Genomic DNA, 121,549 nt, shown 5'->3' on the forward strand with positions numbered 1-121,549 from the left:
TCAGAGAAAACAATTAAAGTGTATAAATATGAAGAAAAAATTGATCTTTTACACAATGAACCATAAGTGTCCCTTTTTTGGGAGGTACGGGGTTGTACAAAGTCTCATATTCCACTAACTTGTGACAAAAAATAGAAACTTCCATGAACTCACTATGCCCATCACAAAATACCTTGGGGTGTCTTCTTTCCAAAATGGGGTCACTTGTGGGGTAGTTATACTGCCCTGGCATTCTAGGGGCCCTAATGTGTGGTAAGTAGTTTGAAATCAAAATGTGTAAAAAATGACCTGTGAAATTCTAAAGGTGCTCTTTGGAATGTGGGCCCCTTTGCCCACCTAGGCTGCAAAAAAGTGTCACACATGTGGTATTGCCGTACTCAGGAGAAGTTGGGCAATGTGTTTTGGGGTGTCATTTTACATATACCCATGCTGGGTGAGAGAAATATCTTGGCAAAAGACAACTTTTCCCATTTTTTTTATACAAAGTTGGCATTTGACCAAGATATTTATCTCACCCAGCATGGGTATATGTAAAATGACACCCCAAAACACATTCCCCAACTTCTCCTGAGTACGGCGATACCACATGTGTGACACTTTTTTGCAGCCTAGATGCGCAAAGGGGCCCACATTCCTTTTAGGAGGGCATTTTTAGACATTTGGATCCCAGACTTCTTCGCACACTTTAGGGCCCCTAAAATGCCAGGGCAGTATAAATACCCCACATGTGACCCCATTTTGGAAAGAAGACACCCCAAGGTATTCAATGAGGGGCATGGCGAGTTCATAGAATTATTTTTTTTTGCCACAAGTTAGCGGAAATTGATTTTTTTTGTTTTTTCTCACAAAGTCTCCCTTTCCGCTAACTTGGGACAAAAATTTCAATCTTTCATGGACTCAATATGCACCTCAGTGAATACCTTGGGGTGTCTTCTTTCCAAAATGGGGTCATTTGTGGGGTGTTTGTACTGCCCTGGCATTTGAGGGTCTCCGCAATCATTACATGTATGGCCAGCATTAGGAGTTTCTGCTATTCTCCTTATATTGAGCATACGGGTAATGAGATTTTTTTTTTCCGTTCAGCCTCTGGGCTGAAAGAAAAAATGAACGGCACAGATTTCTTCATTCGCATCGATCAATGTGGATGAAAAAATCTCTGCCAAAAAAAAAAAAAGGAGGGGAAAGCATCTGTCAGGACATAGGAGCTCCGCCCAACATCCATACCCACTTAGCCCGTATGCCCTGGCAAACCCGATTTCTCCATTCACATCAATCGATGTGAATGAATAAATCATTGCCGATATTTAAAAAAAAATTTTTATATACAAAGTGTTTGCCAAAGTATATGAACACCGCCGCCTCCTCAGCTCATATGCCTCGGCAAACGTATCTTTTACTGCAGAGGAGAAATCTCGTCTTGCAGCGCCGCATACACAGACTTGTGTGTAATCTGACAGCAGCGCAATGCTTCTGTCCGAATGCACATCAGTGCTGCAGCTAGTTCATCGGTTGGTCCACCTGGAAGGTAAAAAAAACAAAACAAAAAAGAAAAAGCCAGGCCGCAACGCAATAAATTTATTAACTTTATAATAACTTTTGAACAGAACATATAAACTTTATTGAACTCAACATTAACTTTTTTTGCTTACCGGTGTTTTTTTTTTTTTTTTTTTTTACCTTTATAGGACAAACCTCTCCTTCCCCATGGGACAGATGTGGCGAAGTACATTATGCACTTTATCCCAGGTGAAAGGAGACGTTTGCAGCAGCTGTGAGTGAATGGGCCCTAATAGCCCTGTGTGCCTGTCCTGTGAGATGCAATCCCTATGCTAAGTGTACCTGTGTGTGGTACTTCCGGAAACACTCCCCTAAGCATAGGGCAGGGTGGTCAGGGCAGTCAGGACAGAAATAGCGGGTGTCACGCCTTATTCCACTCCTGCTACAGACACGACATTTTTTTCGGGGTGACGGTTGGGTTGAGGTACCAGCAACGACATTGGGGAAATGTCGCTCGTGTAGACGGCTAACTACACTGGTGGTTGGGGCCACGGAACCTCCTGGATACAGGAGGTTCTCGATGATCTCTTCCTGGAATTTGAGGAAGGATCCTGTTCTCCCAGCCTTACTGTAGAGAACAAAACTATTATATGCAGCCAATTGAATCAAATATACAGACACCTTCTTATACCAGCGTCTGGTGCATCGGGAACCTAAATAGGGAGCCAACATCTGGTCATTGAAGTCCACCCCTCCCATGAGCGCATTATAGTCGTGGACACAGAGGGGCTTTTCAATGACACGGGTTGCCCGTTCAATTTGTATTGTCGTGTCTGCGTGAATGGAGGAGAGCATGTAAACGTCACGCTTGTCTCTCCATTTCACCGCAAGCAGTTCTTCGTTACACAAGGCAGCCCTCTCCCCCCTTGCAAGACGGGTGGTAACGAGCCGTTGGGGGAAGCCCCAGCCACTAGGTCGCACGGTGCCACAGCAGCCAATCTGTTCTAGAAACAAATGCCTGAAGAGGGGCACACTTGTGTAAAAATTGTCCACATAAAGATGGTACCCCTTGCCAAATAAGGGTGACACCAAGTCCCAGACTGTCTTCCCACTGCTCCCCAGGTAGTCAGGGCAACCGACCGGCTCCAGGGTCTGATCTTTTCCCTCATAGATCCGAAATTTGTGGGTATAGCCTGTGGCATATACAATTTGACCCCATACCGGGCGCGCTTGCTTGGGATGTATTGTTTGAAGCCAAGGCGCCCGGTAAAATGTATTAGGGACTCGTCTAAGCAGATGTTTTGCTCAGGGGTATACAAATCTGCAAATTTCTGGTTGAAGTGGTCTATGAGGGGCCGAATTTTGTGGAGCCGGTCAAAAGCTGGGTGGCCTCTGGGACGGGAGGTGGTGTTGTCGCTAACGTGCAGGAAACGCAGGATGGTCTCAAAACGTGTCCTGGACATAGCAGCAGAGAACATGGGCATGTGATGAATCAGGTTCGTGGACCAATATGACCGCAATTCATGCTTTTTGGTTAGACCCATGTTCAGGAGAAGGCCCAGAAAAATTTTAATTTCGGAAACTTGGACTGGTTTCCACCGGAAAGGCTGGGCATAAAAGCTTCCCGGGTTGGCGGATATAAATTGAGTGGCATACCGATTTGTTTCTGCCACGACTAAGTCCAAGAGCTCCGCAGTCAAGAACAGCTCAAAAAATCCCAGGGCCGAACCGATCTGAGCTGTCTCAACCCGAACTCCAGACTGGGCGGTGAAAGGGGGAACTACAGGTGCGGCTGAAGTTGGGGACTGCCAATCAGGGTTTGACAGCACCTCAGGGACTTTAGGGGCTCTACGGGCCTGTCTTTTCGGTGGCTGCGACAGGGTAACTACTGCACGTGCCACCGTACCAGCTTCAACTGCCCTTCTGGTGCTCGCCACTTCACCATGTTGTACGGCAGTGCTGGTACTAGGTCCAGGATGGGCTGGGCTGCTGGTGTATGCCTCACCACCTAATCCGACAGCGCCAGCCCCACTCTGCTGCCCTTGAAACGGATCCTGCACAACCTGTGGTCTAGCGACACGGGGCCAGGTACGCCTGGTGCTATCAGGGACCTCAACCTCCTCGTCCGAACTTTGGGTCAGACTGCCTCTGCTTTCTACAGGTTCATATTCTGACCCGCTAGATTCGTCAGATGAGGGTTCCCATTCCTCATCCGACTGGGTCAGAATCCTGTAGGCCTCTTCAGAAGAATACCCCCCGTTTGACATTTGGACTACTAAATTTAGGGGTATTCCCTGAGACTACCCAAGAAAAAAAGCAAGCCTGTCTTACAAATGGGAGGCTAGCGAAGTACCGGAGGCCGCTGCGGTTGATAAAAAATATCAAAACTGATTCTTTTATCGCCGCAGTGCTTGTAAAGTGATTGTGCAGTGATCAAAAAATAATAATTTTTTGTCACTGCGGTGGGGCGGGCGTGGGTGAACGCACGTGTGGGCGACCGATCAGGCCTGATCGGGCGAACACTGCGTTTTGGGTGGAGGGCGAGCTAAGGTGACACTAATACAATTATAGATCTGACTGTGATCAGTTTTGATCACTTACAGATACTATAAATGTACAAATGCTGATTAGCGATACGCTAATCAGCGAATAAGTGACTGCGGTGCAGTGGGCTGGGCGCTAACTACCTAACCAAGGGGCCTAAACTATCCTAAACCTAACCGTCAATACTAGTGAAAAAAAAAAAGTGACAGTTTACACTGATCACTTTTTTCCCTTTCACTAGGTGATTGACAGGGGGCGATCAAGGGGTTAATTGGGGTGATGGAGGGTGATCTGGGGGCTAAGTGTGGTGTTGGTGGGTACTCACAGTGATGTCTGCTCCTCTGTTGGAACCAACCGACCAAAAGGACCAGCAGAGGAGCAGAGAAGCCATTTAACACCTTATATTTATAAATATAAGGTGTTAGATGGCTTCTGATTAGATTTTTAAAAAATCAGCAACCTGCCAGCGACGATCATTGGCTGGCAGGTTGCTGACGAAATACTCCTCGAACTTTTGCCGGCCCGCGATGCGCATGCGCGGGCCGGCTCTGACCGAAATCTCGCGCCTAGCGAGAGGACGCGTATATGCGTCCAGGAGGAATAAATCGACCGCCTCCAGGACGCGTCGCTGCGTTCGGCGGTCCGGAGGCGGTTAAACCACCAGCCACGCAAACGGCCACCCGACTTCCCATTGAAAACCACAAAAGGTGGACTGGACACCACGCAGCTTCCGCTGGGATTTTGGTGCAGACAAAATCCGTTGTGTGAATATACCCTAGATGTGTTACCGGGATGCCATGTCATTAGATGCAGTCCCAGCATACGAATATGCATAGAGGTGGTGGGGCGGCACACGATGAGGGGGGTGAAGATTGTTAAAAGAGCAATGGGAAAAAAATTCAGATGCTGCGCTTGGTGCACTACAACCCCCTCTCTCCTGGGAGGCTACAATAAAGAACTCGCCAACTCAAGCTTGGCTCAATTTTCTGCATTATTTTGAGAGCACGCCACATTTCTTCCAACGTTGCACTGAATCGATGCAGAATACCTGTAACTCTGTCCAGTCTACAACGTACTGGTGTTTGTTGGTCCTCAAGTTCTGGTCAAACTCATACACCACACACAACAGATTCATAGTGCCAGTCAGAAGGTGACCCTATAGACAGTGCCCCCTTAAAGGGAATCTGTCACCTGGTTTGAGCATATTAAGCTGACACCATTGCCATGTACAGTAAACTACCTTCTTTCCTGCAGTGGTCTTCTTCTCTTCATGGTTTAATTTTGATAACATTTGTGATATGCAAATGAACCTCGAAGGTGCCCAGAGGGGCGTTATTCTTCTTCTCTTGAGCCCAGCCCGCCTTAATTTCGGGCCCAAGCACGCCTACTCATCATGAAATATCGTCTCACAGCCGAGGTGAACAGCGCCGCCCCCTCCGCTACGTCAACTAATACATTCAAGCTACACCCCTGGCTTCTTTCTTTCGGCCGCCGGAAATCTCACGCAGGCGCAGTACCGCCGACTGCCTGCGCGATCAAATAGCTCCTGAGGGCAACAGCTTCAAAAGTGTCACTGGGCTCGGCGCATGCTCAGTGACACTTTTGAAGCTGTTGCCCTCAGGAGCTATTTGATCACACAGGTGCAGGCAGTCGGGGGTACTGCGCCTGCGCGAGATTTCCGGTGGCCGAAAGAAAGAAGTCAGGGGTGTAGCTTGAATGTATTAGTTGACGTAGCGTCGGGGGCGGAGCTGTTCACCTTGGCTGTGGGATGATATTTCATCATGAGTAGGCGTGCTTGGGCCCGAAATTAAGGCGGGCTGGGCACTGCAGGGGGGCGTTACTGGGCTCCAGAGAAGAAGAATAACGCCCCTCTGGGCACCTTCGAGGTTCATTTGCATATCACAAAAAAAACATTTTTTTATCAAAATGAAACCATGAAGAGAAGAAGACCACTGCAGGAAAGAAGGTAGTTTACTGTACATGGCAATGGTAAATATGCTGAAACCAGGTGACAGATTCCCTTTAAAGGGATTGTCCGAGCTAATTAGAAAATTTACCAGTGCCCTAGAATGCTCTTTCTCCACCACCGGTCTCTGTGCCGCCGATCTGTTCTTTCTCCCTCAGTTTACAGACTGCAGCAGTGACATACAGGTATATGGCACGTGACTGCTGCAGCCAATCACTGCCCTTAGAGAATGGTACCGAAGAAAGAAGTGAGTATGTAATCATTTTTATTTAATTTTTTATTTTTACAACTTTTAACATTGTTAAAATTTCTGTTTATCTCGGCCAACCCCTACAAAATGCCAGATACCCCCTTATCAATACCAGGCAGAGCGGATCCTCAAAGAATGCCAGCCTATATATATCCTTCATTTTTGTGCAGCGTAATACGGTACCGGCGAAGTGAATGAGATTAGACAAATGTCATGTCCACTTTGCTTTTTTTGTTCTGTTTTGAAACCCGCATCATGTCAATTACATTTGTGATTTTTGGCGTGGATTTCACCCTTTTCAATGTTAGGCCTCATGCACACGACCCTGTGTCGGCCATGCCCGTGCTGCGGCAACGACTGTGTGCCCACTGCCTGTGGACCGCATCCAACAGTCCACACCACAAAACAGTAGCATCCACTACGGGCAGGGACAGAAAACCCATGGAAGTACTCCCTAGTACTTCCCATCCACGCCTCCGTTTTGCACCGCACCATAACGTCCAGATTGTGGACCCATTCAAGAGAATGGGTCCGCATCCGTGATATGGTGTGCGATACGGGCATAAACCTGCTACGTCGTGTGCATGAGGCCTAAGGGTGAGATCTGTGGTAAAACTGCATAAATTCTGCACCAAAAACCGCAATTTTGGCACAGAAATGGTAGCCTAAGCACCGAATAACCAAATCTCTGACCAGATGTGGCAGATTTCTTGTAGAAAGTGCCGCTACTGCCTCATTTGTCTGAATGGGGATTGTGGATATCTGTGTGCGTGCTGCAGAAATAACCACATTCACGTGCATAAAGACCTGATTGAGTTACCGTCAAGTTTTACATAACATGTGATACTTTGACTTCCCAGGAAAAAAAATGGCCGGTTGGAAGGGATCACTGTGAGAGCCCTAATGAAGAGATCATTGGAGTGGGAGCAGCAATCTAAAGTCAGGTTGTGAAAACTGGAGTATCACGGGGGGTCCAATATGGAACCTGTCTGCTCCTTCAGGGGCCTGCAGATATTTCCGCAAGCGAGCATCAGCTCCATTTCTTTAAATGGGGTAGCAAGCACATGGATTTCTGCAAACCCCAGTCAGGTCAATGGAACTGATTTTTTTGTCCTCTGGATATGGATACAGTTGAACAGAAAGGTGAGGCACGGAGCCATCAATCATTCCCCCTGCAACCGATGGTTTGGCACGTACATGCATGACACCGTAACGTCATCATGCCTGCTGTGCCGAGCCACCGTTTCATTTTTGGGGCACAATACTGCATGGAGGGCACAGAATAGGGCATTCTACTGTGTTGGGGGGCACATAATTAGGGCATTATAATGTGTGGGGGCACTAAACTGTATAGGGGAGCACACAAGGGGGCATTACACTGCATTGGGGACACATGTTCAGACAACCCTTTTAAGAGTCTGCTAATAGCTTGGTGACAGATATCACAGGACACGTTCAAAGATCTTGAGGAGTTCATGCCTAGACATTGTGTTGGCAGCACAAGGGAGGACATACAATATTAGTTTTAATGTGATGGCTGATGGGTGTGTGTATACATTATATGTATTGTACCAATATCAGATGTTAAAGAGGTTATCCAGCCCATAATATTGATGACCTATTCTCATATGGCTTTTGGCGGCCAGATTTTGCTGGTATGTTTTTTTTTTTTTTTTCTAAATCAGAATCATTTTTATTGGTTATTAATAAAATACAGATTTGTATACAATGACAAAGATCCGGTCAGTCTATCCATCAAATTGACCACAACATAATGGATCCATCACTATAGTAACCTCGAATCAGCGTAATATAAGTTACATAGACAGAAACTTGATGTTCTGATGATACAGAACAATACAAAAATAATGTTAAATAACTACTTAACATCTTACCAACCTCCCTCCCTTGCGTTACCCTGCAGAGAGATAATGACACCTTTTTTTATTTATTAATCATACCTCAAAAAGGTCATGTCAATGTAAACTAATACTAAAGTGAGCACACGATCTTCACCAGTACATACAGTGCTGCCCATAATTATTCATACCGCTGGCAAATTTTTACTTAAAGTTACTTTTATTCAACCAGCAAGTAATTTTTTGACGGGAAATGATATAGGTGTCTCCCAAAAGATAATAAGACGATGTACAAGAGGCATTATTGTGGAAAAAAAAAAAAACATTTCTCAGCTTTTATTTACATTTGAGCAAAGAGTGTCCAGTCCAAAATTATTCATACCCTTCTCAATAATCAATATAAAAGCCTTTATTGGCTATTACAGCAATCGAACGCTTCCTATAAATGCAGACCAGCTTTTTGCATGTCTCCACAGGTATTTTTGCCCATTCATCTTTAGCAATGAGCTCCAAACCTTTCAGGTTGGAGGGTCTTCTTGCCATCACCCTGATCTTTAGCTCCCTCCACAGATTCTCAATTGGATTCAAGTCTGGACTCTGGCTGGGCCACTCCAAAACGTTAATGTTGTTGTCTGCTAACCATTTCTTCACCACTTTTGCTGTGTGTTTTGGGTCATTGTCATGCTGAAATGTCCAGTGGTGCCCGAGGCCAAGTTTCTCTGCAAACTGCCTGATGTTGTCGTTGAGAATCCTCATGTATTGATCTTTTTTCATGGTGCCGTTTACTGTAATTAGGTTCCCTGGTCCATTGGCTGAAACACCCCCCAAAAGCATTAGGTTCCCACCACCATGTTTGACAGTGGGGATGGTTTTCTTTGGGTTGAAGGCTTCTCCTTTTTTATGCCAAATGAAAGAAACATCATTGTGACCAAACAATGAAATCTGACCATAACACAGAAGACCAGAAGTCTTTGTCTTTGTCCAGATGAGCTTTTGCAAAGGCCAAGCGAGATTTTGTGTGCCTTATCTGGAGAAGTGGTGTCCTCCTTGGTCTGCATTGGGTAATCTTATCTGAGTCGTTACAGCTATGATTTTTATGATCTCTTCCCAATATTTTCCCAATTTTTGGCAATCCCAATCCCAAACCAACGAGGGCATGTGGAGTCCGGTCGTACACCTATTTTAAATAGAAGTTTGGGGGTTCTATACACTCTGTGTAGCAAGTATAGCTGAGACAGTCTCTGAGATTCGTTCAGTGTAAGACTAATAGTTAAAGCCAGAATGTCATTCCATTGTTCTTGAGATATTGTCCCAACATCCTCTTCCCATTTTCCCTTTACCACCAAGGGGCTTGAGGGGAGATTAGCGTCAATTATAAATTTATATAGTCGGGATATCAGGCTGCTGGTATGGTTTTTGGATGCAATGTCACATTTGACGAGACCATGAGGTACCCCTAGAAAGGAAAACCCCAAAAATGACCCCATATTGGAAACTACACCCCTCAAGGCAGAGGGGTGTGGTGAGTGTGCTGACCCAACAAGTGTTTCATAGAATAAAGAAACACTTGGCTGTGAAAATGAAAAAAATATATTTTTTCCAATAAAATGTTGCTTTAGCCCCAAATTTTTCATTTTCAGAAGGGGTAACAGGAGAAAATCCACCCAAAACTTGTTATGCATTTTTTTCTTAGTATGGTGACATCCCATTTGTGATCGTAAACTGCTGTTTGGGGGCACGGCCGTGTTCAGAGGTGAAGGAGCAACATATGGATTTTCGAACATGGAATTTGCCTAAATTGTTTTAGGGGCCATAACTTTTTTATTGACTGAGCTGTGTGAGGGCTTGTTTTTTGCAGGACAAGCTATAGGTTTTTTTTGTACCATTTTGGGGTACATATGACTTTTTTGATCACTTTTTATACCATTTTTTGGGAGGTGAAGTGGGCACAAATTGCAATTCAGTGTTTTTAATTTTTATGGGCTTTAACCTTATTCTGTGGGTCGATACAGTTATGGCCATACCACATTGAAAATAATGAAAAAAACTATATAAAATTTTTTTTTAGAGTAAAATTATTTCTTATTAATAAAACAAGATTTTTGTGAACTCACCTGTAAAATATCTCTGTTCATTGGGGGACACAGGACCGTGGGTATAGCTACTGCTGCCACTAGGAGGCGACACTAGGCTGAAAAAAGTGTTAACTCCTCCCCTGCTGGCTATACCCCCTCGAGCCTGGAGAGAGCAACTCAGTTTTTTCCCAAGCAGTAGGAGTAGCAGAGAAAAAAATAATACATATAACCGAAATAACAACCAATAACCCCAGTAGGTCCGAACCGCAACAGAGGACACCACCGGAAACCAACCGCCCCATCTGCAGAAACAATGGTAACTAATGGTTGGGTGCTGTGTCCCCCCAATGAACTCAGCGAGAAAGAGATTTTACAGGCGAGTTTACAAAAATCTAATTTTCTCGCTCGTTCATTGGGGGACACAGGACTGTGGGATGTTCCAAAGCAGTCCACGGGGAGCGAAGAACCACATCCCATGGGACAAGCCTTCACGGCCGTTCAGACACTGCTGCCTGCAAGACTTTGCGGCCCAGAACCGCGTCTGCCGATGCCAAGGAATGCACCTGGTAGAATTTGGTAAAAGTGTGTAGGAAGGACCAAGTCGTAGCCTTACACAGTTCAGAAGCGTGGTGGAACCGAGCCTATGAAGAGTCTACCGCCCTGGTGGAGTGCGCCGTGATCCAGACGGGCGGTACCTTACCCGGTGAGTGGTACGCCTTGGCAATTGCCAAACTAATCCACCTTGCAATGGTAACATTAGAAGCCGCCAGACCCTTACGCGGCCTTTCGGGAATGACGAACAAAGAATCTGTCCGTCTAAGGCTGGGTTCACACGAGCGGATGCCGTGCGTGGCATCCGCTCCGTGAAAGAGTGCCAAGACCCGATGCAGACTGCAGAGGCACGGAGCATTAACATGACTGATAATGCTCCGTGCCTCTCTGTGACCTCTTTACTACGAAATCACAGTGACAACTGTGATTTCGTAGTAAAGAGGTCACAGAGAGGCACGGAGCATTATCAGTCATGTTAATGCTCCGTGCCTCTGCAGTCTGCATCGGGTCTTGGCACTCTTTCACGGAGCGGATGCCACACACGGCATCCGCTCGTGGGAACCCAGCCTAAAGGAGCTAGAGGTTGACAAATCTTCAGAGCCCGAACCACATCCAAGGTATGGAGAGCCCGTTACCTAGGATGAGAAGCGAAAGGGAAAAGGAAGGGAAGACTATGGGCCAGATTTATCATTACTCTGACAGCTCACTCCACTTTCACATATAGCTAAAGTCAGTTTTAGCTAAGTCAGATTTATGATCGGCCCTTTAAGACTGTAATAAATGTGGTTTGATGGTAGCAGTTTATCCGTCAGTAAGCAGCTTTACAAAAGTCCCATGTCATTACGAAAAAGTCGCATGTTCTATTAAAAAGTCGCAGAAGATAAGCATGGTCCTCGCTGGAGTGAAATTGCAAATTTTTTTGCGACTCTTTAAATAGTCACAATAGTAAATCTGTCTAGAGATTCATTTACATAAGAAAACACGCCCACTTTCAGAAAACTGGCGAGCATAGTGCAGTCATTAAAAGTTGCAAATTTTTGCGCAGTTTAAAGAGATTGCGCCAAAATTTGCGACTTTTTCACTCCTTTAGTCTGACTTGAGCTAATGATCAATCTGGTCTTCATTGACGTGAAAAGCCGAGACCACCTTCGGTTGAAAAGACGGCACCGGACGGAGCACTGCCTTGTCCTGGTGCAAAACTAGGAACGGTTCCTTGCACGATAGAGCCGCCAACTCCGAAACACGTCTGATGCATGTGATAGCCACCAGAAATGCCTCCTTCAAGGTAAGCATACAGAGAGAAACGCTGCTGAACGATTCAAAGGGAGCGGACTGAAGAGACCCTAGGACCAAGTTCAGGTCCCAGGAGGGTATTTGGGGGCGATAAGGAGGAACAGTATGCGCCACCCCTTGAAGAAAAAAAGTCTTCACCATGCTCCGCGTAGCCAGGGTGTGCTGGAAAAAGATCGACAGCGCCGACACCTGCCCTTTTCGGGCCAGACCGGAATCTAGGCCCGATTGGAGAAAGGAGAGGATATTTGGGAGCGAAAAACGCAATGGCGGAAAATCCCGGTCCTCACAGAACCGAATCATTGTCTGGATGACTTTATGAGGGAAACCTCGCCGTTTCAGAATGTTGGTTTCAACAGCCACACCATCAAACGTAGCGACTCGAAATGCTGGTGGAAGACCGGTCCCTGAGAGAGTAGATCTTCTCTGAGTGGAAGGGGCCACAGTGTCTCTCCTAGGAGGTGGATTATCTCGGAGTACCACGCTCGATGGGGCCAGTCCGGGGCGATGAGAATCGTCTGGATGCCCTCCATCCGTATCCTGCGGAGCACTCGAGGAAGGAGAGGGAGAGGTGGAAACACATACAGGAGGGAGAACCCATCCCATGGTGCAACCAGAGCGTCTACTGCGTATGCCTTTGGATCCCTTGTGCAAGAGAAGAAGGCGGGCAGCTTGAGGTTGAATCTGGACGCCATCAAGTCCACATCCGGCCGCCCCCAACGGTGACTGATTTCTGTGAAGACCTCCGGGTGCAGGGACTATTCCCCCGGGTCCACGGTCGTCCGACTGAGAAAGTCCGCCACCCAATTCTCCACCCCTGGGATATAGACTGCCGACAGGGCTGGTATGTGCTTCTCCACCCATTGAAGAATCAGCGAGGATTCGGCCATCGCTGCTTGACTGCGAGTTCCCCCTTGATGATTGATGTAGGCCACTGCTGTGCCGTTGTTCGACTGTATCCGGATTGGCTGGCCCGTCAGAAGGGGGGGGGGACCAATGAAGGAGGGAAAGACAAATGGCCCGAAGTTCCAAAATGTTGATTGGCAGCTTGGACTCCGATTGAGACCAAACCCCCTGTACTGTCCGGGGTGGGAAGACTCCTCCAGAGCCCTGAAGACTGGCATCGGTAGTGATGATCGTCCAGGAAATCGGGAGAAAGGATTTCCCCGAATCCAACGTTGGCGTGGAGAGCCACCATCTGAGTGCCGAGCGCACCATCGGAGTGAGGACTATGGGTTTGTCCAAGGAGTCCGCAGACTTGTCCCAGGACGAGAGGAGTGCCCATTGGAGTGCCCGGGTGAAACTGCACAACTTCCATGGTAGCCACTATCATGCCCAGAATCTGCATGCACCGGCGAATGGATGGGGAACGGTGCTTGAGAAGAAGGCTGACCGCTCGCCGGAGTGTCTGACACTTGTCCTGAGGGAGGTGAACTAAAGCCACGTCCGAATCGAGAATCATCCCCAAAAATCTGATGCATGTGGATAGGTGTAGTGGAGACTTCCGGAAGTTCACTAGCCAGCCAAACTGTGCTAGCGTCTCCAGAGTTATGTGGAGACTGTCCTTGTTATGAGCGAAGGACGCCGCTTTTACTAAAATGTCGTCCGAGTAGGGGATTAGAGAGATGCCCCTGGAACAAAGGCGGGCCAGAACCTTTGTGAAAACTCGCTGAGCTGTCGCCAAACCAAAGGGGAGGGCGATGAATTGGTAATGTTGGGAGCCCACTGCAAAGTGCAAGAAGCGATGATGCGACGGGGCAATGGGAACGTGCATATATGCGTCCTGGATATCTATGGAGGAAAGGAATTCGCCCTGTTCCAGAGAAGCTATTACGGAACGAAGAGACTCCATCCTGAACCACTGTATTCGGAGAAACTGATTCAACAGCTTGAGGTCCAGAACCGGACGAACTGACCCCTCCTTTTTGGGAACTACAAACAGATTTGAATAAAAACCTGTGAAGTGTTCCATGCGTGGAATCAGGGAAATGACCCCCTGAGCCAAGAGAGCCTGGATCGCCTGAAAGAAAGCGGAGGCCCGATCAGCCCCCTTGGGAGGTTGGGATAGAAAAAACCTTTCTGGAGGAGGGGGAAGCAAACTCGAGCTTGTAACCTGATGACACGATCTCGAGTGCCCATGCATCTGCGATGTGGGCCCGCCGATGTTCCTGAAATAGGAGAAGGCGACCCCCCACCCAAGAGTATGGCGGCGCAACATCATGCTCAGGCCTGTTTGTTGGCTGCAGGGCGGGCAGGCTGAGCCCGTGATCGCCAGGCTGGTTGCGGCTTAAAGAACGGCTTCTTTCGCTGATCCTGAGGGGCGGCTCTGAAAGAGTTCCGGACGCGTACCTGCAATGCTGCGAAAGAACTGAGTCCGGGAATAGGACGACCTAGCGTGAAAAGTGCGCTTATGCTTGCTCTGCGGAAGGTCGGTACTCTTACCTCCCGTAGCCTCAGAGATAATCTCATCCAGACGAGGCCCGAATAAACGAGTGCCAGAGAAAGGCAGAGCTGCCAGGGAGCGTTTTGAGGATGAATCCGCTGCCCACACCTTAAGCCAGGCATCCTCAAACTGCGGCCCTCCAGCTGTTGCAAAACTACAACTCCCAGCATGCCCGAACAGCCTACAGGTATCAGCCTACAGCAGGGCATTGTGGGAGTTGTAGTTTTTCAACAGCTGGAGGGCCGCAGTTTGAGGATGCCTGCCTTAAGCCATAGTTTGCGTCGTAGAGTGATTGTGAGAGCTAAAGAACGGGCAACAAGCGTGCCCGCATCCAATGACGCTTCACAGAGGTACTTCCCTGCCTGAGAGATTTGTGAAGCCAAGGCCTGGAGTTCTGTAAGAGGGACCCCTGCTTCCAAGTCCTGATGGAGGCGTAGAGCCCACTCTAAGATCGCCTTCGCCACCCATGTGGAAGCAAAAATGGGCTGGAGCGCGGAACCACTTGCCGCGAAAATGGACTTAGCCACAGACTCCATGCGGCGATCTACTGGATCCTGAAGTGAGGAGCCGTCCGCCACAGGAATAGCTGTATTCTTGGCCAGACGTGCTACAGTGGGATCCACTTTAGGAGGAGTGGCCCATTTAGAGACACAGTCTGCTAGAAAAGGGTACAGCAGATCCAGACGCTTTAATGTACTAAAGCGGCGATCTGGATGGTCCCAAGCCTTAGAGATGACGACGGAAAAGTCATCATGCAGTGGGAATGTCCCGTTGGATTGCCTTTTGGAGCGGAGAAAAGACACGCTCTGGCGGCTGGTAGAGGGAGGCTCATCCTGCACTTAGAAGGTGTCCCTTATAGCAGCAATTAGACTTTCTAACATAGCCGCAACCCTGGGAGTACTCCGGATCCGTATCGGAATCTGAGTCTCCAATTTCCCCTTCAGACAGCACTACTCCAGGAAGAGATGATGCGTCCGAGCATGACCCCGGAGGGGGTGGGGAAGAAGATGCGTCCAAGGATGAGGAATATCCCGCTCTGCGACGTTTTTGTGAAGATCTGCTCCGCAGTTGCTCGCCCGATGACGGTGCGGCCTGCGTTGGTGTGGACTTATCAACCAAGTGACCTATTAGAGACAGGGTGGATTGGGATAACTTGAAGAGGTCCTCCACTGCCCGGGCCCATTCCGGTTCCATATTGGAAGGATGGTCGGATATCTGCATAGGCTGAGAAGGGGTAACCTGTTTGGGCACAGAGCTGGCCGCGGTCCAGCTGGCCGTGTGGAAATTTAAAGCTGCATATGGTGCAAGCGTAATAGGTGGTGGCCATAAGTTTGTGGGGGTCGCTGGTGGGCTCAGACATGGCGGGCCCCCTAATGCTGGACACAAGCTGTAAAAAGACCCAAAAGTAATTGTCCTACCAGCGTGTAACCTCAGGTTCTGTGTCCTCCAACACCTCAGAGCCGAGCGGGATTTCAGGCACCTCTTCCTTGCCCCAGCAGTAGCGGGAATTTAAGTCACGCCCCCGCAAAAGACGGGGGGGGGGGGGGGGGGGGGCGGGTAACGAACTGCGGTCTGAACAGCCATGCCTGACTTAGTGAGCCGCGGCCTATCGCAGCGGGAAATAAAGCCACGCCTCCAGTCAGCGACCCCCGATGTCAGGTGCGGCATCCACCGCATCGGAATAGTAAGAGCGGAGGGACAGGACACACCTCCGGACGGTTGCTGAGCTTACATTATCGTAAATTTTCCCCCGATAAACCTGCTTTTAGCAGGTGAATGTACTCCTTATAGGGGTGCAGATTTCCTGCCGCAAGAGTGTGGAGGTGAGAGGGGTAGTGAGAGGGTTAATACTTACCCTATGTGCCTACTCACCTCACCTTCTTCCTCTTCTCTTCACCCTCCGGTGGTGGACCAGCAGGGGCACCCCCTCAGCAGCTGGCACATCAGTGGCAGGCGCCGGAATGGTGGAGTGTTACCTGATCTGGGTGACCCTTGGCTGGCGGGAAGCAGGAGAGCGAGGCTGGCCTGGTCCTCTTTTCTTTTTGGGGGAGGTCGGACGGTGAGGAAAACCTGACACCGGACTCGCTCTCTGGGTAGACAGAGTAGCCAGGCTACTCTGTTTCCCATACCTAAAAAAGGAATAAGGAAAAAATAATAAAAGCATGATGCCCTGCAAAGCAGGGAGGTCTGCCTCCTGCGACACAAAGCTAAAAACTGAGTTGCTCTCTCCAGGCTGGAGGGGGTATAGTCTGCAGGGGAGGAGCTAACACTTTTTTCAGCCTAGTGTCGCCTCCTACTTGCAGCAGCAGCTATACCCACAGCCCCTATGACGCCCTATACTGCCATTTACACTGATACATCGCCGACCGCGATGCTGCACAGCACGGCCGGCGGTGTATCAGCAGGGAGGGAGGAGGGGTGGGGGCTGGCGTCTGGTGTTGTAATGGCAGCGGGGCCGATGCAGTCACTGTATTCTATTACACCGGGCCCCGCTCACTGTAGTATTAATAGGTAACGTGTAGGCATGGGAGCTGTTTTAAACTATAGTAATCCTCTGCAGCATAAAGAAATCCATGTAGTACGGTACTCATTTGAAACTCCTGTAGGCAGGCCGGGCGGGTGGCAGCGTAACGTCATTCACTACTTCACGCGCCTGCTCCATTCATAAAGTGGGAGGAGCAGGCGTGCGACGTAGTGAATGACATTACGCTGCCGCCCGGCCTGCCTACAGGAGTTTTTAAGTGAGTACCGTACTACATGGATTTCTCTATGCTGCAGAGGATTACTATAGTTTAAAACAGCGCCCATGCCTACACATTACCTATTAATACTACAGTGAGCGGGCCATTACAACACCAGATGCTGGCCCCCACCCCCTGTATTGGGGTCATTTACACAGGGACACTGTTATGGGGGGCAGGGGGGGGGATCTGTGGATGACACCGTTATGGGGGGGGGGGGGGGGGGGGGATCTGTGGATGACACATATATAGCATAAGATGCTATATATATGTGCCATCCACAGATGCCCCCCATAACAGTGTCATCCACAGATGCCCCCCATAACAGTGTCATCCACAGATGCCCCCCATAACAGTGTCATCCACAGATGCCCCCCATAACAGTGTCATCCACAGATGCCCCCCATAACAGTGTCATCCACAGATGCCCCCCATAACAGTGTCATCCACAGATGCCCCCCATAACAGTGTCATCCACAGATGCCCCCCATAACAGTGTCATCCACAGATGCCCCCCATAACAGTGTCATCCACAGATGCCCCCCATAACAGTGTCATCCACAGATGCCCCCCATAACAGTGTCATCCACAGATGCCCCCCATAACAGTGTCATCCACAGATGCCCCCCATAACAGTGTCATCCACAGATCCCCCATAACAGTGTCACCCACAGACCACCATTGGTTTCAAACCCACCAAAAGCACACCTTTTGGTTCAAAATATTTTTTTTCTTAATTTTCCTCCTCAAAAACCTTGGTGCATCTTATGGGCCAGTGTGTCTTATAGGGCGAAAAATACAGTAAGTTATATTTAGCATCGCCACATACTGACATACATAACATCTTAATTTTCCCCCAACCTAGCTGTCTAAGGCTGAGTTCACACGGGCGAGTATTCCGCGCAGGTGCAATGCGGGAGGTGAACGCATTGCACCCGCACTGAATCTGGACCCATTCATTTCTATGGGGCTGTGCACATGAGCTGTGATTTTCACGCATCACTTATGCGTTGCGTGAAAATCGCAGCATGCTCTATATTGTGCGGTTTCCACGCAACGCAGGCCCCATAGAAGTGAATGGGGCTGAGTGAAAATCGCAAGCATCCGCAAGCAAATGCGGATGCGGTGCGATTTTCACGCACGGTTGCTAGGAGACAATCGGGATGGAGACCCGATCATTATTATTTTCCCTTATAACATGGAAAATAATACAATCTACAGAACATCGATCCCAAGCCCGAACTTCTGTGAAGAAGTTCAGGTTTGGGTACCAAACATGCGCGATTTTTCTCACGCGAGTGCAAAACGCATTACAATGTTTTGCACTCTCGCGTAAAAATCGGGCATGTTCCCGCAACGCACCCGCACCTTTTTACCGCGACGCCCGTGTGAACTCAGCCTAAGGGCTTGTTTTTTGCGGGATGGGCTGCAGTTTTTATTGGTACCATAACTTTTTTGATCACTTCTTATACCATTTTTTGGGCAGTGAGGTGGGCAAAATTGCAATTCAGTGCTAGTTTTTTTTTTTTTATGGCGTTCACCATGCGGGAAAAGTAACGTGATCTTTTTAGAGATCATGTCATTACGGACGCAGTGATACTAAAAATGTGTAGTGTATTAATTTTTTTTGTTTACTTGAAATTTTTTTTTTTTTACTTTTTTTTTTTTTTTTTAAACACCCAGATACACATGGTTCTTGAAAGATCCAGTGATTCTGTTGGCTGTAAAATACACTTTAATAGTGTATTGCAGTGTATTGTCACTTACACTAAGCCTGATCAGGCTCCTGCCTCTGGAAGGACCAGTCAGGCTTAGATACCATGGAAAGCCTGATGCCTGTATAAGTCGTCCAATTTCTATGGTAACCATTGGGACGCTGCCACGGCAGCTCAGCAGCCTGATGGGAGAGGGAGCTCCCTCTGTCAACTTCCATACAGAAGTCTATATGGACCACGGCATGAAAGAGGTTAAACGGCCGACATCGGTCACGGGAAGGTTAGCAGAGATCACTGGCTGTATGTAACAGCCGTGATCTTGTGCTGTCACCATACATAGAGATAGTTGAATGCCATGATGAACCTGTACATCATGGTGGCTTAATGCACTGCAGTCCATGATGTACAGGTACATCATGGTAGCTTCAGGGGTTACATTAAATTTTACATCCAGAGGGGATCATTTTTGACTGACCTTGTATACATAAAAAAAAAAAAATATATAAAAAAATATATAAATTGGCCGCAAGCTCAAAGCATACAAAATAATGACCTGTAACAAGCTGTAGAACTAGCAGAGTGACAACACAGCTTCCTAGATGCTAAAAGTCCATCTCAGAGCACTAGGACTGTTAAATATACTGAAGCAAGTGCGCCACGTTTATTATCTTTAGACAGTTCACATGAAGCAACATAAAAACGAGTCTTCCACTAAAAAAAACAGTATAATGCTCACTGCAATGCTCCTATAAATGACAAGAGCAAAATAAAACAAAACAGGATCAAGCACAATCCACAGGTTTCTGCCGATGTCTTCTCTGATGAGCTTTTGTCATAAGTCCCTCAGATTCAGTTTCATAAATATAATTAGTCATTTACAAGGTGCGGACATCACATACTGGATCTTCATGTTTCCAGAGTCTCTTCATTGGCCCCACAAGTGTCCACGACACATATCAGACAACTGGTCACGGGGAAGGCTCGGACTTTAGAGTTGGCAACCCATTTATCTGTCTCGGTATTGTACTCAAGAATATTTCCTAAACGTCCCACTCCCTGAAATCCCGCCAAGACATAAATGACAGAGCCCACTGCAGCGCACTTCACAGTGACCCCTTTCCAAGGCATCGGGGACACCATCTTCCATTCATTTAGCTTGATATCATGGTACTCAACACTGTCTAAGCCACCTAGAAAACCGCAGAAAATACATGTTAGAACAGTAAAATGAGTATTATCGACTTATGACAAAAATTATTTAAAAAGGATTGTTTTCATTTTTAAAAGGCAGTACAGGATTTAAAAAAATAAACTTCAAATTCAAAACGTATTTTATGGAAGAGAACAAGTTAGGTACTCCGGTTATAATCCTACAGCATCCTAGCATAATCTACAAAGACTGTGGAAACACCAATGTCTCTCACACACGGGCGTCCCGGATTTGCTCTGGATGCGTCCCGGGGGCATAGCAGGAATGCGTTTTGCACGCACGTGATAAAAAAAAACTGAATGTGATACCCAGACCCAAACCTTCTCACTAAAGTGCGGGTTTGGGTTAGGTGTTCTGTAGATTTTTATTATTTTCCCTTATAACATGGTTATAAGGGAAAATAATAGCATTCTTAATACAGAATGCAAAGTAAAATGTCGATTGAGGGGTTAAAAAATTAATAAATGAACTCCCCTCTTGTTCGCGCAGCCGGCATTGTCTTCTTTATTCTTACTTCAGGACCTGCAAAAGGAGCTTTGATGACGTAATCGCACTCACCACGTGGTGAGCGCGGTGACGTCAGCGCAGGTCCTGCTGAATGAAGATAGAATCTCACCCGTGTGAAAGGGGCCTAAGGGTACTAAGGCCCAAGGGTACTTTCACACTTATGTTGTGAGGATCCGGCAGGCAGTTCCGTTGCGGGAACTGCCTACCGGATCCAGAAATCCGTATGCAAACGGATATCATTTGTAGACGATCCGGATCAGTCTGACAAATGCATAGAAATTCCGGATCCGTCTCTCCGGTGTCATCCGGAAAAACGAATCCGGTATATATATTTTTTTTGCATTTTTAAAAGGTCTGCGTGGGAAAGCGGATCCGGCATTAATACTTTTCAATAGGAAGTGTTCCGGAATTTTCTCCGGCCAAATACCGTAAAGAGACTGAACTGAAGACACCCTGATGCGGACGGAACTCAATACCGGAAAAGCTGTTTGCTGTCACCTAGTGACACAGCATGCTAATGCAGACATACTTAAAGGGGTTCTGTACCTTTATATTACTGATGCAGCTGACCTCCAGCTGTTGCAAAACTACAACTCCCAGCAAGCCCTAATAGCTCCAGGCTGTCAGGAATGCTGGGAGTTGTAGTTTTTCAACAGCTGGAGGGCTGCAGGTTGAGCATCCCTGCTCCAGATAGATCATCAGCATCTGAGTGGCGGGTGTCCAACATCCGGGATCCCGTCCGATCAGCCGTTTGAGAAGTTTTGAGAAGGCAGTGGCACTCGCAGTAGCGCCGCGGCCTTCTCACTGTTTCTCCTAGGCCAGTGACATCGGGCCTTTTATCACTGGCATAGGCACAGCAAAGCCGCGTTCACTTCAATGGGGCTGATCTGCACCCAGACCATGTGACATAATTGTGATGTCTCAGGCCTATAGGAAACCGCGAGAAGGCCGCTACCGCGAGTGCCGCTGACTTTACAAACGGCTGATCCGACACCTGGGAGACCCGCCACTCCGATGCTGATGATCTATCCAAAGGATAGATCATCAGTAATAAAAAGGTACAGAACCCCTTTAAAGAGAACCCATTTCCACAAAATGCAATGCAATCTGTGAACAGCATGTTATAGAGCAGGAGGAGCTGAACAAATTGAGATAGTGTTTTGAGGGAAAAGATTTAGTAAAACTTGTAAATTATACAACCTCTTCTCGTTCTATACTTAAGACCACCCCCGTGCCAGCTATCTCTGTATACACACTTACACAAAGAAAGCTATCAATCACTGATAACACCTTCCCGTGTACAACTGAAGTCAGAAACAGCAGAGATTTTATTTAATTCTGTTTCCTGAACAGGATAATGGGGGCGGCCATCTTACCCGAGCTGTTGATTGCATTTAGAGATATGCTTTACAGCAGCCACCATGGGCCTTAGGCACAATCGTCTGGAGGGGACTCATTGACTTCTATGGGAGAGTTTTCTATGCACACTCTAATCTATGCAGGTAATTTTACACGCAATGAGTAGAAAAGCTTTGAGCATTGCTTATTATGAACATATACAGTGAGGAACAGAAGTATTTGAACACCCTACGATTTTGCAAGTTCTCCCACTTAGAAATCATGGAGGGGTCTGAAATTCACATTGTAGGTGCATTCCCACTCTGAAAGACAGAATAAATAAAAAAAAAATATAAAAAAATAAATAAATCAGGAAATCGCATTGTATGATTTTTAAAGAATTGATTTGTCTTGCACTGCTGAACAGAAAAGTATTTGAACACCTGAGAAAATTAGTGTTAATATTTGGTACAGAAGCCTTCGTTTGCAATTACAGAGGTCAAACGTTTCCTGTAGTTCTTGACCAGGTTTGCACTGCAACAGGGATTTTGGCCCACTCCTCCACACAGATCTCTTTTAGATCTGTCAGATTTCGGGGCTGTCGTTGACTAACACAGAGTTTCAGCTCCCTCCAAAGATGTTCTATTGGATTTAGGTCTGGAGACTGGCTAGGCCACTCCAGAACTCTGATATGCTTCTTACGGAGCCACTCTTCGGTTATCCTGGCTGTGTGCTTCGGGTCGTTGTCATATTGGAAGACCCAGCCACGACCCATCTTCAAAGCTCTGACTGAGGGAAGGAGGTTGTTGCTCAAAATCTCACAATAAATGGCCCCATTCATCCTCTCCTTAATACAGTGCAGTCATCCTGTCCCCTTCGCAGAAAAGCACCCCCAAAGCATGATGTTACCACCCCCATGCTTCACCGTAGGGATGGTGTTCTTGGGATGCAACTCGTCCTTCTTTTTCCTCCAAACACGACGAGTGAAGTTTAGACCAAAAAGTTATACTTTGGTCTCATCTGACCACATGACTTTCTCCCATGCCTCCTCTGGATCATCCAGATGGTCATTGGCAAACTTCAGACGGGCCTGGACATGTGATGACTTGAGCAGGGGAACCTTCCATGCAATGCATGATTTGAAACCATGACAGCGTAGTGTTCTACAGACAGTGACCTTTGAAACTGTGGTCCCAGCTCTTCATGTCATTGACCAGCTTCTCCCTTGTAGTTCTGGGCTGATTCCTCATCTTTCTTATCAGTGATACCCCACGAGGTGAGATCTTGCATGGAGCCCCAGTCCGAGGGAGGCTGACAGTCGTCTTTAGCCTCTTCCGTTTTCTAACAATTGCTCCAACAGTTGATCTATTTTCACCAAGCTGCTTGGCAATTTCCCCATAGCCCTTTCCAGCCTTGTGGAGGTCCTCAATTTTGTCTCTGGTGTCTTTTGACAGCTCTTTGGTCTTGCCCATGGTAGTAGTTGGCGTCTGACTAACTGTGGGGTGGACAGGTGTCTTTAAAGGTGTTCTGCAGTTTGTTTAAACTGATGATCTATCCTCTGGATAGATCATCAGTATCTGATCGGCGGGTGTCCGACACCCGGGACCCCCGCTGATCAGCTGTTTAAGAAGGCAGCAGTGCTCCAGGAGCGCCGCGGCCTTCTCACTGTTTACTGCAGGCCCAGTGACGTCACGACTAGTATCAACTGGCCTGGGCACAGCTAAGCTCGGTTCACTTGAACGGAGCTTAGCCGCGCCCAGGCCAGTTGATACTAGTCGTGACATCACTGGGCTTGCGGTAAACAGTGAGAAGGCTGCCGCTCTACTGCCAGCACTGCTGCCTTCTTAAACAGCTGATCGGCGGGGGTTCCGGGTGTCGGACACCCGACAATCAGATGCTGATGATCTATCTAGAGGATAGATCATCAGTTTAAACAAACTGCAGAACCCCTTTAAAGAGCTCAGACAGGTGCTACTAAGTTAGATTAAAGGGAATCTGTCACCTGCTTTTACCATTTTAAGCTGTCACCATTGCCATGTTCACTAAAGTACCTTATTTCCAGCAGTCTTCTTCTTACTTTATTTCGTTTTGTCCTTTTGATATAAAAGCCCTTTTTATGATATGCTAATGAGGCTCCAAGGTGCCCAGAGGGGCATTTTTTTTCCCTCTCCGGTGCCCAGTGACGCCCCCCTGCAGTGCCCAGCCCGCCTCAATTTGAATCCCAAGAACGCCTCTTGATCCTCAAATAACCTCCCACAGCCCCGGCAAACGGTTCCGCCCCCTCCCCACGTCATCGTCTACCTTCTAGAAATGCCCCGTCCTTCTTCCTGTCCGCGGCCAGAAAACTCGCGCAGGCGCAGTACCGCCTGCGCGATCATCAACTCCTCAGGGCAACAGCGCTCAGGTTACATCACTGGGCTCGGCGCATGCCCAGTGAGACTTTTGAGGCTGTTGCCCTCAGGAGCTTGATGATCGTGCAGGCGCAGGCCGCAGGCGGTACTGCGCCTGCGCAAGTTTTCTGGCCGCAGACAGGAAGAAGGACGGGGCATTTCTAGAATGTAGACGATGACGTGGGGAGGGGGCGGAACCGTTTGCCTGGGTTGTGGGAGGTTATTTGAGGATCAGGAGGCGTTCTTGGGCACTGCAGGGGGGCGTCACTGGGCACCGGAGAGGGAAAAAAACGCCCCTCTGGGCACCTTGGAGCCTCATTAGCATATCATAGAAAGGGCTTTTATATCAAAAGGACAAAACGAAATAAAGTAAGAAGAAGACTGCTGGAAATCAGGTACTTTAGTGAACATAGTGACAGCTTAAAATGGTAAAAGCTGGTGACAGATTCCCTTTAATGAGTGGAGTAGAGGTGGACTTTTTAAAAGGCACAGAAACAGATCTTTGAGAGCCAGAATTCTTGCTGTTTCTTAGGTGTTCAAATACTTCAGCAGTGCAAGACAAATAAATTCTTTAACCACCTCCGGACCGCCGAACGCAGCGACGCGTCCTGAAATCTCGCGAGACGCGAGATTTCCTGTGAACGCGCGCACGTTCACAGGATCGGAAGGTAAGCGAGTGGATCTCCAGCCTGCCAGCGGCGATCGTTCGCTGGCAGGCTGGAGATGTGATTTTTTTAACCCCTAACAGGTATATTAGACGCTGTTTTGATAACAGCGTCTAATATACCTGCTACCTGGTCCTCTGGTGGTCCCTTTTGTTTGGATCGACCACCAGAGGACACAGATAGCTCAGCAATATGTAGCACCAAGCACCACACTACACTACACCCCCCCCTGTCACTTATTAACCCCTTATTAGCCCCTGATCACCCCATATAGACTCCCTGATCACCCCCCTGTCATTGATTACCCCCCTGTAAAGCTCCATTCAGACGTCCGCATGATTTTTACGGATCCACTGATAGATGGATCGGATCCGCAAAACGCATACGGACGTCTGAATGGAGCCTTACAGGGGCGTGATCAATGACTGTGGTGATCACCCCATATAGACTCCCTGATCACCCCCCTGTCATTGATCACCCCCCTGTAAAGCTCCATTCAGACGTCCGCATGATTTTTACGGATCCACTGATAGATGGATCGGATCCGCAAAACGCATACGGACGTCTGAATGGAGCCTTACAGGGGCGTGATCAATGACTGTGGTGATCACCCCCCTGTCATTGATTACCCCCCTGTCATTGATCACCCCCCTGTAAAGCTCTATTCAGACGTCCGCATGATTTTTACGGATCCACTGATAGATGGATCGGATCCGCAAAACGCATACGGACGTCTGAATGGAGCCTTACAGGGGCGTGATCAATGACTGTGGTGATCACCCCATATAGACTCCCTGATCACCCCCCTGTCATTGATCACCCCCCTGTAAAGCTCCATTCAGATGTCCGCATGATTTTTACTGATCCACTGATAGATGGATCGGATCCGCTAAACGCATACGGACGTCTGAATGGAGCCTTACAGGGCGTGATCAATGACTGTGGTGATCACCCCATATAGACTTCCTGATCACCCCCCTGTCATTGATCACCCCCCTGTAAGGCTGCATTCAGATGTCCGTATGATTTTTACGGATCCACGGATACATGGATCGGATCCGCAAAACACATACGGACATCTGAATGGAGCCTTATAGGGGGGTGATCAATGACAGGGGGGTGATCACCCCATATAGACTCCCTGATCACCCCCCTGTCATTGATCACCCCCCTGTAAGGCTCCATTCAGACATTTTTTTGGCCCAAGTTAGCGGAATTTTTTTTTTTTTTCTTACAAAGTCTCATATTCCACTAACTTGTGTAAAAAAATAAAATCTCACATGAACTCACCATACCCCTCACGGAATCCAAATGCGTAAAAATTTTTTTGACATTTATATTCCAGACTTCTTCTCACGCTTTAGGGCCCCTAGAATGCCAGGGCAGTATAAATACCCCACATGTGACCCCATTTCGGAAAGAAGACACCCCCAGGTATTCCGTGAGGGGCATATTGAGTCCATGAAAGATTGAAATTTTTGTCCCAAGTTAGCGGAAAGGTAGACTTTGTGAGAAAAAAATAAATAAAATAAATTTCCGCTAACTTGTGCCAAAAAAAAAAAAAATTCGATGAACTCGCCATGCCCCTCATTGAATACCTTGGGGTGTCTTCTTTCCAAAATGGGGTCACATGTGGGGTATTTATACTGCCCTGGCATTCTAGGGGCCCTAAAGCGTAAGAAGAAGTCTGGGATCCAAATGTCTAAAAATGCCCTCATAAAAGGAATGTGGGCCCCTTTGCGCATCTAGGCTGCAAAAAAGTGTCACACATCTGATATCGCCGTACTCAGGAGAAGTTGGGCAATGTGTTTTGGGGTGTCATTTTACATATACCCATGCTGGGTGAGATAAATATCTTGGTCAAATGCCAACTTTGTATAAAAAAAATGGGAAAAGTTGTCTTTTGCCGAGATATTTCTCTCACCCAGCATGAGTATATGTAAAAAGACACCCCAAAACACATTGCCCAACTTCTCCTGAATACGGCGATACCACATGTGTGACACTTTTTTGCAGCCTAGGTGGGCAAAGGGGCCCACATTCCAAAGAGCACCTTTAGGATTTCACAGGTCATTTACCTACTTACCACACATTAGGGCCCCTGGAAACTGCCAGGGCAGTATAACTACCCCACAAGTGACCCCATTTTGGAAAGAAGACACCCCAAGGTATTCCGTGAGGGGCATGGAGAGTTCCTAGAATTTTATATTTTTTGTCACAAGTTAGTGGAAAATGATGATTTTTTTTTTTTTTTTTTCTTCTTCTTACAAAGTCTCATATTCCACTAACTTGTGACAAAAAATAAAAACTTCCATGAACTCACTATGCCCATCAGCGAATACCTTGGGGTGTCTTCTTTCCAAAATGGGGTCACTTGTGGGGTAGTTATACTGCCCTAGCATTCTAGGGGCCCAAATGTGTGGTAAGGAGTTTGAAATCAAATTCTGTAAAAAATGGCCGGTGAAATCCGAAAGGTGCTCTTTGGAATGTGGGCCTCTTTGCCCACCTAGGCTGCAAAAAAGTGTCACACATGTGGTATCTCCGTACTCGGGAGAAGTTGGGGAATGTGTTTTGGGGTGTCATTTTACATATACCCATGCTGGGTGAGATAAATATCTTGGCAAAAGACAACTTTTCCCATTTTTTTATACAAAGTTGGCATTTGACCAAGATATTTATCTCACCCAGCATGGGTATATGTAAAATAACACCCCAAAACACATTCCCCAACTTCTCCTGAGTACGGAGATACCACATGTATGACACTTTTTTACAGCCTAGGTGGGCAAAGGGGCCCACATTCCAAAGAGCACCTTTCGGATTTCACCGGCCATTTTTTACAGAATTTGATTTCAAACTCCTTACCACACATTTGGGCCCCTAGAATGCCAGGGAAGTATAACTACCCCACAAGTGACCCCATTTTGGAAAGAAGACACCCAAAGGTATTCGCTGATGGGCATAGTGAGTTCATAGCATTTTTTAATTTTTTGTCACAAGTTAGTGGAATATGAGACTTTGTAAGAAAAAAAAAAAAAAAAAAATCATCATTTTCCGCTAACTTGTGACAAAAAATAAAAAATTCTATGAACTCACTATGCCCATCAGCGAATACCTTAGGGTGTTTACTTTCCGAAATGGGATCATTTGTGGGGTGTTTGTACTGTCTGGGCATTGTAGAACCTCAGGAAATATGACAGGTGCTCAGAAAGTCAGAGCTGCTTCAAAAAGCGGAAATTCACATTTTTGTACCATAGTTTGTAAACGCTATAACTTTTACCCAAACCATTTTTTTTTTACCCAAACATTTTTTTTTATCAAAGACATGTAGAACAATAAATTTAGAGCAAAATTTATATATGGATGTCGTTTTTTTTGCAAAATTTTACAACTGAAAGTGAAAAGTCATTTTTTTGCAAAAAAATCGTTAAATTTCGATTAATAACAAAAAAAGTAAAAATGTCAGCAGCAATGAAATACCACCAAATGAAAGCTCTATTAGTGAGAAGAAAAGGAGGTACAATTCATTTGGGTGGTAAGTTGCATGACCGAGCAATAAACGGTGAAAGTAGGGTAGGTCAGAAGTGAAAAAAGTGGCCTGGTCTTTAAGGGTGTTTAAGCTATAGGGGCTGAGGTGGTTAAAAATCATACAATGTGATTTCCTGAATCTTTAAAAAAAATTCTGTCTCTTAGTAATTTCTAAGTGGGAGAACTTGAGAACTGAAAAGTGATCTGTACATACTAACTAGTTTCTATTATTAGCTGCTTGTGCGAAAATGACAGGATTTTAGGATTCTTTTAAAATACACTGCGTACAGAATTATTAGGCAAATGAGTATTTTGACCACATCATCCTCTTTATGCATGTTATCTTACTCCAAGCTGTAGAGGCTCGAAAGCCTACTACCAATTAAGCATATTAGGTGATGTGCATCTCTGTAATGAGAAGGGGTGTGGTCTAATGACATCAACACCCTATATTAGGTGTGCATAATTATTAGGCAACTTCCTTTCCTTTGGCAAAATGGGTCAAAAGAAGGACTTGACAGGCTCAGAAAAGTCAAAAATAGTGAGATATCTTGCAGAGGGATGCAGCACTCTTAAAATTGCAAAGCTTCTGAAGCGTGATCATCGAACAATCAAGCGTTTCATTCAAAATAGTCAACAGGGTCGCAAGAAGCGTGTGGAAAAACCAAGGCGCAAAATAACTGCCCATGAACTGAGAAAAGTCAAGCGTGCAGCTGCCAAGATGCCACTTGCCACCAGTTTGGCCATATTTCAGAGCTGCAACATCACTGGAGTGCCCAAAAGCACAAGGTGTGCAATACTCAGAGACATGGCCAAGGTAAGAAAGGCTGAAAGACGACCACCACTGAACAAGACACACAAGCTGAAACGTCAAGACTGGGCCAAGAAATATCTCAAGACTGATTTTTCTAAGGTTTTATGGACTGATGAAATGAGAGTGAGTCTTGATGGGCCAGATGGATGGGCCCGTGGCTGGATTGGTAAAGGGCAGAGAGCTCCAGTCCGACTCAGACGCCAGCAAGGTGGAGGTGGAGTACTGGTTTGGGCTGGTATCATCAAAGATGAGCTTGTGGGGCCTTTTCGGGTTGAGGATGGAGTCAAGCTCAACTCCCAGTCCAACTGCCAGTTTCTGGAAGACACCTTCTTCAAGCAGTGGTACAGGAAGAAGTCTGCATCCTTCAAGAAAAACATGATTTTCATGCAGGACAATGCTCCATCACACGCGTCCAAGTACTCCACAGCGTGGCTGGCAAGAAAGGGTATAAAAGAAGAAAATCTAATGACATGGCCTCCTTGTTCACCTGATCTGAACCCCATTGAGAACCTGTGGTCCATCATCAAATGTGAGATTTACAAGGAGGGAAAACAGTACACCTCTCTGAACAGTGTCTGAGAGGCTGTGGTTGCTGCTGCACACAATGTTGATGGTGAACAGATCAAAACACTGACAGAATCCATGGATGGCAGGCTTTTGAGTGTCCTTGCAAAGAAAGGTGGCTATATTGGTCACTGATTTGTTTTTGTTTTGTTTTTGAATGTCAGAAATGTATATTTGTGAATGTTGAGATGTTATATTGGTTTCACTGGTAAAAATAAATAATTGAAATGGGTATATATTTGTTTTTTGTTAAGTTGCCTAATAATTATGCACAGTAATAGTCACCTGCACACACAGATATCCCCCTAAAATAGCTAAAACTAAAAACAAACTAAAAACTACTTCCAAAAATATTCAGCTTTGATATTAATGAGTTTTTTGGGTTCATTGAGAACATGGTTGTTGTTCAATAATAAAATTAATCCTCAAAAATACAACTTGCCTAATAATTCTGCACTCCCTGTATAGATAGTTACATTGAAAAAAAGTCATGTTCTGATGACACATTCCCTTTAAGACACTGGTTGCAGATCTTTCAGGTTTAAACAGGTGTAAAAGAAGGAAATAAGAAGGTTGATGCTAGAATAAACTCAAAGACAGCAACTAGGGATGAGCGAATCGACTGTGTTCCAATACTATATGGAGCAGGAGCTCCAAGGTACCAATTGGAACCAAACCCAAGTTCGGGAAATAGTTTTTTACAGTACAAATGAATTTATGAAGTTATTACCCGAAGTCTCGCGAGACTTCAAAAAGCAATAACTTCGGCTCCGTACAGTATTGGAACAAAGTTTTATGCAAATCGACTTCGGATGTTTCATCCAAATTCGATTCGCTCATCCCTAATAGTAACCCAAAAAAAATATCAGAATAACCTTCTAATGGTGATAACAAACACTTTTTGTTATTAATCCCAAGAAAATAGAACTTGTCGGGAGGGGCACACTAAGGTAATCGCTAACTCTAAAGCCTCATTCATTCATACGTGTCCATCCTTAAATTCGTGAAAAGGTGGTCAGTGATGACTCGGTAAAGATGTCCGTGTTTGGTCAGTGTCCGTTTTTTACTGTCCGTGTGACACTGAACAGCTAAAAAAAAATAATTTTCAAAGCATCTCTTCCTAATGATCTGTGTTTTTCACAGACCCATAGACTATAATTGGTGTGATGGGTCCGTGAACAGAAAAAAAAATAGAGCATGCATCCGTGCTAAAAAACGGACCCACGGACCATGCTAAAACACGGATGTGTGAACACCACTTTAAAATGAATGGGGACGTGTTCTGTCCGTGGAGAACACATACAGCACACGTCCATGGAACAGTGACGTGTGAATGAGGCTTAAGTAAACCTTTGAAGAGTGCCACCTTCTCTGCAGTGAAGGAAAATGCAATCCCATCAGCTCTACTATTATTAGAACTGGACGTCAGCATACCCAGGCCATTCTGTCCACCAATTGCAAAGATTTTGTCTTTCACAAACACCAGTCCATGGTTTTTCCGAGCTTCAATCATTGGGCACAGTTCAGTCCACCTATTCGTATAAAAATGAGAAAAAAATAAAAATAGATAGTATTATGAACATGAATGGAAACCACTTAATAAAAAAAGACTCTAGAAAATTATGCCGACCACACAATGAAAATAAAACGTACACTATTCGCTACAACAGATTTTGGCTATGTGCACATCAGTTTGTCAGCCTTACGTCTCAAGGACTCCCAATATACAGTCTCGACCAAAAGCTACAGATATTCCACCGTTTAAAAGGGAAACTGTCACCGGGATTTTGTGTATAGAGCTGAGGACATGGGTTGCTAGATGGCCGCTAGCACATCTGCAATATCCAGTCCCCATAGCTCTGTGTGCTTTTATTGTGTAAAAAAAACCTATTTGATACATATGCAAATGAACCCAAGATGAGTCCTGTCCCTGAGATGAGTCCATCGTGAAGGAGCCCAGCACCGCCCCGCATCCTCAGATTCTCCTCCTTGCTCCCCGACGTCAGAAAGCTAGAGCGCCGTAATCTCGTGATGCGCGAGCTAGCGCATGCACAGTGTCCTCATAGTGTTCCTTCCCTGTGCTGGCATCAGCCTCAGGGAAGGAACTGCGCATGCGCTAGCTCGTGCATCACGAGATTACAGCGCTCTAGCTTTCTGGCGTCGGGGAGCAAGGAGGAGAATCTGAGGATGCAGGGCGGTGCTGGGCTCCTTCACGATGGACTCATCTCAGGGACAGGACTCATCTCAGGTTCATTTGCATATGTATCAAATCGTTTTTTTTTTTACACAATAAAAGCACACAGAGCTATGGGGACTGGATATTGCGGATGAGCTAGCGGCCATCTAGCAACCCGTGTCCTCAGCTCTATACACAAAATCCTGATGACAGGTTCCCTTTAAGCATACGTTCTCTACACAGCTAGCCCCTCTCCTGTCCATCCAATATGAGGTTTAGGAGTATCTCATCAGTTCCCAGGGAGCAGCATACTGGACAGCTCTCTTCTACCCCTGTGCTGTGCCTTGTCCCCACACAATATGGAGACAGTACAAGCTTCACAATAGGCCATTGAGCTGCCAGGAGAAGGTGAGGGAGCTGTCAGCCAGGCTGTCTGTCACAAGGGAGCTCCAGTGATAACTATCCACATACAGATATCAGTGGAGCTTCCTGACATATAGGTTTACCAGAGGCTAGTGATGGAGGTCATACAGTTGCATCTTTCTCCAATAGGCTATTGTGACATTCATGAAATGGACACTTTTTCTTTGCCAGATTCCACTGTACGGAAAAGCGGAGACTACTACGCTCTGACGTATAGCCGTCTAGACACGATTTAGGTCTCCACCTGGCAATGTAAGCCTATGGACACGTTTAGCACACCTGTCAGTAAATAAAAAAGGTGGACATTCAAGAGCGTGAACTGGATGTTCTACGGGCTGCAGCACAAGTTTTTATACATCTTTCTAGGCATACATACGTTTCTGTAGTTGGGTCATATACTTCACAGCAGTTCAGCACCCTCCCGGACACATTGTTTCCCAAGCTGCCCCCACAAACATAGATTAGCGCATTAGCCTCCACCATTCCATGACTGCAACGTTGGGTAAGCATGCTGGGCTTTATGTGCCAGCTCTCTGTCCTGGTGTCATAGCATTCAAACAGGTACAAGGCAGAGTTTCCTTAAATCAAAGAATGACAACTTCAGGATACAATTATAGTGGAAATATATCATGCTGATGATGAAAAGAAGATGAATACGACGAGGACTGCCTAATATCAGCCCCTATAAAGCACACATCTCATTTAGGAAACTTTCTATTTCTGCTAGAACACATTTCTCATCTCAGTAAGTAGATACAACTCATTGGGTAAAGTACATGGAAAAGCTTTCACAGCCTGCACTTATGATCCACTAGACCCGAAGTTTTCAACCGGTGGCACATGTACCCCAGTGGGCAAATGTCATCTCTTTAGAGCAGGGATCAGCAACCTTCGGCACTCCACACCTTCGCTGCTGTGAAACTTTAACTCCCAGCATGCAAACATGCTCGGCTGTTCTCGCAACTCCCATAGAAGTCAATGGAGTATTCTGGGAGTTTCAGAACACCTGGAGTGCCAGAGGTTGGTGCCCTGCTCTAGAGTGTACTTGCACTGTGCACATGCTGTACTTTAAATAGGCATGGCTATAGGCTTGCAAATGTTGGTGTAATTTGTTCCAGTAATGGGTACTCGCTTTAAAACGTTGAGAAACACCGAACTACACAACCCTTATGTCACTGAGCAGTGGATATCTAATAAGTGTATGTTTTCTAAATAACGCGGTGTAAAATGCTCATGTTTGTGTAATTTTTTTAATTAGATTTATTCATGTTTTGCTGTTTGTTTGTAAATAAAAGGTCCAGATTTACTAATCCTATAGATGGTATAAGCTTAGGCTACTTTCACACCTACTTTCACTGCCTGCCGGCAAAACGTACGCCAACTGATGGCATTTGTAAGACTGATCAGGATCCTGATCAGTCTTTCAAATGCCTGATCAGTCAAAAAAAATGCATTGAAATGCCGGATCCGTCTTTCCGGTGTCATCCGGCATTTATTTTTTTTCACCTTTTTTTCGGTCTGCGCAGAAGGACGTATGTGTCATTCCGGTATTTTGAATGGAAAAAAATGCCGTATCCGGCATTTAGGCAAGTCTTCAGTTCTTTTCGCCAGAGATAAATACTACGGTTTTCTCTTTTGCCTGATCAGTCAAAATGACTGAATGGAAGACATCCTGATGCATCCTGAACGGATTGCTCTCCATTCAGAATGCATGGGGATAAAACTGATCAGTTCTTTTCCGGCATTGAGTCCTTTTGACGGAACTCAGTGCCGGAAAAGAAAACCGCTAGTGTGAAAGTACCCTTAGACAGGTCGTCTAGACCTGCACCAGATTTATCACAGGAGCTCAGGCTGGATGATACATTTGGTGAAGGGACAGACTCTGACTCTATACCAACTACCAGTTGGCTTACGTTAAGATGATTATTATGCCAAAACTGTGGCACATTTATGACACAAAATGGTGCATCTTAGACCCCCTCTTTCCCGTAAAGCTTCACCTCCTTTATGCAAAACCCGCCCCTTGCCGAACATGTTGGGAAAAAGCGTAGAAACCCTATATGCGCCAAATTGCATCACTTTTTAGACAGTTTTTTTGGTGCAGACACATTGAAATATCTTGGACATAATATCTTAGTATGTTGCTGTATGCGAATACATTATCCTCTGTGTCACTATGACACAGGTTGTTGTTACAACAAAAGTTACATGGTTAAGGCCGTTGAAAAAAGAAATAAGTCCATCAAGTTCAACCAAGGGACAGGTGGGGATGCGAATCCCAGAAGTTAATGTGTCCTATCAGAAGGCTTAAGTGCCCTTTACACGGGCCGAGAATCGAAAAGATCATCGCTAAGGAGCATTAGTATGCTGGCGGTGTAGATGTACTGCCGATTACCTGATGAACGAGAGAAAAGCTGGGTAATTGGGTAGTTAGTGCAGCACAAAAGATCCTTGTTTCCCAGTGGCAGATTGTGCTGTGTAAACATTATCTGCTGCCGGGAAAGGAGACAGTATGGGGAAGAGCAATGGCATTCGTGATCACCGCTCCCCATATTCTGAAGGAGATCAGTGCGTGTAAATAAAGCGGTCTCCTCTGCTAGCGACCAGCAGATTGTCAGGAAGGAACGCTTCCTTCACGACAATCTGCTTTTACATCATCCAGTGTAAAAGGACCATTAGTGTACAGACTGCACCGGGTCCCACCTGTCCCCGATTGTATTACCAGGAATTTCAGTGGTCTAACTAAGGAGGGGGGAGGGTTGTTCACTTTAGATCATGCCGCTCATAGACTAAACGGCTAGGATCATTAGACAGATTAACATATGCTCAAAGATGGCACAGGACACCTGTGAAGGGCTTATTCCCAAGCCCAAAGTGCTGTCATATATAGGTTTTTTGGTGCGTTTTGCCACCCTATTAGGCAAAAAATGCCAGTGCCAGATGTTTCAATGAAGTCTATGATGAATATTAAACACAGGACAAACCAGCATTTTTTGTAGCAGTGTTTTTTTTGTTTTTTTTTAACCCTTCAGGTGTGATTTTTGGGGACATTTTTCAAATCTTCGCAACAAATGATTCTGGCATTTTTTTCCTTTCTTATTGCCTGGCATTTTTCCTCTAATAATTATATTTATTTATTTTCGTGTGTGTTAGCAGTTTTTATGGCATCTAAGCAAGTTTTTTTTTTTATTGTTATTTTCCCTGTACCGCTGTTCAGAGAAAGTGACATCACAGAGGGGCACATACTGTACTTTCCTCTAAAAAATAAAAAATAAAAAAAAAAAATAAATAAAAAAAACATACTAAGCATTAAAGAAAGACTTTCAATATGCCAGGTGCTAAAAACACACTTTATGGGCAAGCGTTTTTTTGGCCAAAAAAAATAAAAAAAAATCGCCAGGGTCAAAACTGTGAGAAAAGGGATTTTTGTCATTTTCAAAACAGTGATCCTCACCCACTTCGGAGCCTCCTGATGTGTAGATCTTTCCTTCGGCGGCACATGCAGCAAGGCTGTCTCTTGGAGTTGGAGGGCCCAGTTTAGAATACCATGAATCTTTCACAACATTGTAGCAGTCCATCCTCTTTATAGGAAACAGCTGAGAACCACCCAAGATATAGACAACATTGTCCCAAAAGACACACGCTGCATCCCGGCGTTTCTCAAAGGGACATCTGATATCAGACCAATTATAATCCTTATATAAAAATGGGGGAGGAGACAAAAAACAACACATTTTATAAACATATGATTACTATGTAACTCGCGATGATCAATTTGTATGAGGGAACTTTTATATACATGGTAAAGCATATAGGAATGGCAAGCAAGTAAATAATGCCTATCAGCAGTGGTCCCCGAGACCAGCCCAATGGGGTTGAGCTTTAGAACACAATAGGATATATCTATCACCCCTCGTGTCAGAAAAGTGGCATCAAAGCACAAGCACAATTTAAAAAAATAAAAATGACGAAAAAGGCTGAAACTGGTCTAAAAGTTAGCACAAATCTGAACAGCTCCTAGGTGGCGTACACAAAGGCCAGAGATGTGGATGCGCCTCCTAATAAATTAGGTGCATCTCACTGCTGTGCAAACTAGATCAAGACTGATTCATAAAGTTTATAAAACTGCCTGAAAGAAATACTGTCACTTGATGCCCATGACAGCCAATCACAATGTAGGTTTCATTTCTTACGGTGCTCTTGAAAAATGAAAGCTGTGCTGTGATTGGGTACTATGGAAACAAAGACAGTTTTATAAATCTGCTGCTTCCCTTCAAGAATTGCAATGACAGACTATGGTTTCTTAAAAAAATCTGCACATATTTTACAGCTCAGCACCTGTCAAAGCACATCGGTGATTCCATTTCAAAGAGGGGTACACAAGGATAACTCAAAATAAAAAATGTTGCTCATTTTTTAAGAATCACATTAAACGCATACTTTTGGATTAAAGTATCGACAGGACTGAGGCTGTGATCCCCCAAATAATGCAATCCGATAATCATGCTTCTTTCTTCGAGGTCTTGTTCCATCTGCTAGTTCTTCTCGATCTTCGGGAGACAACAGGTGATAACGCATTCCACCTATAAAAGACACGACACCGCCATTATTTTATGGAGTCAAGTAACCATGGTACAACTTTAAATGAAAACCTGTCACCATACATCTTCCAACAAAACCTTCTCCCTGCATAGATGTGTGCTTCTTGATCCATGACTCCTATTCAGAGAAATAATCCTTTTTACTTTGGTGCATTGGTGCAACGAAGGTATTGCCATTGCACCCAGAGGTTCTGCTAATTTTCCCTGATGGCCATGCCCCCACCACTTTGACTGACAGGGCCAGGCAATGTCGATGTAGTCGCGCCTGGCCCTGAAATCTTGTGGCAGTGTGTTCAACTCAAACGCAGAATGGAGCTACGGTCTGCCGTCCTGTACTGCGCAGAACAAACTGCCAGGAGATTTCAGGGCCAGATGCAATTACATAAACACTGCCTGGCCCTGTCAAATCAAGGAAAAACTGTGGAACCTTTGGGTGCAACCGCAAGGCCATCGTTCCACCAAGGGGCTTATTAGCATAAAGTAAAAAGGGTTATTTCTCTAAATAGGGGCCACAGATCAAAGTTTACTGGAATCAGCAAAGGAAGTGCACATCTATACAGGGGGAAGGTTTCATGGGAGAGTATGTGGTAACAAATTCCCTGTAAAATACCAAAATATAATATACAAGTAATAAGATTTCTGGGGTTTGACATTGATGTCCTATTAAATCAGATTTGGTCACTCGAATGGTTTGAACTGCAGTACTAAACTCAGCCCCACTTGTATGGATGTCACTGTATTGGGTTTTGCAGTGTTGAGCCGAGAGTAGCTGACCCTTTGATCAGTGATCAAGACCTCACTAATCAACAGAGCAACTGCGTGAAGAGGTAGTGGCGCTCATATATGCGCTGCTAGCTTTTCTAAATCACCTGTGTGTTGCCTCCTCTGCCGCGGCAGCGCAGTGTAATTAAAACTGCTTGTCCCATGGGACAAGCAATTGTAATTATACTGCACTACCTCTAAAAAGCAGACAATGTGCAAGTAAACTACCTCTTCAACCAGCTGATTGGTGGGAAGGCGGAAGTCAGACCTGTGGCGAAACCAACCTCGCCACTGGGTTTTGGAGGGGCCTGGCTGCTAGCCTATTGCCCCAGGATTATGGGCCCTCTCATCAGCCAGGCCTCATTTGTTCACAAAGGACTTGGACTAACTTGAACTCTCACCCCCACGAATTAAACCAGGGTTCAAGTTAGTCCATTACGTTTGGTAATGGTATTTTGTGGATTGCGTCTCAGACAATGTTCATTGTGTTAGTTAATTGCGTCTCAGACAAATTGCTGGGAAGGTTGAATACTGTAGGCACATGTGATTGGCTGTTTTTACAAAACCCTGTGGGTGGTAACATTGTTGGGAGATGTGTATAAAATGCTTGTGTGTTAAAATAAAGGGAGTTCCTGTTTTATACCTTCATGAAGTCTTGGCTCATGTTTGGCTCATGGGATAACTACACTCTTGGGGATTGCTATATCATAATACTCCCCTGAGTATAAGCTCTTGTAAGAGCTTGCTCCTGGTTCCTGTCTCTGGATTTAGGAGAGGTTCACCCACTGGAGCCTTGTCGTAGGTCCAGGTTGGGTAGGAGACGGCGAGACCTCCACCAAGCTTCGGCGGTTCGTGGGGTCTGCAGTGCTGACGGTGTCAAGTGGAGTGCTTGGAGTCCTCTGGAAGCACTAGGAGCATCTATCGACGGAGGTACCCGGTCGGGGTGCTAGGCGTTCCGTTACAAGACCCCCCCCCCAATTTCATAATGAGGACCTATCCTTCAGTCATCAATATTGTAGGGCTGCACATCCCCTTTGTTACAGAGTCAATCAGATCCAGTCTAATAAGTTATCATTCTTAGTAGTTATTCTTCTTGCCTTATTCCAGATAGCTACAGGATTGTGCTCATGTATGTGGTGCTGTTAAAAATTATGATTACACTTACCGGCAATCGGATTTTCCGGACCCCACGACAGCACCACAGAGAGAGGATCTGCCCCCAGGGACAGGAAACCATCAGAATAAAAACATGGGGCCTCTCTCCCACCTCAGTGGTTTACAGAGCACGAGAGTGACGCCGACCAAATCACGTTTAAACAATTATATCAAAAATAATTTTTAAATTATGCTACACCCAAGTGCAACTGAAAAGGACCCAAGAAGAGAGATACCAGGGAGGGTGCTGTCTGGAAAGTGTAATCATAATTTTTCCCTTCCCCCACGACAACACCACAAAGAGAATTACAGAGAAAAAGCCCCTTCCTTAGAGAGGGACCACCGATTGCAAAACCTTTCTCCCCCAAAAAATCCCAAAAGCTTAGATCAGGGTGACAGTGACAGAAGACCACGTGGCAGCCTTACAGATTTGTTCTATAGAGGCATTAGCCCTCTCTCCACCAAAGATGTAGAGACACAGCGGGTGAAAGAGCCTTCGCCGACAAAAGGGGGAGGACTACCTGCCTCAAGATTAGCTAGAGTAGCCATTCTGCCTTAAATGGGACCTTTTAAAAGGATAAACAAAGCCGTAGACGTCCGCCAATTCTCTATAGCCGAAAGATATTGTAGCAAACACCATCTCAGATACAGTGAGTGAAACTTCCTCTCCTTCGATGTCTTAGGGTTATTACAAAATTAAGGAAGAACCATTTCCTAAGACCTATGAAACTTAGAGGACACTTTAGGCAAGAAAGCTGGATCTGCATGAATAACAACCCTATCTTCCAGAATGGTCATAAAAGGGGGATTTATAGAAATAGCCTAACCACTAATGCTATGATCTGATGTTAAGGCCACCAACAAGACCAGAGCTTCAGGGTTAGATGTTTAATAGAGCTGGATTCAACGGGCTCAAAGGGTGCTTGCATCAGGGCACTCAGGACTAGATTCAAATCCCAAGGAGGAACTACTAGATCTATCTACTGCTTTAAAAACTCTGATGCCCAAGGATCCGAAGCAAAATTTTGGTATAAAATAAATAAATAATTGAAAACATACAACATCAATCACAGAACTTTGGTATACAAATGTGAGAGATTAAGGATAAAAAGTAGCAATAAAAGTACACTGAGTTTGTAAGTCTCGCGATTCTGATTATTCCAGTCCTGGTATTATATACATTGGTGGTATTAGAGGTGTGTTAAATAGTTCTTTAGTAGTCACATATATGTTTGTTAGTATGCTTGTTCAAAACGTATTCCAAAAAAAAGCGTAAACATCTGTCCACGTGTGTTATGAGACTGCTGGCACACATGTTTGTTAATATAGTTATTCAAGACTTGTCCCCAAGCAATTGCACATATATCCATCCAGATATGTTGTAGTTTTGCTGACAGTATTGTCAGTCAGTCCACTGTTGTAATGATGTCTCTGTATGTTCTTAAGTATTGGACAAATACAATGTTAACTGATGAAGCACTTAAACCAAGTAACTGTCCGAATTTTTGGATCGGTGCTAAATGCAGAGAATAAGGTCTCTTATGGATTGTTGATATCGCTTGGATTAGTATACTATTGTTAGTTGGTAGGATATTCAGTTGTCTCTACTCACAAGAGACTGAGTTTCGCTTACTGCAGGGGCGTCCCGCCTGCAGTACAGCTACTCACCTGAGCCGGGAGGTTCTCCTCCGTTGTGTGATGTATTCCGCGCTCGGAGTCGGCGTCCCACGTGGTATGATGTATGGTCACGTGACTCAGCTTTAATCCTGTGATGGAGGCAGGAAACTTTTAGGTTTTCTTTACTGTCTCCACTTTCGGGGTGCACTTTTTAGTCCTGCAGGTCAAAATTGGTAGTTTGGATTCTTGTCCACGCCAGACGCGTTTCAAGGTGACCTCACCTCTTCATGAGTGGCTTTGAATGAAGTCCAAACTACCTCCTTTTTATATATTGTTAGTGGTTCCACCAAAAACCCGGTTTCAGGGGAATTGTAAAACTCTGGTTAGGATTTTGGGTGTCATGGTTATTCTTACTATAAACACAAATATTTAGATTACCACATATAAACTATCTTCTGTGAATAGTTTAACTCCTTAAGGACCGGGCTCATTTTCACCTTAAGGACCAGGCCATTTTTTGCAAATCTAACCACTGTTACTTTATGTGGTGATAACTTTAAAACGCTTTGACTTATCCAGGCCATTCTGAGATGGTTTTTTCGTCACCTATTGTACTTCATGACAGTGGTAAAATGGAGTAAAAAAAATAATTCATTTTTATTTATAAAAAAATACCAAATTTACCAAAAAAATGTAAGTTTTAAGTTTCAATTTCTCTACTTCTATAATACATAGTAATACCTCCAAAAATACCGTATTTATCGGCGTATAACACGCACTTTTCCCCCCTGAAAATAGGGGGCAAATCATGTATGCGTGTTATACGCCGATATTCATTGCGCTGTATGAGCCGGGAGAGAGGAGGGGCTGGAGTCCGTAACTAGGGGCGGGGCCCGGTGCAGTCACTGTACTCTTACACCGGGCCCCGCCGCTCACCAAAGTATTTATAAACGTGAATGCTTATCCTGTTATTAAGCTGCCCTCTCCCATGTTCCCATGTCCCCCCTGTATCCCCATAGCACTTACTTAAGCTTCAATAGCAGGCAGAGCGGACGGCAGCAGTAACGTCACTCACTGACGTTGAGCGTCTGCTCCGCCCCCTTTATGAATGAAGCAGGCGGAGCAGACGCGCGACGTCAGTGAGTGACGTTACTGGTGCCGTCCGCTCTGCCTGCTATGGAAGCGTGTGAATCGTAAGTGCTGTGGGGATACAGGGGAACATGGGAGAGGGCAGCTTAATAACAGGATAAGGATTCACGTTTATAAATACTTCGGTGAGCGGCGGGGCCCGGTGTATTGGGGGACACTGTTATGAGGGGGATCTGTGGATGACATATAGCAGTGTCATCCACAGATCCCCCCCATAACAGTTCCATCCACAGATCCCCCCACCCCATAGCAGTACAATTTGAAATTTAATTTTTTTTCCTGAAATTTCCCTTAAAATGAAGGGTGCGTGTTATACGCCAGTGCGTGTTATACGCCGATAAATACGGTAGTTATTACTTTACATTCCCCATATGTCTACTTCATGTTTGGATAATTTTGGGAATGAGGGGAAGCAAACCAGGCTGGTGCAGTGAGCTGCATTTATATTAATATAAGCAGATATATAACGCGAATTTGACCGCGACGCGTGGTTGATTAAGTGTGGTTGATTAAGTGTGTGACTTAAGATTAAGTGAGGGAGTATCTGAGAGCTAAATAATTTGTGGACATTGATGAGTGGCTGTGTTTGACTGTATTTTGTGCTGTGATAACACTTTTTTTTTCTTTCTCCAGGGGTTGCACAGGTGAGCAATTAGGGTGTGGCTGTTTAATTAGGGTGTGGCTGTCTAATTAGGAGACTTTAAAAACTCAGCAGTAAGAACAGCACAGCCTTTTTGATTCCAGAGGGGAAGCAAACCAGGCTGGTGCAGTGAGCTGCATTTATATTAATATAAGCAGATATATAACGCGAGTTTGACCGCGACGCGTGGTTGATTAAGTGTGGTTGTGTAAGTGTGTGACTTAAGATTAAGTGACTTCAGAGGGGGACTGCAATTAGCCTGTATATTATTACTACATTGTATTGTATTTTTTTCTTTTGTGGTGTAATCCCCATTTAGTATGTGTTGCACAATTGACAACGCAGTCCAGTGCACATCTTGCATGATGTATGCAGTCCTGGAACAGCCGTTCCAGGGTGAATTTCTTTGTTCAAGATGTGAGCAAATTACCCGTTTGGAATCGCTAATCGAGTCTCTAAATGGGCAAGTTGCAACACTGAGAGGCATTGACAATTTGCAAAAAAGTTTGCTTCTCACCGAGCAAGCACTCTTTGGGGTAGATGAGGGAGAGGGTGACAGAGAGGAGGCTGAGGAAAGTGAGGTAGCTAGCTGGGTAACATTTAGAAAGCGGGGTAGAGGGAAGAGTGCCAGGGAGGCTAGCCCTGATCTGACACACCCCAACAAGTTTGCACGTTTGGCAGATGAGGGGGATGTCAGTCCAGGGACGGCACTGCCGCAGCCGGACACTTCCTCTGCCAGTCAGGGGAATGTCAGCTCCGGTAAGCAGGGGACCAGGAGAGCAGGGCAGGCCAGACAGGTGCTGGTAGTGGGAGACTCAATTATTAGGGGAACAGATAGGGAAATCTGTCACAAAGACCGTGATCGCCGAACAGTGTGCTGTCTTCCTGGCGCTAGAGTTCGACATATCGCGGATCGGGTTGACAGATTACTGGGAGGGGCTGGAGAAGATCCAGCGGTCATGGTCCATATCGGAACCAATGACAAAGTTAGGGGTAGGTGGAGAGTCCTTAAAAATGATTTCAGGGATTTAGGGCAAAAGCTTAGGGCAAGGACCTCAAAGGTAGTATTTTCCGAAATACTACCGGTACCACGGGCCACACAAGAAAGGCAGCGGGAGATTAGGGAAATTAACAAGTGGCTCAAGAACTGGTGTAGGATGGAGGGGTTTGGGTTCCTGGAGAACTGGGCCGACTTCGCTGTCGGCTACAGCCTCTATCGTAGGGACGGGCTGCACCTCAATGGGGAAGGAGCAGCTGTGTTGGGGAAGAAGATGGCTAGAAGGTTGGAGGAGTGTTTAAACTAGGGACTGGGGGGGAGGGTAATTACACTATAGAAGGGGAAGATAGTGCAGATAGAGACCGGGGGCAAGGTAGTGGGACTGGGGGAGAAATGGAAGGAGGGACAAGAACAGTTCAGAAGGAAAGGTGTAGGGTAAAAAATATACATAAACCTCTCATATGTATGTATACTAATGCCAGAAGTCTGACTAATAAAACTGGTGAACTGGAATTAGTGATGTGTGAGGAGGACTATGACATAGTGGGAATAACTGAGACATGGCTGGATGATAGCTATGACTGGGCAGTTAATGTACAAGGTTACAGTCTGTTCAGAAAGGATCGTCAAAACCGGAGAGGTGGAGGGGTCTGCCTTTATGTAAAATCTTGTCTAAAGCCCACACTCCGTGAAGATATAAGTGAGGGACATGAACATGTGGAGTCACTGTGGGTAGAGATACATGGAGCTAAAAACAACAATAAATTACTAATAGGAGTCTACTATAAACCACCTAATATACCAGAGTCCACAGAAAATCTACTACTAAACGAGATAGACAAGGCGGCAAATCATAATGAGGTGGTTATTATGGGGGACTTCAACTACCCAGATATAGACTGGGAAACTGAAACTTGTATATCTCATAAAGGAAACAGATTCTTGGCAATAACCAAAGACCATTATCTCTCCCAACTGGTTCAGGACCCGACTAGAGGGACGGCCATACTGGACTTAATATTAACCAATAGACCTGACAGAACAACAGACGTGCAGGTTGGGGGACACCTGGGAAATAGTGACCATAAAGTAATAACCTTCCAATTATCATTCAAAAGAGCGTTTCTACAGGGAGAAACAAAAATACCAAACTTCAAAAAAGCTAAATTTAGCCAACTAAGAGAGGCCATAGGCCTAACTAACTGGGACAAAGTCCTCAAAAATAAAAATACAGCCAAAAAATGGGATATCTTTAAAAACATCCTAAAATCTCATTGTGAGAGGTACATACCGTATGGGAATAAAAGGTTAAGGAACAAAAAGAAACCAATGTGGATAAACAGAACTGTAAAGAAAGCAATAAATGACAAAAAGAAAGCATATAAAACCCTAAAACAGGAGGGTAGCACGGAAGCACTGAAAAACTATAAGGAAAAAAACAGAACATGTAAAAAACAAATAAAAGCGGCCAAACTAGAGACCGAGAGATTAATTGCCAAACAGAGTAAAACTAACCCTAAAATGTTCTTCAATTATATAAATGTTAAAAAGTATAAATCTGAAGGTGTCGGCCCTTTAAAGAGTAATGAGGGGGGAGTCGCAGAGAGCGACGAGGAGAAAGCAAAGCTGTTAAATATTTTTTTCTCCAATGTATTCACTGAGGAAAATAAACTGTCAGATGAAATGCTGAATGCTGAAATAAATTCGCCATTAAAAGTGTCCTGTCTGACCCAGGAAGAAGTACAACAGCGACTTAAAAAAATCAAAATAGAAAAATCGCCAGGACCGGATGGCATACACCCCCGTATCCTAAGGGAATTAAGTAATGTCATAGCCAGACCCTTATTTCTGATATTTGCGGACTCTGTACTAACAGGGAATGTCCCACAGGATTGGCGCATGGCAAATGTGGTGCCAATATTCAAAAAGGGTCCAAAAACAGAGCCTGGAAACTATAGGCCGGTAAGTTTAACATCTGTTGTGGGTAAACTGTTTGAAGGTTTTCTGAGAGATGCTATGTTAGAGCATCTTATGGGAAATAAGCAAATAACGCCATATCAGCATGGCTTCGTGAGGGATCGGTCATGTCAAACTAATTTAATCAGTTTCTATGAGGAGGTAAGTACTAGACTTGACAGCGGCAAATCAATGGATGTCGTGTATCTGGACTTCTCCAAAGCATTTGACACTGTACCTCATAAAAGGTTAGTATATAAAATGAGAATGCTCGGACTGGGAGAAAACGTCTGTAAGTTGGTAAGTAACTGGCTCAATGATAGAAAACAGAGGGTGGTTATTAACGGTACATACTCAGATTGGGTCACTGTCACTAGTGGAGTACCTCAGGGGTCAGTATTGGGCCCTATTCTCTTCAATATATTTATTAATGATCTAGTAGAAGGCTTGCATAGTAAAATATCAATTTTCGCAGATGACACTAAACTGTGTAAAGTAATTAACACTGAAGAGGACAGTATACTACTACAGAGGGATCTGGATAGATTGGAGGCTTGGGCAGATAAGTGGCAGATGAGGTTTAACACTGAGAAATGTAAAGTTATGCACATGGGAAGGAATAATGCAAGTCACCCGTACATACTAAATGGTAAAACACTCGGTAACACTGACATGGAAAAGGATCTAGGAATTTTAATAAACAGCAAACTAAGCTGCAAAAAACAGTGTCAGGCAGCGGCTGCCAAGGCCAATAAGATAATGGGTTGCATCAAAAGGGGCATAGATGCCCGTGATGAGAACATATTCCTACTACTTTACAAATCACTGGTCAGACCACACATGGAGTACTGTGTACAGTTCTGGGCTCCTGTAAACAAGGCAGACATAGCAGAGCTGGAGAGGGTCCAGAGGAGGGCAACTAAAGTAATAACTGGAATGGGGCAACTACAGTACCCTGAAAGATTATCAAAATTAGGGTTATTCACGTTAGAAAAAAGACGACTGAGGGGAGATCTAATTACTATGTATAAATATATCAGGGGGCAGTACAGAGATCTATCCCATCATCTATTTATCCCCAGGACTGTGACTGTGACGAGGGGACATCCTCTGCGTTTGGAGGAAAGAAGGTTTGTACACAAACATAGAAAAGGGTTCTTTACGGTAAGAGCAGTGAGACTATGGAACTCTCTGCCTGAGGAGGTGGTGATGGTGAGTACAATAAAGGAATTCAAGAGGGGCCTGGATGTATTTCTGGAGTGTAATAATATTACAGGCTATAGCTACTAGAGAGGGGTCGTTGATCCAGGGAGTTATTCTGATTGCCTGATTGGAGTCGGGAAGGAATTTTTTATTCCCCTAAAGTGAGGAAAATTGGCTTCTACCTCACAGGGTTTTTTTTTGCCTTCCTCTGGATCAACTTGTAGGATGACAGGCCGAACTGGATGGACAAATGTCTTTTTTCGGCCTTATGTACTATGTTACTATGTTACTATGTTACTATGTTACTATGATATTTTATTTTTTGGGGATGTTTCAAGGCTTAGAAGTTTAGAAGCAAATCTTGAAATTTTTCATAAATTTTCAAAAACCCACTTTTTAAAGGACCAGTTCAGGGCTGAAGTCACTTTGCGAGGCTTACATAATAGAAACCACCCAAAAATGACCGCATTCTAGAAACTACACCCCTCAAGGTATTCAAAACTGATTTTACAAACGTCATTAACCTTTTAGGTGTTGCACAAGAGTTATTGGCAAATGGAGATGAAATTTAAGAATTTACATTATTTGGCAAATTTTCCATTTTAACCACCTCAGCCCCTATAGCTTAAACACCCTTAAAGACCAGGCCACTTTTTACACTTCTGACCTACACTACTTTCACCGTTTATTGCTCGGTCATACAACTTACCACCCAAATGAATTTTACCTCCTTTTCTTCTCACTAATAGAGCTTTCATTTGGTGGTATTTCATTGCTGCTGACATTTTTACTTTTTTTGTTATTAATCGAAATTTAACGATTTTTTTGCAAAAAAATGACATTTTTCACTTTCAGTTGTAAAATTTTGCAAAAAAAACGACATCCATATATAAATTTTTCTCTAAATTTATTGTTCTACATGTCTTTGATAAAAAAAAAAATGTTTGGGTAAAAAAAAAAATGGTTTGGGTAAAAGTTATAGCGTGAATTTCCGCTTTTTGAAGCAGCTCTGACTTTCTGAGCTCCTGTCATGTTTCCTGAGGTTCTACAATGCCCAGACAGTACAAACACCCCACAAATGACCCCATTTCGGAAAGTAGACACCCTAAGGTATTCGCTGATGGGCATAGTGAGTTCATAGAACTTTTTATTTTTTGTCACAAGTTAGTGGAAAATGATGATTATTTTTTTTTTTTTCTTACAAAGTCTCATATTCCACTAACTTGTGACAAAAAATAAAAACTTCTATCAACTCACTATGCCCATCAGCGAATACCTTGGGGTGTCTTCTTTCCAAAATGGGGTCACTTGTGGGGTAATTATACTGTCCTGGCATTCTAGGGGCCCAAATGTGTGGTAAGTAGTTTGAAATCAAAATGTGTAAAAAATGACCGGTGAAATCCGAAAGGTGCTCTTTGGAATGTGGGCCCCTTTGCACACCTAGGCTGCAAAAAAGTGCCACACATGTGGTATCGCCGTACTCAGGAGAAGTTGGGGAATGTGTTTTGGGGTGTCATTTTACATATACCCATGCTGGGTGAGATAAATATCTTGGTCAAATGCCAACTTTGTATAAAAAAATGTGAAAAGTTGTCTTTTGCCAAGATATTTCTCTCACCCAGCATGGGTATATGTAAAATGACACCCCAAAACACATTCCCCAACTTCTCCTGAGTACGGAGATACCACATGTGTGACACTTTTTTGCAGCCTAGGTGGGCAAAGGGGCCCACATTCCAAAGAGCACCTTTCGGATTTCACCGGCCATTTTTTACAGATTTTGATTTCAAACCACTTCTCACGCATTCGGCCCCTAAAATGCCAGGGCAGTATAACTACCCCACAAGTGACCCCATTTTGGAAAGAAGACACCCCAAGGTATTTCGTGATGAGCATAGTGAGTTCATGGAAGTTTTTATTTTTTGTCACAAGTTAGTGGAATATGAGACTTTGTAAGGAAAAAAAATAAAAAAATCATCATTTTCCGCTAACTTGTGACAAAAAATATAAAATTCTAGGAACTCGCCATGCCCCTCACGGAATACCTTGGGGTGTCTTCTTTCCAAAATGGGGTCACTTGTGGGGTAGTTATACTGCCCTGGCATTTTCCAGGGGTCCTAATGTGTGGTAAGTAGGTAAATGACCTGTGAAATCCTAAAAGGTGCTCTTTGGAATGTGGGCCCCTTTGCCCACCTAGGCTGCAAAAAAGTGTCACACATGTGGTATCGCCGTATTCAGGAGAAGTTGGGCAATGTGTTTTGGGTGGTCTTTTTACATATACTCATGCTGGGTGAGAGAAATATCTTGGCAAAAGACAACTTTTCCCATTTTTTATACAAAGTTGGCATTTGACCAAGATATTTATCTCACCCAGCATGGGTATATGTAAAATGACACCCCAAAACACATTGCCCAACTTCTCCTGAGTACGGCGATACCACATGTGTGACACTTTTTTGCAGCCTAGATGCGCAAAGGGGCCCACATTCCTTTTATGAGGGCATTTTTAGACATTTGGATCCCAGACTTCTTCTCACGCTTTAGGGCCCCTAGAATGCCAGGGCAGTATAAATACCCCACATGTGACCCCATTTTGGAAAGAAGACACCCCAAGGTATTCAATGAGGGGCATGGCGAGTTCATAGAATTTTTTATTTTTTTGGCACAAGTTAGCGGAAATTGATTTAATTAATTTTTTTCTCACAAAGTCTCCCTTTCCGCTAACTTGGGACAACAAAAATTTCAATCTTTCATTGACTCAATATGCCCCTCACGGAATACCTGGGGGTGTCTTCTTTCCGAAATGGGGTCACATGTGGGGTATTTATACTGCCCTGGCATTCTAGGGGCCCTAAAGCGTGAGAAGAAGTCTGGAATATAAATGTCTAAAAAATTTTACGCATTTGGATTCCGTGAGGGGTATGGTGAGTTCATGTGAGATTTTATTTTTTGAAACAAGTTAGTGGAATATGAGACTCTGTAAGAAAAAAAAAAATAATTTCCGCTAACTTGGGCCAAAAAAATGTCTGAATGGAGCCTTACAGGGGGGTGATCAATGACAGGGGGGTGATCAATGACATGGGGGTGATCAGGCAGTCTATATGGGGTGATCACCCCCCTGTCATTGATCACCCCCCTGTCATTGATCACCCCCCTATAAGGCTCCATTCAGATGTCCGTATGTGTTTTGCGGATCCGATCCATGTATCCGTGGATCCGTAAAAATCATATGGACATCTGAATGCAGCCTTACAGGGGGGTGATCAATGACAGGGGGGTGATCAGGGAGTCTATATGGGGTGATCACCCCCCCTGTAAGGCTCCATTCAGACACCTGTATGTGTTTTGCGGATCTGATCCATCTATCAGTGGATCTGTAAAAATCATGCGGACGTCTGAATGGAGCTTTACAGGGGGGTGATCAATGACAGGGGGGTAATCAATGACAGGGGGGTGATCAGGGAGTCTATATGGGGTGATCACCACAGTCATTGATCACGCCCCTGTAAGGCTCCATTCAGACGTCCGTATGCGTTTTGCGGATCCGATCTATCTATCAGTGGATCCGTAAAAATCATGCGGACGTCTGAATAGAGCTTTACAGGGGGGTGATCAATGACAGGGGGGTAATCAATGACAGGGGGGTGATCAGGGAGTCTATATGGGGTGATCAGGGGTGATCAAGGGTGAATAAAGGGTTAATAAGTGACCGGGGGGGGGGGTGTAGTGTAGTGGTGCTACATATTGCTGAGCTATCTGTGTCCTCTGGTGGTCGATCCAAACAAAAGGGACCACCAGAGGACCAGGTAGCAGGTATATTAGACGCTGTTATCAAAACAGCGTCTAATATACCTGTTAGGGGTTAAAAAAAAATCACATCTCCAGCCTGCCAGTGAACGATTGCCGCTGGCAGGCTGGAGATCGACTCGCTTACCTTCCGATCCTGTGAACGCGTGCGCCTGTGTGCACGCGTTCACAGGAAATCTCGCATCTTGCGAGAGGACGCGCCGGCGCGTCCAGGCGGAATGAATCAACCACCTCTAGGACGCGTCGCTGCGTTCGGCGGTCCGGAGGTGGTTAATCCATTTTTTCCAGTAACAAAGCAAGGGTCAACAGCCAAACAAAACGCTATATTTATTGCCCCGATTCTGTAGTTTGCAGAAACACCCCATATGTGGCCATAAACTACTAACTACTGTACGGGCACATGGTGGGGCGTAGAGGGAAAGGTGCGACGTTTTGGTTTTTGGAAGGCAGATTTTGCTGGACTGGTTTATTTACACCATGTCCCATTTGAAGCCCCCCTGATGCACCCCTAGAGTAGAAACTCCCTAAAAGTGACCCCATTTTGGAAACTACGGGATAAGGTGGCAGTTTTGTTGGGACTATTTTTAGGGTACATATGATTTTTGGTTGCTCTATATTACATTTTTGTGAGGCAAGGTTACAAAAAATAGAAATTCTGAAATTTCATCTCCGTTTGCCATAAACTGTTGAGGAACACTTAAAGGGTTAATAAAGTTTGTAAAATCAGTTTTAAATACCTTGAGGGGTGTAGTTTATTAGATGGGGTCACTATTATGGAGTTTCTACTCTAGAGGTGCATCAGGGGTTTTTCAAATGGGACATGGTGCCAAAAAAAAAAAAAAAAGTCATCAAAATCGGCCTTCCAGAAACCATACGGCGTTCCTTTCCTTCTGCGCCCTGCCGTTTGGTCATACAGCAGTTTACGACCACATATGGGGTTTTTCTGTAAACTGCAGAATCAGGGTAAAAAAAATTTAGTTTTGTTTGGCTGTTAACCCTTGCTTTGTTACTGGAAAAAACTGTTTAAAAATGGAAAATTTGCCAAAAAATAGCTGTTTTGGCACCGTTTTTTTTTTTTTTTTTTACCGTGTTCATCTGAGGGGTTAGGTCATTGGGTATTTTTATAAAGCAGATTCTTACAGATGCGGCGATACGCAATATGTCTACTTTTTTTACATTTATTTTAGTTTTACCAAATTTATTTTTTGGTTTTAGTGTCCAAGTCTGAGAACCATATATTTTTTTTTTCCGATTGTCAGTGGCTAAATTGGGGAAGGGGAATATAAATTTAGTACTCCATGGAAGTGTGGTACTCCCTAAAGCAACCAATAATGCAGAGGCCCGGATGATCGGGGCACGTGTCACACTGAGTAGTGGTGTCCTTCCGTATCCCCCTCCTGTGACACACTCTGCACCTTTTTTGGGTCTGTCCCTTCTTTCCAGTAAGGGGGACCACACCTGGAAAGTACTGGCCAGGGACGATCCGGGCGCCTCCAGTTCCCGAGGTACTCCGCCCTGCTCTTTCCCGGTCAGAAAAGATCAGGTCCTTGAGGACTGCCTCATAAAACTGAAGGAATGTCCCTGTTTTGCCAGCGCTCCGGGACAGCACAAAAGAGTTGTACAAGGCAACCAGCACCATGTAGACCGCAACTTTTTTGTACCATGCCCAGGTTTTGCGCATGGCATTATATGGCTTGAGGACTTTATTAGAGAGATCAACTCCTCCCATATACCGATTGTAGTCGACGATACAATCAGGCTTGAGGACCGTTGCCGCGGTACCTCGCACAGGGACAGGGGTGATGCCGTTACCGTGAATTGACTGACAATACGGTCAGCAAAACTACAACATATCTGGATGGATATACACTGCGTGCAGAATTATTAGGCAAATGAGTATTTTGACCACATCATCCTCTTTATGCATGTTGTCTTACTCCAAGCTGTATAGGCTCGAAAGCCTACTACCAATTAAGCATATTAGGTGATGTGCATCTCTGTAATAAGAAGGTGTGTGGTCTAATGACATCAACACCCTATATTAGGTGTGCATAATTATTAGGCAACTTCCTTTCCTTTGGCAAAATGGGTCAAAAGAAGGACTTGACAAGCTCAGAAAAGTCAAAAATAGTGAGATATCTTGCAGAGGGATGCAGCACTCTTAAAATTGCAAAGCTTCTGAAGCGTGATCATCGAACAATCAAGCGTTTCATTCAAAATAGTCAACAGGGTCGCAAGAAGCGTGTGGAAAAACCAAGGTGCAAAATAACTGCCCATGAACTGAGAAAAGTCAAGCGTGCAGCTGCCAAGATGCCACTTGCCACCAGTTTGGTCATATTTCAGAGCTGCAACATCACTGGAGTGCCCAAAAGCACAAGGTGTGCAATACTCAGAGACATGGCCAAGGTAAGAAAGGCTGAAAGACGACCACCACTGAACAAGACACACAAGCTGAAACGTCAAGACTGGGCCAAGAAATATCTCAAGACTGATTTTTCTAAGGTTTTATGGACTGATGAATTGAGAGTATGTCTTGATGGGCCAGATGGATGGGCCCGTGGCTGGATTGGTAAAGGGCAGAGAGCTCCAGTCCGACTCAGACGCCAGCAAGGTGGAGTACTGGTTTGGGCTGGTATCATCAAAGATGAGCTTGTGGGGCCTTTTCGGGTTGAGGATGGAGTCAAGCTCAACTCCCAGTCCTACTGCCAGTTTCTGGAAGACACCTTCTTCAAGCAGTGGTACAGGAAGAAGTCTGCATCCTTCAAGAAAAACATGATTTTCATGCAGGACAATGCTCCATCACATGCGTCCAAGTACTCCACAGCGTGGCTGGCAAGAAAGGGTATAAAAGAAGAAAATCTAATGACATGGCCTCCTTGTTCACCTGATCTGAACCCCATTGAGAACCTGTGGTCCATCATCAAATGTGAGATTTACAAGGAGGGAAAACAGTACACCTCTCTGAACAGTGTCTGGGAGGCTGTGGTTGCTGCTGCACGCAATGTTGATGGTGAACAGATCAAAACACTGACAGAATCCATGGATGGCAGGCTTTTGAGTGTCCTTGCAAAGAAAGGTGGCTATATTGGTCACTGATTTGTTTTTGTTTTGTTTTTGAATGTCAGAAATGTATATTTGTGAATGTTGAGATGTTATATTGGTTTCACTGGTAAAAATAAATAATTGAAATGGGTATATATTTGTTTTTTGTTAAGTTGCCTAATAATTATGCACAGTAATAGTCACCTGCACACACAGATATCCCCCTAAAATAGCTAAAACTAAAAACAAACTAAAAACTACTTCCAAAAATATTCAGCTTTGATATTAATGAGTTTTTTGGGTTCATTGAGAACATGGTTGTTGTTCAATAATAAAATGAATCCTCAAAAATACAACTTGCCTAATAATTCTGCACTCCCTGTATGTGCAATTGCTTGGGGACAAGTCTTGAATAACTATATTAACAAACATGTGTGCCAGCAGTCTCATAACACACGTGGACAGATGTTTACGCTATTTTTGTGGAATACGTTTTGAACAAGCATACTAACAAACATATGTGTGACTACTAATGAACTATTTAACATACCTCTAATACCACGACTGGAATAATCAGAATCACGACACTTACAAACTCAGTGTCGGTGCATGTACTTTTATTGCTACTTTTTATCCTTAATCTCTCACATTTGTATACCAAAGTTCCCTGATTGAGGTTTTACTTGATGTCGTAGGTTTTCAATTATTTTTTATGATATTTTATAGATTTTTTTAAGAATATCTATTATAAATAAACCCGATATATGTATGAAATACAGATGGTAAGTGTCTGCTAATCAATTATATAAGACTATAACAAGGAAGTGATTAGGTGAACCACTTTTTAGCAGAGCACCGTTACCATAGTGATAGGTGGGGTGAGCCACTATAAACACAAGTACCTTCATTAAAAAAAAGAAAATAAAAAAAAAAAGAAAGAAGAACAGATCAGCCCTTTCTGAAAGAATTCCAGAACTTGAGAGGTTGACAAAGAATTAGGTAAATCTTTGGGGTCTAACCTATAACAATCCATAAATTTCTTCCAAACTCTAGCATAGATCGTAACAGCTTTTTTGCTTTTAAGCAATGTAGATACTAAACTCTGCCCTTTCAAATTCCAGGCCATTAACCTCCCTGGCGGTATTCCCGAGCGTGACTCTGGGTTAATTTTCACTGCCAGGAGCGGTAACATTGCAGAGCTGTTAACAGAGTCCCCTTACCTTCTCCTAGCGATCCAGCGATGTCATCCGCTGTGATCGCCGGCAGGCATTTGACTTCCTGGTTCCGTTCCCTGCGAGCAGCAGCGGCGCATGGGAGCGGAACTGAGCAGGAAATTCAAAAGTGTAAACATAAAAGTGACACACACACATAAAAGAGGTGATACATTGTAATCTGAGAGGATTACACTGTATCACCTCAGATCTCACACTTGTTCACTGTACAGTGCCCTTTGCCTGCCATTTTACTGTCATTTGTGCCCATAAAATATTTATAACATGGCATCAAAAAAAGCACCACTTTTGGTACAAAATTCCTGACATAATCATATCGCCAGGGAGGTTAAGTGAAGACCCTGAACCTCCGGATGCAAAACAGGTCCCTGCATCAGAAGGTTGGGATCTCTGAAAGGACCCAAGGGTTCTAAACTGACGTGGTCCTGAGGGTAGTGAATCATGCCCTCCTGGGCCAAAAGGGCGCAATCAAAATAATCCTTGCTCCCTCTTCTCTGATCTTCCTCAACACTAAGGGTATCAACTGAACCGAAGGGAAGGCATATGCCAGAGTAAAGTCCCATTTCAGAATTAATACATCCGCCCCCCATAAGGGGATTCTCTGGGGTTTAAAGAACATAACTGCTTTAAATTCCTGTTCTGGCGAGTAGCAAAAAGATCTATTACTGGCATACCCCATAAATCTATAATTCTGGAAAAAATTCTCAGGTTTAAAGGACCATTCCCTATGCTTTAATTGGTACCTGCTCAAAAAATCCACCCGAGAGTTTTCCTTCCCCTTTATATGAAGGGCAAAGATATGACTGACCTGACCCTCTATCCTCCTGAACAATCTGTCTACCTCTAGCATTAGGGAATCCAATCTGGTACCCCCTGGTGATTGATATATGCCACTGCTACTTGGATGTCCGACATGATCCTGACATGTCCTCAGCCCAACAAAGACAGAAAGGTCTCCACTATCAGCCTTATTGCCAGGTGTTCCTTCCTGCTGGAAGACAAAGACTTGACTTTGAGACCATTGACCATGAAATACCTGACCCAGGACACAAGCCCCCCACCCAGAGGGACTGGCGTCCATGTTAAAACTACCGGGTCGTGATGATTCTCCCTGTTCTCCAACCAGGTTAGGTTTCTCAAGGTCCTGTCAGAGATCTGTAATCTGGCCTCTAAGTGACCCCCATTTTTGTTGAAGGCTGCTAGAATCTCTGCCTGAAGCTGTCGGGAGTGGACCTGAGCCCACTCCTCTGGAATACAGGAAACTAGGGATCCCAGAACTGACATTGCTTTTCGTATCATCAGCTTTGGAGTTCCTAAAGCTAGTAACTGAGACTGGACACCTTTTCTTCTGGTAAATAAACCCTCTGGATCCTTGAGTCCAGAAGAAGGGCCAAAAATATCTGAAGCCTCTTTGGCGTCAACCTGGATTTTTTGGTATTTACAATCCATCCTAAGATCTGTAGAATCCTCATCGCTTCCTGAACTGCAACCATACAGTCTTGGAAAGAGTTTGCCAGGATCAAAAAGTCGTCCAAATAAGGAATGAACATGATGTCTTTTTCTCTTATGTATGAGGCCATTTCTGGTATCACTTTGATAAAAACACTTGGGGCCATTAATAGCCTGAAGGGAAGGGCTTGAAGCTGCAGGCGACGTAGCTGGCTGCCTATCTGGATTGTTATCCTTAGAAACCTTTGATAACCGGATGAATGGGGATATGATAATTAGCGTCTTTTGGGTCTATAACCGACATGTAGCAATCCGGAAAAATAAGCTGAAATCGTTGATCTTATAGTCTCAGTCTTCAATTTCCATAAAACCAGGAATATGTTTAAATCCTTCAAGTTGATTATTGGTCTGAAGGACCCATCGTGCTTTGCAACCAGGAAAAAAGTGTGGAATAATAACCCTCTGATTGCTCTTGAGTCAGAACTGGAACTAAAACATTTTTTCCTATTAGATCCTGCACTTCTTTTTCCATTGAGGATACCCCCTTGATAATTGAGCTTTTGTAACAAAAAAAATAAAAAAATAAAAATATATATATATTAGGGATCGACCGATTATCGGTTTTACTGATATTATCGGCCGATATTCAGTATTTTGACCGTTATCTGTATCAGAGATCTATTTTGCCGATATCCCGATAACGTATTGGGAACACAGAACTCGCTGCTGACAGCGCTCTCCGTGTTCCCTCAGCAGCACAGGGGAGAAGGAAGCAGTGTCTCCCTCCCCCCTGTGCTGCCGCTGCCGCCAATGAGAGGAAGGAGGACAAGAGAAGGGCAGGGGCTGTGGCCACTGCGCCACCACTGAAGATACCCCTCTCATTAATTCATATACAGGAGGCGGGAGCTGGCTGCAGAATCACATAGCCGGCTCCCGACCTCTATGAGCAATAGCTGCGATCTGCGGTAGTTAACCCCTCAGGTGCCGCGGATCGCAGCTATCGCTCATAGAGGTCCGGAGCCGGCTATGTGATTCTGCAGCCATCTCCCGCCTTCTGTATATGAATGAATGAGAGATTTCTCTTGATTGGTGGCGCAGTGCGCCCCCCCCAAGCCCCCCAGTATTAATCATTGGTGGCGCAGTGCGCCCCCCACCCCAGTATTAAAAACATTGGTGGAGCAGTGCGCCCCCCCCAGTTTTAATCATTGGTGGCAGTGGCGACAGGATCCCCTCTCCCCTGCTCCTCTGATCGGAGCCCCAACAGTGTAATCCTGGGACTCCGATCGGTTACCATGGCTGCCAGGACGCTATTGAAGCTCTGGCTGCCATGATAAGCTCCATGCTGCTGTGTGCACAAAGCAGCAGGGACAGTGTGAGCTCCTATTCACCCTGATAGAGGTCTAGACTGTAGAAGAATGTTTGAGCCAATTATTTATCTAGATACACACACATTATTCACTGCCCATAGAAAAGCACCTCATTGAAGTGTCACATATGACGTGTGTAGTATTGATGTTAATAAGACCACCATTATAACATGGCGCTCACCCACAGGTGTTTACATTAGTTCACATACCAAAGTTGTAGACTCCAAGTGTTATCACCTTTTTTCTTATCTCTTACTAACCCCTTGAGGTTACCTTGATTTGGAGCACCAGAGTGCATCTTAAATGCTTTAAAGCAACTTCAACAATAATATATCACGAAATTTTGTTATATCGCACATGCTTCAAATTATATCGCGATATAGATTTTAGGCCATATCGCCCAGCCCTACCATCAAACATAGCATCTGCCACTGATTTACCCTCTATAACTTCTTCCAGATTCATAGTGGATAGTAATTTCTCCGTATTTTCCAGTGGAAAGCAAAACCTCCCCTTTACCTCTTCATCTGACGACGAACGTTCTGAAAGAAAGTTCTCTAATAAAGAGCCGCTTTCCTCCGAGGAATCATCCTGGGACAAATTGCTATCTTCAATAGACACAGCTCTCCTTTTTTACCAGATTTTAAAGTACTCTTGACCTCTGACCTAATCAGGGGGAGATCCTTCTGCCACCGTCTTATCTATACACTGCTGACACAGCTTCTTGTCATAGGAGGATGAGAGAGCACAGGGCACAATCCCTATTTTTCTGCTCAATTAAAACCTTTTTAGGCTTGCCCTGAAAACATAAATCATAATTATTGTGAGTTAAATTGCCATATCGATGACCACCCTAGCTAATACAGATACAGGAGCCGTGTTCTTCCTCTACGCTGAATCACTTCTCTTGTCCTCCTCCACAATAATGGGCTTCCACACAGAGATCCTGCTTAAGGAACATGAAAGAAGCTCAGCACCCTGAGTATTACCAGACTTCAATCCTCAGCCCTGTTGCAGTAAAGGATGGATGGTCTGAGAGGGAGTATTATCGACCAGCAATCCAGAACCTTGGATGCTTGCTCCCGCCACTCGGTCCACTGCCAACCACAAACAGAGCTCTGCTCAGGACACTTCATCAGCATCTCCCTGTTCAAAGGGACGCTCTGATAAGCCGCAAAACCGCACGCACGTCACCGTGCCCTGCTGAATCTGTCACTCCACTGGAGTAGCCCACATGTCTGCCGCAAGACCCCAGATCTCTCCGGGATCCTAGGGTACTCCCAAGCTGGAAAATACCACACGATGGACGCCGGCAGGCTACCGCTAGCCCTCTAGGGCCTCCCTAGGAATTCCAGACCAGCGGTAGGAGACCTGTGGAAAAAAAAGGTAGGTCTCCTACTCCAAGGACAGGAAACCACTGAGGTGGGAGAGAGGCTCCACCTTTCCCTGGGAGCGGACCCTCTCTGTGTGGTGCTGTCGTGGGGAAGGGAAAAACAAGGTTAAAATGCACTGACCCCTTAAGGATGCAGCCTCTTTTGGCCTGCGGGAGACAATGTTGTTTATTTTTAGGGATGAGCGAGTTTGGTTCGTCTTGCTGTGGAAGAACACGATTTGTTCATCTGCATCACTCGTATTCATTATAATCCTTATCTCAGTCTATGCATTAAAATGTATTGCCTTTGATGAAAGAAAGGCTCTTTGAAAATGGCTGACATTAACGCGAGACTTCATTAGACTCATGCATGAGCCATTACTGCAAGTAGTGGCACATGCATAAATAGGCGATGGTCAAAGCTTATCTAGACTTTGCTTATAAAATGACCCCTGCACAGGTCACAGAGCATGCCCCCCCCCCCCCCCCCCCCCCCCCCCGACCATTCTGTCTATGGACCATGGGGCAGACGTAAAGCAATTTTCTTAATGCTTTCTAAATGCTGTAAAGAACAGCTCAGGCAAAATGTCCGCCTTCATAATCATATTCAGAAAAATAAACCTGCAATCAGAAAATAAAAACAGATTAGAAAAAAGGATGTGTGTTACTATCTGGTTTTAACTGGCAGTATAATAATTTGATGATGCATTCCCTTTCAAGGCACCATTTTGTGGTACAGATTATGTAGTCAAAAACCTAGAATTAGAAATAAAAATGGTTTGGGTTTTCTTGTTCTCTTTTTTCAATGTTTACCTGGTGATCTAAATGACAAGTTAGCCACAATCTGCAGATCAGTAGGATTACAACTATACACAATTTACCGAAATACATCTGTGTAATAGGACCTGGAAGTGATCGCGTGGACACAGGTCCTGAGCCCACTCCACCCCCAAGATAAACTATTACATCATTTTAGGGTTACAAGCCAATCCTCATTATGTAAGTGTGCCATGGGATGAAAAGGTGTTAAAAAAATAGATCTCCTAGATCTCACCAAAAATACATCTACAAGTAATAGACATATATGTTGTTATCTCATAACAGGCTTCACTCACTGATGACCATCTTAAGGCATTCTGGGTTGTCCTGGATGAGAGGCTCTGATTGCACCGTTTTACTTAGAAAATTTTTCGAAATCAGAGGGAATCTGACTTTCGCAAGAATATCCACCATAAATGGCTGTCTGTTTGGCTCATCGTATTTTAACCATCTCACTGCTGCATCGTAAACCTGAAAAATAAAACACACTAAGATTAACAGGAGCTGACCAAAACCGCCTCTATACTAGACCACAAAGTTACTGACCTTCACCCCTCCACTTCATTAAAGGGGTTATTCAACACCTATAATGCTCCACAAAATGACCAGGCACTTCATACAGGTTATACTTACCTCGCATTGCTCGTGATGCCTGCACGGCCGTCGCTGCATCTCCCCATCGCATGGATCAAAACATCCTGCGACAGTTGGGGGGGTGTCAGCCAATAGCAGGCCACGACAGGGACAAGCCTCCCTAGCGTCACTCATCACCTGTATGAGGCCTGGGTATTTTGGGGACATTATAGGGATTGGATAATCCCTTGAAACCACCAGGGAAGGGTCAATAAGTAGAAAATATTTTATTTTTCTAATTTTTTGTTGTCTAAACCTGGGGTGCCCCTTATAGTCTTATAATCCAGAAAATACGGTACAGTAAATGTTTGTATTACAGACACTGGACATGGACAGTCTGTGAATGTATAGACTGGTTTAGACTACATGCATCAGATGGGAGAATCCTGCCTACCTAGAGCTTACAATCTAGGTCCTATACCTGGTCCTCAGCACGAACAGTCAATGTATCCTGGTTTAAAAGGTGGGTAACGCGTTTCACATCCAACTGCAAAAATTCATCTGTTTTGTAAACTTCAGTGAAATGTTGGTGAATAAAATCATCTGCCGTGGCCTTCAGCTCTGGACAATCAAGGCATTCTGCTAGGACACTAATACCTAAAACACATCAACAAAATGATGGATGCATTTATATCAATACACAACATATCATGAAAAAAAATAAGTTCACTGATTGGCAGCCACAGTCCTGCACCTGCAGAGTGGACTGGAGAAAACATATCAATCGGCATGATGTGACGCTCCTTTTTTATGGATCGCTGACAGGGCTGTCCTGAACCTTAGGTAAGCTCAAACAAATGCCTGTGCATCGCTTATGTATTGCTATGTATGGTAATAAAGATCATAGTGCAATAATAATAATTCCAGTTTAATAAAGCTAAAGGGGTTGTCTCAAGGACAGTTCTTGTCAACAAATCCTATTAGCGCATATGGTCGTCATAGATGAGGAATACCTTGATCAGGCCCCCTGAAAAAATGATCCATCTCATCCATGTATTACCTGGCCAGCATGTAATACTACAGTCTATATATACTAGAAGCCATCTTCATAATACGATGTAAAAAAAATAAAAAAAATAAAACACATTAACTGTAACAACCTGTACAAAAGAAGGGAATAAAAAATGATGATTAAAGGGGCTGTCAGAGTTAAAATCAGGTAAAATAACAAAAGATGTAATACTCAACTGTTTTCCACCGCTCAGCTCTGGTCCTCCCTTCGGCTGATGTCCTTTTCCTGACTGCAGCAGTAATGTTCCGTGCACACAAGTCACTGCTGCAGTCAATCACTGGTCACAGCAGTATACAGAACATCACTGCCGCGACCAGTAACTGGCTGCAGAGGTGACCTATGTACAGTCGTGGCCAAAAGTTTTGAGAATGACACAAATATTAGTTTTCACAAAGTTTGATGCTAAACTGCTTTTAGATCTTTGTTTCAGTTGTTTCTGTGATGTAGTGAAATATAATTATACGCACTTCATACGTTTCAAAGGCTTTTATCAACAATTACATGACATTTATGCAGAGTCAGTATTTGCAGTGTTGGCCCTTCTTTTTCAGGACCTCTGCAATTCGACTGGGCATGCTCTCAATCAACTTCTGGGCCAATTCCTGACTAATAGCAACCCATTCTTTCATAATCACTTCTTGGAGTTTGTCAGAATTAGTGGGTTTTTGTTTGTCCACCCGCCTCTTGAGGATTGACCACAAGTTCTCAATGGGATTAAGATCTGGGGAGTTTCCAGGCCATGGACCCAAAATGTCAACGTTTTGGTCCCCGAGCCACTTATCACTTTTGCCTTATGGCACGGTGCTCCATCGTGCTGGAAAATGCATTGTTCTTCACCAAACTGTTGTTGGATTGTTGGAAGAAGTTGCTGTTGGAGGGTGTTTTGGTACCATTCTTTATTCATGGCTGTGTTTTTGGGCAAAATTGTGAGTGAGCCCACTCCCTTGGATGAGAAGCAACCCCACACATGAATGGTCTCAGGATGCTTTACTGTTGGCATGACACAGGACTGATGGTAGCGCTCACCTTTTCTTCTCCGTAAAAGTATTTTTCCAGATGCCCCAAACAATCGGAAAGAGGCTTCATCGGAGAATATGACTTTGCCCCAGTCCTCAGCAGTCCATTCACCATACTTTCTGCAGAAGATCAATCTGTCCCTGATGTTTTTTTTTGGAGAGAAGTGGCTTCTTTGCTGCCCTTCTTGACACCAGGCCATCTTCCAAAAGTCTTCGCCTCACTGTGCTTGCAGATGCGCTCACACCTGCCTGCTGCCATTCCTGAGCAAGCTCTGCACTGGTAGCACTCCGATCCCGCAGCTGAATCCTCTTTAGGCTGCGTTCACACGGGCGAGATTTCCGCGCGGGTGCAATGCGGTAGGTGAACGTATTGCACCCGCACTGAATCCCGACCCATTCATTTCTATGGGGCTGTTCACATGAGCGGTGATTTTCACGCATCACTTGTGCGTTGCGTGAAAATCGCAGCATGCTCTATATTCTGCGTTTTTCACGCAACGCAGGCCCCATAGAAGTGAATGGGGTTGCGTGAAAATCGCAAGCATCCGCAAGCAAGTGCGGATGCGGTGCGATTTTCACGCATGGTTGCTAGGTAACAGTCTATTCACTGTATTATTTTCCCTTATAACATGGTTATAAGAGAAAATAATAGCATTCTGAAAACAGAATGCTTAGTAGGTGATCAATTGAGGGTTAAAAAAAATTAACTCACCTTCTCCTCTTGTTCGCGTAGTTCCCGGTCTCTTCTTTACTTCTTTAATGATGAGCTGTGGGCTAAAGGACCTTTGGTGACGTCAGATCACATGCTCCAATCACATGGTCCATCACCACGGTGATGGACCATGTGATGACGTCACCAAAGGTCCTTTAGCCCACAGCTCATCATTAAAGAAGTAAAGAAGAGACCGGGAACTACGCGAACAAGAGGAGAAGGTGAGTTAATTTTTATTTATTTTTTTTAACCCTCAATTGATCACCTACTAAGCATTCTGTTTTCAGAATGCTATTATTTTCCCTTATAACCATGTTATAAGGGAAAATAATGACATCTACACAACACCGAACCCAAATCTGAACTTCTGTGAAGAAGTTCGGGTCTGGGTACCACAGTCGGTTTTTTATCACGCGCGTGCAAAACACATTGCACCCGCGCGATAAAAACTGAACATCGGAACGCAATCGCAGTCAAAACTGACTGCAATTGCGTACCTACTCGCGCGGGTTTGCCGCAATAGACCGGGACGCATCCGGACACGCTCGTGTGAACCCAGCCTTAGGAGACGATCCTGGCGCTTGCTGGACTTTCTTGGACGCCCTGAAGCCTTCTTAACAAGAATTGAACCTCTTTCCTTGAAGTTCTTGATGATCCTATAAATTGTTGATTGAGGTGCAATCTTAGTAGCCACAATATCCTTGCCTGTGAAGCCATTATTATGCAACGCAATGATGGCTGCACGCGTTTCTTTGCAGGTCACCATGGTTAACAATGGAAGAACAATGATTTCAAGCATCACCCTCCTTTTAACATGTCAAGTCTGCCATTTTAACCCAATCAGCCTGACATAATGATCTACAGCCTTGTGCTCGTCAACATTCTCACCTGAGTTAACAAGACGATTACTGAAATGATCTCAGCAGGTCCTTTAATGACAGCAATGAAATGCAGTGGAAAAGGTTTTTTGGGGATTAAGTTAATTTTCATGGCAAAGAAGGACTATGCAATTCATCTGATCACTCTTCATAACATTCTGGAGTATATGCAAATTGCTATTATAAAAACTTAAGCAGCAACTTTTCCAATTTCCAATATTTATGTAATTCTCAAAACTTTTGGCCACGACTGTACATGGAATGTAACCTCTGCAGCCAGTTAAAAGAAAAAGCAGGGAGGACTGGAAGAAGCAGCGAGGAAAGGTTGCATCTCTTCTTTGCTTATTTTACCACATATAGAGGGGCTGCCTGAGTTTTTGTTTAACTTGGAAATCTCCTTTGAGGATACAAATCAATGCCCAAAATGGTGCAAAATAACAGTACAAAACATTATGGCTATCATGGTGTGAGGAGGCACACATACATTATTTTTAATTTATACAAAAAAGTGATCTTACAGTGCAAAATTAGTAAGATAATTAAAAAAAATTATATGAATTGATTCTAAAGTTATTACCACATAAATTGACATGTCAGATTTGAAAAATGGGGCTGTGACCCAAAGACCAAAATAGGCGGTGTCCGTGGTTAACTGCAGTTAAAAAGTGTTCTAGAATAAATAAAAGAACAAAGCTTTGGTGTTAAGATTTAACAAAGGCTTAAAAAACTGAAGACACAAGTAAAGGCCCCTTCACACTGCTGAGCAGACGCATGTCTTCCCGGCCAGCGCCTGCTCTTCATTGAAGGAGACCACTGCTGTATTTACATGCAGAGATCTCCTCCACAGTATGGGGAGGAGTGATCACTAATGTCATCGCTCACCCCCATACTGAATCATTGTTTGTCAGCAGCAAAGCGTGATTAGACTGCACGATCTGCTGCTGGCAAATGACGATTTCTCGAAGTGAGCCAACTAATAGTTGGTATAGAGTCATAGAAAAGGGTCTATCCCTGCACCACATTTATCCTCCGGCCTGATCCCCTGTGATACATCTGGTGCAGGTCTAGTCAGCTTTTCTAAGGCCTCTTTCACACTTGCGTTGTCCGGATCCGGCGTGTACTCCACTTGCCGGAATTACACTCCGGATCCGGAAAAACGCAAGTGTACTGAAAGCATTTGAAGACGGAACCATCTTCCAAATGCGTTCAGTGTTACTATGGCACCCAGGACGCTATTAAAGTCCTGGTTGCCATAGTAGTAGTGGGGAGCGGGGGAGCGGTATACTTACTGTCCGTGCGGCTCCCCGGGCGCTCCAGAATGACGTCAGAGCGCCCCATGCGCATGGATGACGTGATCCATGTGATCACATGATCCATGAGCTTGGGGCGCCCTGACGTCACTCTGGAGCGCCCGGGGAGCCGCACGGACGGTAAGTACACTGCTCCCCGCTCCCCACTACACTTTACCATGGCTGCCAGGACTTTAGCGTCCCGGCAGCCATGGTAACCACTCTGAAAAAGCTAAATGTCGGATGCGGCAATGCGCCGAAACGACGTTTAGCTTAAGGCCGGATCCGGATCAATGCCTTTCAATGGGCATTAATTCCGGATCCGGCCTTGCGGCAAGTGTTCCGGATTTTTGGCCGGAGCAAAAAGCGCAGCATGCTGCGGTATTTTCTCTGGCAAAAAAATGTTCCGTTCCGGAACTGAAGACATCCTGATGCATCCTGAACGGATTTCTCTCCATTCAGAATGCATGGGGATAATCCTGATCAGGATTCTTCCGGCATAGAGCCCCGACGACGGAACTCTATGCCGGAACACAACAACGCAGGTGTGAAAGAGCCCTAAGCGTACTCCATCTACAGGATTGGTAAATCTCGGCCATTGTGAATACAAACTTTGCCGGTATCACTTTGCTTTATAAATCAGATTTCCTATTTGGTTTTGATTGGCCAGTCGTCTGCTTTTGGTCTTGAGAAATCCCACTGTATATTGCAGCTCTGTGGTGAATTATCAAATGCCAGAGCACAATAATTTAACCATTTATAAACCAATAATTGTATGCATGTTTACTGGCTTACCCAAACAGTTAGAAGCATCCACTTGTTCCTTTAAGAAATCCACACACATTCTCTTGACTGGTTCTATCTGGTATTGATTCGCTGCGTCTAACAACGACTGGACATTGTTGCTATTTACAGAAATTCTATAATGTAAACAAAAATTCTGCTGATTAAGATTAAAGAGGCATTAAAAAGTGTTGTACAATGTAATTTAAAATCTTAGATAGGCCCCCCCCCCACGTTGGCTAAAATAAAAAGTTATGTTATACACACCTCTTTCCTCAGTGCCATTCTCCGCACCGCGGGTCTGCTCCTCCTGACGCTACTTGTTTACAGATAGCAGAAGTGATGTGCCAATGTATGGGACCTGACTGCGGCAGTCAGTGACTGAGTGGTCACATGCTGTATACCAATACGTCACCTCTGCAGTTGTTGTGGCGGCAAGAGGACCGGACCCGTGGTGTGGAGAATGGTGCTGGAGAAAGAGGCGAGTACAATATCTGTTATTTTAGCTAATTGCCTGAGATTTTTTATTATCTCAAACAACCCCTTTAATGGATACAAACTTTAATTATGTCAATTCTTGACCTCCCTTGTACCTTTACACACACACACACACACACACACACACACACACACACACACACACACACACACACACACACACACACACGGAGGGTGATTTACAAAGCCATATATACTAGAATTCTGGCTCAAAATGTGCCAAAAACCCACGTCATGCTACAGGTTTGCTATGTGTTTTAGACACTTTTGAAGTTTCTAACAAGGAGGCGAGGCCAAGTGCAATCTTACGTTACGCCACATTTATTAATTATGTGCACCACAGTTTTGGCAAAAATAATTGCCTTATATAAGCCAAGAAAAATGGTCTAAAAATTATCTAGCAGATCTATCAACAGCGTGCACCACTGAAAAATTTGGCACATCTTCTGCCTGTCTCGTTTAGGTTCATGGTCTCTTATTGTTAAGGTTCATCCAGACCAACGTAAGGGTTCCATTCCTGTGCTGCAGACCGCAAATAGCAGTCCACACTGCACGGGCACTGGTCGTGTGAAATCCGTGCTGTGGATGCGGACACATTGACTTGAATGGATCTGCGCTACAAAGTGCTTCTGTGGGCTTTCAGATCCGTGCCTCTGCACCGCAGAAGATAGGACCTATCTTTTGCAGTGCAGAGGCACAGATCTGAAAGCCCACAGAAGCGCTTCATAGCGTTCCATGGGCTTCTGATCCGTGCCTCCATTACGCAAAAGATAGGACATGTCCTATCTTTTACTGTATTTTGCGGAACGCAGAGCTGTTCAAGTCAATGGGCCAGATTTATCATTCCTCTGACAGCTCACTCCACTTTAACATATGGCTAAAGTCAGTTTTAGCCAAGTCAGATTTATGATCGGCCCTTTAAGACTGTAATAAATGTGGTTTGATGGTAGCAGTTTATCCTTCAGTAAGCAGCTTTACAAAAAGTCGCACATCTTTACGAAAAAGTCGCACGTCTTTACGAAAAAGTCGCATGTTCTATTAAAAAGTTTTATAAGATAAGCATGGTCCTCACTGGAGTGAAATTGGGACTTTTTTGCGACTTTTTTAAATAGTCCCAATAGTAAATCTGTCTAGAGATTAATTTACATAAGAAAACACGCCCACTTTCAGAAAACTGGCGAGCATAGTGCAGAGCAGAAAAAAGTCGCAAATTTGTGCGCAGTTTTAGCGTTTGGGACTTTTTGGGGACTTTTTCACTCCATTATTCTGACCTGAGCTAATGATAAATCTGGCCCAATGGGTCCACATCTGCAGCTCGTTTTGCACACAGCCTGTGCGTGTATATTGCGGACCCGGTGTTTGCGGTCCGCAATACGGGCACAGACCCCCTACTGTCGTGTAAATGGGCCCTTAGCCTGTATTAATAAATCTAACCAACTTTATCTGAGTATTATTGCAAAGAGCTGTATTAACACATGCCCACTTAGTGGCATATTGTACCGGTAATTGGATTGAAGCGGCATGAAAAATGGGGGTCATTTATCAAACTGGTGTAAAGTAGAACTGGCTTAGTTGCCCATAGCAACCAATCAGATTCCTCCTATTATTTTCCAAAGAAGCTGTCCAAAATGAAAGGTGAAATCTGACTGGTTGCTATGGGCACCTAAGCCAGTTCTACTTTACACCAGTTTGATAAATGACCCCCAATGTTTATATCCATTGTGTTACAGACAATTATTTCTATATAGGAGTGTTGCACAGTATTATATGTAGCAAACAATAAATGCAAAAGCAACATGTCCATAGGAAACACAACTTTAAATTAAGAAACCAGTAATATGCCCTAATAAAACTAAAGGAGCAATTGCATCCACTAAACAGTTCCCTGATGTGCAGTTAGGAGGACCGAAATACATTTTTGCTCAGTGTATACTTTATCCTTTAGATGTCAGAACTTCTGCTCCAGTGACAAAATGTTGATGATATGCGACAGGGAACAGGGTGGTCCTTCCCGGAAGCTCCCTATTTACACCCCTCTGCCCTGGTTATTTCATTTTATAGTCTTCCCTGTGTTGTCACAAAAATGGCCACCACCAGCTTCTTCGACTACCTATTGGAAGTTTGAGACACTCCCCCCTCTGCTCCTGGACAGCGTCCAATCAGCATTGCCTCCAGGGCTTTGTCAGAACGTGCTGCTCTGTGGTCACTGCCTCCTCAGCTACGGAACCACGTAACTGATGCTCAAAAGACGCTGCAGAGGAGCGATTGACACAGCACTGAGGGCAGCAACAGGAGTTCCGCCGGGAACGCAAGGGGGATGGCCATTTCTAAAAGGTATTTTTTAGTCATTGGCTACAGGCACAATTATGATCTTGTTTTAAAGCTAAAATCTATGCTTTTAAACAAGACCATGGCATTCACCCTGCTACATTGCAAGATACAGCTCACTCTCAGAAACAGGTTCCTCCCGGTCAGATTTCTAATAATAATAAATCCTACCTATCACTTTGATCTTTGCCTTGTTTAAAACTTAGATTCCATTCACACACGAAAAAAATAAAAATAAACTACATACATGTATAATTATTTAACGGAGCTTCTCAGAGTTTCTGCATGTTTTTAAATTTGAAGCCAATTCTACTGTACTTCTTGAAAAAAGCATACTTGCCTTCTCCACGTTGCTCCATTCCAGCTCCCTGATGCTCAGTAGTGACAAGTTCCCCAGTGGCAAGTATTTCAGCAGCGACAAACCACTTGTAGACACATCACTGCTGAGGCCATTCAATAGCTACAGCACCACACGAGACCCCATCCAACCAGAAGTTTTCCTAAGAGTATTGGAAGACTACTGAAGACAGCCAGGGAGCTGAATCGGAGCGGTGAGGAGCATGAGAGTTGTTTTTTTTTTCCCAACAGCTACAGCAGACAGGACTTCAAATTTAACATTGGACAAAAACTTGGAAAATCACATTTTATTTTATGATCATATATCTCAAATCTAAAAATAAGTTTCTGTCTGTCTATCTGTTCTTTATGCGCGACCAAACGACTGGAGCGATCTTCATCAAATTTGGCACACAGGTACATCAGGTGTCCGGGAAGGTTTTAGACCAGACCTCAGCTCTCTAAGACGTACCGTCCCTGAGATATTCCTGCATTAGCAAATAGAAGTCTGCAAGTCTCTCTCTTCATATCCCAACTGCCATACACACGGTCACATGTCCCTTATCAGCCAATAGAAGCTCGCAGGCCCTTAGTCTCCCCATACACACAGTTTTACTCCAGGTTTTCATAACAACCCAGCCATTTTTCTTCACTGCTGTAGGTCAGCTTTAGGCTGCAACATTGATGTCACAGGACAATTTTTATAATGATAGTCTATGGTGTTGCACTGTGACATGCTGCCCTGTGACGCGACTGTCGTGTCGCAGCATGTCGCAGTGCGACACCATAGCCTATCATTATAAAAATTGTTGAGACAAAATGTTGCGCGACACATGTCGTCGTGTAGCCCTAGCCTTAAAGGGGCAAGGCGCTGTGGAGGTCACTGTTAAAGGGGTGGGCACTGTGGAGGTCACTGTTAAAGGGGCGTTTACTGTGAATGTTACTGTTAAGGGGGCAGGGTACTGTGGCAGTCACTGTTAAAGGGACGGTGCTGTGGAGGTCTCTGTTAAGGGGCAGGGAACAGTGGAGGACACAGATAAGGGGACGGTCCCCTATGGAGGTCAGTGTTAAGGGGCAGGCTGCTGTATAGGTCACTGTTAAGGGGGCGGACCCCTGAGGAGGTCACTGTCAAAAGAGTGGGGTGCTGTGAAACTCACTGTTAAGGAGGCAGGCTGCTGTGAAGGTCAAAGTTAAGGGCATGTGCTGCTATGGAGATCCCATTTTAAGGAGGCGAGGCACTGTGGGGGGGTCATTGTTAAGGGGTGGGGAACTGTGGAGTTCACTGTTAAATGGGCGGGGTGCTGTAGAGGTCACTGTTATGGGGGATACTGTTGATATCTTTTAACGACACACACAAACATTAAAATAAATAGATTGAATATACCCGTGCGAAGCCGGGTCCTTCTGCTAGTCATATCATGTTACACATGCATGGTTTGCCTTTTCATTATGTGTGTCCCTTCTCTCTTCCCCTAGCTTCTGCTCTCTCTCTTGTCTCCTCCCCTCTTCTTCATTCTGGATTCACTCCTCATCTCAGCTACTTGCTCTGTTAGCTGCTCACAGCATGATTTTTTGACCTATCCATTTGTTCATCGGTGTATGATCTGCACAGTTTGGATTAAACTTCTTCACGATCTACAAGGTGTCGTTTGGATCGAGTCACTGTCCGCCAATTCACCTAAGATTATGGTTATCGCTATCTCAGCACAACTGTAAGTAAGTTACAGAGATCACATTGTAATGCTTAGACTGGAGAGGAAGAACAAGTCATATATATATATATATATATATATATATATATATATATATATATATATAAAGGAGTTGTTTGTCTGTCTGTCTGTTCTTTATGCACGACCAAACGACTGGACTGATCTTCACCAAATTTGGCACACAGGTACATCAGGTGTCCAGGATGGTCCCAGCTCTCTAGGACGTACCGTTCCTGAGATATTCACAAAAAATGACCTGCGTTAGCCAATACAAGCCTACAAGTCTCTCTCTTCATATCCCAACTGCCATACACACTGTCACATGTACCATATCAGCCAATAGAAGCTCGCAGGCCCTTAGTCTCCACATACACACAGTTTTACTTCAGGTTTCCATAACAAACCAGCCATTTTTCTTCACTGCACGACACATAGGGCACAACTGCACTGCTACATGTGTCGCACAACATTGATGTCGCGCGACAATTTTTATAATGACAGTCTATGGTGTTGCACTGCAACATGTGACATGCTGCGACTTTGGGTGGATTTTTTGCGACTTTCGTGTCGTAGCATGTCGCAGTGCGACACCATAGCATATCATTATAAAAATTGTTGAGACAAAATGTCACGCGACACATGTCGTTGTGTAGCTCTAGCATTAAAGGGGCAAGGCGCTGTGGAGGTCACTGTTAAGGGGCAGGGGCCACTATTAAAGGGGCAGCTGCTGTGGAGGTCACTATTAAAGGGGCGGGCACTGTAGAGGTCACTGTTAAAGGGGCGGGGTGCTGTAGGAGGTCACTGTTACGGGGAATACTGTTGATATCTTTTAACGACAAACAGAAGCATTAAATGAAACATACCCGTGCGCGTGTATATATATATATTTTTTTTTTTTTTTTTTTTCATATTCAACTATCTATATATCTAGAGACAGAGAGAGCACAGTCAGTACCTGGCAGTGTATGCAAATTCCACAAGCTGTTCGATGATGTCAGGTTCTGCATCTTTCAGCTCCACCTCATAGGACTTTGATTCAATCATGTTTGCTAATAAAAAAGACAAATATGTAAATCTATTTCAATATATTCATGTGTGAGATTAAGAGAAACAATAGACAGTGTAATGTTTTTCCGTCTGCAGCTGCTGTTCTCCTATTACAGACCCATATGGTGTCTTTTCCCAAGCTACTCACTGCAGGGCATGCTTATTATGTAAATGGATACAATGCCATGGCCGACTTCACAATAGTGGGCAGGAATAAAGGAAAAGCAAGGGTGATATAGGATGTGACGGGTGTATGGGGGACAATGAGGTTACTGGAAATGGTCACGTAGTGGTGTAAACTTACTGGTAAACATAAGGTTAAAAAAATGACTTGCAGCTGCCAAGACTACACGGTGAGCTGGGATTTTTCGATCTTGCACCATAAGGACAACATCACACAAGGTTTTCTGGAAGAAAAGTACCAAGAATAATAAGCACAATAATGGATAATCCCTATAGAGGCAATTTTCTGTAAAACACACAATGAAGGATTAAGTGATTGTCCCGAATAATGACAAACCTGCATTTACAAAACGGAATATGGAGATGACAAATTCTGAGTGGACCTTAGGGTACTTTCACACTTGCGGCAGAGGATTCCGGCAATTCGGATGCAAACTGATGGCATTTGTCAGACGGATCCGGATCCGTCTGACAAATGCATTGAAATACCGGATCAGTCTCTCCGGTGTCATCCGGAAAAACGGATCCGGTATAAATTCTTTTTGTATTATTAAAGGTCTGCGCATGCGCAGACCGGAAAGCCGCATCCGTTTTGCCAGAACACTTAATGCTGGATCTGGCACTAATACACTTCAATAAAAATTAATGCCGGATCCGACATTCCGGCAAGTGATCAGTATTTTTAGCCGGAGAGAAAACTGCAGCATGCTGCGGTATTTTCTCAGTCCAAAAAAAGTAAGAGGGACTGAACTGATGCATCCTGAACGGAATACTCTCCATTCAGAATGCATTACGATAAATCTGATCATTTTTTTCCGGTATTGAGCGCCTGTGACAGAACTCAATAATGGAAAACAAAAACGCTAGTGTGAAAGTTCTCTTAAAGGGGTTGTCCCATGAATAATGTGCTACAGTTTTCAAACCAGCACCTGGATCTGAATATTTGTATAAACTGCAAATAATAAAAAATGTATTATAGCTATTCAATTAAATGTATCTGTATAGCGCCACCTGCTGTTTGCTCTTTTTTTTTTTTCCTGTCCTGCTCACTGAGATAGAAGCACATGCTCAGTTCCACCCTTCGAGTGCTACTAGCTGAAGCAGACCGGAGCTGAGACAGGACACGCCCCCTAAAATGCCAGCTTGAAATAAATCTAGCAGAATAATTGGATTGATGAATGAGGAGATCTCTGGTCCCATGTGAGGTACAGGGCTAATTCTAGCTTTGTTAGACAGAGGTTGTCATGTACTATAGGATGTCAGATTTTCATATTTTTTTTATATGTTAATCATAAATCACAACCCCTTTAAAGGCACGCTTGTGAAGCTGAAATACACTGGAAACGTATTGGATGAGCACACATCAATACGGCACTGTTCACACTAACCTTATGACTTTTATAATGGAAGCCATGATACTGTGAAAGATTCATTGTATGATGGTGACTGAAAGACCACACCAACTGATAACGTGGTCAAGGTTTCATGGTCCTGAAAACAGAGCTGAACGCTGTGCCTTCCCGTCAACAGTAAAGAGAACCAACGGACATTGCCTGTTAACAGTAGTGTGCAAACAGCATCAGGCCTAGGAGCTAGTTCAGACTGATACAGCTCTTACTAAAAAGGAGCCTTAACCTTTCTTGATGAGGGGATTTTACGTTTTCCGCTCACCGTCTTCCCAGAGCCATAACATTTTTTATTTTTATTTTCACATAGCCGTATTAGGGCTTTTTTTATTTTTATTTTTTTGCAGGACAAGTTGTAATTTCTAAGGCCACCATTTAATATTGCAATGGATGTAGTGGGGAAAAAAATCCAAATGGGGTGGAATTAGAAAAAACAAACAAAAAAAAACAAAAAAACACTATGCCACAGTTTTACAAGATTATTATTATTTTTTTTTTTTATTTACGACGTTCACTATGCAGTAAAACTGACTTGTGCTTTTCATTCTACAGGTCAGTACGAATCCAGCGATACCACATATGTATAATTTTTATTGGGTTTTGACTTGAAAAATCTTTTTTTTTCTCTTGTCATTTTCTGAGCACAACTTTTTTTGTAGTTAAGTGTGCGGAGCTGTGTGAGGGCTCATTTTCTGTGGGGTGATCTGTACTTTTCATTGATACCATTCTGGGGGTGTACCATTTTTTGATCACTTTTTATTTAAATCTTTGTGGGAGGCGAAGCGGCCAACAAACAGTGAATCAGCCAATTTGACCCTTTTTTTTCCGTTTTGCCTTTTGCCATATGGGATAAATATTTTATATATATTTATAGTTTGATAGTACGGGCGTTTTTGCAAGCAGCGATACCCATGATGTGTATTTTTTTATTTTCATTTTGGGGAAGGGGGGTGTGATTTGAATTTTTATATTTTTCAAAACATTTTTTTTTTTTTTTTTTTTTTTTACACTTTTCTATAGTTCCCATAGGGAACTATAACAAGCAATCATTGAATTGCTATTCTCATAGACTCCAATGCATTAGCATTGGAGTCTATGATGATTTTACTTTGTGTCTATGGAGCCCTGTCACAGGCTGCTGCATACATGCGCTGGGTCCTCAGATTGCCTCATAGGGGAGTCGGAGCTAGGGATTGACCGATATGGATTTTTTTTTAGAGCCGATACCGATAATCTGAACTTTCAGGTCGATAATTTATACCGATATTTTATATCTCATAATATAGATTATATTAGTTGGTAGTCACTGAGGTGGTGGAAATGTGCATTTGGCACTAGTATATTATAAATGTAAATTATAAATTAATAAAGCCCAATTTATAATTTACATTTATAATATACTAGTGCCAAATGCCAACTTCCACACCATCCCCCCCTCCTCACTGACTTTATTAACCCCATCAGACCACAGATGAATAAAATAAAAATCTCCTCACCTCTCCTGCGCCACGGCTCCTCTTCATCTCCAGGTCTCGCTCCCCTGTGTTCTTTGGCCCGCGCTTCAGGTCATAGTGGGCGCACTACATCCTGACGCTGTACGGGGTCAGGACAGTGCAGCACGGTCCACATCAAAGACCAGAGAGGGTGAGTCCCGGAAGCGCCTTCTGCGCTTCTTACCCGCTCCCGGCAACCGATGCATACTAGTGCGCGCTTCCATAATGGAAGCACTCTCTAGTATTCGCTTTACACGCATTATCGGTATATCGGCAAGGTTAGATGCCGATAATAAACAAAATCCTGAATATCGGTACTTCTGATAATCGGTCGATCCCTAGTCAGAGCATACACGGAAGTGTGAGCTTCCGGTATTTCACGTGCTCAGATCCTGTGGTCAGGTTTGACCACTGCATCAGAGCGCTTAAATGTCCGATCGACAATAGCGCCAGTCGCGGATATTAGCTGCAGGTGCCTGCTGTATGAAACAGCAGGCACCCGGTTGCTATTGCACCCACTCTGTTCCGGAGTGGGAGCCATCTTTAGACCTGACATGTGAAGTACTATTGCGTCACATGTTGGGAAAGGGTTAAAGTGTCATACCAGGTGACTTTTCAGAATAAGCTGTAATGTCAGTGCAAATGAAGAGCAACACTACATATGACCACTATATGCCTTGTATTCTGCATTCTTCCCTGAGCTAGTGAGTGGAGACCAGCTGCTACGATGTCTCCCATACACAGCCCATAGCTAAAAGAGGAGATAAGACACTCAGAATGTTCCTGGTCTCCAAGTCTATAATTTTACACTGGGTAACATTAATGAGCTGCAGTTTCCATAGTGTCGACCATTTATCCAGTAAAACTAAATCACGTTCCATGAAACAAACAAAATAGCAAAGTATGTACCATATGACGTATTACACTTCACTGGATACTCCCAAATATAAAGGCCAATCGTAACTATTCCCAGGAGGGAATAAAGGGAGCTAAAACTTAATGTTTAATCAATATCAATTTAAAAAAAGCTACGTTACAAACAAGGAATTTTACATGCAAAGACTGAAAGACAGCAACCCGACTGGGGCCAAAACAACAATAGGATGGTACCTGATTTGCAACACATGAAAAGGAATGTTCTCACCAAACAGTAGATGCAGATGGAATAGGTGCTCCAGGAGATTTTCACAGGCACCCCGGATTGGTCACAGGTTGTCTAGATCCACTGGATATGGTGGACAGGAGTACCACTCAATGAAAAGATGCCGAAATATATTGGCTGTAGTGTAGATGGAGGTCAGGAGCGTCTCACCCTAAATAACCCTGTCCAGGGATGGGGTCTAGCAAAGCCCTGCCTACCTACACAGAGCACTTGCCCCAATAGGGGCGACCCCATCCGGATACCTGTCCTTGTACCCGGGCGGTATCCCTAATAAGCCCTTACGCAAGTAAGCTCCCGACGTGCCACGTTTCGTTCAACATGAACTCATCAGGAGAGTAATACGGAATCGGGTAAAGCAAAATTTAGGTTAAGATGCTAAGTATATAATGGTCCTAAGGCAAATGCGTCACTAAGTAAGCAGGTGGGCACTAGGACCTACAGTTGCATCAAAACAAAAGGGGGGGGGGTACAATATATCCCTAAGGCTCAGTCTAGACTAGTGCCCTGGACTGGCCTGACCTGGGGGCCAAAACCTAGGCGCACCAGTGGGTGAACATGCTAGGGTTAAAATATGGCCCTGGACAAATTGGTGCCCTCAGGTGGGGGATACGAATCTGGCTGTCAGCAGAGGTAAATGCCTAGTAGCGAGCTTTAAAAGGCTGCAGTCCACGCGCCGTATTCCCTGACCCGCCCACCTGATCATGTGGTCAGATCATGTGGCGTGTGACACGCGTCGCGTGGAATGCAGCGCAAAGCAACGCCACGCTCCACCGCGCGTGCGGGATAAGTAAACAAAGGGAGGTGTTCTGGATGCCTAGCAACCAGGACGCTCTGGGCGAAGCCCGAGCTCCTTATCTGCTGCTGAGGCACACACATAAGTGTGCCCTATGGTATCAACGGAGTTTGTTTGGCAATAGCTTATTCACAAGGTCAGTGAATGTTATAGGGTCAATGTATACTACAAGATGTATGAATGCAAGCTCTGCTCCTATCTGAAAAAAAATATATAAGCATATACGTGTATAAGGATTGGTATTGGCAGTTATGGAATGACACAGATACTATGGTACAAGGGTCAAATGAAGCAGCTAAAATTGAGCTGCTCATTTAGACCGAGTGGAGCCATAGTTTTGAGATAATAGATCCAGAGAGTCTCACGCTGGAGAATGTCGCGGTCCCAGTTACCTCCCCGCCAGGGGGAGGTACTCTATCAATTCCCATAAAGCGCACCCGAGCGTTTACCATTGTGGTGACTAAAGATATGATTGGCGACTGGTGTATCTTTAGCTTTAGATATATCATTAAGATGTTCGTAAATTCTCCTGTGGAACTCGCGGATGATCCTACCAACGTACTCCTTGCCACACTCGCAAGTTAAGCGGTAGATGACCCCGCGAGTTCTGCAATTGATGTAATGGTGAATGGTGTAATCCTTCCCTGTGATATTACTCCGGAAGGTTTTACCAGTCTGCAAGTGGCTACAGGCAATGCAGCCACTACATCTGTAGCAGCCTTTAATTTTTACCTGTAGCCACATGCGCCCAGCAGAGGATGGGGGTATATATATTCACTGGACACCAGCTTGTCACGGAGACTACGCCCTCGGCGATAAGTGAGGTGCGGGTAATCCCCCACAACCTCCTGCAAGTCTGGATCCATTGTGAGAAAACCCCAATTTCTGCGCACAACTTCACGAATCTCACTAGCCGCTCTATCATAAGTGGTGATCAGGCGGATTAACTTAGGGGTCTGTACGTTAGCAGGTCTAGGGGCCAGAAGATTAATCCTATCCTCCTGCAGTGCTGATCTGAACGCCCCTCTTAAGACCTTGTCCAGGTACCCCCGCTGGTGAAACCTAGTACGCAAGTCATCTGCTTGTTTGATAAATTCCCGTTTTGTGGAACAGTTCCTCTTGAGTCTGAGGTATTGCCCCTTGGGGATTCCCCTTTTCAGGGGAAAGGGATAGCTACTCTCCCACCTGAGCAGTGTATTGGTGGAAGTTGGTTTCCTATATACCGATGTATCTAATTCGCCTTCCTTGGTTTTAGTAATCAGTACATCAAGGAAAGGCAAAGTCACCTCATTAGTCTCAGATGTGAAGCGTAACCCGATGTGATTATCATTGAGCCCTTCCACTAGGGAGTTGAAAGAGACAGCGTCACTGTTCCAGATGATAAAAATATCATCAATGTAGCGCGCCCACAGTCCCACTGGCTCTATAGTGTTGGAGCGTTTCTCCGTAAAGACGGAGGGTTTCTTCCCACCAGCCCAGGAACAAATCAGCATACGATGGGGCACGAGGACTCCCCATCGCGGTGCCCCTGAGCTGGTGGTAGATCCTATTGTTAAAGGAAAATACATTTCTGGTCAGTGTGAATTCCAATAGGCGGAGGACAAAGATTGTGGGCGAGGTACTGACATCCCCGGGTCTGCAAGAAATGATCAACTGCTTTAATCCCCAAGGAATGCGAAATGCTGGAATATAAAGCTTCAACATCAATACTTGCAAGTAGACTATCCTTTTCTCCAAAAATCACTTCCAGACGCTTCAATAAGTCCGTGGTGTCGCGGGTATGGGATGGGTGTGCCGTCACAAAGGGGGATAAAATCTGATCAATATAGACCCCCACGTTTTGACAGAGAATTCCCACCCCCGACATTATTGAGGCAACCATTAAGGGGATTAGTCCCTTTGTGTAATTTCGGGAGGCAGTAGAAGGTAGACATACGGGGGTAGGACGGGAATAAAAAGTTGTAATTCTCCTCAGTAATATGCTGTGAAAGTTTGGCCTCATCCAAAATGCTTTTAAGCTCGTGCCTAAAATCATCGGTAGGGTCCCGGGGCAATATTTCATAAGTTAATGGATCATGAAGTAGAGATTCGCACATAACTCTGTATTGATCGTGATCAATGACCACCGTATTATCCCCCATATTTGAGGGTTTAATTATTATAGACCGGATGCTTTCAAGGTTTAAAATGGCGGTGGTCTGGGCACGATCAAGATTAGAGAAGCGAGGAGGGCCGTAATTCCTTAATTTGATGTGAAACCATATCAAGAAAGACATCAACACAGGATAGCTCAGCTGTGGTGGGTGGCATTTTATTGCTCTTTGATTTTAAATCTGTGAAAGGACCCATGCCTTCCTGATGTTCTGATTCCCTTTCAAGATCATAAAGTAAGCGTCCATCAGATAAAATGTCCATAGGGATACCAAGTTCGTGACACTGTCTCCTCTACTGGTGTTTAAAGTATTTGTGCCAACGAAGCTTGCGAGCAAAGAAGTTCAAGTCCTTGATAATATCGAATGTATTAAAATAAGGGGTGGGCACAAATGAGAGGCCTAGTTCGAGCACACAGGTTTCAATAGCACTAAGGGGGCGGGAAGACAAATTGACTACCTGGGGTCCTAGGGGTTTTGGGGGGGGGGGCTGAGTACGGGTGTGCAGCGGATAAACCGGAGGTGGGTTGAGTTGGCTCTGGTTCTGGACTGGTCCCCCTAAAAAAAGTCGGTGCCTCCCTCTTAGTCCTCCTCTTCCATGTTACAAGCACCTCCAGGGATATCAAATTTATTACACACTTTTGCGTTATCTGCAAACAGGCAAACCTTACGTACCAAAAAAATTGGAGTCAAGCATATTCCCTTTCACAACCTCATTTTCTGATTGTAGCTTATTTATTTCATTTACTTGGTTATGAGGACAGCCTTTTTGCCTGAGCGGCTTTTAAAAGGGAACCCATCACCTTCCAAATGCAGTGCAATTTGCAGGCAGTATGCCATAAAGCAGAATGAGCTGAACAGACTGATATACAGATTGTTTGAAAAGATTTAGTAAAACTAACATTTTATTCATTTAAAGGTCCGTTCATACAACCGTTTCTGTTTTGCAGACCACAAACCATGGATCCACAAAACGCAGACACCAGCCGTGTGCACATCACATCTCAGTGTGGACTTTAACGAGTCTACAATCCGCAAGATGCGGCAGAGAATGTCCGCATGGACCGGGAAGCACACCGAAGGGCATTCGTGCATTATCCGGGCCCACTCATTCATGTAGACAGCAAGACACTGTACAACACTGAGCATTCCCCAGACTTGAACCCAATTGAGCATCTGTGGAACCACCTTGATCGTCATGTTCGCTCTATGGATCCTTTCCTACACACTCTCCAGAAGTTGTGGGATGCCCTGCAGTCAGCATGGCTCTAGATACCCATGACAACTACCAGGACTATACTGAGTCACTCCCAGTCTACTGTCCGTGCTGCACATGGTGGTCACAATGGATATTAGCTGGTGGCCATTAGCAGAGGTCGCACTAAATTTTTTACTCCTCTTACCAATTTTGAGGATTATTTTTAGTTGAGGAGGAGTACGAAGGTTGCAGTAATACAAATACATGATGTGTAGGACTACAATTGCTCACATCTGTGTCTATGATGCTTGTACAGACGTTATTGCGACCTCTGGTCATTAACCTCTTACGGACACAGGGCGTAAAGGTACGTCCTGTGTAGTTCCGATCACCGCCGCGCGGCGGGCGGTGATCGGAACTGGGTGCCTACTGAAATCAATCAGCAGGCCCCCTGGGTCAATGCCGAGGGGGGTCCTGTGACACGCCCCCCCGTGTTGGCGATCGCTGCAAACCGCAGGTCAATTCAGACCTGCAAGTTGCAGTGCTTTCGGAAGTTTCTGATCCCTGCGGTCCGTGACACTATGCTTGAAACGGCTGACATCATCACACAGATGTCAGTCGTTTAACCCCTTCCATGCCGCGGTCCGTAGGGACCGCTGTATGGAAGGGGCTAACAGGGAGGGAGCTCCCTCCCTCTCCCATCGGGGGCTGCTGTGCCTTTTCAGCCCCCGATTCTTGACGGGATCACAGAGGGAGGGGGCCCCCCTCCCCATCACCCGCTGCTCTGTTGTGGCAGTGAGTGATGGTTACCATGGCAACCGGACACCTTCACAGGCTTCCGACTGTCCATGGTGCTGATCAGACTTCTGCTAAAGGCAGAAGTCTGATCAGACTAAGTAAAGTGAAAATGAAGTACAGTACACTATATAGTGTACTGTATTGTATTATACAGACATCAGACCCACTGGATCTTCAAGAACCAAGTGGGTCTGGGTAAAAAAAAAAAAAAAAAACACTCATCACTGATTAAAAATAAAAAATTCCCTACACGTTTGATATCACCGCATCCGTATCGACCTGATCTATAAAACGGTCATGTTACTTTCCCCGCACGGTAAACGCCATAAAAAATAAAAACTATGATGAAATTGAAATTTTGCCCACCTTACTTCCCAAAAAAGGTAATAAAAGTGATCAAAAATGTCGTATGTACGCCTAAATAGTACCAAACCGTCACCTCATCCCGCAAAAAATGAGCCCCTACATGAGACAATGGCCCAAAAAAATAAATAAAAAAATGGGGTCACTTTTTTGGAGTTTCTACTCTAGGGGTACATCAGGGGGCTTCAAATGGGACATGGTTTCTAAAAACCAATCTAGCAAAATCTGCCTTCCAGAAACCATATGGTGTTCCTTTCCTTCTGCGCCCTGCCGTGTGGCCATACAGCAGTTTACAACCACATATGGGGTGTTTCTTTAAACTACAGAATCAGGGCAATAAATATTTAGTTTTGTATGGCAGTAAACCCTTGCTTTGTTACTGGAAAAAATGGAAAATTTGCCCAAAAATTTAAATTCTGAAATTTCATCTCCATTTGCCAATACCTCTTGTGAAACACCTAAAGGGTTAACAAAGTTTGAAAAAATCTGTTTTGATTACCTTGAGGGGCGCAGTTTCCAAAACGGGGTCATTTTTGGGTGGTTTCTATTATGTAAGCCTCACAAAGTGACTTCAGATCTGAACTGGTCCTTAAAAAGTGGGTTTTGGAAAATTTCAGAAAAGTTTCAAGATTTGCTTCTAAACTTCTAAGGGTATTTTCACACTTGCGGCAGGACGGATCCGACAGGCTGTTCACCCTGTCGGATCCGTCCGTCCGCTATTTCGCCGTACCGCCGCTCTGTCCCTATTGACTATAATGGGGATGGGGGAGGAGCTCCGGCGCAGTACGGCAGTTCGCGGTGAGAGGCCGCCGGACTAAAAAGTCGGACATGCAGGACTTTTAGTCCGGTGGCCTTTCGCCGTGCACTACCGTGCTGCGCCCCCGTCCCCATTATAGTCAATGGGGACGGAGCGGCGGTCTGGCGAAATAGCGGAAGGACGGATCAGACAGGGTGAACAGCCTGTCGGATCCGTCCTGCTGCAAGTGTGAAAGTACCCTAAGCCTTGTAACGTCCCCAAAAAATAAAATGGCATTCCCAAAATGATCCAAACATGAAGTAGACATATGGGGAATGTAAAGTAATAACTATTTTTGGAGGTATTACTATGTATTATAGAAGTAGAGAAATTGAAACTTGGAAATTTGCTAGTTTTTGGTAAATTTGGTATTTTTTTATAAATAGAAATAAAAAATTTTGACTCCATTTTACCAGTGTCATGAAGTACAATATGTGACGAAAAAACAATCTCAGAATGGCCTGGATAAGTAAAAGCGTTTTAAAGTTATTTACACAAAGTGACATTGGTCAGATTTGCAAAAAATGGCCTGGTCATTAAGGTGAAAAAGAGCCCGATCCATAAGGGGTTAAAGTGGTCACGATACCAACATTTTTATTCGATTTTGATACCAAGAAAAAGTATTGCGATACTCGATACCACCGAGCAACATGAGGTTAATGTGTATTTGTGGTTTTTTTTGGTCAAAATATCGATTGCCCTCATCACATAATGGATCACATGGGGTTAATGATGGAGTTACTTACTATTAATGTCAGACACATGGCTTTATTAATTTAAACTTCTATGTGCCTCAAATGATTAGTAAATACCTCCATCGAGTACCTCACATTAACCCCATGTTGTCCATTATTTGAGGAGGTAGTTGACAGGCTCATTCACACGACCGTAGGCTGACCGTGCCCGTATTGCAGACGGCAAAATGCAAGATACGGCCGGGAGGCAAGGATTGGAAGCCCACGGAAGCACTATGTAGTGCAATACATGTCCTATCTTTTGCCTTATATTGCAGCTCATGGACCCATTCAAGCCAATGGGTCAGCACCGCAATACGGGATTCACACTGCCAGTGCCCTTGCATTACGGACGGCCTATGGTCGTGTGAATGAGCCCTTAACATGAGGCACATGGAGTTATTAATTTGGACCTCCATGTGCCTCACATTAATAGTAAGTGATGCTATTATTAACCCCATGTTGCCCATTATATGAGGTATATGATGAGGTCACTGTTAGGGTGCATTCACACAACCGTACGTATTTTTGCTCTGCATCTGATCCGCATTTTTTGTGGATTGGATGCAAACCCATTTATTTCAATAGGGCCGCAAACAATTAGGACAGCATCTATACTGCAGCCCCGCAAAAAAAAGAAACACGTCCTATTCTTTTCAGAACTTTTAAATCATTTCAGAACTTTTTCCACCTTTAATGTGATCAATAAACTGTACAACTCAATTGAAAAACAAACTGAAATCTTTGAGGTGGAGGGAAGAAGAAAAAAACGAAACTAAAACGTGGTTGCATAAGTGTGCACACCCTCTTATGACTGGGGATGTATCTGTGTTCAGAATTAAGCAATCACGTTCAAAATTATGTTAAATAGGAGTCAGCATACACCTGCCATCATTTAAAGGGGTTCTGCACTTTGATTCAACTGATGATCTATCCTCTGGATAGATCAGCATCTGATCAGCGGGGGTCCGACACCCAGGGCCCCCGCCGATCAGCTGTTTGAGAAGGCAGCAGCGCCGCAGCCTTCTCACTGTTTACCGCCGGCCCAGTGACGTCACGACTAGTATCAACTTCCCTGGGCGGGGCTAAGCTCCATTCAAGTGAACAGAGCTTAGCCCCGCCCAGCCAAGTTGATACTAGTCGTGACGTCACTGGGCCGGCGGTAAACAGTGAGAAGGCCGCGGCGCTGCTGCCTTCTCAAACAGCTGATCGGCGGGGGTCCGGGGTGTCGGACCCCCGCCGATCAGATGCTGATGATCTATCGAGAGGATAGATCATCAGTTTAAACAAAGTGCAGAACCCCTTTAACCACCTCCGGACCGCCGTACGCAGCGACGCGTCCTGGAGGTGGTTGATTGATTCCGCCTGGACGCGCCGGCGCGTCCTCTCGCGAGACGCGAGATTTCCTGTGAACGCGCGCAGGCGCGCGCGTTCACAGGATCGGAAGGTAAGCGAGTGGATCTCCAGCCTGCCAGCGGCGATCGTTCGCTGGCAGGCTGGAGATGTGATTTTTTTTAACCCCTAACAGGTATATTAGACGCTGTTTTGATAACAGCGTCTAATATACCTGCTACCTGGTCCTTTGGTGGTCCCTTTTGTTTGGATCGACCACCAGAGGACACAGGTAGCTCAGCAATATGTAGCACCAAACTACACTACACCCCCCCCCTGTCACTTATTAACCCCTTATTAGCCCCTGATCACCCCATATAGACTCCCTGATCACCCCCCTGTCATTGATTACCCCCCTGTCATTGATCACCCCCCTGTAAAGCTCCATTCAGACGTCCGCATGATTTTTACGGATCCACTGATAGATGGATCGGATCCGCAAAACGCATACGGACGTCTGAATGGAGCCTTATAGGGGGGTGATCAATGACAGGGGGGTGATCACCCCATATAGACTCTCTGATCACCCCCCTGTCATTGATCACCCCCCTGTAAGGCTCCATTCAGACATTTTTTTGGCCCAAGTTAGCGGAAATTATTTTTTTTTTTCTTACAAAGTCTCATATTCCACTAACTTGTGTCAAAAAATAAAATCTCACATGAACTCACCATACCCCTCACGGAATCCAAATGCGTAAAATTTTTTAGACATTTATATTCCAGACTTCTTCTCACGCTTTAGGGCCCCTAGAATGCCAGGGCAGTATAAATACCCCACATGTGACCCCATTTCGGAAAGAAGACACCCCAAGGTATTCCGTGAGGGGCATATTGAGTCCATGAAAGATTGAAATTTTTGTCCCAAGTTAGCGGAAAGGGAGATTTTGTGAGAAAAAAATATATATATCAATTTCTGCTAACTTGTGCCAAAAAAAAAATATTTCGATGAACTCGCCATGCCCCTCATTGAATACCTTGGGGTGTCTTCTTTCCAAAATGGGGTCACATGTGGGGTATTTATACTGCCCTGGCATTCTAGGGGCCCTAAAGCGTGAGAAGAAGTCTGGGATCCAAATGTCTAAAAATGCCCTCATAAAAGGAATGTGGGCCCCTTTGCGCATCTAGGCTGCAAAAAAGTGTCACACATGTGGTATCGCCGTACTCAGGAGAAGTTGGGCAATGTGTTTTGGGGTGTCATTTTACATATACCCATGCTGGGTGAGATAAATATCTTGGTCAAATGCCAACTTTGTATAAAAAAAATGGGAAAAGTTGTCTTTTGCCGAGATATTTCTCTCACCCAGCATGAGTATATGTAAAATGACACCCCAAAACACATTGCCCAACTTCTCCTGAATACGGCGATACCACATGTGTGACACTTTTTTGCAGCCTACGTGGGCAAAGGGGCCCACATTCCAAAGAGCACCTTTTAGGATTTCACAGGTCATTTACCTACTTACCACACATTAGGGCCCCTGGAAAATGCCAGGGCAGTATAACTACCCCACAAGTGACCCCATTTTGGAAAGAAGACACCCCAAGGTATTCCGTGAGGGGCATGGCGAGTTCCTAGAATTTTTTATTTTTTGTCACAAGTTAGTGGAAAATTATGATTTATTTTTATTTATTTTTTTTCTTACAAAGTCTCATATTCCACTAACTTGTGACAAAAAATAAAAAGTTCTATGAACTCACTATGCCCATCAGCGAATACCTTAGGGTGTCTACTTTCCGAAATGGGGTCATTTGTGGGGTGTTTGTACTGTCTGGCCATTGTAGAACCTCAGGAAACATGACAGGTGCTCAGAAAGTCAGAGCTGCTTCAAAAAGCGGAAATTCACATTTTTGTACCATAGTTTGTAAACGCTATAACTTTTACCCAAACCATTTTTTTTTTACCCAAACATTTTTTTTTTATCAAAGACATGTAGAACAATAAATTTAGAGCAAAATTTATATATGGATGTAGTTTTTTTTGCAAAATTTTACAACTGAAAGTGAAAAATGTCAATTTTTTTGCAAATAAATCGTTAAATTTCGATTAATAACAAAAAAAGTAAAAATGTCAGCAGAAATGAAATACCACCAAATGAAAGCTCTATTAGTGAGAAGAAAAGGAGGTAAAATTCATTTGGGTGGTAAGTTGCATGACCGAGCAATAAACGGTGAAATTAGTGTAGGTCAGAAGTGTAAAACTGTGTACATGACTGCCCCCTGCTGCCTGGCAGCACCCGATCAGTTCTCTTCCGGTATTGAGCCCCTGTGACGGAACTCTATGCCGGAAAAGAAAAACGCTAGTGTGAAAGTACCCTAAGCTAGAGGGAATTATGAACAGTTCCAAATACTAGTCAATATTGGCACAAAACCTTCAGGCTTCTGTTAGAAAAGCTGAACATGAAGAGGAACTTCATCTTTCAGCATGACAACGACCCAAAGCATACATCCAAATCAACAAAGGAATGGCTTCACCAGAAGAAGATTGAAGTTTTGGAATGGCCCAGCCAGAGCCCAGACCTGAATCCAATTGAAAATGTGTGGAGTGATCTGAAGAGGGCCGTGCACAGGAGATGCCCTCGCAATCTGACAGATTTGTAGTGTTTTTGCAAAGAAGAGTGGGCAAATCTTGCCAAGTCAAAATGTGCCATGCTGATAGACTCATACCCAAAAGACTGAGTGCTGTAATAAAATCAAAAGGTGCTTCAACAAAGTATTAGTTTAAGGGTGTGCACATTTATGCAACCATATTATTTTATTTTAATATTTTTTCTTCCTTCTACCTAAAAGATTTCAGTTTGTTTGTCAATTGAGTTGTACAGAGGACTCATGGCATTGGGGACAGATGGCACAGAGGACTGATGGCACGGGGGGAGCTGATGGCACAAAGGACTGATAGCACTGGGGGAGCTGATGGCACAGAGGACTGAGGGCACTGGAGGTCTGATGACATTTTATAAAGGAAAACATTCTTTTTTTATTAGTTTTTTCTTATTAGAGTACTTGATTAATTGATAGATTACTTAATTACTATAATAAACACAATACAATTTTTGTGCTGGAGGTCACCGGAATAAAGCCCAGCCTGCTACAACACCTAGCCGCTGTAATATGATACTCAATAAATGGCCAGCTTCTCATAAAAAGCATATATCAATTTATTATTCAATATATCCTGCCTAAACATATATACTTTTATATTGTAAGCTAACAATTTTGACCACTGAAGAAAAAACCACGATGGTTTCGAAACACGTTTGGTGAATAGAAGATTATAGCGATATACATAGAGCTGAAAAACTTGAACCAAGAACGAATACACGTGGCCACGGAACACAGTTGAAGTCTCAATACCCCCAATTTGCATGCGCTAAGAAGTAATTGCCGGCCCTGGCGCATGGACAGATCGCGTCATTCAGCGGTCTGGAAGCCAAATAACAACGCATGAGAAAACCACGCATGTATGAACTGCTAACAAAGGGAGTCTGTCACCAGATTGTGACCTTATAGACCGCTTACATAGCGCTCTAGCATAGCAGTCTATGATTCTAATGGTACCTTTGATGTTTGCTTGTGAAGTTCCCCCAAGGCAAAAACTGACTTTTATCCATATGTAAATTAGGGCTCGCAAGTGCCCAGGGCGGCGCTCACCTCGTTGGAGCCCAGGCTGTTCTGCCTCTTTTCGTCATATCCCCGCCCCAGCCTCTTCCTCTGCCCGCCCCGCTCTTCCTTTGCATCCTCCTTCTCTGCAGCGAGATCCCGCGCCTGCGCTATCCATTGCTTGGCCGGGGCATGCGCACTGCGATGCCCATTGTGGGTGTCTCTGGTCCGCCTCCTCGCCGCTGTTTCTCGCCGTTGGCCGGCGCATGCGTAGTAGCTACTGTGATGCCGTGCCCACAATGGGCATCGCAGTGCGCATGCCCCGGCCAAGCAATGGATAGTGCAGGCGCGGGATCTCGCTGCAGAGAAGGAGGACGCCAAGGAAGAGCGGGGCGGGCAGAGGAAGAGGCTGGGGCGGGGATATGACGAAAAGAGGCAGAACAGCCTGGGCTCCAACGAGGTGAGCGCCGCCCTGGGCACTTGCGAGCCCTAATTTACATATGAAATTACCTTGAGGGGTGTAGTTTCTTAGATGGGGTCACTTTTTTGGAGTTTCTAGTCTAGGCTACATCAGGGGGGGGGCTTCTAATGGAACATGGTGTAAATAAACCAGTCCATCAAAATCTGCCTCCCAGAAACCATATGGCGTTCCCTTCGTTCTATGCCCTGCCGTGCGGCTATATAGCCATTTACGACCACATTTGGGGTGTTTCTGCAAACTACATAATCAGGGCAATAAATATTTAGTTTTGTTTGGCTGTTAACCCTTGTTTTATTACCGGAAAAAAAGGATTCAAATGGAAATTTTGCCAAAAAATGGGTGTTTTCGCACCGTTTTTAATTTTATATTTTTAACGCTGTTCATCCGAGAGGTTTGGTCAAATGTTATTTTTATAGGGCAGATTCTTACGGACGCGGTGATACCTAATATGTCTACATTTAAAAATGTATTTAGATTTTACACTATATTATCATTTTAGGAAGCCCAAAAAATTATTTTAGTATCTCCATAGCCTGGGAGCTACAGTTTTTGTTTTTTTGTTGGGCGACTATCTAATGTAGGGGCTCATTTTTTGCGGGATGAGATGGCAGTTTTATTGGCACAAATTGGGGGTGCATATGACATTTTGATCGCTCGCTATTACACTTTTTGTAATGTTAGGTGACAAAAAATGGCGCTTTTTTTTACGCTGTTCATCCGGGGGGGTTGGGTTAAATGTTATATTTATAGAGAAGATTTTTACGGACGCGTAGATGCCCAATATGTATGGCTCTCCGACTTTGGAGACACTAAGCAGGCATCCTCAAACTGCGGCCCTCCAGATGTTGTAAAACTACAATTCCCACCATAGCTGTAGTTTGTCTGGGCATGCTGGGAGTTATAGTTTTACAACATTTGGAGGGCCGCAGTTTGAGGATGCCTGCACTAAAACTAATATTTTTGGAGAAAAAAAAAAAAATTTGTTTCCGTGTCTCCAAAGTCTGAGAGCCATAGTTTTTTATGTTCTCTAGGGGACTGTTGGGGGATTATAAAAATTTAGTACTCCATGGAAGTGTGATACTCCCTGAAGCAATCGATAACGCAGAGGCCCGGATGATCGGGGCAAGTGTCACATTGATTGGTGGTGTCCTTCCGTATCCCCCTCTTGTGACACACTCTGCACTTTTTTTGGGTTCGTCCCTTCTTTCCAGTATGGGGGACCACACCTGGGGACCACACCGAGGTACTACGGCCTGCTCTTTCCCGGTCTGAAAAGATCAGGTCCTTGAGGACTGCCTCATAGAATTGGAGGAATGTCCCTGTGCTGCCAGCGCTTCGGGATAGTACAAAAGCGTTGTACAAGGCAACCTGTACCAAGTAGACCGCAACTTTTTTGTACCATGCCCGGGTTTTGCACATGGCATTATATGGCTTGAGGACTTGATCAGAGAGATCAACTCCTCCCATATACCGATTGTAGTCGACGATACAATCGGGCTTGAGGACCGTTGCCGCGGTACCTCGCCCAGGGACAGGGGTGGTGCTGTTACTGTGGATTGTGAACAGTATAAAGACATCCCTCTTGTCCTTATACCTGACCAGCAACAGGTTTCCACTGGTAAGGGCACGGGTCTCACCCCTAGGGATAGGTACCAGGAGGGGGTAGGCAGGGAGGCCGCGTTGATTTTTCCGCACGGTCCGACAAGCGAACGTGGATCTGGCGGCAAGGGACCTGAACAAGGGAATGCTAGTATAAAAGTTACCCACGTACAAGTGGTAACCCTTATCTAGCAGTGGGTTCATAAGGTCCCACACGAGTTTCCCGCTAACACCCAGGGTGGGGGGACATTCTGGGGGTTCAATACGGGAATCTCGCCCCTCGTACACACGAAATTTGTAAGTGTACCCTGAAGTACTCTCACAAATTTTGTACATTTTCACGCCATACCTCGCCCGCTTAGTGGGAATGTATTGGCGGAAACTCAGTCTCCCCTTGAACACAACGAAAGACTCATCAACCGCGACCTCCCTTCCAGGTACGTAGGCCTGCGCAAATTTGGCCCCGAAGGGGGGGGACATGCTGCATTATCTGAGTGGTGGTGGGGGGCAGGGGGTCTAGGGTCTGAAAGCTAGAAAACAAATTTAGATAGTGTTTTTTTTTTTCCCCCTAACTAACTTTTCCTTTCTATCCCTGCCTAACGGTGCCTCTCCCTCACTGACCCTAACCTACCTGGAGGGTGATGGGTGCAGGGGGGTGATGGGTGCTGGACGGTGCAGGTGCTGAACAGGAAGAGGAGGGGAGAGAGGAGCGCTGGAAGTTTGAATCTAGCGCCTCTCTCCCCGCACCAATCAGCACCCTGGACAGCGGCATTCAGCACCACGGCCAGCACAGCCTCTCCCAAATGCTCGGACTGTGATTGGTGATGTGTAATCACACCACCGATCACAATCCTTTTCCGGTTCATCGGGTCACGGGAGACCCGAATGGACCGAAAACGCAGCAAACCGCAGGTCTAAATTGACCTGCGGTTTGCTGCGATCGCCGATGTGGGGGGGGGGGGTTACATGACCCCCCCCCGACGTTGTGACAGGATGCCCGCTGAATGATTTCAGCGGACATCCTGTTGCGATTAACCCCCCGCCGCGCCACAGTCGCGATTTAAAGTTAGGACGTACCGGTACGTCCTGAGTCCTTAAGGGGTTAAACTAATAACACACAAAGAATTAAATGTTACCATGTTTTTATTGAACACACCATGTAAACATTCACAGTGCAGGTGGAAAAAGTATGTGAACCCCTAGACTAATGACATCTCCAAGAGCTAATTGGAGTAAGGTGTCAGCCAACTGGAGTCCAATCAATGAGAGGAGATTGGAGGTGTTGGTTACAGCTGCCCTGCCCTATAAAAAACACACACCAGTTCTGGGTTTGCTTTTCACAAGAAGCATTGCCTGATGTGAATGATGCCTCGCACAAAAGAGCTCTCAGAAGACCTACGATTAAGAATTGTTGACTTGCATAAAGCTGGAAAGGGTTATAAAAGTATCTCTAAAAGCCTTGCTGTTCATCAGTCCACGGTAAGACAAATTGTCTATAAATGGAGAAAGTTTAGCATTGCTGTTACTCTCCCTAGGAGTGGCCGTCCTGTAAAGATGACTGCAAGAGCACAGCGCAGACTGCTCAATGAGGTGAAGAAGAATCCTAGAGTGTCAGCTAAAGACTTACAAAAGTCTCTGGCATATGCTTACATCCCTGTTAGCGAATCTACGATTTGTAAAACACTAAACAAGAATGGATTTCATGGGAGGACACCACAGAGGAGACCACTGCTGTCCAAAAATAACATTGCTGCACATTTACAGTTTGCACAAGAGCACCTGGATGTTCCACAGCAGTACTGGCAAAATATTCTGTGGACAGATGAAACCAAAGTTGAGTTGTTTGGAAGAAACACACAACACTATGTGTGGAGAAAAAGAGGCACAGCACACCTCATCCCAACTGTGAAGTATGGTGGTGGGGGCATCATGGTTTGGGGCTGCTTTGCTGCGTCAAGGCCTGGACGGTTTGCTATTATCGAAGGAAAAATGAATTCCCAAGTTTATCAAGACATTTTGCAGGACAACTGAAGGCCATCTGTCCACCAGCTGAAGCTCAACAGGAGATGGGCGTTGCAAGAGGACAACGACCCAAAGCATAGAAGTAAATCAACAACAGAATGGCTTAAACAGAAGAAAATACGCCTTCTGGAGTGGCCCAGTCAAAATCCTGACCTCAACTCGATTGAGATGCTGTGGCATGACCTCAAGAAGGCGATTCACACCAGACATCCCAAGAATATTGCTAAACTGAAACAGTTCTGTAAAGAGGAATGGTCAAGAATTACCGTTGTGCACGTCTGATCTGCAACTACAGGAAACGTTTGGTTGAAGTTATTGCTGCCAAAGGAGGTTCAACCAGTTCTTAAATCCAAGGGTTCACATACTTTTTCCACCTGCACTGTGAATGTTTACATGGTGTGTTCAATAAAAACATGGTAACATTTAATTCTGTGTGTGTTATTAGTTTAAGCAGACTGTGATTGTCTATTGTTGTGACTTAGATGAAGATCAGATCACATTTTATGACCAATTTGTGCAGAAATCCATATCATTCCAAAGGGTTCACATACTTTTTCTTGCAACTGTATGCAATGATTTTGTGTGATGATAATGTTATTATTGTTTTATTAAGTATATAGGGATATTGGTATGTTTAGGTAGGATATATTGAATAATAAATTGATATATGCTTTTTAGAGCTCTTTCACACTTGCGTTGTTCTGTTCCGGCATAGAGTTCCGTCGTCGGGGCTCTATGCCGGAAGAATCCTGATCAGGATTATCCCCATGCATTCTGAATGGAGAGAAATCCGTTCAGGATGCATCAGGATGTCTTCAGTTCCGGAACGGAAAGTTTTTTGGCCGGAGAAAATACCGCAGCATGCTGCGCTTTTTGTTCCGGTCAAAAATCCTGAAGACTTGCCGCAAGGCCGGATCCGGAATAAATGCCCATTGAAAGGCATTAATCCGGATCCGGCCTTAAGCTAAACGTCGTTTCGGCGCATTACCGGATCCGACGTTTAGCTTTTTCTGAATGGTTACCATGGCTCCCAGGACACTAAAGTCCTGTTTGCCATGGTAAAGTGTAGTGGGGAGCGGGGGAGCAGTATACTTACCGTCTGTGCGGCTCCCGGAGCGCTTCAGAGTGACGTCAGGGCGCCCCACGCGCATGGATGACGTGATCGCATGGATCACGTCAGAGCGCCCTATGCGCATGGATGACGTCACTCTGGAGCGCCCCGGGAGCCGCACGGACGGTAAGTATACTGCTCCCCCGCTCCCCACTACTACTACGGCAACCAGGACTTTAATAGCGTCCTGGGTGCCATAGTAACACTGAACGCATTTTGAAGACGGATCCGTCTTCAAATGCTTTCAGTTCACTTGCGGTGTTACGGATCCGGACAACGCAAGTGTGAAAGAGGCCTTATGTGAAGCCGGCCATTTATTGAATATCTAATTACTAAAATAATGGATAGCTACAGCCCTCACTGTTCCTATTGATGTGAGGCACATGGAAGTACTAAGACCAAGTGCCTCACATTAATACAGCATGAATGACATACCTGTAAAAACTGCAGAAAGCTTCTCCTGCAGATTCTTCTTACTTGGAAGGATAAATGACCTGAGATGATGTCATTGCCCTGTGGATGTGACTGGTGACATGGCAATGACCTCAAAGGTCCTTTAACCCAGAGAATAGAGCACCGCGGTGAGTTTCTTTCTCCCTAACATTCCCCCATCGGCCACTCAGCATTTTCATTGGTGGCAATGGCCGGCTGGGTCACATTGGCGAGGGACGCTCTCCCTCCTTCTCCGCTGTGCAGCTCAGCACGCGCTATGTTCTCTAATAAGAAAATATACTATGATGCACAGTAGGGATCGACCGATATTGATTTTTTAGGGCCGATACCGATAATTTGTGAACTTTCAGGCCGATAGCCGATAATTTATACCGATATTCTGGGAATTTTCATTTTTGAGAAAAAAATAAATTCCTACACAAATCTGCTGAAAATTAATATGTTTATTGTTAATGTGTATTTTTTTGTTTATTGTTAATGTGTATTTTTTTTTATAAATCTTTTTCATTTATACTTAATATTTTTGTGTTTTTTTTTTTACTAACTTTTAGCCCCCTTAGGGACTAGAACCCGTGTCCTATTCCCCCTGATAGATCTCTATCAGGGTGAATAGGACCTCACACTGTCCCTGCTGCTCTGGGCTTTGTGCACACAGCAGCATGGAGCTTACCATGGCAGCCAGGGCTTCAATAGCGTCCTGGCTGCCATGGTAACCGATCGGAGCCCCAGGCTTACACAGCTGGGGCTCCGATCGGAGGAGCAGGGGAGAGGGGATCCTGTGGCCACTGCCACCAATGAGTAATACTGGATGGGGGGGGGGGGGGGGGGGGGCGCACTGCGCCACCAATGTTTTTACTATTGGCTGGGATTGGGATGGGGGTGGGGGGCGCACTGCGCCACCAATGATTAATACTGGGGGGCTTGGGGGGGGGGGGCGCACTGCGCCACCAATGAAGATAAGTCTCTCAATCATTCATATACAGGAGGCGGGAGCTGGCTGCAGAATCACATAGCCGGCTCCCGACCTCTATGAGCGGTAGCTGCGATCCGCGGCACCTGAGGAGTTAACTACCGCGGATCGCAGCTGCCGCTGATAGAGGTCAGGAGCCGGCTATGTGATTCTGCAGCCAGCTCCCGCCTCCTGTATATGAATTAATGAAAGACTCATCTTCATTGGTGGCGCAGCGGCCACAGCCCCTCCCCTTCTTTTGTCTTCTCTCCTCTCATTGGCGGCAGCGGCAGCAGCAGCATCACAGGGGGAGGAGACACTGCTTCCTTCTCCCCTGTGCTGCGGAGGGAACACAGAAAGCGCTGAGAGCAGCGCGATCTGTGTTCCCAATATGTTATCGGTATATCGGCAAAATAGATGCCGATAACGTTCAAAATCCTCAATATCGGCCGATAATATCGGCCAAACCGATAATCGGTCGATCCCTAATGCACAGTAGCACAGCCTAGTATCGAAAAAATGCCAATCCCGGTATTATATCGAACCAGGTGAAATAGCATTGAATAAATATCCAAAGTTCTATAGCCGATGCAAACCTAGCGGTCATAATAATGTGACAAGACTGTGTACATTATATATTATTGGTCATTGCAATGCTATCTGTGATGATAATGAGATGACTATTGAAAAGTGATCTCTAGAGAACAGGAAGCGCCAGCATATTATTTGGCCTAGTGGCCAATTGGAAAACTCCCAAAATGGACAATAATAATTGCACAGTGATGACTGTACTAACTGCGCCAATGTCATCTACAGAAAAGCAGTACTACCTGTGCCTAGGTCATCTACGGTAAGTACTATCTGAGCTTATTTCACCTACAGAAAGGCAGTACTACCAATGCCTAAGGGTACTTTCACACTAGCGTTTTTCTTTTCCGGCATAGAGTTCGGTCCTAGGGGCTCAATACCGGAAAAGAACTGATCAGTTTTATCCCCATGCATTCTGAATGGAGAGTAATCTGTTCAGGATGCATCAGGATGTCTTCAGTTCAGTCACTGAACGGCATTTTGGACGGAGGAAATACTGCAGCATTCTGCTGTATTACCTTAGTCCAAAATTCCGGATCAGTTGCCGGAATGCCGGATCATTAATTTACATTGAAATGTATTAGTGCTGAATCCGGCATTGCGGTAAAAATGTGAAAAAATTATATGACATTCGGAGAGACAGATCCGTTCTTGCAATGCATTTGTACAAATGCTTTCCGTTTGCATGCAGATTGCCGGATCACTCTGCCGCAAGTGTGAAAGTAGCCTAAGTCATCTACAGAAAGACAGTACTACCTGCGCCTAAGTCATCTACATTAAGGCAGTACTTCCTGTGCCAATGTTAGGCACAGGAAGTACTGCCTGACTGTGCCTATGTCACATACAGTAAGGCAGTACTTCCTGTGCCTGTCACCTACAGTAAAGCAGTACTTCCTGTGCCTGTCACCTACAGTAAGGCTGTACTTCCTGTGCCAATGTCACATACAGTAAGGCAGTACTTCCTGTGCCAATGTCACCTACAGTAAGGCTGTACTTCCTGTGCCACCTACAGTAAGGTAGTACTACCTGCCCTTATGTCATATACAGTAAGGCAGTACTTCCTGTGCTTATGTCACCTACAGAAAGACAGTACTACCTGTGCCTGTCATCTACGATAAGGCAGTACTACCTGTGCCTATGCCACCTACAGAAATACAGTACTACTGTGGTGCTCATTGTAAATGAACCAAGAAGATTAGGAGGAACGGAGATCTATCCAGAGCAGCCATTATCCACTGCTATATACCCAAGATCTGAAAGGGTGGCGAGTTGGATCAGGTGGCATCCCTTTTCCTTGATTTGAACATCTTTGGATCTTCAGAGGTAGAAGGCAATTCCGGCTCGTAAGATGTCTTCTCCCAAAAATGTCAGATTTCAAGCAACAGTGAGAGCCAACAAGGTGCCATCATCTGGTTTCTTGCTACTGAGCAAGTGAGGAGCAACTGACAGAAACCGATCTGGAATTGGGCAATCTCCAGAGGTGGGATTCACCACATGGGATTTCAGCCGGTTACTAGATCCTGACAGATCATCAATTTTGCCAGGATCCAGCAACAGCTTGCTGTTTACGGGACTCTTCCATGGCCTCTAAACTTTTATAATTAAAGAAAACAAAAATCTGTCCAATCTTTGTTGACACCGCCACCCCCCGCCCCCAAGATAAGTGGTCCCAAATGATCCAGGCGGCTGATTATCTCCACCCCCTCCAGAAGTAACAGGAAGGGTAGCATGCTGGGGCTGACAGCTGTCCATCCAGCTATAGGACTGGCAGCCAAGTCCTGTCTACATCTGATGGAGCTTCTCTCCTCCAGATGGCCCTGGCAGCACTGCCAAACTGCTGGAGAGCAAATCATTCCCCAGACTGTCCAAAAGCAGGAGTCAACAGCGCCACTGCTAGGCCTGCTGGGGGTCGTAGTCCGACCAGTGCTCCTGCTGGCGATGACAGGTGGTGCACAGATAACAATGGAGCACACAATGCAGTGGTGGCCCCGGCACTGCACGGGAGAAGGGGCTCCTTACCTGTTTGCGCATGACATTCATCACTCCCATAAAACTCGCCAGCAGTTTGGCTTCTTCTCGGGCGGCGAATTTCTTCTCGGTTTTCTTCTTGTTGGGGTTTTTCTCTGCGCCCTGCGCAGCCATTCTCTTCCGGTCCCTCAGCCCGCCAGCGCCGCTGCCCCGCCAGATGTCGCCTCACCGGAACCCAACCCGAGCCGCTACCGTCAATAACAGGAGGGCTGCGAGAGGTGTACAGGCCCCGGAGGACGCCACGTGATTGGTTGCTGAGGACGAGGCCAGAACACAAGACACAACAACACAGAGGCTAAACAGCAGAGCAGCGGAGGCCCCGCCTTCCCCGCCGACGTCACGGATAGGGCCCCGCCTCTCTCCGTGGACAGGGTCCCCTCACATGCATCGAGGAGGGGCTGTGATGGCTAATGTTTACATGTGCATAATACACGAGGGCGGGGCCTGGCGGGTCAGGGGCGGGGCCGTGGTTATGGGATATGGCTGGATAATGTACGATAGGACGTATTATAGTAGTTATTATTACTGGCTGAGATCCCGGCCTTTTACCGTCTGATGGGCTTGATGTTACACAGACATCATTAGGTCCCACAGCAAAAAGAGCTCAGGAAAATGTGACACTTTCTAATCAGCTTAAAGGGAACCTGTCACCGAGATTTTGTGTATAGAGCTGAGGACATGGGTTGCTAGATGGCCGCCAGCACATCTGCAATATCCAGTCCCAATAGCTCTGTGTGCTTTTATTGTGTAAAAAAACCGATTTGATACATATGCAAATTAAACTGAGATGAGTCCTGTCCCTGACTCCTCTCACGTACAGGACTCATCTCAGGTTAATTTGCATATGTATCAAATCAGTCTTTTATACACAATAAAAGCACACAGAGCTATGGGGACTGGGTATTGCGGATGTGCTAGCGGCCATCTAGCTACGGACATGTGAATGGACCCTAATAGGACATGTTCTATCTTTGAACGGAAATACGGAAACGGAAGGCATACGGAGTACCTTCCTTTTTTTTTTTGCGGATCCATTGAAATGAATAGTTCCGTATGCGATCCGTATACGGAACGCAAAAAACGGAAACGAAAAAAAAAAAGGTAAGAACCCTTACGATACCAGAGGGAAAAAAAACAATTCCTCCACCGTTTTACGGGTTTTGTTCGCACGGCGTTCAATTGGTGGCAAAACTGACCCATGCCTTCATTCTCTGGGTCAGTACAATTACAACGATACCACACATGTGTAGGTTTTTTTTTATATCTAAATAGTGTAAAAATAAATGTAAACTTTAAAAAAATATATTTTTTTTACATCACCATATTCTGACCCCCATAACTTTTTCATAGTTATAAGCTACTGAGCTGTGTGGGGGGGGGGGCTCATTTTTTGCAGGACAATCTGTAGTTTTTTATTCATACCATTTTGGAGTGTGTGTAACTTTTTGATCACATTGTATTACATTTTTTTGGGTAAGAGAAGCAATGAAAAATTGGCCATTTTGACCCTTTTTTCCGCCGTGGGCGTTTTCTTTAGTGGTGATACTCATGATGTTTATATTTTTTGTTATTTAGGTATTTATTTTGTTATTATATGGAAAGGAGGGTTATTTCAACTTTTATATTATTTAAACATTTTTATATATTTTTAAGTTTTGAGCCTACAAAATTATATTTTTTTAATTTTTAATTTTGAAAAATCATGTATTTTAAAACTGGACTTCTTACTGAGAATTGCTCATTTCTTATGTTGGCCATCCATCTAGTGAGGCTGAGCGCATTCAAATCAATTACCGGCATCCCCATTGGCCGCAGGGGATGCTGGTAACACTCCCTGGCATTCATCATGTAGAGAAAGTTAATACAAGGCACTTACTAATGTATTGTTATTATCCATATTGCTTCCTTTGCTGGCTGCATACATTTTTCCATCACATTATAAAGTGCTCGTTTCCATAGTTATGACCACCCTGCAATCCTGCAGCGGTGGTCATGCTTGAACAATATAGGAAACAATGCCGCCCTCTCTGGGGACCGGTACCGTGTGAGCTCACATAGCCTGGTGCTTTTTTATAGTATGCAAGCACAGCCACGCCGCTGGATTCCAAGGTGGCCGTAACCATGGAAATAAGCAGTGTATAATGTGATGAAAAAATGAATCCAGCCAGCAAAGGAGGCAATATGGATAATCGCAATACATTAGTAAGTGACACAACCCCTTTAAAGGGAGTCTTTCACCGAATATGACCATTACAGACCACTCAGATCAGGTTCTCCATTACTTTCCCCAGATTACTATGGTACCTTTCATATTGCAGTCCATCGCCGATTTGCTCCAAAAAACACTTTTATACCATATGGTAATTAGGTTCTGAAGGTGCCCAGGGGCGGCGTTCATGCGGCCTGTGCCCAGGCCCCTGGGCGCTTTGCTTACCAAACCCCTGCTCTTTCACCCCTCTGGCCCGCCCTTGTTTAATCTGATTACCTCCTCATCTCTGTCTGAAATCCCGCGTCATAGCCGCTCCACACATTCCCGGCGCGTGCGCACTGCATTGCCTATTATGGGCAGAGGAACAGGGACTCTCAATGCACATGCGCCAGCCTGCGCAACCCGATCCAGCCGGCGGAGGAACGGGATTTCAGACGGAGAGGAGGAGGTAATCAGATAAAACAAGGGCAGGCCAGAGGGGTGAAAGAGGAGGGGCCTGGGCACCGACCGCATGAATTCCGCCCCTGGGCACCTTCAGAACCTAATTACCATATGGTATAAAAGTGTTTTTTGGAGCAAATCGGCGATGGGCTGCAATATGAAAGGTACCATAGTAATCTGGGGAAAGTAATGGAGAACCTGATCTGAGTGGTCTGTAATGGTCATATTCGGTGAAAGACTCCCTTTAACTCCCCTAAAGCCTATACACATCATCCCGCATAGTCCCCCTTTCTGCCCCCACACAGTAGTTGTGCCCCCTTACTGCCCCCACACAGTAGTCATGCCCCCTTAGTGCCCACACTGTAGTTATGCCCCCCTACTACCCACACACAGTAGTTATGCCCCCTTAGTGCCCACACTCTGTAGTTATGCCCCCTACTGCCCCCACACTGTAGTTATGCCCCCTTAGTGCCCACACACTGTAGTTATGCCCACTAAGTGCCCACACACTGTAGTTATGCCCCCTTTCTGCCCGCCTACAGTATTTATGCCCTTTTGGTGCTCCCTCACAGTAGTCATGCCTTCGTCTCTCTCCACACACAGCAGAACGCCTCCTTAGTGCCCCCTCACAGCATTGCTTCTCCGCTGCCCCTTACAATACTGTAGCATGGTCCTGTTCCCCTGTGAATGGAGCAAATCATGTTCTCGCCAGCAGTAGGCGTGATGAAGTGACATCATAGCGCGTGCTGAGCTGAACATGAGCGCTTTGGTCAGGAAATTATCATCATTCCCCGGCCTGTGTGCTTAGTCACTCAGCCCAGCAGGAGAGGTGCAGCCGGTGAATGTTGGGGCAGGGGGCTGACTCCTTTCTGCATAAACATTGCATTGAACTGTCCCTGTGTCCTCAGGACACTGAGACAGCTGAAAGCGGGACATGCCTCAGCCCTCCTGGGACTACGGGACAACCACTGAAATCTGGGACTGTCCACTGGATCCAGTGAGGTTGGGAGGTATGTAGCTACAGTGGGATGCGAAAGTTTGGGCAACCTTGTTAATCGTCATGATTTTCCTGTATAAATCGTCGGTTGTTACGATAAAAAATGTCAGTTAAAAATATCATATAGGAGACACACACAGTGATATTTGAGAAGTGAAATGAAGTTTATTGGATTTACAGAAAGTGTGCTATAATTGTTGAAACAAAATTGGGCAGGTGCATAAATTTGGGCACTGTTGTCATTTTATTGATTCCAAAACCTTTAGAACTAATTATTGGAACTCAAATTGGCTTGGTAAGCACAGTGACCCCTGACCTACATACACAGGTGAATCCAATTATGAGAAAGAGTATTTAAGGGGGTCAATTGTAAGTTTCCCTCCTCTTTAAATTTTCTCTGAAGAGTAGCAACATGGGGGTCTCAAACAACTCTCAAATGACCTGAAGACAAAGATTGTTCACCATCATGGTTTAGGGGAAGGATACAGAAAGCTGTCTCAGAAATTTCAGCTGTCTGTTTCCACAGTTAGGAACATATTGAGGAAATGGAAGACCACAGGCTCAGTTCAAGTTAAGGCTCGAAGTGGCAGACCAAGAAAAATCTCGGATAGACAGAAGCGACGAATGGTGAGAACAGTCAGAGTCAGACCACAGACCAGCACCAAAGACCTACAACATGATCTTGCTGCAGATGAAGTCACTGTGCATCGTTCAACCATTCGGCGCACTTTACACAAGGAGATGCTGTATGCGAGAGTGATGCAGAGGAAGCCAGCTTCATTTTGGAATAAGGTGCTGTGGACTGATGAAATTAAATTTAGTTATTTGGCCATAACAAGGGGCGTTATGCATGGAGGAAAAAGAAAACAGCATTCCAAGAAAAACACCTGCTTCCTACAGTAAAATATGGTGGTGGTTCCATCATGCTGTGGGGCTGTGTGGCCAGTGCAGGGACTGGGAATCTTGTCAAAGTTGAGGGACGCATGGATTCCACTCAGTATCAGCAGATTCTGGAGACCAATGTCCAGGAATCAGTGACAAAGCTGAAGCTGCGCCGGGGCTGGATCTTTCAACAACGACCCTAAACACTGCTCAAAATCCACTAAGGCATTGATGCAGAGGAACAAGTACAACGTTCTGGAATGGCCATCTCAGTCCCCAGACCTGAATATAATTGAAAATCTGTGGTGTGACTTAGAGAGAGCTGTCCATGCTCGGAAGCCATCAAACCTGAATGAACTAAAGACGTTTTGTAAAGAGGAATGGTCCAAAATACCTTCAACCAGAATCCAGACTCTCAATGGAACCTACAGGAAGCGTTTAGAGGCTGTCATTTCTGCAAAAGGAGGATCTACTAAATATTGATTTAATTTCTTTTTTTGTGGTGCCCAAATTTATGCACCTGCCTAATTTTGTTTAAACAATTATAGCACACTTTCTGTAAATCCAATAAACTTCTTTTCACTTCTCAAATATCACTGTGTGTGTCTCCTATATGATATATTTAACTGACATTTTTTATCATAACAACCAACGATTTATACAGGAAAATAATGACGATTAACAAGGTTGCCCAAACTTTCGCATCCCACTGTATATATAGTATGGGGCACCGGCCCTGGCTTGTATGAATGCAGTGGTCTGAACTACAGAAGCAGCTGAGCGGTCTGTACTTTTTCTGTAATTCCCACTAGTTTGGATCGGTCGACCACTACCATGGGTGTAGGAAGCGGGGGGGACGGATCCCCCCCCCCCCCAGGAAATAATGCGGGGGGGGGGACAGGTATGGTCAAATCCCCCCCAGCGGCAGCGGGGCAATGTGTGCGGCGGCGACGGGGCAGGCACTGAGATGAGCGCTTCCATTGTGGAAGCAAAGCGCTCATCTCCATAGTGATCTGTTTGTATCGCTGTCTTCAGGACAGCGATACAAACAGAAGGCTGTGCGGAGGAGCAGGGCAGGGAGGTGTGTCCCTTTCCTGTTCCTCTGATAGGCTGCCGGCACTACTAGGCCGGCAGCCTATCAGAGGCCGCCTGAGCCGTACAGCGCTGGAGTCGGGACACAGGCCGGAAGAAGCCTGCATCACATCGCTCCAAAGAGGTAAGTATAAGTGTTCATTTAAAAAAAAAATATATACAATACTTTGTTTTACTGGCACATAAAGGGGGGGCTATTACTGGCACATGATTGGGAGGGGGCTATTACTGACACATGATTGGGAGGGGGCTATTACTGGCACATGATTGGGAGGGGGCTATTACTGGCACATGATTGGGAGGGGGCTATTACTGGCACATGATTGGGGGGCTATTACTGGCACATGATTAGGGGGGCTATTACTGGCACATGATTAGGGGGGCTATTACTGGCACATGATTAGGGGGGCTATTACTGGCACATGATAAGGGGGGCTATTACTGGCACATGATTAGGGGGGCTATTACTGGCACATGATTAGGGGGGCTATTACTGGCACATGATTGGGGGGGCTGTTATTACTGGCACATGATTGGGGGGGCTATTACTGGCACATGATTGGGGGGGCTGTTATTACTGGCACATGATTGGGGGGGGCTGTTATTACTGGCACATGATTGGGGGGGGCTGTTATTACTGGCACATGATTGGGGGGGGCTGTTATTACTGGCACATGATTGGGGGGGGGCTGTTATTACTGGCACATGACTGGGGGGGGCTGTTATTACTGGCACATGATTGGGGGGCTGTTATTACTGGCACATGATTGGGGGGCTGTTATTACTGGCTGATGAGAGGCACTGGGGGGCTGATGAGGGGCACTGGGGCTCTTATCTGAGGTCTGATTGGGGGTCATTCATATTGGGATCTGAGCTGAGGTCTTATTAACATTGGGGATCTTATTGGAGCTGTTAGCAGAGGTCTGATTGGTGGTCTGACCTGAGGTGTAATGAAAAATATTTTTTTCTTATTGTGCCCACTTCCAGCCCGGAGCCCAGCTGCCCAGAGCACTGGAGAAAAAGGCCTCACAGTCTCCCACACTCCTTCTGCCCGGCCAAGCCAGCCAGCACCCCTGAGTCTTGAGAACTGTAAGTGGGGAGGGGGGGGGGGGTTCACACACACACTTAAAATTTAACGATATAAACAACTCACAGTTTACTGAATAAGAATATACCCGGCGAGCAAAAATGCTGTCCCCCCCCCTACACCCATGACCACTACAGGTGAGAAATGGTGGTGGGGGGCCCAGTGTCATCAATATCACATCGTGAGGCATCCTCGTTGATCAGGTGTTTTGAGGTGGAGGGGCCTCAGCTCTCGGTATGCCCCCCATCAATCTAATAGTTATCCCCTGTCCTGTGGATAGGGGATAACGTCTAATTACTGAAATGTGCATTTAGGGGGTCATTTATTAAGACTGGCGTTTTAGACACCGCTCTTTATAACCCTTTGTGCTGGCAGTGGGTCCGCCAGAGTTAAGAAGATGCTCCAGCCTCTACATAACTTTGGCGCATTCACCACCAGTCTAAATGTAAGACCACTTCCTTGCTGGCTTAAATTTAGAAAATGATGGATGAGAAAATGATGGATGAGACGGGCCTGTCCACCCAAGCCACGACCCCTTTTTTAGACCTGGCGTGCTACAGATATGCACCAGAAAACCGGAGTATATCTGATAGTAAATGACCTCCTTAAAGGGGTTGTCTTACTTCAGTAGGTGGCATTTATCATGTAGAGGAAGTTAATACAAGGCACTTACTAATGTATTGTTATTACCCATATTGCTTCCTTTGCTGGCTGGATTCATTTTTCCATCACATCATACACTGCTCATTTCCATGGTTACAGACCACCCTGCAATCCATCAGTGGTGGTCGTGCTTGCACACTATAGGAAAAAGCACCAGCCTATGTGTGCTCCCATGGTCCCGGCCAACAGAGAGGCTGACGCTTTTTCCTATAGTGTGCAAGCACGGCCACTCCTGATGGATTGCAGGGTTGTCTGTAACCATGGAAACGAGCAGACTGCAGTGTATGATGGATGGAAAAATGAATCCAGCCAGCAAAGGAAGCAATATGGATAATAACAATACATTAGTAAGTGCCTTGTATTAACTTCCTCTACATGATAAATGCCACTTACTGAAGTGAGACAACCCCTTTAATGTCCACCACAACTTTATAACAGAACTTTATAAGGTTTGGAGATCCAATTTTCTGACGTAAAGGGAGCTCTGGATATCCTGTGGCTGTGTGGGCAGAGCACCAATATCTCTCAACAAGTCTATCTATAGGGAGCGCCCCCTACTGGAACCTGGTGTAAGCTGAAAATGGCACAAAGTTGGACCTGACATTTTCAGACTGTTTTTAAGTCGAGCACATAGAGGACATCCTCTGGCTCCTGCAGTCACCACAGCGGTGAGCTCCGTGCATGTGGGATTACATGAGATAAGTCAGCAGGAATGGACAATTCCTTTAAACTATCTCCTTTATTAATACACTTTTAAAATGAATCTGCAGGAATAATAAAAAAAAAAATGTATAGCATTATATCCTAGCAGTAAGGCCTCGTTCACATTTCCATGTCAGTTTAACGTGTGCCCATTATTTGCCCTCCGTGTGTCATCCGTATTCCACGGACACTGCTCCGTGACATGCTGACAGAACATGGGTGCCATCTGTCAGTGTCAGTCGTTTGTCAGTGGTTTTTCATGGACCCATAGAGTTCAATGGGCGTGTTTGGACCGCATCATGGACCAAAGAAGTGCATGACTCTGTAATTTTAACATTGACCTACTGTACGTATAGAGCGCATCTGTGAGAAACGGAAATGTGAACGAGGACTTATCTGTGTCTCGGGGATGTATATTCAATTCCACATCCCCCTGACAGCTGGGATATAATGCTGTATTATTATTTCTGAAGATTCATGTTAAAAGTATATTAATAAAAGATATTTTAAGTGAACCACAACCATTATTGTCCCTTTCCCCAAATGTGTTATATGATGATTGATTATTTCATTCTGGCCAATCATGCAAACAGTCACATTCTTTATCATTGCGTTTTGCTGATAGCATACTGCCCCACCCCTGGTCCCCCTCTCACACAGTATCCGCCCCCACCTCTCCCACAGTACCTGACCCCCCCCTCACACAGTAACTGACCCTCTCTCCTCACACAGTATCCGCCCCCACCTCTCCCACAGTACCTGACCCCCCCTCACACAGTATATGCCCCCCACCTCTCCCACAGTACCTGACCCCCCCTCTCACACAGTATCCGCCCCCACCTCTCCCACAGTACCTGACCCCCCCCTCTCACACAGTATCCGCCCCCACCTCTCCCACAGTACCTGACCCCCCCCCTCTCACACAGTATCCGCCCCCACCTCTCCCACAGTACCTGACCCCCCCCTCTCACACAGTATATGCCCCCCACCTCTCCCACAGTACCTGACCCCCCCCTCTCACACAGTATCCGCCCCCACCTCTCCCACAGTACCTGACCCCCCCCTCACACAGTATATGCCCCCCACCTCTCCCACAGTACCTGACCCCCCCCTCTCACACAGTATCCGCCCCCACCTCTCCCACAGTACCTGACCCCCCCTCTTACACAGTATATGCCCCCCACCTCTCCCACAGTACCTGACCCCCCCCTCTCACACAGTATCCGCCCCCACAGTACTGACCCCCCCTCTTACACAGTATATGCCCCCCACCTCTCCCACAGTACCTGACCCCCCCTCACACAGTATCCGCCCCCACCTCTCCCACAGTACCTGACCCCCCCTCACACAGTATATGCCCCCCACCTCTCCCACAGTACCTGACCCCCCCTCTCACACAGTATCCGCCCCCACCTCTCCCACAGTACCTGACCCCCCCCCTCACACAGTATATGCCCCCCACCTCTCCCACAGTACCTGACCCCCCCCCACACAGTATCCGCCCCCCCCCCCTCTCCCACAGTACTGACCCCCCCCCCACACAGTATCCGCCCCCCCCCCCTCTCCCACAGTACTGACCCCCCCTCTTACACAGTATATGCCCCCCACCTCTCCCACAGTACCTGACCCCCCCTCACACAGTATCCGCCCCCACCTCTCCCACAGTACCTGACCCCCCCTCACACAGTATATGCCCCCCACCTCTCCCACAGTACCTGACCCCCCCTCTCACACAGTATCCGCCCCCACCTCTCCCACAGTACCTGACCCCCCCCCTCACACAGTATATGCCCCCCACCTCTCCCACAGTACCTGACCCCCCCCCACACAGTATCCGCCCCCCCCCCTCTCCCACAGTACTGACCCCCCCCACACAGTATCCGCCCCCCCCCTCTCCCACAGTACTGACCCCCCCTCTTACACAGTATATGCCCCCCACCTCTCCCACAGTACCTGACCCCCCCTCTCACACAGTATCCGCCCCCACAGTACTGACCCCCCCTCTTACACAGTATATGCCCCCCACCTCTCCCACAGTACCTGACCCCCCCCCCCCCACACAGTATCCGCCCCCACAGTACCTGACCCCCCCCCCCCCTTACATAGTACCTGGTCCCTCTCGCCCACAGTATCTGGCCCGCCCTCTCCCACAGTATCTGACCCCCTATTACACAGTACCTGATGCCCCTCTCCCACAGTACTGACCCCCCCTCTTAAACAGTACCTGGTCCCTCTCGCCCACAAAATCTGACCCCCCTATTACACAGTACCTGATGCCCCTCTCCTACAGTATCTAGCCCACCCTCTCCCACAGTACCTGCCCCCCCTTACACAGTACCTGGTTCCTCTCTCCCACAGTACCTGCCCCCCCTTACACAGTACCTGGTTCCTCTCTCCCACAGTATCTGGCCCCCTCCTCTTACACAGTACTTGGCCCACCATCTCACAATAAAATTCCTGTCACTGGTGCCAGAGAAATATCTTCCTTCAGGCACAGTGACAGATTGGCTGGATTACTGGACCAATCAAACCCTGTTGCCACCCTGGTCAATTCTGCCTAGCGATGGCTACACAATTTTTAACCAATCCAGGAGTCGTTACCACCCTGGGCAAATCTGCCCAACTATGGCAACCACTTTTATGCAGGAAAAACATTCATCAAAATGCTGTGGGATCCACTGTAGATTGCTTTAACCCCATGTGAACCCTACTTAACCCCTTTACTACCAAGCCACTTTTCACCTTAACCACCTCAGCCCCCCTAGCTTAAACCCCCTTAACCACCTCCGGACCGCCGAACGCAGCGACGCGTCCTGGAGGTGGTTGATTCATTCCTCCTGGACGCATATACGCGTCCTGTCGCGAGACGCGAGATTTCCTGTGAACGCGCACACACAGGCGCGCACGTTCACAGGATTGGAAGGTAAGCGAGTCGATCTCCAGCCTGCCAGCGGCGATCGTTCGCTGGCAGGCTGTAGATGCGATTTTTTTAACCCCTAACAGGTATATTAGACGCTGTTTTGATAACAGCGTCTAATATACCTGCTACCTGGTCCTCTGGTGGTCCCTTTTGCTTGGATCGACCACCAGAGGACACAGGTAGCTCAGTAAAGTAGCACCAAGCACCACACTACACCCCCCCCCCGTCACTTATTAACCCCTTATTAACCCCCGATCACCCCATACACTGCGTGCAGAATTATTAGGCAAAAGAGTATTTTGACCACATCATCCTCTTTATGCATGTTGTCTTACTCCAAGCTGTATAGGCTCGAAAGCCTACTACCAATTAAGCATATTAGGTGATGTGCATCTCTGTAATGAGAAGGGGTGTGGTCTAATGACATCAACACCCTATATTAGGTGTGCATAATTATTAGGCAACTTCCTTTCCTTTGGCAAAATGGGTCAAAAGAACGACTTGACAGGTTCAGAAAAGTCAAAAATAGTGAGATATCTTGCAGAGGGATGCAGCACTCTTAAAATTGCAAAGCTTCTGAAGCGTGATCATCGAACAATCAAGCGTTTCATTCAAAATAGTCAACAGGGTTGCAAGAAGCGTGTGGAAAAACCAAGGCGCAAAATAACTGCCCATGAACTGAGAAAAGTCAAGCGTGCAGCTGCCAAGATGCCACTTGCCACCAGTTTGGCCATATTTCAGAGCTGCAACATCACTGGAGTGCCCAAAAGCACAAGGTGTGCAATACTCAGAGACATGGCCAAGGTAAGAAAGGCTGAAAGACGACCACCACTGAACAAGACACACAAGCTGAAACGTCAAGACTGGGCCAAGAAATATCTCAAGACTGATTTTTCTAAGGTTTTATGGACCGATGAAATGAGAGTGAGTCTTGATGGGCCAGATGGGTGGGCCCGTGGCTGGATTGGTAAAGGGCAGAGAGCTCCAGTCCGACTCAGACGCCAGCAAGGTGGAGGTGGAGTACTGGTTTGGGCTGGTATCATCAAAGATGATCTTGTGGGGCCTTTTCGGGTTGAGGATGGAGTCAAGCTCAACTCCCAGTCCTACTGCCAGTTTCTGGAAGACACCTTCTTCAAGCAGTGGTACAGGAAGAAGTCTGCATCCTTCAAGAAAAACATGATTTTCATGCAGGACAATGCTCCATCACACGCGTCCAAGTACTCCACAGCGTGGCTGGCAAGAAAGGGTATAAAAGAAGAAAATCTAATGACATGGCCTCCTTGTTCACCTGATCTGAACCCCATTGAGAACCTGTGGTCCATCATCAAATGTGAGATTTACAAGGAGGGAAAACAGTACACCTCTCTGAACAGTCTCTGGGAGGCTGTGGTTGCTGCTGCACGCAATGTTGATGGTGAACAGATCAAAACACTGACAGAATCCATGGATGGCAGGCTTTTGAGTGTCCTTGCAAAGAAAGGTGGCTATATTGGTCACTGATTTGTTTTTGAATGTCAGAAATGTATATTTGTGAATGTTGAGATGTTATATTGGTTTCACTGGTAAAAATAAATAATTGAAATGGGTATATATTTGTTTTTTGTTAAGTTGCCTAATAATTATGCACAGTAATAGTCACCTGCACACACAGATATCCCCCTAAAATAGCTAAAACTAAAAATAAACTAAAAACAACTTCCAAAAATATTCAGCTTTGATATTAATGAGTTTTTTGGGTTCATTGAGAACATAATAAGGGGTTGGGTCAGCACAACCTGCCTGTAGGTGCAGATCGCTATGGCGAAATACATATACAAACGGAAAATGCAAATGTGATCGCACACTACATCCAGCACTCTGCCCTCCATGCTGGATGAGACATTGGTTTATATTTTGGCCAAAGCATAGTAAGCCACTCACCGCGTCAAGGCTGTCTCATGAGTGGTCCCTAACTCTTGTTCCTACCTGTTCATGGGCCATGACAGCCACATACTTACTATGCTTTGGCCAAAATATAAACCAATGTCTCATCCAGCATGGAGGGCAGAGTGCTGGATGTAGTGTGCGATCACATTTGCATTTTCCGTTTGTATATGTATTTCGCCATAGCGATCTGCACCTACAGGCAGGTTGTGCTGACCCAACCCCTTATTTTTTTCTTTGTAGTATATATTGGAGGCGTGGCGATCTCCTTGGAGTCATTGCACACCTGACCAGTTAATCTGTCCTTGAGGCTGGTTTTAAAGTCAGTATAAAACTGAGTCTGCTTGTATAGAACCTACCATTAGCCATTTGGCTCCAGGAGAAGTATATGGTGGGTTCAGCATGCATGTTGGTACTTGCATCCCTGGATCCGATGAAAGCTGTAATGGCACCGGACGGGGTTACAAGCAAAGTGTACTTGGCTTGCATGCTGACCTGCATTCCCTGGATTTTATGTGGCTGTCATGGCCCATGAACAGGTAGGAACAAGAGTTAGGGACCACTCATGAGACAGCCTTGACGCGGTGAGTGGCTTACTATGCTTTGGCCAAAATATAAACCAATGTCTCATTCATTGAGAACATGGTTTTTGTCCAATAATAAAATTAATCCTCAAAAATACAACTTGCCTAATAATTCTGCACTCCCTGTATAGACTCCCTGATCACCCCCCTGTCATTGATCACCCCCTGTAAGGCTCCATTCAGACGTCCGTACGATTTTTACGGATCCACTGATACATGGATCGGATCCGCAAAACACATACGGACATCTGAATGGAGCCTTACAGGGGGGTGATCAATGACGGGGGTGATCACCCCATATAGACTCCCTGATCACCCCCCTGTCATTGATCACCCCCCTGTAAGGCTACATTCAAACGTCCGTATGTTTTTTACGGATCCACGGATACATGGATCGGATCCGCAAAACACATACGGACATCTGAATAGAGCCTTATAGGGGGGTGATCAATGACAGGGGGGTGATGTCACGGTCTTACCTTCTTGCTGTTCTCCTTCGTTTGACATGTGCTGGCGGCCATCTGGGTTTCTTGTAGCCTCCCACCCTGCGGCTCCTCCTTCCCACTGGGAGGAGCTGGATGCCTAGCTCATATATATAGGAGGTCTGTGGCTTCAGTTCCTTGCTTGGTCCTCCTGTGTTCACATGCTTCTAGACTGCTGCTGCTTCTGGTTCCTGATCCTGGTTTCGTCCGACTACCCTGCTGGTTCCTGATCCTGGTTTCGTCCGACTACCCTGCTGGTTCCTGATCCTGGCTTCGTCTGACTACCCTTCTGGTTCCTGACCTCTGGCTTCGCAAAGACTCTGCTTCGGTTTCGCCATCCGTTTGGACTTTTGCTTTACAGCTTTATTTTCAATAAAGCCTTCTTATTTTCACTTATCCCTTGTTGTACGTCTGGTTCATGGTTCCGTAACATTAGGACCAAGCCATGAATTCTGACGGTACAGGGCCATCCTCGCTACCCACGCTGGTTGCCAGACTTGATCAGCAGGATCACCTGTTGGGTCGGTTCGCTGTGGCGTTGCAAACCCTGCTTGAACGCACGGCTCATTTCGCTCCCGTTGCCGATGGGTCGGTTGTCGCTCCTGGGCCCGCTCCTACTGCCGCTCCGGTTGTTGCGCCAGAGTCTACCCCGACACCTGTTGTTGCACCTGCGGTGTTTCGGGGTATGAACGGTTCTGCCCCTCTTCCACAGCGCTTTGGGGGAGAGCCAACTCAGTGCCGAGGTTTCCTTAACCAGGTGGGCATTTATTTCGAGTTGCTGCCACATGCCTTTCCTACTGAGAGATCAAAGGTGGGCTTCTTGATCTCGCTGCTCTCGGACAAGGCCTTGGCCTGGGCCAGCCCTTTATGGGAGAACAACAATCCGGTGGTTGCCGAGTTTTCCGGTTTTGTTGCTTCTCTTCGGAAGGTATTCGATGTGCCGGCTTGTGCTGCCTCTGCTGCGAAGCTCCTTATGTCCATCAGACAGGGTTCACGATCCGTAGCTGAATACGCCATTGAGTTTCGTACCCTGGCAGCACAGGTGGGCTGGAATAATGAGGCTCTGGTCGCTGCTTTCTCTCATGGTCTCTCGGATGCCTTGAAGGATGAGGTTGCAGCTAAGGACCTACCAGTGGAGCTCGAGTCTCTTATTTCTTTCCTGATTTTGATTGACACCAGACTCAGGGAGAGACCTTCCTTTAAGGAGAGCCTGCGGAGGTTTTCTAACAGATTGGCGCCTACGTTTGCTGTCCCACCCGTGCCTCCCTCTCCTCCCACGCCTCCTGGGGATGACTTGTCTGGGGGTGAACCCATGCAGCTGGGGTTTGCTCGCCTGTCCGAGGGGGAGAGGGTACTCCGGAGACGCGAGGGCCGATGCATGTACTGTGGTCTCGGTGGGCATTTTCGGTTGGCATGTCCGAACCGTCCGGGAAACGCTCGCACCTGAGATCCTGTTGGGGGCAGATCTTGGGTGGAGTCTCCTCGTCCCCGGTTTCCCGTGTTGACAAACCACTGATCACTGTTGTCCTCTCCTGGGTCGGGGGCTCGGTGACGACCCAGGCGTTGGTGGACTCTGGTGCTGGTGGTTTGTTCATTGATAATGTGTTCGCTGCCGCCAATTCCATTCCTCTGCAGGCTCGAGGTTCCCCACTGGCTCTTGAGGCGATAGACGGCAGACCCCTTCTGCCGCCACACGTGACTCATGAGACCCTTCCAGTGGGGATAGCCATTGGTGCCGTTCACAGAGAGTCGGTCTGCCTCCAGGTTATTTCGTCTCCACACTACTCGGTGGTCTTGGGGTACCCCTGGCTCCGGAAGCATAATCCGACTTTCGATTGGAGATCGGCCGAGATCCTCTCGTGGTCACCGCAGTGTGGGGCTAGTTGCATCCATGGGTCTGTCAAGTTGCTGTGTACTTCCTCGGACTCTCTGTTGCCTCCTGAATACGAGGAGTACCGGGATGTATTCGATAAGGTGCGCGCGGTTGCCCTACCTCCGCACCGCCCATACGATTGTGCCATAGAGTTACAATCTGGTGCCGTTCCTCCTCGTGGCAAAGTCTATCCACTGTCGGTAGCGGAGAATGAGGCCATGGAGGAGTACGTGAGGGAGGCGCTTTCACGCGGACACATTCGCAAATCCTCGTCCCCGGCAGGGGCTGGATTTTTCTTTGTGAAAAAGAAGGGCGGTGAGTTGAGGCCTTGCATCGATTACAGGGGTCTCAATCGCATCACGATCATGAACGCTTACCCGATACCCTTGATTTCCGAGCTGTTCGATCGCCTTAAAGGGGCCACGGTCTTTACCAAACTCGACCTGAGGGCGGCATATAACCTGGTAAGGATCAAGGCGGGCGATGAGTGGAAGACCGCGTTTAACACCAGGACCGGTCATTACGAATCCTTGGTTATGCCCTTTGGGTTGTGCAATGCGCCCGCAGTCTTTCAGGAATTCATCAACTATGTTTTCCGTGACCTGTTGCAGCAGTGTGTGGTGGTCTATTTGGATGACATCTTGGTATATTCTGAATCCATGGAGGCCCACATTCTGGATGTCAGACGAGTGTTGCAACGGTTACGAGAGAACAAGCTGTTCGGTAAGCTTGAGAAATGCGAATTTCACCGATCCCAGGTAACCTTCTTAGGTTACATCATTTCTGCTGAGGGGTTCTCCATGGATCCTGAGAAGGTTTCGGCTGTCTTACAGTGGCCCCAGCCCAGTGGTCTTCGTTCCCTGCAGCGCTTTTTGGGCTTCGCCAATTATTATCGGAAGTTCATCAGGGACTTTTCCATGCTAGCCAAGCCTCTCACGGATCTGACCAGGAAGGGCAGTAATTCACAGGTCTGGCCGCTCGAGGCCATCCGAGCTTTTGAGGCTCTAAAGTCCGCCTTTGTGTCGGCTCCGATTCTGTCGCATCCCAACCCTGGGTTGCCCTTTGTCCTCGAGGTGGACGCGTCTGAGACGGGAGTAGGCGCCCTTCTGTCTCAGCGTAGAACACCAGAGGGTCCTCTGCTTCCTTGTGGGTTTTACTCCCGGAAACTGTCTTCCGCGGAGTGCAACTATCAGATTGGTGACAGGGAGTTATTGGCCATCGTGCAGGCCCTTAAAGAATGGAGGCACTTGCTCGAGGGTTCGGTGGTTCCGGTCCTCATCCTGACGGACCACAAGAATCTGACCTACCTTTCTGAGGCCAAGAGATTGACACCACGTCAGGCCAGATGGGCTCTGTTCTTGTCACGTTTTAATTACGTGGTCTCCTACCTACATGGTTCAAAGAACATCAGGGCGGATGCCTTATCACGGCAGTACTCCGAGCTGTCCAGGGAGGAGTCGATTCCGACTTCGGTCATACCTCCGAATCAAATCTTGGCCGCCATTCGCACCAGCCTGACCTCTCCCCTGGGTGAGCAGATTTTGGCGGCTCAATCTGGTGCTCCCTCTGGGAGACCCAACGGCAGATGTTTTGTGCCTGAGGAGTTGCGCACTCGGTTGTTGCGAACCTACCATAACTCCAAGACCGCGGGGCATCCTGGAAAGAATCAGCTGTCCTGGGCTGTTTCACGTCTGTTCTGGTGGCCTTCCCTACGTTCCGACATCGCCGCATATGTAGCGGCATGTTCCGTTTGTGCCCAGAGTAAGTCCCCTCGGCACCTTCCGTTGGGCCTTCTACAACCCATAGCCACCGGGGAGCGTCCATGGTCACACCTGGGGATGGATTTCATTGTGGACCTCCCTGCATCCCGAGGCCATACGGTCATTCTCATGATTGTGGATCGGTTTTCCAAAATGTGCCACTGTGTTCCTCTCAAGAAGTTACCCTCTGCACAAGAGTTGGCCACGATTTTTGCCAGGGAGGTCTTCCGGTTGCAAGGTTTGCCCAAGGAGATTGTGTCGGATCGGGGGAGTCAGTTTGTGTCCAGGTTCTGGCGCGCCTTTTGCTCCCATTTGGGGATTCATCTCTCCTTCTCCTCGGCCTACCACCCTCAGTCCAATGGGGCCGCAGAACGATCCAATCAGGCCTTGGAGCAATTCCTTCGTTGCTATGTCTCCGATCACCAAGACAATTGGGTTGACCTCCTGCCTTGGGCTGAGTTTGCCAGGAACACGGCGGTGAACTCTTCCTCTGGGACGTCTCCCTTCATGGCCAATTATGGGTTCCAACCTGCCGTGTTACTGGAGGTATTCTCTCCCCAGGATATTCCGGCTGTGGAGGATCACCTTTCCGTCCTACGTGCTTCTTGGGTACTGATCCAGAAGTCCCTTGAGGTCTCTGCGCAGCGCCAGAGACTCCAGGCTGATCGCAGACGAGCGCCTGCTCCTTCCTACCAGGTCGGAGACCGTGTATGGTTGTCCACCCGCAACCTCAACCTTCGAGTGCCCACTCCCAAGCTGGCGCCTCGCTTTGTTGGTCCCTTCCGAGTGCTTCGCAGGGTAAACCCGGTAGCCTATGCCCTTGCGCTTCCTCCTGGCTTGCGGATCTCCAACGTGTTTCATGTCTCCCTGTTGAAGCCACTGGTGTGTAATCGTTTCACTTCCTCGGTTCCTCGGCCTCGTCCGGTCCAAGTGGGTAATCGTGAGGAGTATGAGGTGAGCAATATCCTGGACTCACGCCTGGTCCGCGGTCGGGTGCAGTTTTTGGTCCATTGGCGTGGTTATGGTCCAGAGGAGCGTTCCTGGGTTCCCTCCGCAGATGTCCATGCTCCTGCCTTGCTCCGAGCCTTCCACGCACGCTTCCCTCAGAAACCGTTCTTTACTCCGCGGAGGAGGGGCCCTTGAGGGGGAGGTACTGTCATGGTCTTACCTTCTTGCTGTTCTCCTTCGTTTGACATGTGCTGGCGGCCATCTTGGTTTCTGGGTTTCTTGTAGCCTCCCACCCTGCGGCTCCTCCTTCCCACTGGGAGGAGCTGGATGCCTAGCTCATATATATAGGAGGTCTGTGGCTTCAGTTCCTTGCTTGGTCCTCCTGTGTTCACATGCTTCTAGACTGCTGCTGCTTCTGGTTCCTGATCCTGGTTTCGTCCGACTACCCTGCTGGTTCCTGATCCTGGTTTCGTCCGACTACCCTGCTGGTTCCTGATCCTGGCTTCGTCTGACTACCCTGCTGGTTCCTGATCCTGGCTTCGTCTGACTACCCTTCTGGTTCCTGACCTCTGGCTTCGCAAAGACTCTGCTTCGGTTTCGCCATCCGTTTGGACTTTTGCTTTACAGCTTTATTTTCAATAAAGCCTTCTTATTTTCACTTATCCCTTGTTGTACGTCTGGTTCATGGTTCCGTAACAGGTGATCACCCCATATAGACTCCCTGATCACCCCCCTGTCATTGATTACCCCCCTGTCATTGATCACCCCCCTGTAAGGCTCCATTCAGACATTTTTTTGGCCCAAGTTAGCGGAAATTATTTTTTTTTTTCTTACAAAGTCTCATATTCCACTAACTTGTGTCAAAAAATAAAATCTCACATGAACTCTCCATACCCCTCACGGAATCCAAATGCGTAAAATTTTTTAGACATTTATATTCCAGACTTCTTCTCACGCTTTAGGGCCCCTAGAATGCCAGGGCAGTATAAATACCCCACATGTGACCCCATTTTGGAAAGTTCCTAGAATTTTTTATTTTTTGTCACAAGTTAGCGGAAAATGATGATTTTTTTTTTTTTTCTTACAAAGTCTCATATTCCACTAACTTGTGACAAAAAATAAAAACTTCCATGAACTCACTATGCCCATCACGAAATACCTTGGGGTGTCTTCTTTCCAAAATGGGGTCACTTGTGGGGTAGATAGTGCCCTGGCATTTTAGGGGCCCGAATGCGTGAGAAGTGGTTTGAAATCAAAATCTGTAAAAAATGGCTGGTGAAATCTGAAAGGTGCTCTTTGGAATGTGGGCCCCTTTGCCCACCTAGGCTGCAAAAAAGTGTCACACATCTGGTATCACCGTACTCAGGAGAAGTTGGGCAATGTGTTTTGGGGTGTCATTTTACATATACCCATGCTGGGTGAGATAAATATCTTGGTCAAATGCCAACTTTGTATAAAAAAATGGGAAAAGTTGTCTTTTGCCGAGATATTTCTCTCACCCAGCATGAGTATATGTAAAAAGACACGCCAAAACACATTGCCCAACTTCTCCTGAGTACGGGGATACCACATGTGTGACACTTTTTTGCAGCCTAGGTGGGCAAAGGGGCCCACATTCCAAAGAGCACCTTTAGGATTTCACAGGTCATTTTTTACACATTTTGATTTCAAACTACTTACCACACATTAGGGCCCCTAGAATGCCAGGGCAGTATAACTACCCCACAAGTGACCCCATTTTGGAAAGAAGACACCCCAAGGTGTTCCGTGAGGGGCATGGCGAGTTCATAGAATTTTTTATTTTTTGTCACAAGTTAGTGGAAAATGATGATTTTTTATTTTTTATTTTTTCTTCCAAAGTCTCATATTCCACTAACTTGTGACAAAAAAAAAAACTTCCATGAACTCACTATGCCCATCACGAAATACCTTGGGGTGTCTTCTTTCCAAAATGGGGTCACTTGTGGGGTAGTTATACTGCCCTGGCATTTTAGGGGCCCGAATGCGTGAGAGGTGGTTTGAAATCAAAATCTGTAAAAAATGGCCGGTGAAATCCGAAAGGTGCTCTTTGGAATGTGGGCCCCTTTGCCCACCTAGGCTGCAAAAAAGTGTCACACATCTGGTATCACCGTACTCAGGAGAAGTTGGGCAATGTGTTTTGGGATGTCTTTTTACATATACCCATGCTAGGTGAGAGAAATATCTTGGCAAAAGACAACTTTTCCCATTTTTTTTATACAAAGTTGGCATTTGACCGAGATATTTATCTCACCCAGCATGGGTATATGTAAAATGACACCCCAAAACACATTGCCCAACTTCTCCTCAGTACGGCGATACCAGATGTGTGACACTTTTTTACAGCCTAGGTGGGCAAAGGGGCCCACATTCCAAAGAGCACCTTTAGGATTTCACCGGCCATTTTTTACAGATTTTGATTTCAAACTACTTCTCACGCATTCGGGCCCCTAAAATGCCAGGGCAGTATAAATACCCCACAAGTGACCCCATTTTGGAAAGAAGACACCAAGGTATTTCGTGATGGGCATAGTATGTTCATGGAAGTTTTTATTTTTTGTCACAAGTTTGTGGAATATGAGACTTTGTAAGAAAAAATAATAAAAAAAAAAAAAATCATTTTCCGCTAACTTGTGACAAAAAATAAAAAGTTCAATGAAATCACTATGCCGATCAGCGAATACCTTAGGGTGTCTACTTTCCGAAATGGGGTCATTTGTGGGGTGTTTGTACTGTCTGGCCATTGTAGAACCTCAGGAAACATGACAGGTGCTCAGAAAGTCAGAGCTGCTTCAAAAAGCGGAAATTCACATTTTTGTACCACAGTTTGTAAACGCTATAACTTTTACCCAAACCATTTTTTTTTACCCAAACTTTTTTTTTATCAAAGACATGTAGAACAATAAATTTAGAGAAAAATTTATATATGGATGTTGGTTTTTTTTGCAAAATTTTACAACTGAAAGTGAAAAATGTCATTTTTTTGCAAAAAAATTGTTAAATTTCGATTAATAACAAAAAAAAGTAAAAATGTCAGCAGCAATGAAATACCACCAAATGAAAGCTCTATTAGTGAGAAGAAAAGGAGGTAAAATTCATTTGGGTGGTAAGTTGCATGACCGAGCAATAAACGGTGAAAGTAGTGTAGGTCAGAAGTGTAAAAAGTGGCCTGGTCATTAAGGGTGTTTAAGGTAGGGGAGCTGAGGTGGTTAATGACCAGACCACTTTTTACAATTCTGTACTACACTACTTTCACGGTTTATTGCTCGGTCATACAACTTACCACCCAAATGAATTTTACCTCCTCTTCTTCTCACTAATAGAGCTTTCATTTGGTGGTATTTCATTGCTGCTGACATTTTAACTTTTTTGATATTAATCGAAATTGACAGAAATTTTTGCAAAAAAATGACATTTTTCACTTTCTGTTGTAAAATTTTTCAAATATAACTACATTTCTATATAAATTTTTCTCAAAATCTATTGTTCTACATGTCTTTGATAAAAAAAAATGCAATAAGTGTATATTTATTGGCTTGGGTAAAAGTTATAGCGTTTACAAACTATGGTGCAATGTGAATTTACGCACTTTGACTTTCTGAGCACCTGTCATGTTTCCTGAGGTTCTACAATGCCCAGACAGTAGAAACACCCCACAAATGACCCCATTTCGGAAAGTAGACACCCTAAGGTATTCGCTGATGGGCATAGTGCATTCATGGAAGTTTTTATTTTTTGTCACAAGTTAGCGGAAAATGATTATTTTTTTATTTTTTTCTTACAAAGTCTAATATTCCACTAACTTGTGACAAAAAATAAAATTTTACATGAACTCACCATACCCCTCACGGAATACCTTGGGGTGTCTTCTTTCTAAAATGGGGTCACTTGTGGGGTATTTATACTGCCCTTGCATTTTAGGGGCCCTAAAGTGTGAGAAGTAGTTTGGAATCCAAATGCGTAAAAATGCCCTGTGAAATCCTAAAAGTACTCATTGGAATTTGGGCCCCTTTGCGCACCTGGGCTGCAAAAAAGTGTCACACATGTGGTATCGCCGTACTCAGAAGTAGGGAAATGTGTTTTGGGGTGTATTTTTACATATACCCATGCTGGGTGAGAGAAAGATCTCTGTAAAATGACAACTTTGTATAAAAAAATGGGAAAAGTTGTCTTTTACAGAGATATTTATCTCACCCAGCATGGGTATATGTAAAAATAGAGAAAATATGGGGTTCAGCGGCACTCCTTGTTGAAGGTTGGGAGGTGCTCAGTGGTAGGGGTACGTGCAAATATTATCAAAAGACCACGGCACTCTGTAAATATTTTTAGTTGCTTATTTTATTTCATATCTTTTGTATATATATTTTTCTTTTGTATATCCATCCAAAAGTAATAGCCACTGGCCAACATTTCGGTCTAATGTTAGACCTTGTTCACGGCCTATTATATAAATAAGTACATAATTACATTTATATATATATACTGATCAGGCACAAAGTTAATTACATGCATATCGTGATAACAAAATGGACAATGTTTAAAGAGATATAACATTGATAAGGGGAGAACAAGACGTCTATCATCGATGAGAATACATAATGGGAATACAAAACGAACCGGACCCATCCATATTGTACATAGACGGATATTGTACTTATAGCATGTAAATGAAAATAGAAATCAAACAATAACAGTAGCAAAATGACAAGCACAAATCGTCAAAAATGACAAAATGGAAAAATGAAATGAAATGAAAATGGCAAAATGACTGTAGTAACCGCTAGAGTAATGAGACCACAGAATAGTGGTAGCCAGGCAGAGGTACCAGCGTAAGGATGAGATATCTGTGGAAGCCAAATGGTATAATATTAGGTAGATGGTAGTATATAAAGTCATTCAATAGGTGTGCTAGAATGGCATAGCAGTAGCCATAATAGAATGGAGAGGGGCAGAGTTAAGGAAAATAGTGGCATTAGAATGGTAAAAATAGGAGATGTTCAGAGCGGTCCATTGGGCATAACTAATAGTTTAGTTGTAGGTAAGATATCAAGATTATTGTATAAGGACACTCTCTAAGTATAAATACCTTAGTAAGCATAACAGGCATAACAAGCGTGGCATAGTTAATATAATAGCTGCTCACTTGGTCGCAATCGCTGTACATACCTTAGTTCTGTGGCGTAGGGAGAATCGTGGATGGCGTGGGGATGCTGGGCGCCTGTGCAATTTAAAAGGACCGCGGGGATGACGAGGCGCGGCGCGACTGGCGCCGAAATGGTGACGTAATGAATAGGCGCATGCGTAGTGTGGGTAGTCAATGTCGGGAGCGCAGTCAATAGCGCGCGCATGCGCAGAGGTACTCTAGTGTCTAAGAAGGGCACTGGCAACTAGTAATTATGTATGGGAGAGCCAGAAAATAGTAGAAATGGCACTGAGAAGCTTGTAAGGAGTACCAGAATAAGATAATAGACCTCAGACATATATATCTCTTAAGGGGAAAAAATAGTATCTATACTATGTTAGTAATTAATCAGGTAACATCGATATACAGGGTAATGCATTAGTCCCTATAGGGATTAGTAAGATAATATGTCTCTACATTTCTAAATATATATTTTTTCTATCCATATTTCTATCAATATATTATAATAATAGCAGTATCTTATACTATATTATATCACTAATGGTATACTACTACCTGGCTGATAGTGGT

General features: G+C 45.4%; 1 protein-coding gene across 1 annotated transcript; it reads right to left on the reverse strand.

The window, feature by feature from the left end:
• Positions 1–19,501: 19,501 nt before the first annotated feature.
• KLHL7 (kelch like family member 7) lies at positions 19,502–97,592 on the reverse strand. Its single transcript, XM_040433669.1, has 11 exons — positions 97,247–97,592; positions 72,264–72,366; positions 71,868–71,961; positions 66,051–66,175; positions 60,770–60,945; positions 60,012–60,186; positions 36,988–37,130; positions 36,002–36,242; positions 32,924–33,125; positions 31,383–31,480; positions 19,502–20,122 (listed from the first exon to the last, which is right to left on the reverse strand). Exons 1-11 carry the CDS (start codon positions 97,367–97,369, stop codon positions 19,839–19,841), a joined length of 1,764 nt encoding a protein of 587 aa, XP_040289603.1. The 5' UTR covers positions 97,370–97,592; the 3' UTR covers positions 19,502–19,838.
• Positions 97,593–121,549: the final 23,957 nt, after the last annotated feature.

The sequence above is a fragment of the Bufo bufo genome, chromosome 5, assembly GCF_905171765.1.
Source record: "Bufo bufo chromosome 5, aBufBuf1.1, whole genome shotgun sequence".
Lineage (NCBI taxonomy): Eukaryota > Metazoa > Chordata > Amphibia > Anura > Bufonidae > Bufo > Bufo bufo.

Excerpts from the sequence above, each read along its gene's own strand:
- KLHL7 (XM_040433669.1), bottom strand. The coding sequence starts at position 97,369 with ATGGCTGCGCAGGGCGCAGAGAAAAACCCCAACAAGAAGAAAACCGAG. Across the intron at positions 60,187-60,769 it reads CTGTTCGTGCTGAGGACCAG|GTTTACGATGCAGCAGTGAG; the intron begins GTATAGGACCTA and ends TTTATTTTTCAG. Across the intron at positions 33,126-36,001 it reads ATCAGGAGGCTCCGAAGTGG|GAAACTCTGCCTTGTACCTG; the intron begins GTGAGGATCACT and ends CTTTGATTTAAG.